The 144179-nt window shown below is 36.1% G+C and overlaps 1 protein-coding gene and 1 long non-coding RNA gene across 3 annotated transcripts; both read left to right on the plus strand.

Annotated features, from left to right (window-relative positions):
* The first annotated feature begins 19158 nt into the window (after positions 1–19158).
* On the plus strand, positions 19159–78601 carry LOC123552567 (uncharacterized). Its single transcript, XR_008370778.1, has 6 exons — positions 19159–19287; positions 23127–23310; positions 38948–39053; positions 41185–41405; positions 59833–59998; positions 78550–78601. It is a non-coding gene; the product is annotated as an uncharacterized LOC123552567 (long non-coding RNA).
* Positions 78602–78628: 27 nt separating this feature from the next.
* Positions 78629–108338, plus strand: LOC128556548 (uncharacterized). 2 transcript variants are annotated; one of them, XR_008370779.1, is made up of 5 exons: positions 88662–88769; positions 93275–93385; positions 98345–98491; positions 101454–101598; positions 108198–108338. XR_008370779.1 is itself a non-coding variant. In XM_053542009.1 (4 exons), the coding sequence occupies exons 1-4, from the start codon at positions 78675–78677 to the stop codon at positions 108215–108217; spliced, it is 315 nt and encodes a 104-aa protein (XP_053397984.1). In that variant the 5' UTR covers positions 78629–78674; the 3' UTR covers positions 108218–108338. The 2 variants fall into 2 exon arrangements, 1 of the variants encoding a protein (XP_053397984.1); XM_053542009.1 differs by lacking the exons at positions 88662–88769; positions 93275–93385 and adding an exon at positions 78629–78677.
* Positions 108339–144179: the final 35841 nt, after the last annotated feature.

Below are 144179 nucleotides of genomic sequence, written 5' to 3' on the forward strand. Positions count from 1 at the left end.
AGTTACATGAAATTGGACGGTTTTTGTCTTATAGTTGATGCGTAAGGTTTCCCCCGTGTGAATATCATTTCAGATTGTAACAAATTTTTCCCTAAAAAAACAGAAAATTGTTTCGACTGTAGAGTCAGTAGCAGGAAACTGGACAGATGCTTTGTGTTTGTAGTTTTGTTATTCAGATTGTTTGTTATGACACTTTTTACATATATAAGTTAAATTTGGGGTTTTTTTTTACATTACATGTGATTATGACAGTTTCGTAGGGGGAAAAGGAGTTGTGATTAAATATCCATAGAAAAGTTAAATTGAGGGGCACTTTTTTGCTTTTCTCACTTTCTTTGCAGTGATTGTTTTGAATTTTGTTTGACATACATCAATCATGTGAAGATAAAGTTTCAATCTAAAAAAATTATGATAGCTTGACTCTATTTCTTGTTGTTCGGGCAGGCCTTCCAATACCCCGAAGTCTGGTTCACACAAAAGGGTACTTCATTGATATTAGTCCGGAAAATTAGGAGCACGTTGTATTTTCGGGTTTGTATTTTTTTAAGGTTTTTGCAAAAAATTTAGCCGTTAGAACTTTTCGTGGCAGTGAGTACACTAAATCTTCTTTTAGGATAGGGGCTGTTTTTCCCAGAAAGTCAGCTGTGATACACAATGTAGATTTTGTGTAGGAAAATGGTCATGGTGGTTGTTTCTTTTTCAGGTGCCGAATCCCTATAAAACGTAAGATTTGAGTAAAATTTTAATTCCAAAAAGATCATTTTTTTTTTGTAAGCTCCATTTTGGGGGATTTTCAGAGCTTTTTGGGTCATTTTACCTAGGGTAGCCATAAATGAAGATCACTAAAAGTTATGTCACATATATGTAAAAAAGTATTCATTCTCATTTTGCCACTTATGGGGCTGCCTAAAATGGGAAAATTTTGACAGTACAGAATTCGAGGGTTTTTGTAATATAAATAGTTTTCCAAAAATTGGAACAGTGATATTGAATCAAACTTGAAGGGTTTTAATTTTGGTTTAAATATTAAAAAGGAAATGTGTTTTTTATTAGCTCACTGTCCAAGTGAAAGGTGAGCTTTTTTGATGGCGGCTCCGTCTTCCGTGCCCCGGCGTGCGTGCGCCCGAAAAACTTTTGCTTTGACCTTGGAGGTCACTTTTTTGTGGGATCTTTATGAAATTGGTTAATTTTCATCTGTGTATTGGTCAAGTTGAAATGGGTCACTGCCATAAAAAAACTAGGTCAGTAGGTCTAAAAATGAAAAACCGTGCCCTCTTAGAGGCCTATTTCACAGATTTTCTGAAAATTGGTAGAACGTTTTCTTGATGATATTAGGTAAAGTTCAAAAACTGGGTCACGTGCCATAAAAAATAGGTCAGTAGGTTTCAAAAATAGAAAAACCTTTGACCTTTTAAAAAGGGCCCATTTTTTTGGGTCGGTTAAAAAGTTGGTTAAATGTTCTTCTTGTAAAATTTCTGGTCAAGTTGAAATGGGTCAGGGCGGTCAAAAATAGGTCAGTAGGTCAAAAAATAAAAAACCTTGTGACCTTCTAGAGGCCAATATTTCATGGATCTTCATGAAATTGGTCAGAATGTTCCCCTTGTTTATATCTGGGTCAGTTTAAAAGGGGGTCACGTGCCTCAAAAAAATGGTCAGTAGGTCTAAAAAATAGAAAAAACCTTTTGCCCTCTCTAAGGCCTTATTTTTTGGGATCTGTATGAAAATTTGGGTTTGAATTTCATTTGTGATATCTGGGTCTGTTGAAAAGTGGGTCACGTGCCATCAAAAACTGGTCAGTAGGTCAAAAAATAGAAAAACCTTGTGCCCTCTTAAAGGCCATTTTTTATGTTCTGTATAAAAATTGGTCTGAATGTTATCTTGATGAATCTAGATAAATTTTGAAACAGGGGTCATGTGGGGTCAAAAATGGTTTAAGTAGGTCAAAAAATAGAAAAACCTTGTGACCTCTCTAGGGGCCCATATATTTCATGGAATTTCATAAAAAATTGATCAAATGTTATTTGATGATTCTGGTCAAGTTTGAAAAGTGGGTCAGTGCCATCAAAAAGTGGGTTGTGGGCAAAAATGAAAAAACATTGTGCCCTCTCTGGGGCCTATTTTTCATGGGATTGTAGAAAGTTGGTCCGAATTTTTACTTGAGTTCTGGTTTTTGAAACTGGGTCACTGCGATAAAAAAATTGGCGTAGGTTTTGAAATAAAAAACCTTTGGGGCCTCTCTAGGGACAAATATGGCCCTGCCCCGAGGGTACTGGTTTATATAGACTTTAATAGCGAAAAATTTGAAAATCTTCTTGTCGAAAACACGCGGCTGGGGTTTGATATTTAGTATGTGGCTTATCTGGGGTCTCTACCAATTTTGTTGAAATTTTTCCCCCCGGGGTAAATATGGCCCGGGGATCCAAGTTTTCATGACTTTATAGGAAAAAAATTTTTAAAAAATCTTTTGTTGAACCCGCATGGGCCCATTGATTTTGGTTTTTTCTTTGTCCTATGGTCCTTCCCAAAATTTGTTAAAATTTGTACCCCTGGGGTAAAAAGACCCCCTGCCCGGGGGGTTAAAGTTTTTTATAGATTTTTATTTAGGAAAAAAATTTTAAAAATTTTTTGCTGAAACACAAGACTGGCTTTTGTATTTGGGTTTTAAATTGCCGTAGCCCCCCTTTAAAACTTGTTAAATTATATGGGGTTAAAAAAATTTACTATTATTATTTATTATTGGAAAAAAATTTTTAAAAAATTTTCTATCCTTTTTCCCAAAGACTTTTAAAAATTAATAATTTTAGCTGATGACCCCAAAATACTTAAAAATTATTGACCCTTTTTCCCAAGCTTTTTAAATAATTAATTTTATTAGCTGTGCCCCCAAATATTTTTAAAATTATCTGCCCTTTTTCCCAAAGAAGTTCAATTTTAATTTTTAGCTGATGCCCCAAGTTTATGAACTTACCATGCCTACGATTTTTCAATTTTTTAAAAAAAAGTGGTTTTTTACAAGAGCCCCGGTTAGTTTTAAAATGTAAAAACCGCTCTTAAATTATTTGAATGAATGAATGAATGTCGTGTCTTGTCTAATACTGATTGCAGTGAATGTAATGATCCATGTGTTGCAGGGGGGTATTTAGTTTGTAACTGAAAATTTCCTTAAAATTGAATCCTGTCAAAAATGGTAAAATAATTGTTTATTAGGACAAAGTCCATGCTTTGGTTCGGTGCTAAAAAGGCAAATATAAAAGTTTCAGTGAAAGTTTATTTCATGGGTTCCCAGTTAGTACTTTCTTACTTAAAAAACGTCGGAAAAAATTTGGGGCAGTTTTGCCCAATTTAAAAATGTTTGCAGCTTTAGATTTTTTTTTTTTCTTTCCCAAAAAATTGCCGTTTGTTAACCAAGCGAATACCCCGAAAATCCGGGTCGGCCGTTTATGTGTTATTGCACAAAATGTTCCATTTACGTAAGTCAGGGGCCTTTAAAAATCCCTGCTATAGTACTGCTGTTATGAGAAGTGGTAGAGTGTTGCCTTAGGTTGGGGGGTTTCTGGGTTCGAGTCCCAGTTAGAGTTTTCAATTTTTTTTTGCTACAGATTTTTTGTTTTAAAAAGGAATTCCGTTGTTCTATATTTTTGCACACGTATCATGGATATTATTTAGAATTCCAGATCACGTTGAATGTTAAATCAAATGAACAATTAAATTTTCGCTTATTATGCCCCTTTGATGTTTTTTGCTCCGGTCCAAGGAGTTACATGCCCTTGTCCAAAAATTTTTTTTTCTGAAATTTTAAAAGCTATAACTCTACGTTCTGGTTAAAAATTTTAAAATTATCTATTTTTAAAAATATATGTACTTTGTTTATTTCAAGTTTTTCATTCTACCTTAATTTGAAAAATTAGGTACTATTCAAAGTAATTGATGTTTTTTGGCTGTGACCTTGATATGCCCTACTTCCTTTTTTTTAAGATAACCCTTGAAATTTTGATGAAACACGGTTTTGCCCACTTTTAAAAACTGATCCATTGCTATGAAGCGATCCTTTTCTAATATTTTAGCATCTGTTTGACATTGAAACATGTAGTCAATTATCAGGGAGCGATTAAGGGTCATTAGACCTTTGTTTTTTGTAGTGTGGGTGGGAGGTGGGGGGGGGGGGGGGGTTTGTGTGTGGGATCAAATGCACTTTTTGTTTCATCTCTTGGGCTTTTTTTGTTTAATTTAAATTCTGTTGTTTGCCGGGGTAAAATTTCATTGTTTAAATACTGCTGTATTCTTTTGGTGCCCAAAAAGCATAATTTTTGGGGTGTTTCTTGCTGCAAAAATGGGAAGATATACTTCTGGAATTCCCCGCCAGAAATGGTAAAAAGGGATGAGAAATTTTTTCGTTGTTTTCAGCTGGGGCTCCTTTTTGGGAGCCTTGGGAAGTTCTGGTATGTTTTTCTTCAGACGTAGATTTTCCGATGAAAGATACAAAAATGAGAGATAGCGTACTCAGTACTTTATGGTAGGTGTATTGAGTTATATAGTTATTTGGGCTAGTTGTGTTAGTAGGTAGGTACAAAACTACAAAAATTTTTGGGGGAGTGATTAATTAGTGGCTGCAAAACATTGTCATGCACTGTTTAGTTTTTTAAAAATCGCTTGGGGTGTTTTAAATTTTTTCATGTGGAAAGCCATCCAGCTGGAAATGGAAGGTTTTTGGTGTCACGCAAAATGCTTGCTTTGACCTAAAATATTTCCATTGAGAGGCACCTTTATTTTCACCCATGGGAAAAGCTTGAAATTTACCCATGACCCATAATTGTGAAGGTGTGACTTAAACCCAGGGAAAAACAAAAAGCTGATTGCATATGTTACAAACAGGTACTGCAAGTGGTTGGACTTTGTTTTAAAAGATTTTTTTGAAAAAAGAATCCCCATTTTAAAAACCCAATTCCTTTTACGAATAGAGCTTTTCGCAGCTAGAACCTTTACCATTAGTGTTGTAAATGATTGTTTACCTGTTTCAAAGTTATTATTTATTTTCAGCATATAAAAAATCCCTATAGCACATTTTTAAAGGGAGTTATGCCCCTTCGCAGTTTTGGATACCCCAGTTAAAAAAAAAAAAAAAAAAAAAAGTTTTGGGCAAAAATTTTTAAGCTCAAAAGGAGAAGTCGTTGTAAAGCTTAAAGTACTAAACAAAATGATAATAAATAGCAAGGTGTTTAAGACTTTCCATCCTTTTGTTAGCTCACCCGTCCATAGTGACAAGGTGGCTTTTGGTTTTACCCCCCGTCGTGGTGGTCAAAATTTTTGTCTGCACGATAGTGGTTTCATTTTGATTTTTTTTTAACCAAATTGAACAAATTTATCCCTAAGATCACGGTTCCTTTCTTGAAAATTTCAAATCCCATTTGGGTTCCCCAGTTATGGCCACTGAAAAAGGGGCCCAAAAATTTGCTATTTTGACCTTGTCTGCACAAATGAGCTTTATTTATGATTTGACTTTTCCAAACTGGCACACAAATTGTATACCATAGATTTGGTTCCTTTTCTTGAATGGCCGATTCCATTATGCGTTTCAGAGTTATGGCTCCCCGAAAGGCCGAATTGCTATTTTGACCTTGTCGCACAAAGCAGCTTCATTTTGATTTTATTTTAACCAAAAATTGCACACAATTGTTCCCTAAGATCTTGGTTCCTTTCTTGAAAATGGGAGATTCCTTATGGGTTCCAGGTTATGGCCCCTGAAAAGGGGCCCGAAATTTGCTATTTTGACCTTTTTGACAAAAGCAGCTTCATTTTTGTTTGATTTTAAAAAAATTGCACAAAATTGTGTCACCATAAAATCTCGGTTCATTGTGAACAGCCAGATCCCCTAAAGGGGTCCCGAGTTATGGGCCCCCGAATGAGCCAAAATTAGCTATTTTTTACCTTGTCTGTACAAAGGACTTCATTTATGATTTGATTTTACCAAACTTGCCCCAACTTTTATCACCCAAAATCTTGCTTCCTTTCTTGAACCCGGCCAGATTCCATCATGGGTTCAAGGGTTTTTTGGCCCCCTTAAAAGGTCCAAAATTGGGGTATTTTTGGGTTTTGCAGCCATTAGGATTCATTTATGGGTTTATTTTATACAACTTCCCCAAAAAATTTTTAGAACAATTTAAAACTTGGATTCATGACAAAAACAGCTCCAGTCGTAGGTTTCCAGGTTATATTTTTATCTGATTACCTCCCTGATTTAATCAAAAGGATTTTTTTCGTAAGTAATTATTGCATTATTTGAAATTTCATTAGTGTATTAGTGGACTGGGGAAATCGGGTAGATAAATATGGACTGATTTATGTCAAAATTTGCTCCTTTTTCAAAAAATTAAATGGGTATATTCTTAACTAATGAAAGATACTGATCTGAAATTTCATTTATGCAAAAATATTTATTTGGCAGACCTTTTTTTTTTCACTTCCAATTTTTTTTTTTTAAATTTCTTCCCCTTTTTCGTTCTATAAATAGCTTATTTTTTGTACTTTTTTTTTATTGGCCATAGGGAAAAACCCAAGAACTTTTTGTGGTACAACATGGATGGTCCTCCCAAATTTTTTGGTGATTTTGCATATCTATACCTTTTAAGAATTTTTTTTTTCTTTTTGGTTAAATTTTTTCCCCTTTTTTTTTGCCCTTTTGGTTTTTTATTTTTTTCTGAGGCCTTCTTACTTTTGTCCTCAAGTGCAATGTAACAGGTGAGCGTATGGGCCCTCATGGCCCCCTTGTTTTATTTGTTTTGGTGGTGTACAAGGTATTGCTTTTTCCTTTATTTTATACACACTTAACTTAAAAAGAAACAAGTAGCTTAGACTACTCTAAAAACCCAAACTGATATGTACTTATTCTTTAAACGAAGATTGAGAAGACCCCTTCCATTCGTCTTCTTTTTATTTTTGGGTTTTAGTACTGCTGTTTTTATTTTCGCAAATCTATTTTATTTGCACCAATCAGCGATTGTTTCAACAAGCATTTGGCTGTTCATCAAAAAAAGCACGAATGTCAAAGGTGAGAAATTTTTACGTTCGTCTTAGGCTCGAAACCCCGGGGCCCTCGCTTACAGGGGGAGTGCCCCCCGACTGAGCTAATGGGCTGTCCCTTTGGCAAGTCCCTACCCGATTGATTTCTTTCGAAACAGGGGCATAGTTCGATGTGGTCGTCAAGAAATTTTAAAATATGAAAATCCCATACTAAATATAGATTTTTTAAGCAGATGCCTCCGATTTGGCTAAAAAAAAAATTTTCTTTCAAATTCAAGTTTGGTCTTTTATGAACATTTTTGAAAATGAATTTTTGTTTCTGAAATATTTTAAAAAATTCCAAATCAAAAAAAAAGATGGGCCGCAACGGAATGAACCGGACCGCCGCGGCAAATTTTAAAACATTTTCCCCTCGTCAAACCAATAGGCTTAGGAAATGTGAATAAAGACTTCAAAATAAAGATATTTTAATTGAGACAATTTACTGGAGTGAAAGGTGACAAAACCCTTTTCGATTTTTCGTAAAAAGTAGAAAAAAAAGAAAATTTCAATTGAATTTTTTCCGTAACATAAGTTTGTCGAATAAAGTTTTAAAGCCCTTTTTAAGAAAATGCATTTATTTCAGATATCTAAAAAAAATAATTTTTTGTTGTAAAAAAACTGGAGGGGATGTGTTTAAATTTAAATACAAAAATGTTGTAAGTAAGGGTCTGTTGGTTGCGGAAGGGTGTGAATAGGCTATCAATGCACGTCTTTATTCCAAAGCGGTAGCATTAAATTGGAAATGTATTTAGTCAGTTGCTCTAAATTAGTTACAGTAGAAATTTTTTAAAGGCCATTTAAAAGGGCGAAACAGAAAAATTTCAAATTTTTAAACATACGCGTGAGAAAATGTAGAAATGTCCCAAACACCTTAGCCATCCCTCAGTATCGTATCGTCGTGCAATTTTGTGTCCGGTCCATAAACTCTGTCATCCCTGAAGGGGTTTTAATATTTCTTTTGACCCAAAAGTTCCCATGATGAGAGGGTGTCGAGCAAAACCCGGCCTAGCTCAAAAGGGCAGGACCAATTTAGGTCAAAGGTCAACAGGGCTTTTTTCCTGTCCGGTCCATAACCTCCATCCATGAAGGGATTTTAAAAAATTGGACAAATGTTTCCCCCGATGGCGTGGTCCCGACAAAAACCCCTACCCCCTAGCTTAAAAGTCAAAGGTTCAATTGGAGGTCAAAGGGTCAACAGGCTTTTTTCCTGCCCCGGTCCATAAAAATCTCCATCCCTGAAGGGATTTTAAAAAATTATTGGCAAATGTACCGATAAAAACGTATTATTCACAACTTTAGACCCCCAGTCAGAGGTCAAGGTCACCTTAGCAGTCAAATTTTTTAAATGCATTTTAACAGGGTCTGTTTGTTTCGGGGGCCTTTTAAAACTCGGACATTCATTTAAGGGATTTTAAAAAATCATTGGCACAAAAAATTTTCCCCCCCATGTGAGAGGGTTAAAACGCAATCCCCCCACCCCAGTTCAAAGGTCAAAGGGCAAAAATTGGGGGTCAAATGTCAAAGAGATTTTTAGCTCGACTATTTGAAGAATAGGGGAGCTTTCCTATCGCCCGGTGTTGGCGTGGAGTGTGCATGAGCGTTGGGAGCATCAAAAATTTAAAGTTTTTCGTACCACCCAAATATTTTCAAAACCATTGAGATATTTCTTTCATATTTTTCATACTTGTTTTTCCTTTATGACCCCCTTTGTAAAAGGGGGGGGGGGCAACTTATCAAGATTTTGACTGAATTATGGCCCTTTTTGATTAGAATTGCTTATTGTAATGTTTAAAATTTTACTCTTCTTTATTATACTACCAAGCCTGGAATAGGGGAGGCACTGTCACGACGCTCTTGTTTGCTCTCCCGTCCATAAAATTACACATAAGGGGTTTTGTATTTCTTGGTACAAATGTTCCCATTTTGAGAAACATGTCATGCGCAAAATGGACCCTTAGCTAAAAATAAAGGTCAAATTGGAGTTTAAAGGTCTAAAGGGTTTTTTTCGTCCGATCCAGAACTTGTCATCCTCAAGGGGTTACAATATTATTGGCCTAAAAAGTTCCCATGATGAGACAAAGTGTCTTGCGCAAAACCAGTACCCCAGCCTTAAAAGGGCAAGGTCACACTTTGAGATCAAAGGTCAATAGGATTTCATTCCTGTCCCCGGGCTAATCTTTGTAGCAAAAAAGGATTTGATATCAGTTGGCACAAATATTCCCCCGAGTGAGACAACGTAGTGCAAAAACTCGGGCCAAAGGGCTGTGTCAAGGTCACATTAGAGACCAAAGGTCAGACACAAAATGACTTTGTCTGGAGCTTTCTTTTTCATGCATGGAGGGTTTTGATGTAACTTGGACCCAAAGTTCACCACCCTGAGCCCCCCTTTGTTTTAAGAATTAATCCCCTTTTTTTGTTTTTATAAAAGATTTTATTCTAATTTTTTAGCCACCCGTCATAAAGTGGGGAAAGGGGGCTTTTATGATCGCGCGCGTCTGTGTCCGTGCGTGCGTGCGTAAACTTTTGCTTGTGACCACTCTAGAGGGGCAATTTTTCAGGGATCTTTTTGAAAGTTGGTCAAAAGTTTATCTTGATGATATCTGGTCAAGTTTGAAAATGGGGGCAGTTATCCAAAAATAGGTCGTAGGTCTAAAAAAAGAAAAACCTTGTGACCTCTCTAGAGGCCATATGTTTCAATGGTCTTCATGAAAATTGGCAGAATGTTCACCTTGTGTTCTAGGTCAAGTTCGAAACTGGGTCACCTGCGGTCCAAAACTAAGTCAGTAAAAACAGTCCTTGTGTGACCCTCTACCAAGATTGTTCAAATTATTTTGATTCGTCAAAAAACATGGCCGCCACATGGCGTGTTCACTTTTCCATATATGTATATAATGGAAAATTAAAACAATCTTCTTGTGTGAAACTGCTTGCCAGATTTTAAAATAATTTTACCCAAACAGTCCTTGTGTGACCCTCTACCAAGAATGTTCAAATTATTTTGATTTGTCAAAAAACATGGCGGCCAGATGGCATGGTCACTTTTCCCTATATGTATAATAGTGGAAAATTTAGAAATCTTATTGTGTGAAACTGCTGGCCAGATTTTAAAATAATTTTACTCAAATGGTTCTTATAACAATATAAACAAGAGCTGTCTCCATAGGATGACATATGCCCCCGATGGCACTTTGAATGAGTAGTTATGGCCGATGTTATAGTTTAGGACCTTTGAGCTACGGACCTGGGTCTTGCGCATGACAAGTCGTCTTACTGTGGTACACATTCATGCCAAGTTATTTGAAAATCCATCCATGGATGACAAAGAAATGGACCGGACACGCCCATCAATGCACTATCCTTTAACGTCTAAGTGTGACCTTGACCTTTGAGGTACGGACCTGAGTCTTGCGTGCGACACGTCGTCTTACTGTGGTACACATTCATGCCAAGTTATTTGAAAATCCATCCATGGTTGACAAAGATATGGACCGGACACGCCCATCAATGCACTATCCTTTAAAGTCTAAGTGTGACCTTGACCTTTGAGCTACGGACCTGGGTCTTGCGCGCGACACGTCCTCTTACTGTGGTACACATTCACACCAAGTTACTGGAAAATCTATCCATCAATGACAAAGATATGGACCGGACACGCCCATCAATGCACTATCCTTTAATGTCTAAGTGTGACCTTGACCTTTGAGCTACGGACCTGGGTCTTGCGCACGACACGTCGTCTTACTGTGGTACACATTCATACCAAGTTATTTGAAAATCCATCCATCGATGACAAAGATAAGGACCGGACACGCCAATCAATGCACTATCGTTTAATGTCTAAGTGTGACCTTGACCATTGAGCTACGGACCTGTGTCTTGCGTGTGACACATCGTCTTACTGTGGTACACATTCATGCCAAGTTATTTGAAAATCCATCCAATGATGACAAAGATATGGACCGGACACGAAATTGCGGACAGACTGACAGACCGACAGACTGACAGACCGACAGATCGACAGAGTTTAGGACATTTGAGCTACGGACCTGGGTCTTGCGCATGACACGTCGTCTTACTGTGGTACACATTCATGCCAAGTTATTTGAAAATCCATCCATGGATGACAAAGATATGGACCGGACATGCCCATCAATGCACTATCCTTTAACGTCTAAGTGTGACCTTGACCTTTGAGCTACGGACCTGAGTCTTGCGTGGGACACGTCCTCTTACTGTGGTACACATTCACGCCAAGTATTTGAAAAATCTATCCATCGATGACAAAGATATGGACCGGACACGCCCATCAATGCACTATCCTTTAATGTCTAAGTGTGACCTTGACCTTTGAGCTACGGACCTGGGTCTTGCGCACGACATGTCGTCTTACTGTGGTACACATTCATACCAAGTTATTTGAAAATCCATCCATCGATGACAAAGATATGGACCGGACACGCCCATCAATGCACTATCCTTTAATGTCTAAGTGTGACCTTGACCTTTGAGCTACGGACCTGTGTCTTGCGTGCGTCACATCGTCTTACTGTGGTACACATTCATACCAAGTTATTTGAAAATCCATCCATCGATGACAAAGATATGGACCGGACACGAAAATTGCGGACAGACTGACAGACCGACAGACTGACAGACTGACAGACCGACAGACGGTTCAAAAACTATATGCCTCCCTTCGGGGGCATAAAAACACCGAAGTGTAGTGTAATCACACAACCAAAGCAGGTTAAGTTTGACTATTTTTATGAAAAGACCGACTTTTCGGCTTCTACAGAGCCTTCTTCAGGGTACAGATATCATATAAAATATTTCTAAAGTACAAAAATCCGGTGTTTTAGTCACGTGACCATTAGCTAAAAAATGGTTCTTGTGTAACCTTCTACAAATATTGTTCAAATTTTTCTGATTTGTCAGGAAAACATGGCTGCCAGAGGGCGTGGTCACATTTCATCAACAATTTATTTAAACAATATCTCCTCCAAAAGCGTGGAATGAATTTTGGTGAAACTTTATACAAATGTTCTCTTGGTAGACCTCTTTCAACGTTGTTCAAATGGTTCAGGTTCATAAAACATATGAGTCTTTTTGGTTAAAAGGAGGTTTTTAGCTATCAGACTTTAATTTTTTTTTTCTCTAGAGCTTTGATAATTAGCATTTGATATAAGGGTTTGAGTCTCTACCTTACTTGTCCAAATTATTACCTAATGTAAACAAAAATGACCAAGCCCCTGTGTCTGACATATACTTACTATAGGCTTTTATATAAGAAACTTTGAAAATCTTTTTCTCTGAATTTATAATGACTAGGGCCTTGATATTTGACATGTGATATCAGATTTGTAATTTCTACCGTAATTATTCAAATTATTGCCCTAGGCTCAAAAATGTGTGTGAAATATATATAATATTAGCTAACATAGAAGAAACCTTACTCTGTACTAATACAAACACACTTGAAGCCTTGTACACAGGTGACCTTTAGGGTCAATGACCCTCTTGTTTTGCTGTTCCACTAGGATTGCCATATAACATGCATAGACATGTACATTAGATAGATATTTAAAAATAAATAATATTGTATTGCACATATATTCAACTGACATATGTTAAAATATGTAGGTAATATATTGGTACAATATCATTAGGTCATATTATAGAAAAACCTAAAGACCTAACAGTCTAGAGGCCATATTTTCATCTTGCTGTTCATAAAACTTTGTCAGAACGTTTGTCTCTATGAATAAAGGTTGAATTCAAAACTGGGTTATTTGACATGTAAAACTAGGTCACTAGGTCAGGTCATAGAAAATGCTTGTTAACTCTCTTAAGACAACATTTTTATGCCCCCAAAGGGAGGCATATAGTTTTTGAACCGTCTGTCAGTCTGTCTGTCAGTCTGTCCGCAATTTTCCTGTCCGGTCCATATCTTTGTCATCGATGGATGGATTTTCAAATAACTTGGCATGAATGTGTACCACAGTAAGACGACGTGTCGCGCGAAAGACCCAGGTCCGTAGCTCAAAGGTCAAGGTCACAGTTAGACGTTAAAGGTCATTTTTCATGATAGTGCATTCGTGTCCGGTCCATATCGTTGTCATCCGTGGATGGATTTTCAAATAACTTGGCATGAATGTGTACCACAGTAAGATGATGTGTCGCGCGAAAGACCCAGGTCCGTAGCTCAAAGGTCAAGGTCACACTTAGACGTTAAAGGTCATTTTTCATGATAGTGCATTCGTGTCCGGTCCATATCTTTGTCATCCATGGATGGATTTTCAAATAACTTGGCATGAATGTGTACCACAGTAAGATGACATGTCATGCGCAAGACCCAGGTCCATAGCTCAAAGGTCAAGGTCACATTTGATGTTAAAGGTCATATTTCATGATAGTGCATTGATGGGCGTGTCCGGTCCATATCTTTGTCATTCATGCATGGATTTTAAAATTATTGGGCATGAATGTGTACCACAGTAAGACGACGTGTCGCGCGCAAGACCAAGGTCCATAGGTCAAAGGTCCTAAACTCTAACAACGGCCATAACTATTCATTCAAAGTGCCATCGGGGGCATGTGTCATCCTATGGAGACAGCTCTTGTTCTTCTTTAACATCACATTTTAGACATTGAAATTTAATCAAATTGCAGCATCTAGTATACACCTTGAAATAAAATATGCAAACTTGAAATGATTTACTAACATTATGGTACCATTTGTCTGTAAAAATTGATGAAAAAATTATTGGTTTTGAGGGTAACGTATTTTAAGTCATTGTTACGGAGAAAAGCCCCACTCGCCAGTTGCAAACTTTATGCCAAAATGTTCACCACACATTGTAGTTTCAAAAACATATGGTCCACAAAATTCCCCCTGGAGGGGGAGCAAAACCCCTTCTGGCTCATAGTCTATAAGCCTTTGATATTTGGTTTATAACATTGTGTAATGGACCTCTAACAAGATTGTTCAAATTATGACCCTGGGGGTCACTTGTTGTATGAGTTATATAGGAATAAATACTTAAAAAACTATCAGATCATATTTCTTAGACTGCTTAATTATAATAACCTGATGACCCCAAGTGATAATGGGTCACTTGACTTTGACCTACTGACCTACTTTCTTGTTTTTAGCTCGACTATTTGAAGAATAAGTAGAGCTGTCCTACTCACCACGGCGTCGGCGTCACACCTTGGTTAAGTTTTTTGTACCAGTCCACATTTTGACGAAGTCTTTTGAGATAAAGCTTTGAAACTTTCAACACTTGTTTATCATCATCATGGCCAGTTATAGGCAAGAGCACATAACTCCATCAAAGATTTTGGCTGAATTATGGCCCCTTTTGACTTAGAAATCATGGTTAAGTTTTTCGTACCAGTTCATATTTTGACAAAGTCTTTTAAGATAAAGCTTTGAAACTTTCAACACTTGTTTACCATCACCATGTCCAGTAATAGGCAAGAGTAAATAACTCCATCAGGGATTTTGGCCGAATTATGGCCCCTTTCGACTTAGAAATCTTGGTTAATATTTATGTCTCCCCCAGGAGACATATTGTTTTTGCCCTGTCCGTCCGTCCTTCCATCCGTCCGTCCGTACGTACGTCACACTTCATTTCCGAGCAATAACTGGAGAACCATTTGACCTAGAACCTTGAAACTTCATAGGGTTGTAGGGCTGCTGGAGTAGACGACCCCTATTGTTTTTGGGGTCACTCCGTCAAAGGTCAAGGTCACAGGGGCCTGAACATTGAAAACCATTTCCGATCAATAACTAGAGAACCACTTGACCCAGAATGTTGAAACTTCATAGGGTGATTGGTCATGAAGAGTAGACGACCCCTATTGATTTTGGGGTCACTCCGTCAAAGGTCAAGGTCACAGGGGCCTGAACATTGAAAACCATTTCCGGTCAGTAACTTGAGAACCACTTGACCCAGAATGTTGAAACTTAATAGGATGATTGGTCATGCAGAGTAGATGACCCCTAAGGATTTTGGGTTCACTCTGTCAAAGGTCAAGGTCACAGGGGCCTGAACATTGAAAACCATTTCCGATCAATAACTAGAGAACCACTTGACCCAGAATGTTCAAACTTCATAGGATGATTGGCCATGAAGAGTAGATGACCCCTAAGGATTTTGGGTTCACTCTGTCAAAGGTCAAGGTCACAGGGGCCTGAACATTGAAAACCATTTCCGATCAATAACTAGAGAACCACTTGACCCAGAATGTTCAAACGTCATAGGATGATTGGCCATGAAGAGTAGATGACCCCTATTGATTTTGGGGTCACTCCGTCAAAGGTCAAGGTCACAGGGGCCTGAACATTGAAAACCATTTCCGATCAATAACTAGAGAACCACTTGACCCAGAATGTTGAAACTTCATAGGATGATTGGTCATGAAGAGTAGATGACCCCTATTGATTTGGGGTCACTCCGTCAAAGGTCAAGGTCACAGGGCCTGAACATTGAAAACCATTTCCGGTCAGTAACTTGAGAACCACTTGACCCAGAATGTTGAAACTTAATAGGATGATTGGTCATGCAGAGTAGATGACCCCTAATGATTTTGGGGTCACTCTGTGAAAGGTCAAAGTCACAGGGGCCTGAACATTGAAAACCATTTCCGATCAATAACTAGAGAACCACTTGACCCAGAATGTTCAAACTTCATAGGATGATTGGTCATGAAGAGTAGATGACCACTAACGATTTTGGGGTCACTCTGTCAAAGGTCAAGGTCACAGGGGCCTGAACATTGAAAACCATTTCCGATCAATAACTAGAGAACCACTTGACCCAGAATGTTGAAACTTCATAGGATGATTGGTCATGAAGAGTAGATGACCCCTATTGATTTTGGGTCACTCCGTCAAAGGTCAAGGTCACAGGGCCTGAACATTGAAAACCATTTCCGGTCAGTAACTTGAGAACCACTTGACCAGAATGTTGAAACTTAATAGGATGTTTGGGTCATGCAGAGTAGATGACCCCGCTTACAATTTTGGGTTCACTCTTTGAAAGGTCAAAGTCACAGGGGCCCGAACATTGAAAACCATTTCCGGTCAGTAACTTGAGAACCACTTGACCCAGAATGTTGAAACTTAATAGGATGATTGGTCATGCAGAGTAGATGACCCCTAACGATTTTAGGGTCACTCTGTTAAAGGTCAAGGCCACTGGGGCCTGAACATGGAAAACCATTTCCAATCAATAACTTGAGAACCTCTCGACCCAGAATGTTGAAACTTCATAGGATGATTGTTCATGCAGAGTAAATGACCCCTATTGTTTTTGGGGTCACTCCGTTAAAGGTCAAAATCACAGGGGCCTGAACATTGATAACCAGTTCCAATGAATAACTTGAGGACCACTTGACCCAGAATGTTGAAACTTCATAGGATGATTGAACATGCAGAGTAGATGACCCCTATTGATTTTGGGGTCACTTGATCAAAGGTCAAGGTCACAGGAGCCTGAACAGTGACTTGAGAAGCACTAGGCCAGGAGTGTTGAAATTTAGCGGGATGACTGGACATGCCAAGTAGATGATCCTTATTGCAGCCAACCATCAGTGTCTCTTTGATTTTCACTCCAGACCCCTATTGACTTCTTGCCTATAGGACTTTGCATTGGGGGAGACATGCGCTTTTTTACAAAAGCATTTTCTAGTTCATATCAGTTCATATTTTGACAAAGTCTTTTGAGATAAAGCTTTGAAACTTTCAACACCTGTTTACCATCACCATGTCCAGTTATAGGCAAGAGTACATAACTCCTTCAAGGATTTTGGCTGAATTATGGCCCCTTTTGACTTAGAAATCTTGGTTAAGTTTTTCGTACCAGTTCATATTTTTTGTAAAGTGTTTGACATATGGCTTTGAAACTTTTATCACTTGTTTAGTATTATAGTCTCTATCTGTAGGAAAGAGAAAATAACTCTGTCATCTATTTTGGCTGAATTATGGCCCTTTTTGGACTTTGAAATTGGTTCAGTTTTCATACAAGTCCATGTTTTGTCAAAACTATTTGACATATGGCTTTTAAACTTTGAACACTTGTTTATCATTATGATTTCCATCCGTAGGCAAGAGTACATAACTATTTTGACTGAATTATGACCCTTTTTGGACTTTGAAATTGCCTCATATATTGCCATTTAGTGCAAGACTTATCAAAATCAAAGTAATACAGGAACATTGTTTGTCTAATCTATTTATTTCTTTTGTCTGAATATCCGTGGAAATATTTTGACCCCATTCTTCAATCAATTCTTCGAATAGTCGAGCACGCTGTCATCAGACAGCTTTTGTTTAAGATACTGCCCTGAAATTTGGATGACATATACAGTTTTGCACACCGATCTTAAAACTGACTTTCAGTGACCATGAATGTGACCTACTGACCTACTTTTAAATATTTTAGCATCAGTTTGCCATTTTAAACATGTGGCTCATATTACTGAGGTGAGTGATTCAGGGTCATCATGACCCTCTTGGTTTTTTTTTTTAATTTTTGGATTAACTTCCCTTTAAGTTGTTACTATAAATAACTTATATTGTAACTTTTTTATAATTGACCATAGGGAAAAGCCAGGACCTCTTTACTGTGGTACAACATAGATGTTACTTTCAAATTTTAGGTTTATTTTAAGGTATCTCTACCTGGTAAGGAGTTTTATGTGGACTTAGAAAAACAAAAGAATTACAATAATTACTAAACGACCACAAAATCAAAATTCCATTTGCAGATACAGGTGTAGTGTAAAGAAATTTGCTGTGACGGGCATATATTGTGACATTCTGGCACTCTTGTTAGTTGTATTTTGACATACTTGTACCTTGTAAGAATTTTTTTTTTTTTGAATTTCTTTCCTTTGTTGTTCCTGTTCTTTGGGCTTCAACAGTCAAGTTCTTTAAATTTTGCTCCCATCCTCTGATGTAACCCGTCGGGCATAATTATTGCCCTGCTTGGCAGAGCTCTTGTTTTAATATGTAAACTTTCAGTGTTTTTTAATCCCCCGCCTTGAGTGTTAGGGGGGTTATAGGAATGGTCACAGTTCGTCCATCCTTCCGTCTGTCTGTAACTCTTTTGTGTCCGCTCCATATCTCTTAAACCCCTTGAAGGATTTTCATGAAACTTGGGTCAAATGATCACCTTATCAAGACATTGATCAGAACTCATGAGTCAGTCTTGTTGGCTCAAGGTCAAGGTCACAACTCAAAATGAAAGGAACCCGCCTGCTTAGCTCAGTAGATAGAGCGTTGGTTACGGATCGTTAGGTCGCGAGTTCGATCCTCGGGCGGGGCGTATGTTCTCCGTGACTATTTGATAAACAATATTGTGTCTGCAATCATTAGTCCTCCACCTCTGATAATTCATGTGGGAAAGTTGGCAGTTACTTGCGGAGAACAGGTTTGTACTGGTACAGAACCCAGGAACACTGGTTAGGTTAACTGCCCGCCATTACATGACTGAAATACTGTTGAAAAACGGTGTTAAACCCAACACAAACAAACAAAACAAAAACAAAATCAAAGGTTTTAGTCTTCCATTTTGTGTCCGCTCTATATCTCCTTAACCCCTTGAAGGAATTTTATAAAACTTGGGTCAAATGATCACTTCATCAAGATGATGTGCAGCACTTACGAGTCTGCTATGCTGGCTCAAGGGCAAGGTCACAACTTAGGGTCAAAGGTTTGAGCCTTCAATTTTGTGTCCACTCTGTATCTCCTAAACCCCTTGAAGGATTTTCATCAAACTTGGGTCAATATATCACCTCATCAAGAACTCATGAGTCAGCCATGTCAACTCAAGGTGAAGGTCACAACTCAAGGTCAAAGGCTTGAGCTCTGTATCTCCTAAACTCCTTGAAGGATTTTCATGGAACTTTGGTCAAATGATCACCTCATCAAGATGATGTGCAGAATTTGAGTCAGCCATGTTAGTTCAAAGTCAAGGTCACAGCTCAAGGTCAAATGTTTACCCTTTCACTATCCATAACAGTGGCGGGGTATATAGCTGTCTTTCTGACTGCCTTGTTACACCAGGTATTAAATTTTGCTTTTATATCTTACAGGGATCAGGTGATGACACACCAGTGTTAATGAAGAGGGCTGGCTCAGTTGATCCACCAGGCAAGGTGAAGAAGGCTTGATACTCTTCTGGTGGAAAACTGAAAATGTTTTGCTTGCAAAAATAGCAGGTAAAGATTACTTTATATTGTGATAAGGATTTCAGAACTGACAAATTAAAATGCTTGCAAAAGCAGTTGTCAGAAAAATAAAACATCTTGCTCAAGATTACTCATATTTTCTGTTGTATTTTTTGTGACCCCCCACCCCCACCCCACCCCATGAGTGGTGGGGGCATATAGATTTGGTCTTGTCCGTGTGTCTGTCTGTGCATTTGTGCATCTGTCCGAAGTTCGTGACACGCCTAGCTCAAAAAGTATTTGATATAAATTGATGAAACCTTGCATGAGTCTTAATCATGATATAAACTTGCGCACCTCCTATTTTTCGTCTGGCTCCACCCCGTATTTCCAGAGTTATGGCCCCTGAAATAGTAAAATATGCACATTTTCACCTACTGACATGCCTAGTTCAAAAAGTTTTTTATATAGAATCTTGAAACCTTGCATGAGTCTTAATCATGATATGAACTTGCGCACCTTCTATTTTTCATCTGGCTCTGCCCCCTATTTCCTGAGTTATGGCCCCTGAAATAGTAAAAAGTACACATTTTCATCCTGTGACGGGCCTAGCTCATAAGTAGCTCAAAGTATGTAATATAAATTGATTAAACCTTACATGAGTCTTTATCATGATATGAACTTGCACACATCCTATTTTTCATCTGGGTCTGCCGCCTATTTCCAGAGTTATTTCCCCTGAAATAGTCAAAAATGCACATTTTCAGCTTGTGCCGTGCCTAACTCAAAAAGTATTTCATATAAATTGATTAAACCTTGCATGAGCCTTTATCATGATATGAACTTGTGCACCTCCTATTTTTTTACTGTCTCCATGCCCTATTTCTAGAGGTATTGCCCCTGAAAGAGTCAAAGATGCACATTTTCACCTAGTGATGCACCTAGCTCAAAAAGTATATGATATAAATGGATGAAAAGTTGCATGAGTCGTTATCATGATATAAAGTTGCACACCTCTTATTTTTTGGCAGGCTCCACCCCCTATTTTTAAAGTTACGGCCCCTCAAATAGTAAAAAATGTGCATTTTTAGCTGCACTATTTGGAGAATAGGGGGGCTATACTACTCGCCCCAGCGTCAGCGTGACCCTTCTTGGTTAAAGTTTTTCAGCAACCTTTGTTTTTCTGTCATATCTTTGTTGCTATCGCTTATATTTTATTGTAACTTCACATAAACATTGTCCAGTATGCAAACAAAGTATGTACAGGGACTGGGCCCATTATACCCGAGGTCAAGGTCACAAAGGGGTTATACTTTGAATTATTTTCGTGTTAAATTTTTTCAAAAGCTTTATTAATAGACATATTTTTGGTAGTTTAAAAGATAATAACTTAAAATTAAAAATGTTTGTTTATAATCATCATCTGCATGTGTGGTTACATACCCCATAACTCTAATTGTATTTTTGACAGAATTATGCTCCTTTTGTACTTAAACTTTTTAGCTCACCTGTCACATAGTGACAGGGTGAGCTTTTGTGATCACCCTTCGTCCATCGTTCGTGTGTGCGTCCGTCCGTACATCCGTCCGTCAACAATTTCTTGTCTGCACGATAGTGGTTTCATTTATGATTTTATTTTAACCAAACTTGCACACAACTTGAATCACCATAAGATCTCGGTTCCTTTCTTGAACTGGCCAGATCCCATTATGGGTTCCAGAGTTATGGCCCCTGAAAGGGCCAAAATCAGCTATTTTGACCTTGTCTGCACAAAAGCAGCTTTATTTATGATTTGATTTTTACCAAACTGGCACACAATTTGTATCACCATAAGATCTTGGTTCCTTTCTTGAACTGGCCAGATTCCATTATGGGTTCCAGAGGCCCCTGAAAGGGCCAGAATTAGCTATTTTGACCTTGTCTGCACATAAGCAGCTTCATTTATGATTTTATTTTAATCAGACTGGCACACAACTTGTATCACTATAAGACCTTGGTTCCTTTCTTGAACTGGCTAGATTCCTTTATAGGTTCCAGAGTTATGGCCCCTGAAAGGGCCAGAATTAGCTATTTTGACCTTGTCTGCACAATAGCAGCTTCATTTATTATTTGAATTTAATCAAACTTGCACAAAACTTGTGTTGCCATAAGATCTCAGTTCCTTTATTGAACCGGCTAGATCCCGTAATGGGTTCCAGAGTTATGGCCCCTGAAAGGGCCAAAATTAGCTTTTTTGACCTTGTCTGCACAATAGCAACTTCATTTATGATTTGATTTTAACCAAACTTGCACACAACTTGTATCACCACAAGGCCTTGGTTCCTTTCTTGAACTGGCCAGATTCCTTCATGGGTTCCAGAGTTATGGCCCCTTTAAGGTCCAAAATTGGCTATTTTGGCTTTTGCAGCCATATAGAGACTTCGTTTATGGTTTTATTTCATACAAACTTCCAAAATATCTTCAACAACAATGAATCTTGGATTCCATGACAAATCAGATCCAATTGTAGGTTCCAGAGTTATTTTATATCTGATTACCTCCCCTGATTGTAGTCAAAATGGATTTATATCAGTAAGTACTTATAGGACTTGTTTGAAATTTCCTTATTGTCATTAGTTGGACTGAACCAATCAGAGTAGATAACTCTGGACTGAGTTTATGTCAAATTACCTCCCTTTATTTCAAATTAAAATGGGTATATCTCTGTAACTAATGAAGATACTGATCTGAAATTTCATTTATGTCAACAGATTTATTTGGCAGATCCTTCTTTTGTACATTTTCTTTATAATTACTTCCCTTTTACGTTACTATAAATAGCTAATTTTTAGTAACTTTTTTATTATTGGCCGTAGGGAAAAACTGAGACCACTTTTCTGTGGTACAACATGAATGGTACCGCCAATTTTTAGGTGTATTTTGACATATCTGTACCTTGTAAGAATTTTTTCTTTCTTTTTGGTTAAATTTCTTTCCTTTGTTGTTCCTGTCCTTTGGACTTAGATATTTTTTCTGAGGACCTTCTTGTCCTCAAGTGCAATGATAACAGGTGAGCGATATAGGGCCATCATGGCCCTCTTGTTTTGCAATCTCGCTTTCTGGATATACTTTAATGCAATATAAGATAAAGACTTGAAACTTAAAATGTATCTTTATCACCATCATCTGCATGTGTGGTAACAATCCCCATAACTCTAATTTGTATTTTTGACCAAATTATGCCCCTTTTATACTTAATTTTTTTTTAACAAACTTCTTTTTCTGGACATAACTTTAGTACTTTATAAGATAATGACTTGAAACTCAAAATATATCTTTACCATCATCATCTGCATTTGTTGTAACAATCCTAATAACTCTAATTTGTGTATTTGATGGAATTATGCCCCTAGGTGTATCTTCCTTTTATAGTAGAGGTCTCTTATTCAGACATATATTCATTTTATTGTCAAATCCCCAAATAGTGGAGCTCGCTGTCTTACAGACAGCTCTTGTTATATCTTGGTGTATATTCCTTTAAAAGTAGAAGTCTCTTATTGGGACATAAATTTATTTTACTGTCTAATTGCCGAATACTGGAGCGTGCTGTCTTACAGACAGTTCTTGTTCATTTGTGGAGCTTACAAAAGGTCAGTGGTTCTACCCAGGTGCTCACCTGTGTCTATAATGATAAATGGAGGGGTACCTTATGTTTTCCTCTACCATCAAATGCTGGAATACCACCTTAATGTTGATATGACGTAAAACACAACAAAGTAATTCAACGATAAAATACTGCTGATATGAATTGCTCTCAAGTATATTATACATTATATTAAATTTTTAATTTCTGAGTTAATATTGAAGATAGCTCATGTAGATATTTGTTTCAAGCAGTAATATCTATTCAGGAGAGTGAGGTAGCAGGCTTGCTAGGAGAGGTGCTGTGGAGGAGATGTGTGGCACTCTTGAAAATGGTCTTAAGACGGATGTTTGGCTTGGTTTGGTAAACTTTTGAACACTAGAAAGTTAGCAGCCAAATTTCAACAACATATATACAGCCTTAAAGTTATCGGCTTCCTTCTAACTATACTGGTAAGTTAACCTTTACCTTGCTGAATTTCTATAATGAACTTGTCCATCTTTCAATTTGGACAGTACCATTAATTGTCAAAAGGAGTGCTTACCAAAAAGATACTGACTAAATGGATGTGCAGGCTGATCATGATCTACACTTGTTGCAAAAGTAGAATCAGTCATGTCCAGCATGATAAGGGTTAAAAATGACTAAAGCTTTTTTGTTTGGGAAATTTTGTTCAGGCTTGTTTGATCGCATGGAGTATAGTCCAAGAAATCTGTGCATAAAAAGGGTCGAATTGTGCACCTTCTGTGAAAAGCATGAAACTTGGTACGGTAGTACATAAATATTATACGCTTCAGTTAAGACTGGGAAGCGGTTTGTAGATATCCAAGATGGCCGCCATAATTCAGTTTACTAAAAAATGGCAAAACAAGTGTGTGTATCCTGTAATAAAGCTTTGGAATAATAGTGGAATATATCTTATGCTTCGAATATCCAAAATCCAAGATGGCTGCCAAAAATAATCTTTTATTTGAAAATGGCGAGATAATTGATTACAAAGGATGTTACTTGGAACAGTAATATATAAAACATATACCCTTATATAATCAAGACCATCAGATTGAAACAAAATGGTCATTATATTTCAAGATGGCCAGCACTATGACTCTATTTATAGATTACATACTGACGCTTGATTTTCTTTTCTAATGTATTCAAGCCATGTTGTATATATATTGTGCGGACTGAAAATACAATTTTCTTATCCCATGTTACTTTTATTGCTTGATACTAAACAGTTATGTATAAAAGCTGGTTTCTTTTGTTTATGTGAAATTTTTTTTTAATGAAAGTTGAAAACCTCCCATATTTAAATGAGGCCATAAGTTAAAACAGTATCTAATATTTCAAAGGACAAAGGTCAGAAATTGATTTTAAACCGATTCAAATAAGCAAAATATTATTTTGCCACATGAAAGTTTTGTTCATATTAATAAATGTTTTGAGTAAATGTTTGTGATTACAAAACATTGTGCAACAATTAGCTTAAATAGGTATATAACAGGTACTTGCAAGGTCAATAATGCTTATGTTAGGTGTACAGTGCATAAAGTAAATGTGAAAACTGTTTTTGTATTGATATTAGTTTCTTTTAAAAGATGAGACGAAAAGTAAAAAAAAAAAAGAACTTTGCAGCACAGACACAGGTGTATACATGTAGTTTATAAGTTACTAACAATTATTTTAATAGTACAATTCAATTTCCAGTCCAGATGTGTATAAAAGGTATATAAAAGTTGTTAACTACACATTTTAATATCCAAATCAGTTAACTTGCACAATAAAATACAGTTTGTAAATAGTATATGAATGTGAAAGAACCATCAAGTACTGAATTTGTGTTATTGTCAATTTATTGTTTTGTTTATAAGCAATCCTTAATTTGTGCTACTTACATACCCAATAATTTGTAAACAACTTGGCCACCTGCTGCTATGTATTGTTATATTACTGAAATAACTTTACCGTAGCTAGAACTGTTTACATCATTTTCTTTCTGCATAAAACAGTAGTAATAATATGGCTAGTTTTTGGTCGTGGATTCAGTGTTGTGATATTTTATGGTTCTTGAGTATCGTGGAATGCATTCAATATCGGCTATAATAGAATTCTGCTAAAGCCAATGCTAGGAGGCGTGAGGGTAGTTGCGCTACCTAATACCTTTCATGAACAGACTCAGTCAAACCAAGTCTGCTATTATTAGCTCACCTGTCACGTAGTGACAAGGTGAGCTTTTGTGATAGTACGTCGTCCGTCCATCCACAATTTCCTTGTGAACATGATAGAGACCACATTTTGTATTTGATTTTAATCAAACTAGCACCCAACTTGTATGGGCATAATATCTCGGTTCCTTTCGAACTGGCCAGATCCCATCATGGGTTCCAGAGTTAGGGTCCCTTAAAGGGCCAAAATTTTCTATTTTTGGCTTGTGAACACAATAGAGACAACATTTTGCAATCAACTTTAACCAAACTTGCACACAACTTGTATCACCACAAGATCTTGGTTCCTTTCTTGAACTGGCCAGATTCCATCATGGGTTCCAGAGTTATGGTCCCTTAAAAGTCCAAAATTTGCTATTTTGACTTTTGTAGCCATATAGAGACTTCATTTTATGGTTTGATTTGATACAAACTTGCAAAATATCTTCAACAACAATAAATACTGGATTCCATGATGAATCTGTCAGATCCAGTCATAGGTTCTGGAGTTATTTTATACCTGATTACCTCCCCTGATTTTAATCAAAATGGATTTATATCAGTAAGTACTTATAGGACTCATTTGAAATTTCATTGGACTCAGACAATCAGGGTAGATAACTACGGACTAATTTTATGTCAAATTACCTCCCTTTATTTCAAATTAAAATTGGTATATCTCCGTTTCTAATGAAGATACTGATCTGAAATTTCATTAATGCCATCAGATGGACTTGGACAATCTAATCAGTGAAGATACATATTGGCTGAATTTATGACAAATTACCACTCTTTGTTTTTTGTGCAAATGTGCAAATGAATATACCTAGTAGCTTCTAATGAGATTGGTTTGAAACATTTTTTTTGTCTTCCATGGTAAGAAATTTCTACTTTTACTTACTTTTCTAATATATTGTGGTAAAGGCTAAGCTTGTACTCTGTATCTTCTACATGCATATACCAATGCATAATTGCCTCCCCTGATTTTAATAAAAATGGATTTATATCAGTAAGTATTTAAAGAACTCATTTGAAATTTCATTATTGTCATTAGTTGGACTGAGAAAATCAGGGTAGATAACTATGGACTGGTTTTATGTCAAATTACCTCCCTTTGTTTCATATTAAAATTGGTGTATCTCAATAACCAATGAAGATACTGATTTTAAATGTCATTTATGCCATCAGATGGACTCGGACAATCAGGGTAGATAACTTTTGACTGAATTTATGACAAATTACCTCTCTTTATTTTATGTAAATGAATATACCTCAGCAGCATCTAATGAGATTGGTTTTAAATGTTATTTAAGTCTTCCAGGGTAAGGAATAGTCAAGCTGGTACAAAAATATAGCATTTGAGCGTAGGACCCTCAAACTTGGAATGGAGATTGACGCTGACTAGTATGTGACCCATAGGTCAAAAGGGACTGTTACAAGAAAATATTTTTCCTGATGCTATTTAATGTGTATGCCTATGTGATCTATGTCGAAACTTGATCTTATCATTAAGAGCAATGGTACTCAGGTGAGTGATATAGGGCCATCATGGCCCACTTGTTTTGTATGGTTGTGTTCTATGCGTCCAAAAGATCTTATAGATTTTATTACTATGGCAGATAGTCTTCCAGTATGGCATTTACAATAGGAAAAATTAACATCTGTATAATGTTAGGATTCTACTAACGAATAAGCATGCCAGATGTATGTTCACCAGATAAGTAGGGTATTAAAAAAGGTTTTGTCTCATATGCCCAGAAACTGCCAAACATCCACTGCAGTCCCGCAAACCTAAACACAGTAATGCAGACTTTAGAGAGAAGTAATGTACCACTCAATATACATTCTCTACAAGACTGCAGTTACGGCATACGAACCGCCACTTTATGCACTCGCTAAACAGATAAAGCGAAATTGGCCAATAACATATGGTGAGAATAAGGCTTTGATCACACCAGGTGAATTGTATTATAAAGATAGCCACATGGAAGCCTATTTGTGACCTGCTAGACAATAGTAGATGGACTGCAGACTATGAATCAGTAAACATCATGTTGTGTTTTACATTTGACCTCACCCAACTGTTAAAGAAGGCTACCCTTTAACATCTGAGATGTTGTCGTCCGTTCAGAAAAGAATCCAAACATGTTTCGTAAATTTTCTACATTCTGCACAGTTAACTGAAAAATAAAAATTCATTTCCGGTTCCCTCCATGTTGGGTAGTTTGCAGTCAGAAACAATTCTAGAACTACTTTCAACACTAGATAATCTGTCTGCGAGTGTCACATTAACTGAAGCATCCATAATTAATGTTGGGCTGCAATTTTGAACAGACTGAAAACGGGCCCACTAAGGGTTTATTGAGTATTCACCATAGGTATTCGTACATGTAAAGGTTCTTCCAAAACTTTTCAACAGATGTGACATCGTATGGGAAATCTTCTTGTAGGATATTCTCAAACCTGATCCGACCCAATTATTCTGTTGTGAAAAATGGAAGAAACCAGCACCTCCCTTGAAAGCAACATCGGGGCTTACAATGTGGCATCTGCGAGATCCCAGGGTAGTGTAATATTGCCATTATATGAGTGGTTTTTTGTCCTTTCATATGACAGAACAATTGCAACAGAATTATTGTGTCAATACTGCCATATTGGAGCTGTTAGCATATAAGGGACAGCAGCCTTACTGCGACATACCAAGAGAGGGGTACTAAACATTGTTATTTATCCAACTCCTCAATTATTATTTTGTAAATGTTTCATTAATTGCTGCAATGAAACATGTTTAAACTAAAAGGGCAGGTTAAATCTAGGGCCAGTCAATGACAGAAGAACAACATATACCAACATGAGCAATCAGTGCTGTATATGGATAATCAAATGGAAATTACTTTGACCTGTTGTATATATACGAGGTCTGGTGTTCATTTCCGAAGTAAATACATTTCTTCTATTTTTTCAGCCATCTTGGATTTCATTGGTCATATTCATTGACTTATTTACCCAATGTAAGTGTTAGATTTTTATGAGCATATTTTACCAATCTTTATACCATCATGCAACGTCTCAAATTATTCACACAGTATGCTCAACTGACACAAGATTTTCATGGAAAAATATTTTATGGCGGCCATATTAAATTTATTTATTCAGTGTCAGTTTTACAATTGTTTGAGGAGCACATTACACAGATATATAAACTACCATGCAATGTTTCAAAATGTTCACAGTATGACCAAGTCACGCACAACAGGGGTCACGCTTTCGATCGCCACTTGAGCCATTTGCGACAAAAAATTAAAAGCGGCTCCGAAATTTTCTAATTGGCGAAAATGGCCCGAAGCTATGTCTGTCTGCAAAACTACGAATATTGCCAGTTTTACGAATCAAAAGGTGTGAAAAATCGATAATCTGTGTAGACACAACATCCGTTATTGAAAGGGAGGGAGCCAAATTGCAATTTTTTTATTTGATCAGGCAGTTAATTGGCGATAATTAGATTATTGAATAACAAACAGGATAATTATAATCTTCATTTTGTGCACTTGATATGATTTTATGAGCAGTCGGCCGATAGACAAATTTTCTATGATTGCCGAGGGTTAGTTTGGGCAAAAAGAAATAAAAATGCTTTAGACAAGCAGAAATTTTAAGTATTGAATAGCTATGATGATAGAAAAACAATAAAACATAGGTATTTTATCAAATATTTAATTCTAATTTGCTTTTTCCGAATTTGTCACCCGTTTTCGCGACCCTGATTTTCGGATATTTCTATCATTTCTGACGTGATTTTTTAATTGCAATCTTAATTAAAAGCCAATAAAAAGTCTGCATTTAAGAAAAATATGACAAATGTTGCAAAAGGAGCTCTTATTTTGAAGTAATTTTCGAGAATAAAACATGCGAAGGCATCGAACCCCACCCACTTACAGGCAATGTGCAAAATAAGACACTGTTTTTTTTTAAACATTTTTTTTTCTTTTTTAACATCTTTATTTTAAATGTGATTTTCAGAATTTTTTTATTAAATGGCAGATGTTTATAAAAAATGATCATTTTAGAAATTAACACAAATTGATTTTCTAAATAGCTTTTTAAAGGGTTACTAAGAAATATGTAATAACTACATTAATTTCTTGAGTAGTATGAGTACTTTGGTACATATAATGGAGTCCTACAAGAACGTCAATGCTATGCGCTTCACCGTTGTTGGCCTCATAATTTTATCTTAGGAAAAAGCAGTGGCTCAGAGAAAAAAAATCCCAGTGTGACCCCTGCACAATTTTCATGGAAAAATATTTTGTGGCAGCCATCTTTAAATTTGTCGGCCATATTGAATTTGTTTATCCACTGTAAGTGTAAAATTGTTTGAGGAATGTACTTCACAAATAATATGTTCTACATGTACCACACAACGTTTCATAATTTTCGCATAATTAGTCCATTCGAAGAGCAATTTTCATGGAAAAAATGATATTGTGGTGGCCATCTTGGATTAGGCTGCCATATTGAATTTTTTTCTGTTTGCATATAGGGCTTATTTGTAGCTAGATATTACTTTCTGCTGCTTTTTAGCTCACCTGTCACATAGTGACAAGGTGAGCTTTTGTGATCACCCTTCATCCGTCGTCCGTCGTCAGTCCGTCCGTCCGTGCGTCCTTCAACAATTTCTTGTCTGCACAATAGTGGTTTCATTTATGGTTTTATTTTAACCAAACTTGCACACAACTTGTATCACCATAAGATCTCAGTTCCTTTCTTGAACTGGCCAGATCCCATTATGGGTTCCAGAGTTATGGCCCCTGAAATGGCAAAAATTAGCTATTTTGACCTTGTCTGCACAATAGCAGCTTTATTTATGATTCGATTTTTACCAAACTGGCACACAACTTGTATCACCATAAGGTCTCGGTTCCTTTCTTGAACTGGCCAGATCCCATTATGGGTTCCAGAGTTATGGCCCCTGAAAGGGCCAGAATTAGCTATTTTGACCTTGTCTGCACAATAGCAGCTTCATTTATGATTTGATTTTAACCAAACTTGCACACAACTTGTATCACCGTAAGATAATGGTTCCTTTCTTGAACTGGCCAGATTCCATTATGGGTTCCAGAGTTATGGCCCCTGAAAGAGCCAGAATTAGCCATTTTGACCTTGTCTGCACAATAGCAGCTTCATTTATGATTTGAATTTAATCAAACTTGCACAAAACTTGTGTCAACATAAGATCTTGATTCCTTAGTTGAACCGGCCAGATCCCCTAATGGGTTCAAGAGTTATGGCCCCTGAAAGGGCCAAAATTAGCTATTTTGACCTTGTCTGCACAATAGCAGCTTCATTTATGATTTGATTTTAACCAAACTTGCACACAACTTGTATCACCACAAGATCTTGGTTCCATTCTTGAACTGGCCAGATTTCTTCATGGGTTCCAGAGTTATGGCCCCTTAAAGGTCCAAAATTGGCTATTTTGGCTTTTGCAGCCATATAGAGACTTCATTTATGGTTTTATTTGATACAAACTTCCAAAATAACTTCAACAACAATAATTCTTGGATTCCATGACAAATCACATCCAAGCGTAGGTTCAGAGTTATTTTATATCTGATTACCTCACCTGATTGTAATCAAAATGGATTCTCCGTAACTAATGAAGATACTGATCTGAAATTTCATTTATGTCAACAGATTTATTTGGCAGATCCTTCTTTTGTTCACTTGCAATAATTTTTTTTTAAATTACTTCCCTTTTACATTACTATAAATAGCTTACTTTTAGTAACTTTTTTATTATTTCTTTTTGGTTAAATTTCTTCCCCTTGTTGTTACTGTCCTTTGGACTTAGATATTTTTTCTTAGGACCTCCTTGTCCTCAAGTGCAATGATAACAGGTGAGCGATATAGGGCCATCATGGCCCTCTTGTTATTTTTTTCTTGCCATGTATACAATGCTAGAGCATGTTTTACAAAAATGTTAACTACGGCTGCCATCTTGAATTTTGGTGGCCATTTTGAATATCGACAACCAGTCGAAAATGAATGACAATACATCTATCTACAATCATGCCAAATTTCATACTTTTCACAGAAAGTGCACAATTACTTCACCAATTTCTTGGACTAGTAGAGCTACTGTGAAATTATCAATATTTGTTGGGCACTAATATTTGTAGGTTTCTTGTTTACGTCAGTCAGTAAAATCAGATCATGATAAATCAGAAAATGTTCCATTTGAATTTCATGACAGCCCGCCTGCTTAGCATAATAGGGAGAGCGCAGACCTACGGATTGCGGGGTCGTAAGTTTGAGCCCTGGCCAAGATATATGTTCTCTGTGATGGTTTGATAAAAGACATTGTGTTTGAAATCATTTGTCCTCAACCTCAGATTCATGTTGGGAAGCTGTTTGAGGGGGTATATATGAGTGAGCTTGGCGGTCAGTCAGTCCGTTGGTTTTCATGGTTTCCGGAACTCATGAAAGGCTTGACCGAGTTAAATAATTTTTAAGGTCAAGGTCACAATGGCCCTGAACAGTTGAACGGTTTCCGGATGGTAACTTGAGAATGCTTGGGCCTAGGGTCATAAATTATGTTACACAGGTGTAACATCATGAAATATAGGTCAAGTTCGATATTGAGGTCTGTAGGTCAAAGGTCAAGGTCACAGTGACTCGGAACAGTTAAATGGTTTCCAGATGATAACTTGAGAACGCTTGTGCCTAGGATCATAAATTTTGGTACACAGGTGTAACATCAAGAAATACAGGTCAAGTTCGGCTTTGAGGTCTGTAGGTCAAAGGTCAAGGTCACAGTGACTAAACGGTTTCCGGATGATAGCTTGAGAACGCTTGGGCCTAGGATCATAAATTTTGGTACACAGGTTTAACATCGTGAAATACAGGTCAGGTTCGACTTTAGGTCTGTAGGTCAAAGGTCATGGTCACAGTGACTTGGAACAAGTAATTGGTTTCCGGATGATAACTTGAGAACACTTGGGCCTAGGATCATAAATTTCGGTACACAGGTGTAACATCATAAAATACAGGTCAGGTTCAACTTTGAGGTCAGTAGGTCAAAGGTCAAGGTCACACTGACCCGGAACATTTAAATGTTTTTTGGACAATAACTTCAGAACGCTTGGGACTAGAATCACGAAACTTAATAGGGAGGTTGGTCAGGACCAGCAGATGACCTGTATTGATTTTGAGTTCCAAGGGTCAAAGGTCAGAGTGACCCAGAACATTTAAACCTTTTCTGGACAATAACTTGAGAACGCTTGGGCCGAGGATCATGAAGCTTCATAGGGAAGTTGATAATGGCCAGCAGATGACCTTTATTATACCCCCACAAAACGAAGTTTGGGGTGGGGGGTATATTGGAGTGAGCTTGTCAGTCGGTCGATTGGTTTTTCATGGTTTTCGGACGATAACTCATGAAATGCTTGACCAATTTAAATAATTTTTGGTACACAGGTGTAACATCAGAATATACATATCAAGTGCGACTTTGGGGTCAGTAGGTCAAAGGTCAAGGTCACAGTGACTTGGAACAGTCAGTTTCCAGATGATAACTTTAGAACGCTTGGGTCTAGAATCATACTTTTTTGTACACAGGTGTAATATGATAAAATACAGGTCAAGTTTGACTTTGGGGTCAGTAGGTCAAAGGTCAGGGTCACAGTAACCCTAAACAGTAAAACGGTTTCCGGATAATAACTTGAGAACGCTTGGACCTAGGATCATAAGTTTTTGTACACAGGTGTAATATCATAAAATAAAGGTCAAGTTCGACTTTAAGGTCAGTAAGTTAAAGATCAAGGTCACAGTGACTCAGAACAGTTATACGGTTTCTGGTTGATAACTTGAGAACTCTTGGGTCTAGGATCATAATTTTTTGTACACGGGTGAAACATGATGAAATACAAGTCAAGTTCGACTTTGAAGGTAGTAGGTCAAAGATCAAGGTCACAATGACACGAAACAGTTAAACAGTTCCCCGATGATAACTTGAGAACGCTTGGGCCAAGGATCATGAAAATTGATAGGGAGTTTGGTTGTGACCAGCAGATGACCCCATAGGATTTTGAGGTCAGTAGGTCACAGGTCAAGGTTACCTTGAACATTTAAAATGGTTTTCGGACATTAACTTCAGAATATTTGGACTAGGATTACGAAACTTCATAGTGAGATTGGTCATGACCAACAGATGACCCCTATTAATTTTGAGTTCCAAAGGTCAAAGGTCAGAGTGACCCAGAACATTTAAACCTTTTCCGGACAGTAACTTGAAAACGCTTGAGCCGAGGATCATGAAACTTAATAGGGAGGTTGATCATGACCAGCAGATGACCTGTATTGACAAGGCTATATTGTGGGGGTATAATTCGTCACTCCTGTGACAACTCTAGTTGATTTTGAGGTCAGTAGGTCAAAGGTCAAGCAAGTTCAGCTTTGACATTGACTTAGTTCTGTGACAAGGCCATATTGCGGGAGTATAATTCGTCACTCCTGTGACAGCTCTAGTTTGCAGAGAACATGTTTTTACTGGTACAGAATCTAGGAACACTGGTTGGGTTAACTGTCAGCCGTTACATAACTGAAATACTATTGGAACATGGTGTTAAAGCCAAAACAAACAAGCAAACGAATTCATGACTGCCAAAGCCGCGAAATTTCATGGCCATTGGGCAGTATATAACTGATTTCACAGTATATTAAATTATGATTTAATTGTTGAAAGGGATTGTAGTGGATTGGATGAAAATACATGCAAATCCTCCTTGTACTGCATCTTTGATGGAAGGGAGATGTATCTACATATTACCTGGTGACCATCATCAGTAATGATCAAAACTAAGGTTCAAGTCTGGGGACAGTTTCTGTAATCGATTGCACAAGGTGTCTACAAGAAAAAGTCTACAAAACAAATTTTAGGGAGTATTATGCAGCCTTTTAGTAATAGACCAAGGCTTGGGCTGGACTGTACATAACTTGGCAGGTATCCAGTCTGATCAGGTTTCCAAGTTAAGTTCTGTTGGGGGAGACATATTGTTTTTGCTCTCACTGTCTGTCCGTCCATCCATCCGTCAATCCTTTACATCCATCCATCACACTTCATTTCTGATCATTAACTAGAGAAACATTTGACCTAGATCATTCAGACTTCATAGGTTGGCAAGGCTTATGAAGTAGACTTATGAAGTTTTTGGGGTCACTCCATCAAAGGTCAAGGTCACAGGGGCCTGAACATGGAAAACCATTTCTGATCAATAACTCGAGAACCACTTTACCCAGAACATTGAAACTGCATAAGATGATTGGTCATGCAGAGTAGATGACCCCTATTGATTTTTGGGTCACTCTGTTAAAGGTCAAGGTCACAGGCCCTAAACATGGAAAACCATTTCCGATCAATAGCTTGAGAATCACTTGAACCAGAATGTTGAAACTTCATAGGATGATGATTGGACATGCCTATTGATTTTAGGGTCACTCTGTAAAGGGAAAGGTCACAGGGGCCTGAACATGGAAAACCATTTCCAGCCAGTGCTTTTAGAACCACTTAACCCAGAATGTTGAAACTTCATAGGATGATTGTGCGTGCAGACGGATGACCCCTGTTGATTTTGGGATCGCTCCATCAAAGGGCAAGGTCATAGGGTGCTGAACATAGAAAACCCTTTCAATCAATAACTTGAAAACCACTTGACTCAGAATGTTGAAACTTCATAGGAAGACAGGACTTACATAGAAGATTACCCCTATTGTTTTTTGGGGTCTTCTATTAAAGGTCAAGGTCGCAGTGGACAGAACATGGAAATCCATTTCCAGTCAATAACTTGAGCACCATTTGACCCAGAACCTTCAAGTTTCATAGGGTGATAGGACTTACAGAGTAGATGACCCCTACTGATTTTTTGTCACTCGATTAAAGGTCAAGGTCACAGGGCCTGAACATGGAAAACCATTGCCAGTTCATAACTTGAGAATCACTAGGCCCAGAATGTTGAAACTTGGTGGAATGATTGGTCATGCCAAGTAGATGATCCCTACTGCAGCCATCCGTCAGTGTCTCTTTGACTTTTGCTCCTGTCCCCTATTGGCTTCTTGCCTATTTGACTATACATTGGGGGAGACATACGCTTTTCTACAAAAGCGTCTTCTAGTTGTTCTGAACTAAACTGTTACAGTGAGAAGCCATTGCAGTCTGAAGCAGAACTGTCATAGTGAAATTCTGCAGTCGGTAAAATTTGCGTGATTTGGTCATAAATGCTTTAATGATTTATGATATTTTGTGACTTAAATAGAAATTTTTTCACACGTAATTACTGTAAAATCATTGATACTAGTGGGGGACTAGTTTCTGTGGTAATGATGGTTGCAGCATTCAATGAAATGTATTCCCAGTGACTGACCAAAGCTCCCAGTCTCTTATTAGTGAGCTTTTGTGATCGCCTGTGTCTGTCGTCATCCCCCGTCATCGTCATTTGTCGTTGTCCGTCATCAACAATTTGACTGTTTACACTCTAGAGGTCACAATTTTTACCCAATCTTAATGAAACTTGGTCAGAATGTTACCCTCAATAAAATCTTGGACAAGTTTGATATTGGGTCATCTGGGGTCAAAAACTAGTCACCAGGTCATATCAAAGGAAAAGCTTGTTTACACTCTAGAAGCCACATTTATGACTGTATCTTTATGAAACTTATTCAGAATATTAATCTTGATGATCTTTAGGTCAAGTTCGAATCTGTGTTAGGTAGGGTCAAAAACTAGGTCACCAGATCAAATTAAAGGAAAAGCTTGTTAACACTTTAGAGACCACATTTGTGACTATATCTTCATGAAACTTGGTCAGAATGTTAATCTTGGTGATCTTTAGGCCAAGTTTGAATCTGGGTCAGGTGGGGGGTTTAAAACTAGGCCACCAGGTCAGATCAAAGGAAAAGCTTGTTAACACTCTAGAGGGCCACATTTATGACAATATCTCCACAAAACTTGGTCATAATGTTAATCTTGATGATTTTCAGGTCATGTTAGAATCTTGGTCATTTTGGGTCAAAAACTAGGTCAGTGGGTCAAGTCATAAAGTTAATCTTGATGATCGTCAGGTCAAGTTTAAATCTTGCGGGGCAGATCAAAGGAAAAGCTTGTTAACACTGTAGAGGCCACTTTTATGAAAATTTCTCTATGAAACTGGGTCAGAATATTAATCTTGATGATTTTTATGTCAATTACCCAAAATCAGCCTTTCTACTCTTTAAAGGTATATTTGTGGTGAGTAAACAGTATATAAAGACTGACTTACCATTTAGATGATTAGGTCTTTGTGGAAGACATGTGCTTTTCTCAAAAGCAGTTCTAATGTCAAATTTGAGTGTCTCTCAACTAGACTTAAATAAGGGTTTTGCTGGAACCAGCAAGTTTGGAACTGTGTCAAAATAAATTAACCTTGAACAACCTGCTTCAAGAAAAGATCTGGTGAAAATACCTATTCTTAGAAGACTGTCTTAATTTGATAAATGTTGCTTATTTCCTTATATCATGGTAGGATTTTACTGATAGAAATGATTTTGCTTCATAATCAGTTAGGGTTTAGCGATTAACCAAGTATTTGCTTGGTTTTCCGAGAATCAAATATGAAATTTAATAATCAAGTACTCGGAAATGAAATGAAATATCAAAGAAAAAGAGACTACAAACATGTCCTTATTAATGCCGCTGTTTAGACGTCACGAAACTGTAACAGGTGTTTGCGAAATCTTGATTGCTGTAAAATGTAATTAATACGGCTTATTGCAGTACCACTTAAATATCATAAACAATTAGAAAATCACACCACACCTGTGTGCAAATGTAAAATTAGCAGTACATCATAGAGAACATATCCATTATAATTTAAAAATGTAATTACGTGGATATAAAATGTTCCTTATAATATATCAATAAACTGTTATCATCTGTGTTGGGTTTACATTCTTGAGCTTTCCCGTTATTATTTACTACTGTACCCAACAATAAAAAAATGGTTTTGTATCACTATATCATTGCTTACAGGAGCGAAGGTGAACACAAGTGGTGGGGGGTTATAGGAATGGTCTCTGTCCGTCCTTCCATTTGTCTGTCCATAACACTTTCGTGTCCGCTCATTATCTTCTAAACCCCTCGAAGGATTTTCATGAAACTTGGGTCAAATGATCACCTCATCAAGACGATGTGTAGAACCCATGAGTCAGCCTTGTCAGCTCAAGGTCAAGGTCACAACTCAAGGTCAAGGGTTTGAGCTTTCGATTTTGTGTCCACTCTATATCTCCTAAACCCCTTGAAGGAATTTTATAAAACTTGGGTCAAATGATCACCTCATCAAGACGATGTGCAGAACACATGAGTCAGCCATGCCGGCTCAAGGTCAAGGTCACAACTTTGGGTGAAAGGTTTGAATCTTCCATTTTGTGTCCGCTCTATATCTCCTAAATTCCTTGAAGGATTTTCATCAAACTTGGGTCAAATGATCACCTCATCAAGGCGATGTGCAGAACTTATGAGTCAGCCATGCCCGCTCAAGGTCAAGGTCACAACTAAAGGTCAAAGGTTTGAGCCTTCCATTTTGTGTTTCAGCTCTGTATCTCCTAATTCCCTTGAAGGAATTTTATAAAACTTTGGTCAAATTATCACCTCATCAAGGCAATGTGCAGAACTTGTGAGTCAGCCATGTTGGCTCAAGGTCAAGGTCCAGCTCAAGGTCTAAGGTTTGAGCCTTTCATTTCCTGTCACTCTATATCTCCTAAACCCATTGAAGGAATTTTATAAAACTTTGGTCAAATGATCACCTCCTCAAAATGATTTGCAGAACTTATGAGTCTGCCATGAAGGTCAAGGTCACAACTTAGGGTCAAAGGTTTGAGCCTTGCATTTTGTGTCCACTCTGTTTCTCCTAAACCCCTTGAAGGATTTTCATCAAACTTGGGTCAAATGATCACCTCAACAAGAATTCATGAGTCAGCCATGTCAACTCAAGGTCAAGGTCACAACTCAAGGTCAAAGGTTTGAGCTCTGTGTCTCCTAAACCCCTTGAAGGATTTTCATGAAACTTGAGTCAAATGATCACCTCATCAAGACGTTGTGCAGGGTCAGGGTCACAGCTAAAGGTCAAAGGTTTACCCTTTCACTATCCATAGCAGTGGCGGGGGATTTAGCTGTCTTTCAGACTGCCTTGTTTATTCTATAACTTTCCTTATGTAAATACAATGTAATCCTCTTATATATCTTTGATTTACATTTGCTATTTTGCATTGTAATCCCCTTCATGTCTTTGAATTACTTTTGTTGATTTGTGTTACTGTATATATGTACATTTGAGGCTCACAGGGAAGACTGGGTACACCCAACTGTGTTGTCTTGTTAAATAAAGACTTTATTATTATTATTATTATTCTCCTCACCTATTCCAGTTACGGAAACCAATTTTAATGAGTAACTGAGTACTCAGTCGAAAAAAATCCGCAAGTGAGTCCCAGAATCATTACTTGTTGCCATCCCTGTATATAGAAAACTCAGTGCCTGTCTGCTTAGTTCAATAGGTAGAGCGCAGATCTGTGGATTGCAGGGTCGTGAGTTGATCCTCGGGCAGGACTTGTGTTCTCCCTGACGATTTAATAATTGTGTCTGAAATCATTTGTCCTCCACCTCTGATTCATGTGGGGAAGTTGGTAGTTACTTGTGGAGAACAGGTTTGTACTGGTACAGAATCCAGGAACACTGATTAGATTAACTGCCTGCCATTACATAACTGTTAAAAAATGGTATTTAAACCCAAAACAAACAAACAAAGAAAAAGTATACATGCAGTATTAAATTTAAGCCATTTATTAACAATTGCAGATATGAGAATACTTCTATTCCAATGGCTGTGAGCATGAAACAACATGGCTTTGTGATGAAGACCCCTTCCATGAATCAGTCAAGCACATGTATATCTTTAATTAAAGTAAGTATTGTGCAACAGTTATTTAAACAGGATTGGCTAAATCAATAGTTGCTCTTTTTCAACATAGCTTTTTAGCTCACCTGTCACAAAGTGACATGGTGAGCTTTTGTGATAGTGCGGCGTTCGTCGTCCGTCCGTCCGTCAACTTTTGCTTGTAACCACTCTAGAGGTCACATTTTGCATGGGATCTTTATGAAAGTTGGTCAGAATGTTCTGTTCATCTTGATGAAGTTTAGGTCAAGTTCGAAACTGGGTTAGGTGCTGTCAAAAACTAGGTCAGTAGGTCTAAAAATAGAGAAACCTTGTGACCTCTCTAGAGGCCATACTTTTCAATGGACCTTCATGAAAATTGGTCAGAATGTTTACCTTGATGATATCGAGTTCAAGTTTGAAATTGGGTCATGTGCCATCAAAAACTAGGTCATTAGGTCAGATAATAGAAAAACCTTGTGACCTCTCTAGAGGCGATACTCATCATGGGATCTGTATGAAAGTTGGTCAGAAAAACCTTGTGACCTCCTTAGAGGCCACATTTTTCAATGGATCTTCACGAAATTGGTCATAATGTTCACCTTGATGATATCTACATCAAGTTTGAAACTGGGTCACATTCGGTCAAAAACTAGGTCAGTAGGTCTAAAAATAGAAAAACCTCGTGACCTCTCTAGAGGCCATATTTTTCATGAGATCTTCATGAAAATTGGTCAGAATGTTCACTTTGATGATATCTAGTTCAAGTTCGAAACTGGGTCACATGCCTTCAAAAACTAGGTCAGTAGGTCAAATAATTGAAAAACCTTGTGACCTCTCTAGAGGCGATATTTTTCATGGGATCTGTATGAAAGTTGGTCTGAATGTTCATCTTGATGATATCTAGGTCAAGTTCGAAACTGGGTCAACTGCGTTCAAAAACTAGGTCAGAAGGTCTATGTCGTCTGTGCATAAACTTTTGCTTGTCACCACTCTAGTTTAAGATCCAGCCTTGAAATTTGGATGACATGTACAGTTTTGCACACCAATCTTTAAACTGTCTTTCAGTGACCATAAATGTGACCTACTGATCTACTTTCTAATATTTTAGCATCAGTTTGCCATTTGATACGTTGTTCAATATACTCAGGTGAGCGATTCAGGGTCATCATGACCCTCTTGTTTACAAAAGCATCTTCTAGTTTCAGGTTGAGTTTGTGATGCACTTTTGCTGTATCTCCGTTATTTCCGTTAGATTTGATTCAAACTTTAAAATAGTTATTCAACATTGTTAGCCACATAACCCTTACCATGCTGAATTTCTATAATGAACTTGTCCATCTTCCAAAAAGGTACTGGCTGAATAGGGAACAGTGTAGATCATGTGGTGGTGGTGGGTGGGCGGTCGGCGTCCAAAAGCATGTCCGCAAATTTAGCCTTGTCCGCCCTCTAAGTCAAACCATTTTCATCTGATCTTCACTAAACTTGGTATCAATGTTTGTGGGCATAACATCTTGGCCAAGTTTAATAACCAGCAAATTCGCCTGAGGCGCTCTTGTGTTATGGCCCTTGAAATACGCGAAATCTGCAAATTTAGCCTTGTCCGCCCTCTAAGTCAAACCATTTTCATCTGATCTTCACTAAACTCGGTATCAATGTTTGTGGGCATAATATCTTGGCCAAGTTTAATAACCAGCAAATTCGCCTGAGGCGCTCTTGTGTTATGGCCCTTGAAATACGCGAAATCTGCAAATTTAGCCTTGTCCGCCCTCTAAGTCAAACAGTTTTCATCTGATCTTCCACAAACTTGCAGATAAAGTTTGTGGGCATAATATCTCAGCCAAGTACGATAACCAGGCAAATCGCCCCATGCACTTTTGGATTATGGCCCTTGAATTAGGCCAAGTTCGATGACGGGCATATTTTGTGACAGTCTGCCACTCTTGTTTATCACTATCTCTGTTATCAATAAATACATCTGACATGGACTTAAGCTACTGTCCAATATCTTCATCCATATTGGAGTCAAACACCAATGACACAGCTCTGGTTTCATCAGATGTGCCAAATTTCACTATCCAGCATCAATATATTTGAGTACTATGTCTTCTGTGAAGCTCTTGTTTAACAACTTAACCAAAATGTTACATCTTTTTTTCAGGCTAGTGAGACAATCATTGGTTATCCCCATCCAGAAATGGACCAACTACTGCGGAAGTTCTTAGGGAAGTGTGTACAGACCAAAGTTATCTCATCTGCCAGAACAATCACTGAAGTCCCTTTCGAAGGAAAATCAACATCCAGTGGAGTACCTAGGTCTGCGTAGAGGTACTCGTACATTTCTTCATGACAATCCTGACATTCCTGCTGAAAGTTTTTCAGGTAAGAAGAAATAAAAAAGATCTTCCAGTTCAAGTCATTTACATCTCATGAACAGACTCAGTTATGCCATTACTTTAGCCAGTTGCATTCTGGGTACACTATACCAGTTCAGTTCCTTCTTTATTTCATGTAAACAGAGACTTCATTTTCAATACTTACAGGCTTTCAAGTAGTCCTACTTTTTCCTACTTTTCCTACTATTTAGATCCCTTCCTACATTTTTCCTACTTTTTCTCAGAAAACTCCTACTTCTCCTACTTTTTTGATATTTTCAAAATAAAAAAAAATTAAAACATGTTCAATGAAATTTTAAATTAAGTAGTTAACATGATTATGCTTTAGTCTATTTGTAGAATGAATTGTGTTATATGATTTATGGTGTGATAGCTACTCATCAGGCTCTGATTGGACTACTGGACATGCTGCCATTGACCTCTTAGGGAATCTTCAGTGCCGGATCCAGCAAATATTGTCTTCTAAAGGTAAAGAGATACACATTTGAACACAAGTAGGCTAACAGATATGATTGCTGTGCACTGTAACTCTTTCCCAATGATGTGCAAACTGAGGGAATTGGGTGAACAGAAATGATACACTGTACTTTGACTTAGACCCAATTTTCTAAAGACATCTTTTTAAAACATAAAATATTGTGATCTGAATTTCACTATTTCAAAGTGCATTATAATGTTTCTGTTCACTCTAAGCATAGGTTAAGGTAGAACATAACTGTAGTGACCAACTATAATTCTATCTGGCTAAGCCGGATAAGAATTTGTTGTAGCAGTGCTGGGATGCCTTAACCTGATCAGTTTGCTACTGGTACTTCTCTCAAATGTAATTTATATTTTGATGTATAATTACATGAAAATATTTCTAAGCCACTGAAAATGTTTTAAGAAAACATTTGAGCTTTTGAAGTATCAGCTGCAAACATTAATGCTTGTAGTAGCTGAGCTAACTTGATATATTTTGCAGGTGTCAACTAACAGTCTAGATGTACCAAAGATAAACTAACATCCTTTAACATAGATACTAACTATGCCAGGTGGAAAGACTCATTTTAATGCTTCTTGGCTTAATAAGATTGATAAAAATGGACACAAACTTAATCAGTGGTGTAGAAAGGATTCGTCATCTAACTTGAATGGCTTCTGCTTTATTTGTGATAAATCAATTTCATGTTCCAATACTGGTGTTGGGCAACTTATGAACCATGCTGATGGACAAAAGCACAAAGATAATATGAAATTAAGAAATTCATGCTCCCAGAAGAAGTTCTTTGTTGAAAAACAGAGCAGTGTTGTTGCAAGTACTTCTCAAGGAGGAGGTGATACCGAGAAAAAATCTTCAATCATTCAGCTCCAGTCATTATCCCATAAGGAGCAAGTTTGTAAAGCAGAGACACTGTGGGCGTTTAAAGTAGCAGCTAGTGGTTACACATACAGTTCTTGTGATGGGACACCAGCGTTATTCCAAAGCATGTTCCCAGGTAGCTCTGTGGCAAAGGACTTTACAATGAGTAAATCAAAAGTATCATATATGATATCAGATGGGCTTGGTCCTTATTTTAGACAGACTATAGCAAATAAAATAGCAACTGATAAGATACCATATACAATTCAGTTTGATGAAACTGGTACAGTCCAAAATATGAAACAGTGTGATATATTAATCAGGTTTTGGAATGAAGAGAAAGGTGAAATAAGCACTATGTTTTTAAAGAGTGAACTGTTTGGTCATGCCAAAGGTGTTGATGTAGGACAGGCTTTAATTGATACTTTGAATGAAACACCTTATCAGATACCTTTAGATTTATTAGTATCACTTGGGAGTGATGGTCCCAATGTTAATAAGACTGTTTGGAACCATGTCAATACACATAAAGCTTCTCTCGGTCTACCTGAACTTACTGAATTTGTTCCATGTTCTATACATGCTGTTCACAATGGATTCAGAAAAGGTCTTAATGTCTATGGTGAGGATGCAGAGGAATTAGCCATCGACCTCTTTCAGTGGTTTAAATCACACACCTGTCAGAGAGAAGATTATGCTGCAGTGCTGGAAGACCTTAATCTTGATGAAAACATGTTTGTAAGACACGTTCAGTGTAGGTGGCTGACATTGATACCCGCTCTTGGAAGACTACTCAAGCATTGGGAGGGTTCTAGTAGATATTTCTTGAAAGTGCTACCACAGATTAGTAAAGATCAAGGAACTGACAAGTATCTGAAGAAGAATTCTAGGTACCTCAGGATTTGTGAAAAGCTGAAGTCCAAAGAAATTCTAGCACAGATTCAGTTTCTTATTAGTGTGGGGCCAGTCTTTGAAAGATTTTTGATCATGTTCCAAAAGCAAGAGCCTCTAATTCACATGTTGTATTCAGAAGCCTGTGACCTTATTAGGACATTGATGCTTAGATTTGTCAAACATGACATTGTTGCAGATGCCATCGGGTCTAAACTGGTTAAATTAGATGTGAAAGATCTGAACAACTGTCTTGATTTGAAAGAGATGGAAGTTGGTAGTGACACTGAGAAGACGTTATCTAAGCTTGACTCAGGAAAGCAGAAAAGTCTGCAATATGACATGAGGAAATTTTATCAAGAAGTAACAAGTTACTTGGCTAAAAAGCTTCCGGTTGATGTTGCTTTGGTAAAAAATATTCAGTGTTTACATCCAGAAGTAAGAGAGCAGGAAAGTGCCTTTAAACACTTGAAAAGGCTATCAGAGACTCTGCCAGGTATTTCAAAAGAAGAAGTTCCTTTAATCAGGGATGAATGGAAGTTGTATAGAGCAGATGATATTCCAGATAGCAAGATATATAATGACCAGGATGAGATTGATAGAATAGATCATTATTGGGGCTATGTCTTGAGCAGGAAAACACCATCAGGTCGTCTAAAGTATAAAAATCTGAGAAAGTTAGTGATAAGCTGTTTGTGCATAAGTCATGGGAATGCAGATGTCGAAAGAAGTCTGTCTATCAATAAGAAACTGTTAACTAATGAAAGAACACTATTGTCTGAAGAATCCCTGAATGGCCTCAGGTTGACTAGGGATGCTGTTGGTATGTACAAGGGTAAGGTCACAGACATTCCAATGACCAAAGATCTACAGTCTTCTGTTGCCAAGTCCTATCAGAAGTATAAGGATAGAATTGAGACAGAAAAAGCTGAATTTAGATTGACTGAAAGTAAAAAACAAGCATTGAAAGAACAAAGAGAAAAAGAACAGCAGTCACTGAAGCTGAATGAAGAAAGAAAACGAAAATTAGGGGAAAAAGAAGAAGAAGTAAAGAAGAGTGAACAGCAGTTAAAGGATGATCTGTCAAAAGCAAAGCATGTCTTTGCAGAAGCAAATAATAGACTTTCTGAAGCAATAAAGAAGAAAGACTTCCAGGAATTAGACATAGCACAAGGATTGTTACAGGTTGCCAAATCAAACCTTGATAAGGTTGGTGATGCTTTGGAATGTTGCAGAGAAAAAAGGCAAGACATTGATTGCAAGCGGCAAAAGATGCTTGACAATTTTATGTACAAATAGAAAACATCATTGGACTCAAGTAAATCAAACAAGAAAGGAAATTGACTATACAGAGAGAGGATAAGCCACAAAACCAGCTCTTGGTTATATAGCTTTAATATGGTGTGACACAATCATGTATAGGAATATTATATGTATTGCAAACTGATGTTAACAATATATTAATACAGTGCACAACATTCATATCTGCTAAGTCCATCATTTAGGGTTATTTTTAAAATGGGGCATGGCTTGCTAGATGTAGAAAATACATGTTTGGTTGTTTTAGTATTAGATTAGTACTTGTATGTCAATGTTTTCAGCTAACATTTTAAAATCTACTTGACCTTGCATTTTAGAAAATGTTATTGCTAATGCATGATACTTTACTTTGCTGTATCATTTAGATGCTTTGTGGCTTATAGTGCCTTTAATAATACCATTGCCTGTAATTATATAAAGAGCTACACATAATCACTTTGTACTGTCTAGATTAACTAGACTGTTCTAGGGAAGATGAGCAGAAAACACTTGGCTTATTTTTGGACAAAATCTATATGTTTCAAAGAACTTTTCAGGCATAGTATTAAGGCCCAGTTGTGAAACATAATGCTTAAAGTTTTCAATATATCTCCCTAGAACAGTAGCTTTTATATAACATTGTGATTTATGATATGTAAAAATGTTCAGTTTGAATAATAAAATGAAAAAAAAAATTTAGGTTGATGGCAGCACTTCCATTGACTTCAGAACCTGATGAGAATGAAAACAGCTTCATACACCAAAGAATGAGTTCATTTCAAGTGTTTACATGATGGCACATGTGAGTAATTAGAAGATCAAATGGTAAGTTGACCGTTACAAGATCCTACTTTTAATGATCTGATTCCTACTTTCCTCCTACTTTTCTTCTACTTTTTTATGTTAGAGGCTCCTACTTTTCTCCTATTTTTTCTTCAAAAGTCACTGGAAAGCCTGTACTTAGAGCACTTCAATGGTGTGAAAGTCATGTGTAGTCATTTAGTATAACATACCAAAAATAGAAAAATATTGAGATGTTATGTTACATAAAAGAAAAATAATCTGTTCTGAAAAACATCACTCTGTGCTCCCTTGAAAAAGTAGCAATTACACATATGTAGACATTTGCTCAATGAATAAGACTAAAACCTGGAAATTCACAATGAAAATGGTTGTAAGGGGGGGTATACTGGTTTCAGGTTGTCTGTCTGTCCGTCTGGCCATCTGTCCGTAGATGCAAACTTGTGCGCACCATCTCTCCTTATCCCCTTGACAGAATTTAATGAAACTTCACACAAGTGATCAGTACCAACAGTAGTTGTGCATGGGGCATGTTAGGTTCTTTTAGAAAAAAAAATTGCAGAGTTGTGGGACTTTGTTTTTTTGTTACTATACTATATACATAGACACAATCTTATGCGCACCATCTCTCCTCATCCCCTTGACACAATTTAATGAAACTTCACACAAGTGATCAGTAACAACAGTAGTTGTGCATGGGGCATGTTAGGTTCTTTCAGAAAAAAAAATTGCAGAGTTATGGGACTTTGTTTTTTTGTTACTATACTATATACATAGACACAATCTTGTGCGCACCATCTCTCCTCATCCTCTTGACACAGTTTAATGAAACTTCACACAAGTGATCAGTAACAACAGTAGTTGTGCATGGGGCATGTTAGGTTCTTTCAGCGACAAAAATTGCAGAGTTATGGGACTTTGTTTCTTGTTAACATACTATGTACATACAGTCTGCATATGCAATCTTGTGTGTGCCTAATCTATCAAACCCTTGCACACAATTTAATGAAACTTCACACAAGTGATCAGTACCAACCCTAGTTGTGCATGGTGCATGTTACATTCTTTTAGATAAATATTCTGCATAGTTATGGGACTTTGTTTTTTGTTACTATACTGTATACATACAGTCTATATACATACAGTCCACATAATTACGCAATCTTGTGTGCGTCAAATTGCAGTGTACTGTGTCAGTGCATGCAGGGGGTACATTCATCACCTTTAGTGATAGCTCTAGTTTTTTAATACAATAAGCAATAAAACTAAACCAAAAATATAACTGCCACATCCTCATATGATACATTATACTAGACTTCATCAGCAGCATGGGACTACCTTTTGGACTACTTCAAATATATGAGGGGCGTTCAATATGTAATGTTGTTCCAAATGTAGTTCTGTAACCGCTGGTTATTTTTAGGCGTGGTTGTCGGCACATTATAGAGCAATTTATTGGCAACACAATGCTATATAAATTATAAAAATCGGTAGATTCAAAGTAAAAGTATAATCATTTGAGTGAGGTGTTCTCGGGTAGACTGGACCATTTTATGTCCAAAATATTGAGATTGTAATATGCAATTCCTTGATTCTACTATTCACCAACTTGAATATAGTTCAATTTTCAGCTTAAACTGATAAAACAAATCATTATCTTCACAAAAACATATGAAAACTAAAATAAAAAAGTTTATAACAGTTTTAAATTGAGTGTGTATATTTTTACTCGAAAAATGATAAGGTGAGTACAATAAGCCTCTGCAATTCTGTCAGGCACGATAATCATCGTTTAAAAAATTCTTGTATTTTAAGTTGATACTAGTATCTTAATTCTCGATTGCGAAACTAGTTCTTACAACTTTGATTAATCGCTCTCAACGCCCATTCCAGATGGAATCAACCTTGAGTTTAGATTTTTTAGTTGTGTTGTAAAATTAAAAATGCAATGAATAGTTTAAAACAAATGCAAACTCATCACAAATTGCTGTACCTCGTAGAAAAATGATAGAATTTTGTGATTTTACAAGTTATTCTATTTTTCTGAGACCCTGGATACCCAGGACAAACCTAAATTACAATTATGGTCCAGTATACCTGAATACACCTCACTAAAATGATTATATATTTACTTTGAACCTGCCGATTTTTATAATTGATTAGCATTGTGTTCCCAATAAATTGCTCTATAATGTGCCGAAAACCGCATATAAAAATAACCAGCGGTTACAGAACTACATACAGAATAGCATTACATATTGAATGCCCCTCTAACACTGAGTGGTGCAAATTTTCCTAAGGATGAGAAAAAGGCATACAATTTGAAAAGATGGAGTTATCTGACTAATACTAAGCAGATTCTTGAAGAAAATATCTCTAAGTTATAGTCATGTAGTCCCATACTTGAAATGAGACAAAATCATGCAGAATATGAATCAGCAGACATGCAGTGATCTTGTAAATACACAAGGCAGTTTCTGCTTGAAATTAATCAAACCTTGTTAAACAAACAGCACTAGACATAAAACTGTTTGCTTGAAGGTAATCCACCTTGTACACACAAAGATGATTTATAAATGACTTGTGTTTTATGTTTTTTTTTTCACCCATTAGACATCCATATTTGTACCCAAATGTATACTAGGTATACTGGTATCAGGTTGTCTGTCTGGTTGTCTTTCTGTCCATCTGTAGATACAGTCTTGAGTACACCAACTCTCCTCAATCTCTTGACAAAATTTAATGAAACTTCACACAAGTAATCAGCAACATCAATAGATAGGCATGGTGCATGCTAGGTGCTTTCAGGAAAAAAGCAGAGTTATGGGACTTTGATTTTTATATGCCCGTTTGAAAAACGGGTTGTATTATGGGAACGCCCCTGGCGGGCGGGCGGCATCCACAGACTTTGTCCGGAGTATATATTCTTCATGCATGGAGGGATTTTGATCAAACTTGGCACAGTTGTTCACCATTATGAGGCAGAGTGTCATGCACAAGAACCAGTCACTAGGTCTAAGGTCAAGGTCACACTTAGAGGTCAAAGGTCAAATTCAAGAATGACTTTGTCTGGAGCATATCTTTTTCATGCATGGAGGGATTTTGATGTTACTTTGCACAATTGTTTACCATTATGAGACGGAGTGGCATGCACAAGAACCAGGTCCCTAGATCAAAGGTCAAGGTCATAGAGGTCAAAGGATACAAGAATGAAAACTTTGTCCAGAGCATTTCTTCTTCATGCATGGAGGGATTTTGATATAACTTGGCAAAAATGTTCACCACCATGAAATGGAGTGTCATGCACAAGAACCAAGTCCCTAGATCTAAGGTCAAGGTCACACTTAGAGGCCAAATGTCAGATACAAGAATGACTTTGTCCTAAGCATATCTTCTTCATGCATGGAGGGATTTTGATGTTACTTTGCACAAATGTTCACCACCACTAGACGAGGTGTCATGCGCAAATCCAGGTCCCTAGGTCTAAGGTCAAGGTCACACTAAGAGGTCGAAGGTGAAATTTAAGAATGACTTTGTACGGAGCATATCTTCTTCATGCTTGAAGTAATTTTGATGTTACTTTGCACAATTGTACACCATCATGAGATGTAGTGTCATGGGCAAGAACCAGGTCCCTAGGTCTAAGGTCAAGGTCACACTTAGAGGTCAAAGGATACAAGAATGAAAACTTTGTCCAGAGCATTTCTTCTTCATTCATTCTGTAGTACAACATGCATGTTACATCCAATTTTGAGGTGTATTTTGACCTATCTCTACCTGGTAAGGATTTTTGGGGTAGGGGGATTTTTATGCCCCCGCATCTACTGATGCAGGAAGCATATAGTGATTGTCCTGATGTCCGTCCGTACGAGGTTAACCAAATGGGACCGTTTGGCATCTAGCATCAATGCCCCTAACTAGAATGACTTGATACTAATGCAGATGTAACCTGTGACCATTCCTCATCTTCAGACATCACCTGACCTCAGTTTGACCTTGACCTTGAACTTGATTTCATTTTGGACTTAGGTTGCTTTGTACCGACAAGGATGCCACTGGGGGCATCAAGCGTTTATTGAACGCAGCTCCTTGTTTCATTTATTTTTTTTATTTAAGATTAACTTCCCTTTGTTGTTACTATAAATAACATATATTTTTAACTTTTTAGCACACCTGAGCACAAAATGCTCAAGGTGAGCTTTTGTGATCGCCCTGTGTCCGTCGTCCGTCATCAGTCGTCCGTTGTCCGTCCGTCGTCAACAGTTTGACTGTTAACACTCTAGAGGTCACAATTTTGGCCTAATCTTAACGAAACCTGGTCAGAATGTTACCCTCATAAAAATCTTGGACGAGTTCGATATTGGCTCATCTGGGGTCAAAAACTAGGTCACCAGGTCAAATCAAAGGAAAAGCTTGTTAACACTCTAGAGGTCACAATTTTGGCCCAATCTTAATGAAACTTGGTCAGAATGTTACCCCTAATAAAATCTTGGATGAATTTGATATTGGGTCATCTGGGGTCAAGAACTAGGTCACTGGGTCAAATCAAAGGAAAAGCTTGTTAACACTCTAGAGGTCACTATTTTGACCTAATTTTAATGAAACCTGGTCAGAATGTTACCCTCAATAAAATCTTGGACGAGTTTGATATTGTGTGTCATCTGGGGTTAAAAACTAGGTCACCAGGTCAAATCAGAGGAAAAGCTTGTTAACACTCTAGAGGTCACAATTTTGGCCCAATCTTAATGAAACTTGGTCAGAATGTTACCCTTAATAAAATCTTGGATGTATTTGATATTGGGTCATCTGGGGTCAAAAACTAGGTCACTGGGTCAAATCAAAGGAAAAGCTTGTTAACACTCTAGAGGTCACAATTTTGACCTAATCTTAACGAAACTTGGTCAGAATGTTACCCTCAATAAAATCTTGGACGAGTTCGATATTGGGTTATCTGGGGTTAAAAACTAGGTCACCAGGTCAAATCAAAGGAAAAGCTTTTTGACACTCTAGAGGTCACAATTTTGGCCCAATCTTAATGAAACTTGGTCAGAATGTTACCCTCACTAAAATCTTGAATGAATTTGATATTGGGTCATCTGGGGTAAAAAACTAGGTCACCAGGTCAAATCAAAGGAAAAGCTTGTTAACACTGTAGAGGTGGCCATTTATGACTGTATCTTCATGAAACTTGGTCAGAATGTTTCTCATGATGATCTCAAAGTCCAGATAGAATCCAGGTCGTGTAGAATCAAAAACTAGGTCACTAGGTCAAATCAAAGGAAAAGCTAGTTAACACTCTAGAGGCCGCATATATGACCTTATCTTAATGAAACTTGGTCAGAATGTTAATCTTGATGATCTGTAGGTCAAGTTCGAATCTGGGTCATGTGGGGTCAAAAACTAGGTCACTAGGTCAAATCAAAGGAAAAGTTAGTTAACACTTCAGAGGCCACATTTATGACCATATCTTAATGAAACTATCTTGATGATCTTTAGGTCAGTAGGTCAGGTGAGCGATACAGGGCCTTCATGGCCCTCTTGTTTTTTATAATTGACCATAGGGAAATACGAAGACCACTTTTCTGTGGTACAACATAAATGTTACTTTCAAACTTTAGGTGTATCTTAAGGTATTTCTACCTGGTAAGGAGTTTTTTTGTGGACTTAGAAAAAAAAAGAATTACAATAGTAACTAAACAACCTCAAAATTAAAATTCCATTTGCAAATACAGGTGCTATTTGCTAATTTGCTGTGACTTGAAATTAAATTTTCCTTTGTTGAAGGTATAGGACTTGATGTCATTAATTTCCATTTAACTCTTACCATGCCACACGACTAACACTGCCTTTGCACCCAGTGTAGATCATGATCAGCCTGCACATCAGTATAGTCTGATCATGATCTGCACTGTTTGCCATGCAGCCAGTATATTTTTGGTAAACATATTATTTCAACAGATAATAGTAGTGTCCAAATTGGAAGACGGGACAAGTCCATTTTAGAAATTTAGCGGGGCAAAGATTAAAGAAACTCGCTCACGCATTTCATGTCAGCCATTTCATCTGAATCTGGTATTTCATTTATTTCCAAAAAATCAAATTGGTGTCAGTCATTTCACATGAATCTGGTATTTGGTTTATAGTAAATCTATTTAGATAACAAAGTAAATAAATCCCTGGTTTGCTGAAAGCTTTTCAAATTTTGATGTAAACAATGATTACATTTCGTCTTAGATATTTACACAAAATATTGGTGACAAACTAACTAACAAGATATCTGCTTCAAAATTAGACATTAACAGGCAATAGTTATACCCCCACAAAACGAAGTTTGGGGTGGGGGGGAGTATATAGGAGTGAGCTTGGCGGTCGGTTCGTCGGTCGGTCCTTTGGTTTTTGTGGTTTCCGGATGATAATTCATGAAAGGCTTGAGTGATTTGAATAATTTTTAGCTCACCTGTCACATAGTGACAAGGTGAGCTTTTGTGATCACCCTTCGTCCGTTGTCCGTCGTGTGTGCGTCCGTCCGTCCGTCAACAATTTCTTGTCTGCACGATAGTGGTTTCATTTATGATTTTATTTTAACCAAACTTACACACAACTTGTATCACCATAAGATCTCGGTTCCTTTCTTGAACTGGCCAGATCCCATTATGGGTTCCAGAGTTATGGCCCCTGAAAGGGCCAAAATCAGCTATTTTGACCTTGTCTGCACAATAGCAGCTTTATTTATGATTTGATTTTTACCAAACTTGCACACAACTTGTTTCACCATAAGATCTTGGTTCCTTTCTTGAACTGGCCAGATTCCATTATGGGTTCCAGAGTTATGGCCCCTGAAAGGACCAGAATTAGCTATTTTGCCCTTGTCTGCACAATAGCAGCTTCATTTATGATTTGAATTTAATCAAACTTGCACAAAACTTGTGTTGCCATAAGATCTCAGTTCCTTTGTTGAACCGGCCAGATCCCCTAATGGGTTCCAGAGTTACGGCCCCCTGAAAGGGCCAAAATTAGCTATTTTGACCTTGTCTGCACAATAGCAACTTCATTTATGATTTGATTTTAACCAAACTTGCACACAACTTGTATCACCACAAGATCTTGGTTCCTTTCTTAAACTGGACAGATTCCATCATGGGTTCCAGAGTTATGGCCCCTTAAATGTCCAAAATTGGCTATTTTGGCTTTTGCAGCCATATAGAGACTTCATTTATGGTTTTATTTGATACAAACTTCCAAAATATCTTCAACAACAATAAATCTTGGATTCCATGACAAATCGGATCCATTCGTAGTTTCCAGAGTTATTTTATATCTGATTACCTCCCCTGATTGTAGTCAAAATGGATTTATATCAGTAAGTACTTACAGGACTTATTTGAAATTTCATTATTGTCATTAGTTGGACCGAGCCAATCAGGGTAGATAACTATGGACTGATTTTATGTCAAATTACCTCCCTTTATTTTTGAAATTAAAATGGGTATATCTCCGTAACTAATGAAGATACTGATCTGAAATTTCATTTATGTTAACAGATTTATTTGGCAGATCCTTCTTTTGTTAACTTACAATAATTTTCTTTTGAATTACTTCCCTTTTACGTTACTATAAATAGCCTATTTTTAGTAACTTTTTTATTATTGGCGGTAGGGAAAAACCGAGACCACTTTTCTGTGGTACAACATGGATGGTACCTCCAATTTTTAGGTGTATTTTGACATATCTGTACCTTGTAAGAATTTTGTTTTTCTTTTTGGTTAAATTTCTTTCCTTTGTTGTTCCTGTCCTTTGGACTTAGATATTTTTTCTGAGGACCTTCTTGTCCTCAAGTGTAATGATAACAGGTGAGCGATATAGGGCCATCATGGCCCTCTTGTTGGTACACTGGTGTAACATCAGAAAATACAGGTCAAGTTCGAATTTGGGGTCAATAGGTCAAAGGTCAAGGTCACAGTGACCCTGAACAGTTAAACGGTTTCCAGATGATATCTTGAGAATGCTTGGGCCTATGATCATATATTTTGGTACACAGGTGTAACATCGTGAAATACAGGTCAAGTTTGACTTTGGGGTTTGTAGGTCAAAGGTCAAGGTCACAGTGACCCGGAACAGTTAAATGGTTTCCGGATGATAACTTGAGAATGCTTTGGCCTAGGATCATAAATTTTGGTACACAGGTGTAACATCATGAAATACAGGTCAAGTTCGACTTTGAGGTCTGTAGGTCAAAGGTCAAGGTCACAGTTACTCGGAACAGTTAAATGGTTTCTGGATGATAACTTTAGAATGCTTGGGCCTAGGATCATATGTTTTGGTACACAGATGTAACATCATGAAATACAGGTCAAGTTTTACTTTGAGCTCAGTAGGTCAAAGGTCAAGGTCACAGTGACTCGTAACAGTTAAACGGTTTCCAGATGATAACTTGAGAATGCTTGGGTCTAGGATCATAAATTTTTGTACACTGGTGTAACATGATAATATACAGCTCAAGTTTGACTTTAAGGCTAGTAGGTCAAAGGTCAAGGTGATAATAACACATAACAGTTAAATGGTTTCCAGATGATAACTTGAGAACGCTTGGGCCTAGGATCATGAAAATTGATAGTGAGGTTGGTTATGACCAGCAAATGACTTCTAATGATTTTGAGGTCAGTAGGTCAAAGGTCAAGGTCACAGTGACCCGGAACATTTAAACGGTCTTGGACAAAAACTTCAGAATGCTTGGGACTAGGATCACGAAACTTAATAGGGAAGTTGGTCATGACAAGCAGATGACCTGTATTGATTTTGAATTCCAAAGGTCAGAGTGGCCCTGAACATTTAAACCTTTTCCGGACAATAACTTGAGAACGCTTGGGCCGAGGATCATGAAACTTCATAGGGAGGTTGATCATGACCAGCAGATGACTTCTATTGATTTTGAGGTCAGTAGGTCAAAGGTCAAGCAAGTTCAGCTTTGACACTGGCTTAGTTCTGTGACAAGGTCATATTGTGGGGGTATAATTTGTCACTCCTATGACAGCTCTAGTTTTTACACTGCTGAAAGTACAAATACTACCAGGAATTTTAAACCATTTTTCTCAACAGTACTTTGATCAAAGCAAGTTTTTTACTTTGCAGTAAACAGAGGAATACCTCTTTGAAGTCGTCCTGAAAACAGTTCTGCAAGGTGGGCAGTGACATAGAATTGTTTAAGTTTTTTAACCATTTGAACCCAGAGTTCCTCATCAAATGTGATCCTTTCAACTGTCATACCAATACATGTCCAAACTACAAAATCACACCATTTCCTGCCTGTGATACCCATTTGACATTGAACTTGGAAGTAATAGTTCTGATTTTTTTTAAGTGTCACTTTCCATCTGAAATTTCACAAAAAAATCTTTACCACTTGCACATTCGTTTGGTGATTTCATTCTCCACTTCATTGCTGCCGGGCACTTTATTTCGAAAAGTCCTAACTGTGATTCACAATGAGTGCAGTAAACAAGCCCATCTGGGCTTGTACCAAAAATGGGCTATCCTTGCTAACTATAAATCCACATTCCTTCACAAGAAGTCCTTTGTGGCTATTACTGTTCATGAACTTAGAGTACATTTTCCTTGCTGGTTTTTCATGAGTTTTTCCATGTTTATGCCCCCCTTCGAAGAAGGAGGGGTATATTGTTTTGCAGATGTCGGTCGGTCGGAATGTAGACCAATCCGTTTCTGGATGATAACTCAAGAACGGTTAGGCCTAGGAACATGAAAGCTGATAGGGAGGTTGGTCATCTCCAGCAGATGACCCCTATTGATTTTGAGGTCTGTATGTCAAAGGTCAAGGTCACAGTGACCTTGAATAGTTAAACGGTTTCCGGATGATAACTCAATAACACTTGGGCTAAGGATCATGAAAGTTGATAGGGCGGTTGGTCATAACAGCAGATGATCCCTATTGATTTTGAGATCAGTATGTTAAAGGTCAAGGTCACAGTGACCCTGAACAGTTAAATGTTTCCGGATGATAACTCAATGACGCTTAGGCCTAGGATCATGAAAGTTGATAGGGAGGTTGGTCATGACCAGCAGATGACTCCTTTTGATTTTGAGGTCAGTATGTCAAAGGTCAAGGTCACAGTGACCCTGAACAGTAAAATGGTTTCTGGGCAATAACTCCAGAATGCTTTGGCCTAGTGTCAGGAAACTTAATAGTGAGGTTGGTCATGACAAGCAGATGACCCCTATTGATTTTGAGGTCATTAGGTCAAAGGTCAAGGTCGCATTGGCCAGGAACAGTTAAACGATTTCTGATCTTGTCCAAAACCACAGGGCCTAGGGCTTTGATATTTGGTATGTAGCAAAATCTAGTGGTCCTCTACAAAGATTGTTCAGATTTTTTCCCTGGGGTCAAATATGGCCCCATCCCAGTGGTCACGTGGTTTATATAGACTTATATAGGAAAAACTTTGAAAAACCTCTGGTCCAAACCCACAGGGCTTTGATATTTTGTATATGACATCATCTAGTGGTCCTCTACTAAGATATTTCAAATTATTCCCCTAGGGTCAAATATGGCCCCGCCCTGGGGGTCACATGATTAACATAGACTTATATAGGGAAAAACTTTGAAAATCTTCTTGTCCAAACCACAAAGACTAGGGCTTTGATATTTGTAATGTAGCATCATCTAGTGGTTCTCTACCAAGTTTGTTCAAATTATCCCTCTAGGGTCAAATATGACCCCGCCCCAAGGGTCACATGGTTCATGAAGACTTATATAGGAAAAAACTTCATGTCCATAACCGACATCATTCAAATTTGGACTACATGTCATGGCCTCAACGCGAAACTAGTCTATCTGCTTCTATTTCTATATATACATAGACAAGTTTAGCATTGAGGCCACGATGTGTAGTTTTGAGTGGCAAGATGAACCTTGACATGAGTTGACCTTGCATAGTTTTGCGTTCCGAAATAAAATATGACCTTGATTTTGACCTAGTGACCTTTTTTCACATTTCTCAGGCTACAGACTTCAAATTTGAACCACAAGCATAGTTTTGTGTACCAAAATGAACTTTGATCTTGAGATTGACCTAGTGACCTATTTTCTTATTTCTGAAGCTGCAGGCTTTAAAGTGGGACCACATGCATGGTTTTATGTTCCGAAATAAAATTTGACCTTGATTTTGACGTGTTGACCTACTTTCACATTTCTCAAGCTACAGCCTTCAAATTTGAACCACATGCATAGTTTTTGTACCGAAATGAACTTTGAGATTGACCTAGTGGCCTACTTTCAAATTTCTCAAGCTACAAGCTTCAAATTTGGACCGCATGCATATTTTTGTGTTCTGAATTGAAATTTGACATTGATTTTTACCTCTTACCTACTTTCACATTTCTCAAGCTACAGCCTCCAAATTTGAAGCACATGCATAGGTCTGCGAAATGAACTTTGACCTTGAAATTGATCTAGTGACCTACTTTCACATTTCTCAAGCCACAGTTTTCAAATTTGGACCACATGCACAGTGCTTTGTACCAGTTTGAAATTTGACCTTTATTTTGACCTTGAGCAAGCCTTGAAATTTGGAACATCCAAAAATGGCTCAGTGGTGGGCGCCAAGATCACTCTATGATCTCTTGTTAGGTTAATAGGTTAAAGGTCAAGGTCAGATTGAACCAGAATGGTAGAACTTTTGTTTACAGTGAGCATATAATTTCTGTTCCTTGTGCAATTACTGATGCATCAAGGGGGGCATTTCATGTTCGACAAACTCTTGTTTGTATGAATTTTGAAAGTCTGTATACAACATACTTTTAAGTAAGTTGTCTGGTTCAGTGCTATCTTTATGCTTAATGACTTGTCCGAATGCTGAAGATTTTATTCTCTCTTTCCTTGCGTCCATCCATTTGCTTGAATTTTGTCTGCGGGTCAATGTTTCAATTAACTGACATTGTTCTGGTGTAACTTTGTTTCTTACGCATCCAAAGATGAAGACCCACTGAATCCGTGTATTTGAATGGCACACTATGCATGCTTATGTTATACCCCAGTGTCCGTCCGTCCGTTAGCAATTTCGTGTCAGCTCTGTAACTCTTGAACCCCTTTAAGGATTTCAAAGAAACTTGACGCAAATGTTCACTACACCAAGACGACGTGCAGAACGCATGTTTTGGATGTGTCATTTCAAGGTTAAGGTCATACTTAGGGGTCAAAGGTGATATGAGTGTGTTTTGTGTTCGCTCTGTAACTCTTGAACTGTTTGAAGGATTTCAAAGAAACTTGGCACATATGTTCACTATACTGAGACGACATGCAGAGCGCTTGTTTCGGATGACTAGCTTCAAGGTCAAGGTCAAACTTAGGAGTGAAAGGTCATATGAGTGTGTTTCATGTCCGCTCTATAACTCTTGAACTGCTTGAATTTATTTGTCTGAATTTTTAGAGAAAAAAATTGCAGAGTTTTGGAACTTTGATTTTTTTTTTTTACTATACTATATACATAAGAGTCTGCATATGCAATCTTGTGCATGCCTAATCCCCTGAACCCATGCACACAATTTAATGAAACTTAACACAAGTGATCAGTAGTAACCATAGTTGTGCATGGTGCATTTTAAGTTTTTTCAGAAAAAGATTCTGCACAGTTATGGGAAATTGTTTTTTGTTGACATACATGTATAAACATACAGTCTGTTTATGCAATCTTGTGTGCACCTAATCTCCTGAACCCATGAACACAATTTAATGAAACTGAACACAATTGATTAATAGTAACCCCAATTGTGCATGTTGCATGTAACTTGTATTAAATATAACTAAATATTATCCACAGTTATGGGACTTTCTTTGTTGCTATACTATATACATAGAGTCTATATACATCCAGTCCACATAATTATAGTAAGTAAGTAAGTAAAGTAAGTAAATTCTTTATTTATAGAGGGTAGCTCATTTAGCTGATGCTAATCTTCCATGAGGCCCTCTCAAGAAGAAAACACATGTATATACAGAACATAATGCATAAAAAACATGAGTACATTGAAAATACAAAGGCATGTACATAAGAAAAATAAAACAAATACATATCAGAAAACAAAAAGGTAATAGTTTATGTAATTTTCATCCAGTTGAGACATGATGATTTAAAGCATTGTAATGAACGAGCAGATTTAACTTCTATAGGTAAACAGTTCCAAATAATTGGACCAGAATATAGCATACTATGTTTAAACAATTCTGTGTGCGTATTTGGTATACAAAAAGCCTTGTTTGTGTTTGATCGCAAAGTAAAAGAAGTATCATTTACTTGGGGTTTTTGCATGTACATTTCACAAATATAGTTGGGATGTAAATTATTTGCGATTTTATACATAAAACAGGCCTTTTTAAAACAAAGACGCTGATCAAATCGCTATATTGATAGAGAACATAATGCCTGGTTAAAATCTCTATATTCCGGACCTAAAATGATACGACACGCTTGTTTCTGTAATAGTATTAATTTGTGTATATTTGTGTACGTTGTGTTTCCCCATATGATAGAGCAATAGTCTAAATGTGGTTGTATGTAAGCTTTGTAAAACAAAATTCTATAACTCGTGTCTAGAAAACTCTTGATTCTTGATAGCAACCAAATTTACGACGACAACTTTTTGCAGATAGTTTTTATATGTGAATCCCATTTTAAATCATGTTGAATATAAACACCTAAGAGTTTTTCACCAGATGTTTGTCCAAGTATTACATTTTTATACGAAAGTGCGATATCATTAGTTTCCAAAAAGCGGCGTTTTTGTTGAGTTGTTATAAAAATTACTTTAGTTTTATCAGTATTTAACTGCATACCGTTCTCTAGGCACCATTTGTCCAAAATAGATAAGGCTGTGTTTAAATTAGTTTTCAAGACAAGTTTATCTTTTTGAACATCATAAAACGTGGTGATTATTATGCTGTCCTGTGTGCATCAAATTGCAATGTACTGTCTCAGTGTGTGTGGTGGGGGAATACATTCATCAGCTTTAATGATGGCTCTAGTTTTATCTTTATTCTTCTAGTGTTCTCAAAACAAACATCTTATTTCAGTTGTGGCTCTAGTGAGGCCGTTTACTCATGATGTCCCTTGTGACCCGCTGGTAGACAAGTACTCAGATTACTAACTTGGCCGAGAACCAGAATTACCTATGTTCAGCAGTGGGGATACACCACAGTAGTTAGAAGACAAAGAATGATCACAAAACTGAGAAGGACGGTAAATATTTTTTAAAAAAAGAAATGGTTAATTTAAGTTTTTCTTTTTAGACTTATTTGATGTTCAAACTGTTTTTGTTTTTTTTTAGTATTAACATGCAACACTTTTCCAGATTTTCCTAAGTGTATTTTGGCGACAAGTATTTTTTTTTTTTTTGGATAAAACTGTGGTCTTAGCAGGGACTACCTTAGCCTGGAAATTTAGGGAGAAGTGACTTCTCCCTCCTTGGGAAACAGGGAGAAGTTTTGAAATTTTGGGAGAAGTTCGGCAAACGTGAGACAGGACATTGCTTATACATGCATTAAATAACAATAATAATGTTTATTCAGTTCCATTTGTAGTATTATCTTGCTATGACTTAAATAAAAATGGTGAAATGTTTCAACAATACAGTACATATTTCTACTGTTTTACTGCAAAATATTTAACAACTTGACACAACAAATCTTTCCTCATATAATCAGTACTTAATATTTCTTGGATTAATTTTTTTCCTTCCTAGAGCAGCTTTTTCAGGTATGTGAGCATTCTGAGTTTAAATTTTTTTTATGTTCCTTCAATTTGACAAACTGTAGACAGAGTTTAAAAAACTCTCAATCTTACAATGAAATGTTATTTGTATTGATCAGTAGATAAAATACTTAAAAATCAGGGGCAATATTTTTTAAAACTATATATTTTGACATAAAAAATCTAAAAATTGGTTAAATGTATTACCTCCCTTTAACACATTTCAGAATTACCTAAAAGAGTTGTCTGCTATTTTTATCAAACAACAAATTTAATAGTTTGTCAAGGGCCATATATTTAACTTATATATGTTTTTAATGAAAGAGAAATGCAGATTAAAATGAATAGTAAGCAGATCCCAATTGAAAAATAAACGTCGGGAGTAACGGGTAGTCTACACTGTGATGGCAATAAAAATTTCGAAACGATATTTATCTGAAAACAAGAATAACTGGATAAGACAAGCACTGAGGGCGTTCGGTTGACCCGAGGTTCCGTGTTTTGACCCGCGAAAATCAAGAAAAACTCGTGGTTGACCCGCACAAAAAAAGTGTCCCGTGCGTCGGCTCGATCCGCGAAATGCGTCTCGAGTTCGAAGTTCTGCATTGTGAATCAAAATCTCGGTGAATTTCAATTGTTCGCTGCCACAAACTAAGTATGACAGTAGGCGGAGCGTCGTATGTTAATTAGCTACTGACAGATGTCAATCACTCCACGCGCCGACTGACACGTAATTAGGTTTGTAATTCGGAAGTTAATTATCGCCGTTTTACGAAGTTTTCGGGCTCTCTGATCTCCGATGTCGGTCAGCTTTAATTATTACTCTTTCATTCTTTAATTATCGTTTACTGCAATCACATTAAATGCAAACAATTAGCAGCTTATCATGCGGCGTCAATCTGAAATCGAGTGATCATCTTTTGTTGTCATGGACACGTTTCGCCGCGCGTGCCTCCCGGTGACATCCTGTGTATTGCGTATTGTGTTTACAGACTTTACATAACCGAGATGTATAATATCGGCGCACTTTATTGCCGATTATGTTTTCCTTTCATCCAATTTTAGGGCGACTTGAACTTCGCTTTTCTGGGCGGGAAGGGCGAAGTGAAATATTTTAAAGCGAAGTTTTCGCTCAACTTCGCCTAAAACGCAGTCCCTGGTCTTAGTGTGTTAGGCTTGAACCAGTTTCCTGTAAAATCATGCATCCTCTATTTTGGTTAAGCAAAGCTTGTTGCTCCTATGGAACAATATGTTCTAAAATACATTGTCTTGGTTAAAGCCCTATTTTCTTTGCTGGTAACATGGTGTTATTAGTATGCTGCCATTATCTTGATTAGGAACTATCTGTTCGGTTATGAATCATATAATATTCTTTAGAATTCATTGCCTTTCCTGTGAAAATAATATTTTAAGTTTGAACTTGTTTCATGCTGGGCACATCCATTGATGCTGAACTTCATTTTTGGTAGTCTAAGAATTATTTTCTAAATGAATGAAGTATATTGCACAAACTCCAGGCTCCTATCTTAAAGATTATTGTCACATTTTGGGGATCAAAAGGTATACAGTTTGTCCAAGCTGTAACAATGGTATGCATTGAGCAGTCTTCATATTATTTGACCTGAATGTTTCCTAAAGGTCAAGGTCACAGAGGTCAAGTCATGTAAGATCTTATTTAGGCCATAACTTTACCAGGTACACAGTATTTATTCATAAATGTTTGCCTCACTGAAAAGATGCAGTTTTCTGTCAAGGTCAAGGTTTCTTTAACTAAGAGGTCAAAGTTCATGTTAGGTCTTGTCAGGGCTGTAACTTTGTCATATTAAGAAGCAATCTTGTTTTACATGGCTGATATATTTGAGTCATGGATTGTGATGTCAGCAAATAAAGAACTTGAAATTGTTTACACCTGTAGGTTTACCAGATTATTTAATATCTTGATTTCTTATCTGAATGAACCCAATTACAATATGACAAAAGTTTAAGGGGAGAAGATAAATATTTATGCCCCCCTTTGAAAAAGGAGGGGTATATTGTTTTGCAGATGTCTGTCGGTCGGTCGGTCGGTCGGAATGTAGACCTATCCGTTTCCGGATGATAACTCAAGAACGCTTGGGCCTAGGATCATGAAAGTTGATAGGGAGGTTGGTCATCACCAGTAGATGACCCCTATTGATGTTGAGGTCTGTATGTCAAAGGTCAAGGTCACAGTGACCCTGAATAGTAAAACGGTTTCCGGATGATAACTCAAGAACACTTGGGCCTAGGATCATGAAAGTTGATAGGGAGGTTGGTCATGACCAGCAGATGACCCCTATTGATTTTGAGGTCAGTATGTTAAAGGTCAAGGTCACAGTGACCCTGAACAGTAAAACAGTTTCCGGATGATAACTCAAGAACGCTTAGGCCTAGGATCACGAAAGTTGATAGGGAGGTTGGTCATGACCAGCAGGTGACCCCTATTGATTTTGAGGTCTGTATGTCAAAGGTCAAGGTCACAGTGATCAGGAACAGTAAAATGGTTTCCAGGCAATAACTCAAGAACACTTGGGCCTATAGTCAAGAAAGTTGATAGTTAGGTTGGCCATGACCAGCAGATGACCCCTATTGATTTTGAGGTCAGTATGTTAAAGGTCAAGGTCACAGTGACCCTGAACAGTAAAACAGTTTCCGGATGATAACTCAAGAACGCTTAGGCCTAGGATCACGAAAATTGATTGGGAGGTTGGTCATGACCAGCAGGTGACCCCTATTGATTTTGAGGTCATTAGGTCAAAGGTCAAGGTCACATTGGCCAGGAACAGTTAAATGGTTTCTGATCTTCTTGTCCAAAACCATAGGGCCTAGGGCTGTTGATATTTGGTATGTAGCAAAATCTAGTGGTCCTCTACCAAGATTGTTCAGATTATTTCCCTGGGGTCAAATATGGCCCCACCCCTAGGGTCACATGGTTTATATAGCCTTATATAGGAAAAAACTTTGAAAAACCTCTTGTCCAAAACCACAGGGCCTAGGGCTTTGATATTTTGTATATGACATCATCTAGTGATCCTCTACTAAGATTATTCAAATTATTCCCCAAGGGTCAAATATGACTCCGCCCTGTGGGTCACATGGTTTTACATATACTTATTTACAGTGTGCATATAATTTCTGTTCCTTGTGCAATTACTAAATGCATCAAGGGGGGCATTTTGTGTTCGACGAGCTCTTGTTGTATATAAATATGTAAATATTCAATTCAGAGTTATGGTTTTTGCATTTATTCTTATTGTCACTAGTCATTATATTCTATGTTATTGAGTTCTGTTTAGTACTTATCAGTTACAAAGTTACAAAAATATCACATAAAATATAAAAAGGGGAGATGAAACTGTACATATCCTGAAACTTGAGTTATGGTTGTTTGCCTTTGCAGGTCATCTCATTTCATGTACCATCATTCCAGTACAAAAAGAGAATTAGGGATTCATGTGGTTTTGTCGATTTACTACATATATATATCTTAAATTGTTAGTAATACTGTGTATAGGCAATATAATTTGAAGATAAGATTTGTCAACAAACTTAATAACTGAAACAGCTTTGTTTTCTATTAATGATGATACATTTTGGTGTGGTAACTATTTAAAAGGCCATAACTCATTTATTTCGCATAGCCCATGCATATCCTGATTATATGCTCAACTTTGCTGATAAGTAAAGTATTATTGTTTATTTTGGTCAGGTCCTTAGAAAACTATTTAATGGGTTATCTGGAAAGCAAAATGCAACACCTTGATTTGCCAGTCAATAAATTAATTTGGGCAAAACATGTAATTGCTTTAACCAATATCCTGTCAATAGTAGTTGTCTTTATTTGCATTAGATCTGAACCTGTATCCTCATTAATTTAGAAAAACAAACATGTCAGTATTGTGAACCAATTTCTTTTCAAAAGACATTATCTTTATTTGCATTAGATCTGAACCAGTATCCTCTAAAAGTTAATTGAGAAAACCATGTCAGGTCTGAACCAATATCCTCTCAATAGTCAACTTGATATACATTAGATCTGAAACAGTATCCTCTAAAAGGTTAATTCGAAAAAAATATGTCAGGTCTGAGCCAGTATCCTCTCAATAGTAAGCTTGGTTAACATTATCATAATGATCTGAACTGTTAATTGGGAAAACCATGTCAGGCCTAAACCATTATTCCCTCAATAGTCAACTTGGTTTGCAATAGAAATGAACTGTTAATTGGGAAAATATGTCATTTCTAAAGCAGTATCTTCTCAACAGTCAAATTGATTTAAATAATATCTGAATCAGTATCCTCTAAAAGGTTAACTTAATTGGGAAAACCATGTCAGGTCTGATCCAGTGTCCTGTCATTCGTCAACAAGGTTTACATTAGATCTAAACCAGTATCCTGTAAAAGATTAACTGGGAAAACCATGTCAGTCCAAAACCAGTATACTGTCAATAGTCAACTTGGTTTACAAATAATTATGTGAACCAGTATCCTCTGAAAGATTAATTGGGAAAACCATGTCGGATCTGAACCAGTATACTTTCAATGGTCAACCTGGTTTACAATAGATTTTTACCAGTTAATTGGGAAAAGTATATCAGGCTCTAGGTCAACCAGTGTCATCACAACAGTCATTTTCTTGCATGGAAAGAGATGGTTGGGCACTGAATAAGTTTCCTCTGGAAAGAAATCTCAACTGGGAATAGGTGAATTGGTACTGAACCAGTTAATGTCCTCAAAAAAGTGGTTGTCTGCATTTGGAACAAATTGTTAGGCTCTCAACCTGTATCGTATCCTGTACAAAGCAATTGTTGTGGCATTTATCTTTCTATTTTCCATCTAAATAATGAGAATTTGCAAAAGTTACATTTTATAACATATTTTTGGCAGACAAAGCTTAATTAGATTGTATGCCCTTGTTCTGTTTACCTAAATGTTTTCTAGAAAATTCAACTTTAATGCAACTTTGTAGAATTTGGGGCAGGCTTTTTGCATAATGTACATCTGCTGGTAACATCATTTTTACGGTTCTCAAATCTACTCAGGTATTTATACTACATTTTGACCAAGGTATTTATACTACATTTTGACCAGGGACTTTATGTTGAGTTACTTGCATCCTTCCTTTGTATCCTCCCCTTGCACTGTTCACCTCCCAGCACACACCCTGCACTATGTTTGCCTCTTTCTCATAAAGTTCCAAGTCAAATTTAGTAATGTATCATCAGATTTTAATCGTTTTTCATGGGTGGTTAGTATGTAGTTAGTCTACATCCAAATTATTTTGTGTAATTTAAATGAAATGTTCAGCATGATGTAATGTTGTGCACAAAAGGTCAGTACCTCAAAATATCAAATTCACAGACAAGGGCACTTGCATTTCACATTCATTTACAGTACTGGTATTTATTTTTGTATCTCAGCAACAATGTTTAAACAGTTCAGTGGATTCCAATGAAACTTTAAACAAATGTTAAACATAATAAGAAGGTATGTTGAGAGTCTGGTATGTTCCTTGGTAATTAGGTCAAAGACAATGCCACATTTTAGTCCAGATTTACCATGACTGTACAGTTTTATGTATCCCAGAAATAACTATGAAGATTCAAGGGATTTCAGTGAACTATTATCACATTGTACAATTCTAAAAATCATGGTTACCAAACTGGGGTTCTGTTAAGGTAGTGAGGTGGGCTGACATTTTGGAATGACATTTTCTGGCCAGTTTTGAATGGCTCATTGTCAAGGTCACTGTTGCCAAAACAGCATATTGTCACCAAACTTGGTGTGTAGCAAGTTTTTACAGTTTCATTGCTTACAGTTGTATTAAAAATCTGTAAACTGGTCACTGGTACTAAAAGTAGGGGGAAAAAAAGTTCTGGTCAACAATAACGGAAGATAAAATGGCCAAGACATACTGGTTCAAGATTTATGAATAAATCAATATGTCATACAATACATTTTAGGGACAGATTCATTTATTTTTGGCTACATTCTGGGTACAAGTATAATATCAAAGAGGGGCTGAATTCTGTGAAGAATATTAATAGGATCTAGTGTTGTTAGGATACCAAATACTTGTAAAAAGTTTTGCATTTAAGGAAAATTTCTTTGCTTACATTACATCAGAAGCTTATTATGTCAAATGGGAGAAAGCTGCTACTGGTTCATGTTTAACTTGTGTTTAAAGACAATGTCATTCATTTCTGATGCATTAAAATTTTGTTATGTTATTGGGGGGGGGGGGGGTGAGCATTTGATGTTTTACTGGAAATCCTTTATATTTTTGATCAAAATACTACTAAAATTTTCAAAGGCAAGGGTAAATATCATCTTTAAAAATACTGAAAATAGTCTTTGATAAGGGAACTAATAGGTTGGCTGGCTGCTGGTTCATGTATCTGCATTAAGACTCTCTCATTTATTTCTAGGGCAAGTGATTGTATTGTGATTAGATTGTTTAGTCATTGTAGGGGCATAAACACAATTCAAAAAGGGTTACTTTTCTCCCAAATTGAGCCAAAGTTCCCATGGTGTTGGTCATCTTTCAAAAATACTGTATTTGCTTGCTGTTGGTTAATATTAGAATATAGAATGTTTGTAAAACACTTAGCTTTTTGGAATATGATAGGTCTGGGTAAAGAAATAGATAGATAGATAGATAGATAGATAGATGGTTACTGTCTTATATTGAACTACAGTACTGTATTTCAACTGTTTCACACATAAGGCTACCAACCCTATTAAAATTTTATCACCTACAAATGCATCCTATATTTTTTCAAGACAGTTCATATAGTTGCCATCAAAATTAGAATAAAAAAAATTCTGTCCTATCCTTCCTACACTTGTGAGTTGTTTATCCAGAAAGCAAAAGTATACATTTTATAATAATATGGTGTGAACAGATTATTCATAGGAATGATAATGGAGAAAATGCGTATTTTTGATGATGATATTAGGGGAAAATGCATATTTTTGTTAATGCCAAATTTAGAAACATACCTTTTTATCAAACATTATTTCTTCACAGACATTGCATGTACTTTAAATTTTTAGGTCATGAAATCTTTATCTTGGGAACTATTTTTTAAACATTTAAAGGAGAAATAAAATCTAATGGTAGAATGATGCATTTCTTCGAGTTTTGTTTTATGAAATTCTAAGCATATATTCTTATAAGACAATCAATTGAAGGGACATTTATGTAGTTTAAAGTTTTGATAGAGCATTTCTGTCTTTGCAGTCAAGATGATGGGAAGAAATTTTTTTGTATTAAAATCTATGAGAAGATGTTTTTGAAGCATAAAATGCAATGAGGCAAGTTATAGTTGGGTCCAGCACTGACATTAGCAAAACATTAGCATCCAGGTCTTCAGTTCGTTAAAATGTTACATATATAAATACGCATAGGGTTTACAAATTTTGTGGAAAGTAGTCTAATGCTAGATACATGTAGATGAAATTTTTGATAGAATTTCAGTATTTTTGCAGTGTGTAATGATTTAATTTGTACTATGAAGTAGAGACCAGCAGTTTACTTCTTTGTAATGAAAATGAAATATGACTTCTAAGATTTAAAATTCTAGGATTTTTATTATAATGAGACAGCTTTAAGACATATCAGTTCAAGGTCAAGGTGGTATGGTGAGATCATAGGCCAAATTAGGCAGTTTTTTTATGTAAGCTGTTTATCATTTTTACCTCTGAAAGATTTCAAAGAATTTGGCACAAGATTTGCAAAATTGAGATGACATGCATTTTGGTCTAGTGTCAAGGTAGTATTGTGAGATCAAGGGTCAGATTAGCAGGTTTGCATGCACATTCCATATCTTTAACCCAGAAATAACTTAGTAGTCAAATTGTTTGCATTTTGCAACTTTCAGTCATGTACAGGCAAGGTTAAAAATTGTGGGGTCAAGTTTACATGGTGAGAGGTCACAGGAAAGGTCAAACAGGTCACGTGGTATTTCAGGTCTGATTTAAAGTTTCAAATAACAATAAGAACAAGCATTTATCACAGTTAGACTAAGGCCTACTTATCTGTTTATGCTAGGTAGAAAAGTTACAAATATATTCACGCTCCAAGTTTAATGAACCTGTTCGTATGTGGTGAAAAAAAAATCATGAAAAAGGGTTTTGCATTAGTGGATTGTACTTGGCTTAAACATAATAGTGTTAGAGTATATTATGATATGAAAATATCCATATTATTGCAGATTAAACATCTTTTACAGCATAAAGAAAATTGAGCAGTTTGATTCTACATACTGTTTTAGCTATAAAATAAATATGTTAAAATTTGTACAAACACATGTAAGAAGATCCTTTGGAAGCATATATATGGTTTTAATTAGTTTATTTTCGAAAGGTATGGAAATGTGCAATAACACTCATGCCCTCTAAACATTGGTCTTAGCAAGTTACTGTAAGTATTGTTAGACTAGAGTGAGTTTTCCATATTTCTTGACTGTCTTCACAATCGGTATGAAATGAAATAGTTGAGCACATGAATTATTGAATGAATTATTTGAAAAATGCTCCATATTTAAAGACTGAAAGATAAGATCATTTCTCTTTATTCTACTCTCTAGTTTATCTATAAATACAGGTTGTTTGCAGGTACACTAGGGTGTATATTTCTTCACTCCAACTGTCACATCCACCTAACTCTAGCTACCTATCCCACAGCGTCCCTCCATGATGCTACTAGGGTGTATCTTTCTTCATTCAAACTGTCACATCCACCTAGCTCTAGCTAGCTATCCCATGGCGTCCCTCCGTGATGCTACTAGGGTGTATCTTTCTTCATTCAAACTGTCACATCCTCCTAGCTTTAGCTAGCTATCCCATGGCGTCCCTCTATGATGCTACTAGGGTGTATCTTTCTTCATTCAAACTGTCACATCCATCTAGCTCTAGCTAGCTATCCCATGGCGTCCCTTCATGATGCTACTAGAGTGAATATTTTTTTCTGCTAACTGTCACATCCTCCTAGCTCTAGCATACTATCCCATGGTGTCCCTCCATGATGCTACTAGGGTGAATATTTTTTCCTGCTGTCACATCCTCCTAGCTCTAGCTAGCTATCCCATGGTGTCCCTCCATGATGCTACTAGGGTGTATCTTTCTTCATTCTAACTGTCACATCCTCCTAACGCTAGCTAGCTATCCCATGGCGTCCCTCCATGATGCTACTAGGGTGTATCTTTCTTCATTCTAACTGTCACATCCTCCTAACTCTAGCTAGCTATCCCATGGCGTCCCTCCGTGATGCTACTAGGGTGTATATTTCTTCATTCTAACTGTCACACCACCTAACTCTAGCTAGCTATCCCATGGCTTCCCCCCATGATGCTACTAGGGTGTATATTTCTTCATTCTAACTGTCACATCCTCCTAACTCTAGCTAGCTATCCCATGGCCTCCCTCCATGATGCTACTAGGGTGTATATTTCTTCATTCTAACTGTCACCCCACCTTACTCTAGCTAGCTATCCCATGGCGTCCCCCCATGATGCTACTAGGGTGTATATTTCTTCATTCTAACTGTCACATCCTCCTAACTCTAGCTAGCTATCCCATGGCGTCCCCCCATGATGCTACTAGGGTGTATATTTCTTCATTCTAACTGTCACATCCTCCTAACTCTAGCTAGCTATCCCATGGCGTCCCTCCATGATGCTACTAGGGTGTGTATTTCTTCATTCTAACTATCACATCCTCCTAACGCTAGCTAGCTATCCCATGGCGTCCCTCCATGATGCTACTAGGGTGTATATTTCTTCATTCTAACTACAGTCACACCACCTTACTCTAGTTAGCTATCCCATGGCGTCCCTCCATGATGCTACTAGGGTGTATATTTCTTCCTGCTAACTATCACATCCACCTAACTCTAGCTAGCTATCCCATGGCGTCCCTCCAGGATGCTACTAGGGTATATATTTCTTCCTGTTAAATATCACATCCTCCTAACTCTAGCTAGCTATCCCATGGCGTCCCTCCGTGATGCTACTAGTGTGTATATTTCTTCCTGCTAACTATCACATCTTCCTAACTCTAGCTAGCTATCCCATGGCTTCCCTCCATGATGCTACTAGAGTGTATATTTCTTCATTCTGACTATCACACCTGTGACTCTAGCTAGCTATCCCATGGCGTCCCTCCATGATGCTACTAGGGTGTATATTTCTTCATTATAACTGTCACATCCTCCTAACTCTAGCTAGCTATCCCATGGTGTCCCTCCATGATGCTACTAGGGTGTATATTTCTTCATTCTAACTGTCACATCCTCCTAACTCTAGCTAGCTATCCCATGGCGTCCCTACATGATGCTACTAGAGTGTATATTTCTTCATTCTGACTATCACACCTGTGACTCTAGCTAGCTATCCCATGGCGTCCCTCCATGATGCTACTAGGGTGTATATTTCTTCATTCTAACTGTCACATCCTCCTAACTCTAGCTAGCTATCCCATGGCGTCCCTCCATGATGCTACTAGGGTGTGTATTTCTTCATTCTAACTATCACATCCTCCTAACGCTAGCTAGCTATCCCATGGCGTCCCTCCATGATGCTACTAGGGTGTATATTTCTTCATTCTAACTACAGTCACACCACCTTACTCTAGTTAGCTATCCCATGGCGTCCCTCCATGATGCTACTAGGGTGTATATTTCTTCCTGCTAACTATCACATCCACCTAACTCTAGCTAGCTATCCCATGGCGTCCCTCCAGGATGCTACTAGGGTATATATTTCTTCCTGTTAAATATCACATCCTCCTAACTCTAGCTAGCTATCCCATGGTGTCCCTCCATGATGCTACTAGTGTGTATATTTCTTCCTGCTAACTGTCACATCCTCCTAACTCTAGCTAGCTATCCCATGGCGTCCCTACATGATGCTACTAGAGTGTATATTTCTTCATTCTGACTATCACACCTGTAACTCTAGCTAGCTATCCCATGGTGTCCCTCCATGATGCTACTAGGGTGTGTATTTCTTCCTGCTAACTATCACATCCTCCTAACTCTAGCTAGCTATCCCATTGCGTCCTTCCATGATGCTACTAGTATATATACTGTCACATACTGCCATTAGGGCCAATATTATATCCAACTAGCTCTCAGATATGCTACCAGGTTGTATATTTCATCTCTCAGGCTAGCCAAAGGGTTACCAAGAAAGATGTTGCATAAAGCCAGCCAGCCCATTTATTCTTACAGCCTACCTTATATATTACAAAATGCTCATCTATAATTTAGATCTTGTTGGCAGTATATTCCTTTCAACAAAAGCATTTTACTTTAGATAGTCTATATATTACATCTGGCTCTGCTGTGTGCTACCAGGTATCAAGCTAGACAAAGCTGCAACATAGTTTGGTTGTATACAGTCAGCTGGCATTCTTTTCTTCTTATTTTCCATCTACCTGTCCTTTGTCTTTCAATATTTAGCAACTTTTGATTACAGAATTATTCAAACTTAAAATCATCTGCTCATTATGGAAATATGGGACCTATTAAATTAATATGAAATTAGCAATTACATTTTGGCCTATCACAGTTAGTAATTCAAAACAGTTAAGCTTGTATGAGTTTTCTCCTTTCTAAAGCAAACCTTGAAGCTTTAAAATTAAACTCTGCATTAGAATGTTTGTTTTCAGAATATTAAGAAAAAAGTGTTATTATCAGTTAGTCAAAGTCAAATTCTAGTTAGAGAACCAAGGATTATTCTTCACTGAACTAAACCAAATTTTTATAAAACATACACCTCTGACCTCTGTAACAATCAAACAGACCAAGTATTGCCACAGTTACTGCCCTTTACTGTCAAATTGCAGATATTAACAGCGTGCCTTATTAGTTTTATTGTGCCCCCCCCATGAGTGGTGGGGGCATATAGATTTGGTCTTGTCCGTGCATCCGTGCGTGCGTCCGTCCGTCCGAAGTTCGTGACACGCCTAGCTCAAAAAGTATTTGATATAAATTCATGAAACCTTGCATGAGTCTTTATCATGATATGAACTTGCGCACCTCCTATTTTTCGTCTGGCTCCGCCCCCTATTTTTAGAGTTATGGCCCCTGAAATAGTCAAAAATGCACGTTATCACCTTGTGACGCGCCTAGCTCAAAAACTATTTGATATAGATTCATGAAACCTTGCATGTGTATTAATCATGATATGAACTTGCGCACCTTCTATTTTTCATTTGGGTCTGCCCCCTATTTTTAGAGTTATGGCCCCTGAAATAGTCAAAAATGCACATTTTCACCTTGTGACACTCCTAACTCAAAAAGTATTTCATATAAATTGATGAAACCTTGCATGAGTCTTTATCATGATATGAACTTGCGCACCTCCTATTTTCGTTTGGCTCCTCCCACTATTTTTAGAGTTATGGCCCCTGAAATAGTCAAAAATGCATATTTTCACCTTGTGACACGCCTAGCTCAAAAACTATTTGATATAGATTCATGAAACCTTGCATGTGTATTAATCATGATATGAACTTGCGCACCTCCTATTTTTCATTTGGGTCCGCCCCCTATTTTCAGAGTTATGGCCCCTGAAATAGTCAAAAATGCACATTTTCACCTTGTGACATGCCTAGCTCAAAAAGTATTTCATATAAATTGATGAAACCTTGCATGATTCTTTATCATGATATGAACTTGCGCACCTCCTATTTTTATTTTGGCTCCTCCCCCTATTTTTTGAGTTATGGCCCCTGAAATAGTCAAAAATGCACATTTTCCCCTTGTGACGCGCCTAGCTGAAAAAGTATTTGATATAGATTCATGAAACCTTGCATGTGTATTAATCATGATAAGAACTTGCGCACTTCCTGTTTTTCTTTGGGTCTGCCCCCTCTTTTTAGAGTTATGGCCCCTGAAATAGTCAAAAATGCACATTTTCACCTTGTGACACCCCTAGCTAAAAAAGTATTTCATATAAATTGATGAAACCTTGCATGAGTCTATATCAAGATATGAACTTGCTTACCTCCTATTTTTCGTCTGGCTATGCCCCCTATTTTTAGAGTTATGGCCCCTGAAATAGTCAAAAATGCACATTTTCACCTTGTGACGCGCCTAGCTCAAAAAGTATTTAATATAAATGGTTGAAAACTTGCATAAGTCTTTATCATGATATAAACTTGCACACCCCTAATTTTTTGGCAGGTTCCACCCCTATTTTTAAAGTTATGGCCCCTGAAATAGTAAAAAAATGCACTTTTTCACCTAATTATGTGCCTAGCTCAAAAAGTATTAGATGTAAATTCAGGAAACCTTGCAGGAGTCTTTATCATGATGTGGCCTTGCACTCTTGGCATTCTTCTTGAGAATCTTACTCTTATTACAGAGTTATGGCCCTTGAAATAGTCAGAATAGTGGATTTTTTGTTTGTGATGCTCATAGCTCAAAAAGTATAGGGCCTAGAATAATGAACCCTTTTCATAAAATGTTTGTTGAGGCTATACCCCATTAAGACTGCAAACATTTGAATTATTGCCCCTTATTTGTGACTAATGTACCTGTGGGGGGCACACCCTGTGTCCTACAGACACATTCTAGTTTTTCTTTGATCTCAACTACACATACACAAATTGTGTATTTCTATATAATCTAGGTCAAGTTTCATATTTATGCACCACCACAGTGTCATTTCCCTTGAATTAGTCAAAATTTCAAAACTGACAGTGTCTGCTTAATGACCAGAGTGTTTGTTCTTTATCTCAGAAATACTTCTACAGAATATATTTATCATAAAATCCAAGTCAGATTCAATGAATTGAAAGTTAAGACCTGTATCTCCAGATTGATGGCCTTTAAATTAGTCAAAATTTCAAATTGATACTGGTTGTTTTTGTTCCTTTGATCTCGCTCATACTTGATATTTGATAATTTGCTAGTGAAGACCAAGCTCCAGAGTAATGACCCTTGAATTAACCAAAATTGCAAACTTTGAATCTTAATTTGTAGAGTATTATAAAAAATAGTTAATTTGATTGGGATATGTTTTTGACAGTCTTTTTTATTTCTGGCACTGTTTGACAAGAAAGTTAAGTGTTGGTTGCTACTTGTATTTGTACAAATTCTCAGCGGCCGATATTTTAATTTAGTAAGGTATGAAAGTCAGTAAAAACTATTGTATTGAAAGTGAATTAATTTCAGTTAATGGTATGTTTGATTCACACATGGTTCTTTAGTACTAACCAGGTTACTAGTTACACTGGGGGTTCTTTTTAGTACAGACCAGGTTACTATGTTACAGCCAGGTTACCATGTTACACACAGGGTTCTTTAGTACTGGCCAGGTTACCATGTTACATGCATGGTTCTTTAGTACTGGCCAGGTTACCATGTTACACTCCAGGTTCTTTAGTACTAAGCAGGTTTCACTGTTGCACTCTGGGTTCTTTAGTACTGGCCAGGTTACCATGTTACACACAGGGTTCTTTAGTACTGACCAGGTTACCATGTTACACTCAGGGTTCTTTAGTACTGACCGGGTTACCATGTTACACTCAGGGTTCTTTAGTACTGAGCAGGTTTCACTGTTGCACTCTGGGTTCTTTAGTACTGAGCAAGTTACCATGTTACACTCAGGGTTATTTAGTACTGAGCAGGTTTCAATGTTGCACTCAGGGTTCTTTAGTACTGACCAAGTTACCATGTTACACTCAGGGTTCTTTAGTACTGGCCAAGTTACCATGTTACACCCAGGGTTCTTTAGTACTGACCAAGTTACCATGTTACACTCAGGGTTCTTTAGTACTGAGCAGGTTACCATGTTACACTCGGGGTTCTTTAGTACTGAGCAGGTTTCAATGTTGCACTCAGGGTTCTTTAGTACTGACCAAGTTACCATGTTACACTCAGGGTTCTTTAGTACTGAGCAGGTTTCACTGTTGCACTCTGGGTTCTTTAGTACTGACCAAGTTACCATATTACACTCGGGGTTCTTTAGTACTGAGCAGGTTTCAATGTTGCACTCAGGGTTCTTTAGTACTGACCAAGTTACCATGTTACACTCGGGGTTCTTTAGTACTGAGCAGGTTTCACTGTTGCACTCTGGGTTCTTTAGTACTGACCAGGTTACCATGTTACACTCAGGGTTCTTTAGTACTGAGCAGGTTTCAATGTTGCACTCAGGGTTCTTTAGTACTGACCAAGTTACCATGTTACACTCAGGGTTCTTTAGTACTGAGCAGGTTTCAATGTTGCGCTCAGGGTTCTTTAGTACTGACCAAGTTACCATGTTACACTCAGGGTTCTTTAGTACTGAGCAGGTTACACTGTTGCACTCAGGGTTCTTTAGTACTGACCAAGTTACCATGTTACACTCAGGGTTCTTTAGTACTGAGCAGGTTACCATGTTACACTCGGGGTTCTTTAGTACTGAGCAGGTTACCATGTTACAAGGTCAAGTAAAACTTGATAAGATTGCTAAGGTAGATAATTGTTGTATCAAGACTTTTGTAGGTAATAGTTCCAACAAAGTCTTTTGTCACAATAGTAGCATTGCTGATCATGTAACTTAAATTTGATTGTGTTTTAAAACATTGGCATTGTCTATTAAAAGAGTTTTCTTTTTTAATTAAATTCTGAAATTGAATTGTGTTTTTGAATTCTTTGGCATCTAAGGAAAAAGTCATTGCAATGTCTGTTGAAGGAATATTTTGTAAAATACAATGGTAAGGTCTGAAAGTTGAAATAAAGTATAAAGTTGAAGTGGCAAGGTAAATGAGTTGAATCAATGCAAGACCTGATCTTAACTTTCCTAAACTTTAAATCCGTTAGAGCCAACTTTTTACATAACAGAAATATAAGACAGTTGTTATTAGATAACAGAAGGTATTTTTGTTAAGTTCAGTAGTGGACAAAATTGGTCCAAAAACACCACAGTTACTGGAATGAGCATAAATTGTCATAATTCATAATGTTACCACATTCCTGAAACAAAACTGAATGTTATAGAATGTATATGACCACAAGATATTGGGCAAGATCATTTTGTAAAACCAGAGTTATGGTAAGTTTCTATACTTCATGTTGTTAAGACATTAACAGCCACATTTCTTGAGCAATTTGTTATGCTAGCTATATAAAATAACTGATAAAGAGTCACTGTGCTGTAGTAAAACAAGAGTTATTGCCCATGAACAATCATATAGAATATAATACAGAATAGGTGTTGCTACAAGACAAAAAATTGGCAAGATTGCTCAAGTAACATACAAGATATGGCCCTTGAATATGTCTTCATAGTGTAATTTCACAGTGTTCACTTTATATTAGCAATTTTTACTGTCCTATTAATACAAAACCAAATTAGGTTATTTTCTTCCCATAGGCAGATACAGAAAGTGGACTAAGTAATCGTCGTAACATATAGATCACTAAGTCATTCATAAAAGTCCTTGTTAGCACCACAGAGGAGACATCTTCTACCCATCTTACATAAAGCCTGGCAGAAATTAAGTCCAAATACAACCTTGGTTATCTCGGGTAAAGAAGTTACTGGGTATAAATCATAGAAGACCCATGTTAGCGCTATAGAAGAGATATTTATATTTCTGCCCCTTTCAGAGAGTTTGCTTTTAACAAATTAGGGTCAAGATAGAAACTTGGGCACTTCAGGTTTTAAAGTAGGTCACTAGGTCAACTTAAAGTTAAACTAGGTCATCTGATGGTAGAAGTCACCATGTTATCTATCTTATTTAACCTGTGTAAAACCTGTCAGAATGTTTTTTATTGAGAAGAAAGTTCAGAAAGAAACTAAATCATTTATTAAGGTCAAAACAAATATCACAGAAAAATCTTGGTTACACTAAAAAAAGATACCTGTACCAGATATAGAACTTGGTCAAGCAATCTAGCACTATTTTGACCCTTTTATTTTTTGTAGAATTTAATCAAAAGTAATTTTGGTGTAAGTTTCAGATTAAAGCATTTTTATACTTTATATTATATTAAATTATGGTTAGGGTAGGAAGTTTAGGGGGGTAGGAGTGAGCATTGTTTTGTTGTTTTTCTCTGCCAATCTTGAAGACTGCTGAGGAGGAGATGCTGCTTCAAAAGATTGGCAGAATTATTTTTTTGTTACAGCTGCCAAGGCCTGACAGATCCCTTTACTATTGATTGAGACATGCTATCGACTGCCATCGAGGATAATCCGGTGTCTATATATCCGTAAGATGCAGAGGTTTGGATCAACTTGTCTACAATTCTGTGCCGGCAGTGTTTAGATGAAGGTTGTTCCTCTGTGTTTTGAGAGATGGGAATCAGGGATTGTGAGGATTTTATTTATTTCAGGTCCGCACCCTGCCAATGACAACTGACTGTATGTCCCGTCCATACATACAGTCGGCAGGATTTTCTTTCAGCATCAAGACCTGCCTAGGAAGACCTCTATGAGGAAGGCAGGATTTCTTCTTTTCCAGGTTCAAGGCCTGCCTATAAGGCTGCTGAACATACAGATATGGCAGGTTATTTCTTTCAGATTTCAAGGCTTGGCAGATCCCTTAACTGTTGATCAAGACAGCTACCCTACCATCGAGGACCCGGTGCCTATATGTCCGCAAGATGGAAGGAAGTGTTTGGGGTAACTATTTTACAATTCTGTGCCAATTCTGTGCCGGCAGATTGCTAGATGATAGTTGTTCCTTTGTTGAGTGAGACGGAAATCAGGGATTGCAAGGATTTCTTATTTATTTCAGGTCCATACCCTGCCTGGGTCTTCTAATGTGTGTTTTACTTGGACGGAACATACATTGGGCAGGATTTTATTTCTTTTAGGTTCAAAGCCTGCCAGGAACGGGCAGGATTTTTTCTCTTCCAGATTTCCTGTGAATTTTTACCTTGCATTACCAGGACAGGCTAGACTGTTAGATTTTTTTTCATGTAGCTCACTTCTGCAGCATTAAATTCTGGCCTTAGTAAAGCAAACTTTCTTGACATAAAATAATTTGGCAGATTGTTTCCTGTTTTGGCTTATTTGTGATTACAGCTTGACAGCTAGAGACTTAAATATTTCCATGGAAATGCGGAATGGTGCCAGTACAGCTTGACAGCTAGAGACTTAAATATTTCCATGGAAATGCGAAATGGTTGTTTCAGCACTAACTACATGAGATGGTAAGATGTTCTGCTTTACCACAGTTCTGGGGAAAATGAGTATTTGTAATAGTCAACTGTGGTAGAAGGTATTTGCAGAGCTAAGTGATTATAATGTCTGGAGATCAACATGATAATGAACCATTTTATAAAATAAAACCAACCTTCTGGATTAGAGGGAATTCCAATTTAGATTTGTTAGGATATTTGTGACTGTGCCCAGGGTCTTGCTATAATTATTTACTACAAATCTTGCAGCTTACCTTTGAATGTTTTCTAACTGATCTATATCCTTATGATGATGAGGATCCAAAACACTGGAACAATACTCTAAAGTTAGTCTGAGAATGGTGTTATAGGCAGCATCTTTCTCCATTTTCATTGTAAATACTCTAATTATTCTATACCCCCCACCAAACATGTTTAGGGTTGGTGTGGGGGGGGGGGCTGTATAGGAGTCAGCTTTGTTGCATCATGTCCCGTTGTGTCATGAAATCTATATCTCGGTTATTACTAAATGAATTTGATTCAGACCACCTTATCACCCACATCATGTAACACAAGGTGCATAACTCTTGCTCCAATATTTCCTGAATTATGCCCCCTTTTTGCTTAGAACTATACTTATATAGTGTTTTGACACACTTTATCTGTACCTCTCTTATTACTTAATATTTTTAACACAGACTCAAGCTATTGTGCAATATTCATCCACCATTTGAGTCATTAAACACTCCAGTGACAGTTCTTGACAGGTTTAATTGTTTTTTTGGTACACTGGTGTGACATAAAATACAGGTAAAGTTTTAATTTGTCTACAGACCACCAATTTTATATGTAGTTATGGCGCCTTTCCAACTTAAAATTTGTCAAACTTATGGTACATGGTATTTTGGTACACAGATGTAACATCATAAAATACAGGTCAATTGATTTAAATTGCACCTTCTTGTGGCCATGTCTTTCTTATGGTTGCCTTTCTTCCATGACAAGACCATATTGTGGGGGTATTCGTCACTCCTGTGACAGTTCCAGTTAAATAATTCTACTGTCCTGCATTGTATATAATCTTTCATTCTCATATTATTTTTCTGATAACATATAACCTTGTGTTTTATTTTGTCTTTATTTTATTTATGTTTATTGTTTCTGTATATAGCAATGTATATGTGGACCATATTGGAAATTGGCTTAGTCAGATATGCTATCCACTATAAATAAAGTTGTTATTATTATCATAAAACTCTGATAAAATCAAGTCCCATAACTCTACATGCAGTTTTGCCAAATTATGCCCCCTTTTGGACTTAAAAATTCTAGTTGAAGTTTTGCGTGCAAGTACATACTTAGCTATTACTAAAAGGCATATAGAAATATTACTAAAAGGCATATAGAAATATAACTATCAAAGCAGTGGATCCCAAACCCAGAAAACTGCGAGAACTTAAAATATAATTGCACACTTTGAGAGAATAAAACAATGTCAATTGTTAAAATGTGTGTACATATATTGAATTACAGGTCTGTCATAGAGTTAGTTATAGCCAAGATAACAGATGTTCCTGTTCCTAGATATATTCCTCCAGACCAAGACTAAACTGAAGTATGTATTATCTGATAATGCTCAAGTTTTTTAGAAATTTACTGTGTTTTTAGCTTCACTATTCAAAGAATAAGTAGGGTTGTTGCACTTGCCTTTGCATCGACATCATGCAGTGCTGGTTAAGTTTTTTTCATGTAGTTCAATATCTTCTTCAGTGCTTTTAAGATATTTAACTGAAATTTAAGGTGCTTGCTAATATTGATAATGTCCATTGGTGTGACAGTCTGTGTAACTCTGTCAGCAATATTTTCAAAATTATGCCTATTTTCAACTAAGAAATACAGGTTAAAGTTTATATAAAGTCCAGTATCTTCTTCATTACAGAGTGCAGTGCAGTGTGTTTTACCATTGCAGATACTATGTTAAAACTTTACTCTCATTTTTCATGTAATAAACACTAGGTTACAGCATCAAGTCCCATAACTTTTAATATGAATTTCAAAAGAAATCTTCCCCTTCTTTGACTTAATAAATCTAGGTTGAAGTTTTGCATACAAATTGCTCCCTCCATAAGTCAGTACAGATAATGAAGTGAAACAAGTTATTGAGTGTATAAAACATGGAAAAACATGTATGTCCTATAACTCTGAATTGTCTGTCAGCAAAGTTAAAAAAACAACAGGTTAAATGTTTGCATGGAAATTACAATCTCTAAAACTAATACATCTACTTAAATGAAACTTTACACATCCAGTCTAATATTTAATACATTATGCCCCATTTTACTTACAATTTCAGGATAAAGTTTTGATGTATTTTCACACTTTAATACTGAATGGATTTGATTCAAACTTAAATAAGTTAGTATCTATCATCACCAACATTGTGTAACACAAGATCTATAACATTGGCACTACTTACGGTTATGCCACATTTTTACTTAGAATTTCAGTTTAAAGATGTGATACACTTTCACTTTATCTTGGTTTTTACTGTTTACTGTATGGATTCAATCTTAAAACACTTCTCCCACACAGTCAACCCATCATATGGTACAGGTGCCTTACTCTAGATTCTTTTCTTACCAAGAATGTGACCTACTGACCTACTTTCTAAAAAATTTAGCATCATTTGAAGCATGTAGCTCATATTACTCAGGTGAGCAATCCAGGGTCATCATGACCCATTTGTCTTGGTAAGTGGAAAACCACAAATTCATACCATAATGAAACAGCTGTTTTAGCAGCAAAATTATTACTCACAAAATTAGATGATTTCCCAGTATATGATAGATTATTTGTAAGTATTCATAAGACGCTGAGTTTTTGAAGTAATAAAAGTAACAGTTATGACGTTTGTTCATTACAGGAAAAACATCAGATACTGGCAAGCTTTAAGCCTCTACAAGAAGGGATAGCTGCCTGTATGAACTGTCCAAACACCAAGGTTATACAAGAAGTACACAGTCTCTTGTAACAACTGATGAGCTTTTTCTCAACAGAACCAGTCAACTCTAATGTTGCATCAACATAATATGAAGAACTAGAATGTGTGTGTGCCTGTGTCAGCAAGGTTGTCTAAAAGAACTCACCAATAATGACAAGTTTGTATCTTGTTTTCCGCTTTCTGTCTTTTAAGAATAAGGGTGTATAAACACGGCTTCAGATTTCAGTATTCTTTAGTCAGTGCTATGTGTATGGATGAATATCAGCAACTATCAGCAACTAAGGACTATGGGAATTATAAATTAAATCAACATCCCAGTTGTTTAGTACACAGATGATACTGAAAGCAGCATGTATACACAAACAAATTCTAAATTAATGTATAGATGCATATGATATTTTTGTTTTTTTAGGAGATCAAATTTATTTCAGTGAGGGAGCACTGTATTATAATAATTATGTCTCCCCCCACTGTTGGAGACATATTGTTTTTGCCCTGTTTGTCCGTCCTTCCGTTCTTCCATACCTCACACTTCATTTCTGATCAATAATTGGAGAACCATTTGACCTAGAACCTTCAGACTTTATAGGATAGCAGGGCTTATGGAGTAGGTGACCCCTGTTGTTTTTGGGGTCACTCTGTAAAAGGTCAAGGTCACAGGGACTTGAACATGGAAAACCATTTCCGATCAATAACTTGAGAACCACTTGATCTAGAATGTTAAAACTTCATAGGATGATTGGTCATGAAGAATAGATGATCTCTATTGATTTTGCGGTCACATCGTTAAAGGTCAAGGTCACAGGGGCCTGCACATGAAAAACCATTTCCGATCAGTAACGTGAGAACCACTTGATCTAGAATGTTAAGACTTCATAGGATGATTGGTCATGAAGAATAGATGATCCCTATTGATTTTGCGGTCACATCGTTAAAGGTCAAGGTCACAGGGACTTGAACATGGAAAACCATTTCCGATCAATAACTTGAGAACCACTTGATCTAGAATGTTAAAACTTCATAGGATGATTGGTCATGCAGAATAGATGATCCCTATTGATTTTGCGGTCACATTGTTAAAGGTCAAGGTCACAGGGGCCTGCACATGAAAAACCATTTCCGATCAGTAACGTGAGAACCACTTGACCCAGAATGTTGAAAATTCATTGTCACAGGGGCCTAAAACATGGAAAGCCATTTCAGATCAGTAACTTGAGAAACACTTGACCACACTTGACCCAGAATATTGAAACCTAATAGAGTGATTGGATATGCAGAGTAGATAACATCTATTGATTTTGGGGTCACTCTATTAAAGGTCAGGGTCACAGGGGCCTGAACATGGAAAAACATTTCCGGTCAGTAACTTGAAAACCACTTGATCCAGATGTTGTAACTTCATAGGATTATTGGACATGCAGAGTAGATGACCCCTATTGATTTTGGGTCACTCTGTTAAAAATCAAGGACACAGGGGCCTGAAAATGGAAAACCATTTCCGATCAATAACTTGAGAATCCAGAGAACCACTTGACCCAGAATGTTGAAACTTTATAGGATGATTGGACATGCAGAGTAGATGACACCTATTGATCTTGGGGTCACTCTATTAAAGGTCAAGGTCTCAGTGGACAGTACATTGAAATCCATTTTCGGTCAGTAACTTGAGAACCATTTGACTTAGAACCTTCAAACTTCATAGATTGATAGGACGTAAAGTTTAGATGACCCTTATCGTTCTTTGGGTCACTTGAGCTAAGGTCTAGGTCACAGGGGCCTGAACATAGAAAACTCTTTTCAATCAATAACTTGAGAACCACTTGACCCACAATGTTGAAACTGAATAGGATGATTGGACATGCAGAGTAGGGGGTCATTTGATCAAAGGTCAAAGTCACAGGGGCCTGAACATGGAAAACCATTTCCAATTCATAACTTGTGAACCACTAGGCCTAGAATTTTGAAACTTAGTGGAATGATTGGACATGCCAAGTAGATGACCTCTATTGCAGCCACCATCAGTGTCTTTTTGACTTTCGCTCCTGTCCCTTATTGACTTCTTGCCTATACCACTGTGCATTAGGGGATACATGCGCTTTTCTACAAAAGCATCTTCTAGTATTACCAGGAGTTGCTCTATGTAATGTATGGTATTCATGAAAGGGATAATTACTGTTCTTTAACATTTAGAAATTTATGTAATGCTAAATAGATATTGTATGAACATATATTGTATTTAGTTCTTCATATCTTACATTGTATATCTGTGGTTATGCACTTTAAGGTATAGATTGATATGAGTATTTGACAAGCTGTTCTTTCAGTTGTACTGAATTAATTTTTGATATGAACTCCCTTAGGTATGTTAAACTTAACCAAATTATCAAGAATTTTGAAGCAAATACTGGTCTGTTCAGATATAAAGAGCATATCATTGAAATATAAAACTGACAGAAACAGACGATTTAAAGTCAGATGATAATGTATATTTACAGTTGTGAGTGAACTTCTGATACTCAGCCTTGACCTAGTGAAGAATCGGGTCATTGTCATGGCGATGGAAATGAGGAAGAATTTATAGGTCAGATCGTGATCGAGCTTGTTGAGAAAACTCCAGAAGGCTATAACAAAAAATGGTTGAAGATGGGGTCAAAACCAAGGTAACATCATGCTTGCTTATTTTGGGCAGATAAATGTGTACAAGAGGGACTGTTGACAGTTGTCCCCCTGCCTCCATTTTTATGGGAAAATAAACTATGTAAAACTTGATAGTACTGGAGAATTGTGTTATTAAAGACCACCATCATGTGACTGAATTACTATGAAAAGAAGTGCTAAAACACAAACAGAACTATTGACAATACTGGTGATGTATCTTTTTTTACTCTTTCTACATTGTATTTTGATATGTTTATAGGGTACAATTGCTTTGAATCAGTTGCCATCTATCAGAGAAAAGGCCATTCTGTTGGTTAAATTGATGGTACATAATAGAGTAAAATATTCATTGATAATCAGGAACTAAATGCACAAATTCTCGAACTTGTCATCTACATCTACAGGTAATAAATATACTTATGAAACACAACTTTTCTTCACATGCAACTTTTCAGCGTACAAAGGACAAAGTTCTGTTTTTCCTTCAGCCATGTTTATTTGAGACTGGTTTGTGTTCAGAGCGCCAAGTCTTGTACACATATATATTACTTAGAGACATTTTTAGCTCACCAGAGCCAAAGGCTCAGGGTGAGCTATTCTGATCACTCACCGTCCGGTGTCCGTCGTCAGTAAACTTTTACTTTAAACGACATCTCGTCATAAACCGCTAGGCCAGTTTCATCCAAACTTCACAGGAATGTTCCTTGGGTGAAGCTCTACAAAAATTGTTAAAAAATTGAATTCCATGCAGAACTGGTTGCCATGGCAACCGAAAGGAAAAACTTTAAAAATCTTCTTCTCATAAACCAGAAGCCCTAGAGCTTAGATATTTGGTGTGAAGCATTGCCTAGTGGACCTCTACCAAGTTTGTTAAAATCATGACCCCGCCCCAGGGGTCACTTGATTTTACATAGGAAAATCTTAAAAAATCTTCTGCTCAAAAACCAGAAGCCCTAGAGCTTAGATATTTGACATGTAGCATTGCCTAGTGGACCTCTACTAAAGTTGTTCAAATCATGACCCCAGGGGCACTTGATCTTACGTAGGAAAATCTTCAAAAATTTTCTAGAAATAAACCAGAAGGCCTAGATCTTAGATACTTGACATGTAGCATTTCCTAGTAGACTTCTACAAAAAAATTTCAGATCATGACCATCGGGGTCAAATTGACCCCGCCCCATGGGGTTACTTGATTGTACATAGAAAAATCTTCAAAATTTTCTTAAAATAAACAAGAAGGCCTAGAGCTTAGATATTTTACATGTAGCATTGCCTAGTGGACCTCTACAAATTTTATTCAAATCATGACCCCCGGGTCACTTGATTTTACATAGGAAAATCTTCAAAAAATTTCTAAAAATAAACCAGATTGCCTAGAGCTTAGATATTTAGCATGTAGCATTGCCTAGTGGACCCCTACAAAATTTGTTCATATCATGACCCCGCCCCAGGGGTCACTTGATTGTACAGAGGAAAACCTTCAAAAATTTTCTAAAAATAAACCAGAAGGCCTAGAGCTTAGATGTTTCACATGTAGCATTGCCTAGTGGACCTCTACAAAATTTGTTCAAATCTTGACCCCCCCCCCCCCCCCCCCCCCACCCCCGGGTCAAAATGATGGGACGATTTCATAATTTTGAAACCGGTTAATCATTTGTATGAAATTGAATCGAACCGGTTAATCGGCCCCCATATTGAAAATGCTGTTTACTTTCCTGGTGACCGTATCAAGGTACTTCCAGCAGCCGACTTCATTAGGAACTTAAGAACATTATCGTTTGCATACGGACATTATCTTTTGCATAAGTAGTATTTTGGTGTATTTCATTTTAAATTTATCACAACAGGCAAATCAGAGACTATTGATTATGTTGGTCGATGTGTTTTTGTGGAAATATAATGCAGCTTTATGGGCTGGTCAATGAAATGTATAAAGATAAAGTCTGATTTGTGATGTTTATTACCAGTTTTGCAAATTTGAATCCAATTTCACTTAGTAATCGAATCAGATCCGTTTAACTGAGTAATCGTCCCAGTTCTAATTACGGGCATATTAGAATCGAAATAATTTAGAGCAAAAGAGTGTTTTAACACTATTTATACACTCGGGCGTTAATACGTTGTACAAATAATTTCACTCGGGCTAAGTCCTCATGCAATCATTTAAACATATTTATTTCGAAAATACATCAAATTAGATTTTTACAGGTATACATATATAACACAAATACGAAAGGGATTAGAACGAAAGAAAACTTATATAGTTCCTCTCCCTTAATCAAGCAATTATTAAGCCCGACGTATAACCGCCCATCGTGCATAAATAGTGTTAAAGCACACTTTTGCTGTGAATTATTTCTTAAATATATTTATTATGCTTACTGTTAAAGACTAAAGATATGCTATCAGATCTTTTTTACTTTACATTATTATTGAGTTACATTGTAATGTATGTTCATTTCAGTTCATGTTAATTATTGTTTAATCAAAATGTCTTAGTTGTTTTGTAAGCATAATGGGAGACATACGTTCACTTTTTATTATTCTTTGACATAAAGTTTTTGGTATGATTTTAAGGAGGTAGGTTACCTTGTTACAAGGGTAAATTCAAATTAGTTGAACCGCAGCATTCTTTTGTATTTCGTGTAATATGAAGTTTTAACTGCTACAATCTCAATTTCGTTTGTCTCTGTCCCTTCAAGTTAAATTTTTATCCAGGTTTGAAGAACATGACCCTCCAAAGGTATTTCATATTGAAAGAAGAAGGAAAATACGAATATTTAACACTTTTCAGTGTATTTTAGTTTCATCGATATCCGTAGAAGTCTGAATAATTGATAATTTTACTAATATGCACTTTAGCTTTCTAATATAAGCTTAAAATGTATATGTCGCGGGGCTCGTGTTTCCATGGTAACGCATTTTCTCTCATTTTTAAACAACTATGTATAAAAATAGGGTTTTCGACGGCCTCAGTGCCATTCTGTTAATGACCAACATGGAATATTTGGGTATTTGTTTGTTTGTTTTGGGTTTAACGCCGTTTTTCAACAGTATTTCAGTCATGTAACGGCGGGCAGTTAACCTAACCAGTGTTCCTGGATTCTGTATCAGTACAAACCTGTTCTCCGCAAGTAACTGCCAACTTCCCACATGAATTATCAGAGGTGGAGGACTAATGATTTCAGACACAATGTCGTTTATCAAATAGTCACGGAATATTTGGGTAATATTATTAGCAAAATACTAAGCACTTTACATGGTACCCTATTTTTCTTAAAGTTTAAAGTAACCATGGCAACAGAGATGTTTAAAATAGCTTATATCTTGCTTTTTGTCCTGATTTTGTATAAAAAGTATTGATTAAGATTATCTTTCTAGTTGATGTAGCTTTAAAACATATTATTTCTAACGTAAGTTATATTTTCGTGTTATTTGCATTTATTCAAATTTCACAGCTTAGAATACTTACAGCAGTACCCCTCGACTGGAATTTTTCATGGAAAAATCTTTCAGCATGCTGCTTTTATTCTCATGGATATTGTTGAAATGAAAATAAAAAGCCGAAGCTGTGTTTCTTAAATAGACCAGTGTCAACGCTTTTAAATTTTACATTTAGATACATAGGTCACGGGCTTCGTTTCCATGGTAACATCAATTAAATTCAAGAAACCACAATTTTCTACTGAAATTGCAACAATTTTAGATCTTAGTTTTAGAACATAAGTAACAAATTATCAACGGAACCTGAAAAATAGGTATTAGAAATCAAACTGCTAGATTTTTTATTTGAAAATGGCCGTAACAAGTAACCTTTCACCCAACTATATTCCAAATAACATTGCTTATCATCACCCATTTTCTTACATTCCGCATAACATTTCAATATATCTACATAAAAGAAGCAAAATATTGATTATTATTCAGAGCAAAAGACTCATAAAAATATTTCAGCAAATAATGGTTATTTGAAAATAGTTAGGGTAAAGAAAATGCACAGAATTACGTACTTTCAAGATAAAAGCTATTAATTTTGCGCGGTAACTGGCACGTAACGTCATGACGTCAATGACGTCATTTTAAGGCAACATTGTTTTGAAGCGTTTCTGCGGCAATTTATTCATTATTTCTGCATTATTAAACCATAAAGCATCAGATCGAAGACAGGTTCATGATTAATTTTCAGAAGAATGAATATACAGACACATTTAGTTTGTCGTAAACGCCGTCGTAAATCGTCACGTTAGCTTCCGGTTGGACATGCGCACATACAAATATGAAGGTAACCTACCTCCTTAATATATGTAAATGCCTTCATTCTAAAGATTATGTAGATTTGAATGGTATTTTGTATACTTTTCAGGGACGAAGGCCCAAGTGGGACAGAGTTGACGACAAAATTAGAACAAACTTACCAGGCCAGTCTCAGATGTCGGCAACCAGTCATCCGAGGGAAATTTGTAGAGGTGAGTATGAATATATATATTGGTCATAAGATAATGGGTTTTGAATCGTGCTGTGTAAGTATACTTTGCAGAATAGCAGAATAATATGGTCTCAGTTGATTTTGGCTAAAATATCAAGTCCTTCTGAAATGCCTGGCAGAAAGTAAAACTTGTTCATTTAGACTAAGAATGAACAGACTGAAGTGAAATGAAGTGAAATTTACATTTATTATCAGGCTGTAAGAAAAGATTTATGAAATGAAAATAATAGTTGAGATAGCATAAATTTTGACTGTGATTTGTTACTCAACTGTTTATTTTATGACCTAATTCTTACTGTAATAGGACACACTAAAAACTGTCATACTGCTGAATAGGGAAAAAGTAGAAATTATCTTTACAAACCTATCTTTGAATATCTGTTGTTACCATACAACAAAAATGTTGACATTTATTCTCTCGTTTTATGCCCCCAGCATCTACTGATATGGGAGGCATATAGTGATTGTCCTGTCTGTCCGTCTGTTCATTCGTTTGTGCGTCCATCCATACGAGGTTAACCAAATGGGACTGTTTCGTCTAGCATCAATACCCCTAACTAGAATGACTTGATACTAATGCAGATGTAACCTGTGACCATTCCTCATCTTCAGACATCACCTGACCTCAGTTTGACCTTGACCTTGAACTTGACCTCGTTTTGGACTTTGGTTGCTTTGGACTGGGGCATCAAGCGTTTATTGAACGCAGCTACTTATATATGGCCGTTTGATTTTCTGGAAATTTTATGCAGTGTTTTATAAATAAATATATTAAAGTTCAACTTATTCACGTAAAACTATTTACTTAATAAAAAAATGAGCAGACGACACGCTAGCTAACCTCTCTTTCAAATCGCATGGTTACGAGGACAATATATACAAATTAATTGGCCACTAATTGTTAAATTGATTCAATTAATGACACTGAAATAAATGTTATCGGATCGCCAAGAGTATTAACTATCATTGTAGAGTCTAACTGGTATTTTGCCATAAGTGAATTAGGTCATGCATCTCTGATTGGAAAATTACCAATCATGGTGTCTTCATTTCCTTGAAAACTTGCAAAGAAAATATAGCTTTCATTCATTTAGATGAATTTGTCTATGTACAGATTTTTACCATTAAGTCTGCTTAATATAACAGCAGTTTTTCCTCCTTGGGTGACAAGAATGATGGTGGTCTCGGTCGTGTTGGCTCTTCTGGTACCAAGCCTGCCATTTTTAGCTCACCTGTCACAAAGTGATTTTTTTGTGATCGCGCGGTGTCCGTCCGTAAACTTTTCCTTGTGACATCTCTAGAGGTCACATTTTTTGTGGGATCTTTATGAAAGTTGGTCAGAATGTTCATCTTGATGATATCTAGGTCAAGTTCGAAAGTGGGTCATGTGCCATCAAAAACTAGGTCAGTAGGTCTAAAAATAGAAAAACCTTGTGACCTCTCTAGAGGCCATATATTTCACAAGATCTTCATGAAAATTGGTCAGAATGTTCACCTTGATGATATCTAGGTCAAGTTTGAAACTGGGTCACGTGGGGTCAAAAACTAGGTCAGTAGATCTAAAAATAGAAAAACCTTGTGACCTCTCTAGAGGCCATATTTTTCATGAGATCTTCATGAATATTGGTCAGAATGTTCACCTTGATAATATCTAGGTCAAGATCGAAACTGGGTTACGTGGGGTCAAAAACTAGGTCAGTAGGTCTAAAAATAGAAAAAGCTTGTGACCTCTCTAGAGGCCATATTTCTCAATGGATCTTCATGAAAATTGGTCAGAATGTTCACCTTGATGATATCTAGGTCAAGTTCGAAACATGGTCACGTGCGGTCAAAAACTAGGTCAGTAGGTCTAAAAATAGAAAAACCTTGTGACCTCTCTAGAGGCCATATATTTCATGAGATCTTCATGAAAATTGGTCAGAATGTTCATCTTAATGATATCTAGATCAAGTTCGAAAGTGGGTCATGTGGGGTCAAAAACTAGGTCAGTAGGTCAAATAATAGAAAAACCTTGTGACCTCTCTTGAGGCTTTTTTTAATGGGATCTGTATGAAAGTTGGTCTGAATGTTCATCTTGATGATATCTAGGTCAAGTTCGAAAGTGGGTCACGTGCCATCAAAAACTAGGTCAGTAGGTCTAAAAATAGAAAAACCTTGTGACCTCTCTAGAGGCCATATTTCTCAATGGATCTTCATGAAAATTGGTCTGAATGTTCATCTTGATGATATCTAGGTCAAGTTCGAAACAGGGTCATGTGCGGTCAAAAACTAGGTCAGTAGGTCAAATAATAGAAAAACCTTGTGACCTCTTTAGAGGCCATATTTTTCATGGGATCTGTATGAAAGTTGGTCTGAATGTTTATCAACTGGGTCATGTGGGAAGAGGTGAGCGATTCAGGACCATCATTGTCCTCTTGTACTAGTTAAGTTGAACAGGGCACAGCATATGACTTGGCCAAAGCAAAGGCAGTGGAACCATCTTGCAATATTTCAATGGTAGCCCTCATTTTTGAGGGAGAATATTTCAACCTCTTGTTATGTTGAGATGACATCTAAAATCAGGGATATAAAATTGTTTGTAAGCAATAAAATGTTATAGATTAACCATTTTCTTATACTCAATTTGAATAAGAAAAGAGGTTTGATGACTCAAATATTCACTTTAGAACAGTTTTAAATATTATTAGGGACCATGTCAATAACTGTAGACATCACTGAAATACAGAGATAATTATCAACACCCACCAATATGACTCCCGCAGTGGATGTATGTAAAATAAACCTTAAGTACAGATTTACCAGACATTTAAACTGCCTCAGTAGCCTAGTGGTAGAGCGTCCGCTTTGAGTGTGGGAGGTTGTGGGTTTGATCCCCGGCCACGTCATACCAAAGACTTAAAAAATGGTACTAGTAGCTTCCTTGCTTGGTACTCAGCATTAAGAGGATAGTGCTAGGACTGGTCAGCCCGGTGTCAGTATAATGTGACTGGGTGGGGAATCATGCCTCGTGTCTTCGGCGTGATATTCCAGTGCAGCAGCACTATAACGTTGGGCATTGTGCTCACTGCTACAAGTAGGCACCATCTTTTTTATGACTGAAAAATTGTTGAAAAAAACGTTAAACGCAAACACACACACATGTAATATTTAGTGGTATGCAACCTACAAATATACATCTTAAGGTCAAAATAACATAATTAATAACCTGCCAAAACTACAGCAAAAATTACAAGAAGAAAGATTAAGGATACCAGTGCTCTTACCGCTTGACGAAAGCACTTCTTTTTTTTAGAAACAACAACAAACAGTGCCTGGCGAAATTGTCTTTGGTCAATCAAAAATATGGTGCACAGCTTTCAAAAACAACAAAACAAACACATAAAATATATTTCCGGTACATTGGGATATTATAGGGTTTCCAAGAGGTTGTTTTCACTTAAAAATCAATTATGATCTACAGAACTGTCAATAACTGTAGACTGTCTATAATACATGCACCTGCTCTACTTTGAAATCATTTAATTTTGGGGATATGAAATTTTGCAGTTTTAATTAAGATGGCTATTTTGTTATGATAAGAATTCATGCATTTCAACTTTTGAACATGAAATGAGTGGAATTTTAACTTTTTATTGAGAATAAATTTCCTGGACTGATTTCATGCCACAAATACACAAAAATGGGCCTCCATGGCCGAATGGTTAAGGTTGCAGTCACTTCAAATCATCTGCCCCTCGCAGTTCTATTATTCATGTGGAGAAGCCTTCCAGCTGGCTTACGAAAGGTCGGTGGTTCTACCCAGGTGCCCACCTGTGATGAAATATGGCACAGACGGGCACCTGGGGTCTTCCTCCACCATCAAAGCTGGAAAGTGGCAATATGACCTATAATTGTGTTGGTGTGACTTTAAATCTGACAAACAAACAGAAATTAGTACCTGGTCAATATTAATGATTTCACAGTGTTAGATTTTGTTATTAGCTTACCAGAGCACAAGGTGCTCTAGGTGAGTTATTGTGACCGGTCATTGTCTGGCGTCCAGCGTTTGTCGTCATCAACATTTGTCTTGTTAACACTCTAGAATCCACATTTGTGACCCAATCTTTTTGGAACTTAGTCAGAATGTTTGTCTTGATAATCTCTAGTTCGTCTAGTCAAGTCAAGTCAAGTAAAATTTATTTAAAGTCAGATATCACAACAGTATAACACAAGCTCTGCAGAGCTTTTAAACTGACTAGGTCAAGTTCGAAAAAGGGTCATGTGGGATCAAAAACTAGGTCACTCAGTCAAATCAAAGGAATAACTTGTTAGCAATCTAGAGGCCACAGTTGTGACCCAATCCTTATGAAACTTGGTCAGAATGTTTGTCCTGATAATTTCTAGGTCAAGTTTGAAACTGGGTCATGTTAGGTGAGCGATATAGGGCAGTCATGGCCCACTTGTTATGCATACTATTATTATTACTACATTTCTTGTTTGTTAAAGGTTTTCAACAGCAGTATTACACATAGAGTGTTTGAGAGACTGCTCTACACAACATGTTCACAGAACTGGGAACTGATGGGTGGACACTTCTGGATCAAACAGTGAATTGAGGTAAGGAATTCTACAGATTTTAGTAAAGTATGTCTTACTTCAGTAACAAAGTAGATATATTTAAGATAAGTTTCATATTTTAACATTTTGACATTACTTTAAATTTGAAAATGGTTTTCTACTGTCTTGTGTGATGGTACCTAACTGATACCAGTTAGCAATTGGGTCTTATGCTGTCTAAATTTTTACATATAATGATGGAAAACAACTTTTTTGACATCACCTAACAAGGTTTTACCAATGATAGAAATAATTTTGAATATTTAAAAGATCTCCAAACTGCCAGTGTAGATCATTTGTTATAATCAACTGTTAGCTGTAAATATTTTGAGAAAATGCCATATTTGTCTGCTGTGATAATACTAAGAAGTGTGATAGTCATTGTTAGCTTGTCTGATTTTTTTCACCATCAAAAGCTGGGCAGTTACCATATGACAAAACAAACTTAATATCGACAGAATAATTGAATGTGTTAGCTGCAGTAGTATTGTTTTACAGACTATAAATCTATGTCATTTTGGGAGATGAGTTCAAGCGCTATTGTCTTTACAGATTTAAAACAGAAACTGTTTGTTTTAATTATTTATTTAAGATAAAACATATTTATGTCAATCATAGCATATTACGACATGGAGATTATTAGTCCCCTACTGGTTGAAAACCAGTTTGGGGGACTATAAAAATGCACTTTTCCGTCCGTCTGTCTGTCTGTCTTGTCTGTCCATCCGTCAGTCTGCAATTTCGTGTTCCATCCATAACTCTTGTCATCCATGAAGGGATTGTAATATTATTTGGCACAACTGTTCCCCAATTTTAATATTACTTGGCACAAATGTTCCTCATGATGAGACAATGTGTCATGCGCAAAACCCGGACCCTTAGCTCAAAGGTGAAGGTCACAGTTGGAGGTCAAAGGTCAACAAGGCTTTTTTTCCTGTCTGGTCCGTAACTCTGCCATCCACGAAGGGATTTTTAGCTCTACTATTCAAAGAATAGGGGAGCTATCCTACTCGCCCCGGTGTCGGCGTGAGCGCTAGCATGAGCGTCACACAAATGTTAAAGTTTGCGTACCACCCCAAATATTTTCAAAATCCATTGAGATATTGCTTTCATATTTTGCATACTTGTTTACCATCATGACCCCAGTCTGTAAAAAGGAGGAGGCAACTCTATCAAGCATTTTGACTGAATTATAGTCCCTTTTTGACTTAGAATAAATGTTGAAGTTTGCATACCACCCCAAATATTTTCAAAGTCCATTGAGATATTGCTTTCATATTTTGCATACTTGTTTACCATCATGACCCCAGTCTGTAAAAAGGAGGAGGCAACTCTATCAAGCATTTTGACTGAATTATGGTCCCTTTTTGACTTAGAATATGCTTATTGTAATGTTAAAGTTTTACTCATTGCTTATACTATACTATCAAGCACTGAGAATAGTCGAGCGCGCTGTCCACTGACAGCTCTTGTAATACTACTTGGCACAAATGTACCTCATAATAAGACAATGTGTCTTGCACAATGTTCAATGGGATTTTTTTCCTGTCTGGTCTATAACTTTGGTCTATAACTTTGTCATGCAAAACAGGATTTTAATATCAGTTTGCACAAGTATTCCATTGCACGAGACAATATGTCATGTGCAAAACCCGGGCCTTTAGCTGCAAGGTCAAGGTCACACTTGGAAGTCAAAGGCCAAAAAGTCTCTTTTCTGTCCAGTCTGTAACTCAACAATCCTTAGTGGGATTTTAATATCACTTAGCACAAATGTTCACCACCATGAGAGGGAGTGTCATGTGCAAGAACCTGGGTCTAAGGTCAAGGTCACACTTAGAAGACAAAGGTCAGAAGACAAAGGTCAGATACAAGAATGACTTTGTCCGGAGCGTTCTTCATGCATGGAGGGATTTTGATGTCACTTGGCATAAATGTTCACTACTATGAGACGGATTGTTACGCACAAAAACCAGGTCCCTGGGTCTAAGGTCAAAGTCACACTTACAGGTCAAAGGTCAAATTCAGGAATGCCATTGTCTGGAGCATTTCTTCTTTATGCATGGAGGGATTTTGATGTAACTTGGCACAAATGTTCACCACCATGAGGCATCCTTGTTTTTAGAATTACCTCCCTTTGTTTTACTACAAATAGATTATATAGTAACTTTTTTATTACTGGCCGTAGGGAAAACTCGAGACCAGTTTTCTGTGGTACAACATGCATGTTACATCCAATTTTTAGGTGTATTTTGACCTGTCTCTACCTGGTAAAGAGTTTCTTTTGGACTAATATTATATATTTGCTCTTGTTCGTCCGAAGTTGAACGTGACACGCCTAGCTCAAAAAGTATTTAATATAAATTAATGAAACCTTGCATGAGTCTTTATCATGATATGAACTTGCGCACCTTTTATTTTTCGTCTGGCTTTGCCCCCTAATTTTAGAGTTATGGCCCCTGAAATAGTCAAAAATGCACATTTTCACCTTGTGACATGCCTAGCTCAAAAAGTGTTTGATATAGATTCATGAAGCCTTGCATGAGTCTTAATCATGATATGAACTTGCGCACCTCCTATTTTTCATCTGGCTCCACCCCCTATTTCTAGAGTTATGGCCCTGAAATAGTCAGAAATGCACATTTTCACCTTGTGACACACCTAGCTCAAAAAGTATTTGATATAGATTCATGAAACCTTGCATGAGTCTTAATCATGATATGAACTTGCGCACCTCCTATTTTTCATCTGGCTCCACTCCCTATTTCTAGAGTTATGGTCCCTGAAATAGTCGATAATGCACATTTTTACCTTGTGACACGCCTAGCTCAAAAAGTATTTGATATAAATTGATGAATCTTTATCATGATATGAATTTGCGCATCTCCTACTTTTCAACTGGGTCCGCCCCCTATTTCTAGAGTTATGGCCCCTGAAATAGTAAAAAAATGCACATTTTAACCTAATTATATGCCTCACTCAAAAAGTATTTAATGTAAATTCATATAACCTTGCTTGAGTCTTTATCATAATGTTACCTTGCACACTTTGCATTTTTATGCCCCCACTTTTGGGGGTGGGGGGGCATATAGATTTTTCCGTCCTTCCGAGAATGTTGTGTCGCGCCTAGCTCCAAAAGTATTTGATATAGAGTCACAAAACTTTACAGGAATGTTGGTCAGCATGTGTAGTTGTGCACTTGGGGTTTCGCGTCTGGATTCATTCAGTCGTGTAGGAGTTATGGCCCCTGACTTAGTAAAAATTGGTCATTTTAATGTTGTGTCGCGAGTAGCTCCAAAAGTATTTGACCTAGAGTCACCAAAGTTTATAGGAATGTTGGTCAGCATGTGCAGTTGTGCACCTGGGGTTTCGCGTCCGGATTCATTCAGTCGTGTAGGAGTTATGGCTCCTGACTTTGTAAAAATTGGTCATTTTAGTGTTGTGTCATGTCTAGCTCCAAAAGTATTTGATGTAGAGTCACAAAACTTTACAGGAATGTTGGTCAGCATGTGTAGTTGTGCTCCTGGGGTTTCGCGTCCAGATTCACTCAGACATGTAGGAGTTTTGGCTCCTGACTTAGTTAAAAAATGGTCATTTTAATGTTGTGTTGCACGTAGCTCCAAAAGTATTTGACCTAGAGTCACCAAAGTTTAAAGGAATGTTGGTCAGCATGTGCAGTTGTGCACCTGGGATTTTGCGTCCGGATTTATTCAGTCATGTAGGAGGTATGGCCCCTGACTTTGTAAAAATTGGTCATTTTAATGTTGTGTCGCGCGTAGCTCCAAAAGTATTTGACCTAGAGTCACCAAAGTTTAAAGGAATGTTGGTCAGCATGTGCAGTTGTGCACCTGGGGTTTCGCATCCGGATTCATTCAGTATTGTAGGAGTTATGGTCCCTGACCTAGGAAAAAAATTGTGTCCTTTGTCATGTAGGTGGGGCATCTGTGTCCATGGGACACATTTCTAGTTCTTGAGAATTTTAGCATTTATTACAGAGTTATGGCCCTTGAAATAGCCAAAATAGTGGATTTTTTGTCTGTGATGCTCATAGCTCAAAAATAGTGGTATAGAATAATGAATCCATTTCATAAATATTTTTTTTGAGGCTATACCCCATTAAGACTGCAAACATTTGAATGATTTCCCCTTATTTGTGACAAATGTACCAGTGGGGTCACACCCTGTTTCCTACAGACACATTCTAGTTAAAAAAAATTTAGGATTAATAACTTATATGATACCTTTTTTGATAATCAGCCAAAAAGCTGCCATATGAAAACAACTGTAGGTTTTTATATATACAAATTTTAATCCAAATGTTTTGTTATATTAACATATTGTATATACAGTCGAAACTCGGTATCTCAAACTCGCTTACCTCAAAATTCCGCTTAAGTCGAAGAAATTTTCATGTCCTACCAATTTCTTTCTTTATATACGTAATTCAACTCCGGTTACGTCAAAATTTGACTTACCGAGACTTCGGATGTGTCGAAAGGGATTTTCAGTCCTGTCAATAAAATTCAAGTGCATTGTAAACTCGGTATGTCGAAGTGAGAAAAATATGCGATAAAATTGCACACATCTCATTGTGAATGTGGTTGGTTTTTAACACATGTCTATGTTTATTGCTTAACCAGAAAGCCGTGATGCCGACATAACAAAGATGCAGCGATTATCAAAGTGAGATGATGTCATACTAATTTGCACGTGCCATGATGATAATTCTTTTATGTAAACATTAGATTTTCATAACTCTAATTTCGGTTATCTGAAATTAAAAAGCACGGTCCCTAGAAATTCATGATACCAAGTTTCGACTGTATATTACAATATTGTTTATACATCATTGACAGATTTCAGTTCATTATGTTATACTCCAGTAGAAAAAATTAGGTGCCTTCCAGTAGGGGACTTTGTATTGCATGGCAATACCATTCACTTGTAATATATCTGATACAGGATGAGATAGATTTAGAACTTGGTGTTGCTGCTGATGAGGCAACACAGAAGGAATCTCCAAAGAAAGAGATACAGGACCCAAAACCGAACTTACAGACATTACTGCAGAGGCAAGCAAAGTTCCTGGAGAATTGCAGGGAAGTCAAGGTAAGAACAATTTGAGTTATGATGGGAGTACAGTAGACTTTAATTAAAATAAACTACGGTGAGCTCATTGAAAGAGTAACAAGTACAATGGGCCATTGAGAAATAAATCTGGAAAGCCCGAGTTATCATGTTGGGGTGCCTTTAGAAGGAAGGTAAGTGGATGAAAATGTTGGTAAAGGTTCAGTGAGAAATTGAAGATAAACTGACAAGAGTCAAGGGTGTAAGGCTGTAGAAAATGTCATTGGAGAATTTGACTGTCACAAAATGATATAAATTTGCCTTAATTTATACAAGAGCATCATTTTGAAGCAAATTAAAAAATATCTGTTCTAGTTAGTGGATTTAGAGTTTTAAAAATAATCGTGAAGATAGAATACTGCTTAAGCCGGTGCTATGGGGCGTGGGCAGTGTTGCATTTTCTGTTACTGCTCATGAACAGACTCAGTCAAACTGTGTCTGCAGTTTTCACTGTTTGTTCTCGGTGCTTCCGAGGGATCTACTTTACAGGTTATATTGTGTTGGTTTGACTTAAACCCTCCCAGTAGTTATAAAGAGGATATTACATGAGTGTCTTTTCATATTGATTTTATTAAACAAAGGCTCTGCCGAGCATTTTATCAATTTTATTCAATGTGTTAAGTCACAAATGTAATATTCTTTTATCACATGTTAGCTTTTTCTGTCAAAACATTTCTTTAACTTTTATAAACAAGTCAATTTTACCATAATAATAATAATAATAACAACAATAGTAATAACGACTTTATTTATAGAGGCGACACAGTTGGGCAAGCCCAGTCTTCCCTGTGAGCCTCTTGAAATATGTACATGGTATTTACAACATGATAGTAATGGCATAAAAAAAAATAACATTTTAAGTTCAGCATTAAAACAAAGACATAGATTAAACATGACAAGAAGTATATGTACATGAATGATAACAGCTATCAGTGTTCACCAGAGAACCTCCACTGTAAGTAAGCATGTTTAAATGACTGTATGGAAGAAGACTGGCATATTCGTAGCAGAATGGAGTTCCATATAATATGTGGTCCAGAGTATGACAGCGATTTTCTAAAGAATTCTTTATTTGGCTTTGTAAAAGGTCATCTGAGTGTGAATGCATGAGAGCAGTTGGATTTTGTGAAAAGATGTTGGATGTAGCTAGGTGACTGTTCATGTTGAGATTTATAGACAATTATGGCTTTTTAGCTCGACTGTTCATAGAATAGTAGAGCTATTGGACTCGCCCATGCATCCGCATCCCGATTTGGTTAAGTTTTTGTATGTAAGCTGGTATCTCAGCAACCACTTGTGGGAATGGATTAAAACTTCACACACTTATTCACTGTGATAAACTGACTTACATTACACAGGTTCCATAACTCTATTTTGCTTTTTTTACAAAATTATGCCCCTTTTTTGACTTAGAAATTTTTGGTTAAGGTTTTGTATGTAAGCTGGTATCTCTGTAATCACTTGTGGGAATGGATTGAAAGTTCACACACTTATTTACTGTGATAAACTGACTTACATTGCACAGGTTTCATAACTCTGTTTTGCTTTTTTACAAAATTATGCCCCTTTTTCGACTTAGAATTTTTTGGTTAAGGTTTTGTATGTAAGCTGGTATCTCAGTCCCACTAATTGGAATGGATTGAAACTTCACACACTTGTTCACTGTCATGATCTGACATGCACAAAGCAGGTCCCATAGCTTTATTTTGCTTTTTAGCTCATCTGATTTTTTGAGAGAAAAAAATGATGAGTTATTGTCATCACTCCAGCGGCGTCGGCGTTGCATGGTTAAGTTTTATGTTTAGGTCAGCTTTTCTCCTAAACTGTCGAAGCTATTGCTTTGAAACTTGGAACACTTGTTTACCATCATAAGCTGACCCTATACTGCAAGAAACATATCTCCATTTTGCTTTTTGAAAGATTTATGGCCCCTTTTGTACTTAGAAAATATCAGATTTCTTGGTTAAGTTTTATGTTTAGGTCAACCTTTTCTCTTAAACTATCAGAGCTATTGCTTTGAAACTTGGAACACTTGTTCACCATCATAAGCTGACCCTGTACATCAAGAAACATAACTCCATCCTGCTTTTTGCAATAATTATTGCCCCTTTTGGACTTAGAAAATCAGTTTTCTTGGTTGAGTATTATTATGTTTAAGTCAGTTTTTCTCATAAACTATCAAAGCTATTGCTTTAAAACTTGTAACAGTTTTTCACCATCATAAGCAGACGCTGTACATCAAGAAACATAACTCTGTCCTGCTTTTTGCAAGAATGATGGCCCTTTTTAGACTTAGAAAATCATGGGTAGGACAATAATTCTATTGTACAAAAAAAAAATCAGATGAGCGTCAGCACCCGGAAGGCGGTGCTCTTGTTTACAAAATTATGCCCCTTTTTCAACATAGAAATTTTTGGTTAAGTTTTTGTATGTAAGCTGGTATCTCAATATCCACTAACGGGAAAGGATTGAAACTTTACACACTTGTTCACTGTCATGATATGACATGCAGTGCAAAGGGTCAATAACTCAACTTTGTATTTTACAAAATTATGCCCCTTTTTCAACTTAGGAGTTTTGGGTTAAATTCTTATATGTAAGCTGGTATCTCAGAACCCACTAATGGGAATGGATTGAAACTTCACACACCTGTCCACTGTCATGAGTTGATAAGCACTATGCAGGTTCCATAACCCTATTTTGCTTTTTATTTACTAAATTATGCCCCTTTTTCGACTCGTATTCATTCAATGGACAAGGCTGTTGAATAGTCGAGCGTTGCTGTCCTCCTACAGCTCTTGTTTAAATACCAGTGTCTCCTATACTTTGAAGGACGTTGATGTCAAAGCTTTATTACACTAGTGTATTCTCATTTTTATGCAATGGCTTTATTACATTCCCACAAAGTCAGGCATGTGATAAATGAACTTCTGGTATTTTACAGACTGTTCAGTATTTGGGGGCTTTAAGCCAGTTGTGTCACAGCTCAGCTGATCTCAGCCATGTGTCATCCCAGTGCAATACACACATTTATGGAGAGTCTAGCCTTCTGTGTTCCACCAGTACATATCAGACCAAGTGTACTCAAGGTAATGTTCAGTTTATTTCAGAAAACATTTTCATCTACAAATTTTTACTCCTCAGATTAATTTCCAGTGCATTTGTTGAAAAATGGCGTTAAACCCAAAACAAACAAACAAACATTTGTGAAAAATGGAGGATGCTAAAGTTTGAACATTTTGAAAAAAAGTTTAAAAAAACCCCCAAACAAACTGTTCTTTATCATTATGTCTTCCACGTAAATGGGGAAGACATACTGTTTTTGCCTTGGCCATCTGTCTGGCCATCCGTCCACATTAAACTTGACAGGCTTTCACAAGTCAAACTGCTGTCCGGATTAAGATGAAACTTCACAGGAGTGATCAGTACCAAGTCTATTTATGCATGTCGCCAGCACAATCCGTTTGACTGCACGAAATGGCCGCCAGAGCTAAAAATAGAAAACTCTTGTCCGGCTTTCACAGGTCAAACTGCTGACTGGATTTTAATGAAACTTTACAGGAGTGATCAGTACCAAGCCTAGTTGTGCTTATTGCAGGCACATTCCTCTACACTGCCAAAATGGCCACCAGAGCTTAAAATAGAAAAACCTTGTTCGGCTTTCACAGGTCAAACTGCTGGCTGGATTTCGACGGAACTTCACAGGAGTGATCAGTATCAACTCTAGTTACGCATATCGCCGGCACGTTCCGCTTTGCTGCCCAAAATGGCCACGAGAGGCAAAGACAAATCTTTTACGGCTTTCACAGGTCAAACTGCTGGCTGGATTTCGACGAAACTTCAAAGGAGTGATCAGTACCAACCTTAGTTGTGCATATCGCTAGCACATTCCACTTTGCTGCAAAAAATGGTCATGAGAGCTAAAGAAAAAAAATCTTATAATAAAAAATTCTTGCACGGCTTTCACAGGTCAAACTGGACAGATTTCGACAAAAGTTCACAGGAGATATCAGTACTAAGCCTAGTTGTGCATATCGCTGACATGTTCTGCTTCGCTGCATAAAATGGGTGCCAGACTAAAGATATAGATACGGGGGACACATACGTTTTTAGCTCACCTCAGCACAAAGTGCTCGAGGTAAGCTTTTGTGATCGCTCACCGTCTGGTGTCCGTCCATCCGTCGTCTGTCCACACTTTCCTTCAAACAACATCTCCTCTGAAACTGTTTGATGGAAGTTGATGAAACTTAGCCTGGGTGTTCCTTGGGTGGTCCCCTTCCAAAATTGTTCAAAGAATTTAATTCCTTTTATTAAGTCATATATAACACAACTGAATATAAATGCATGATGTCATCTTTCACATCTAATAAAAAGGTGCATCACATTTTAATAACTGACATGTAATATCACAAAAGATATACGGCACTCTGTCTATTCGAATAGGTAATAAGATGATTTATCTTCCGTAGATACCCATGTATAATGCGCAGATTATACAGGTATAGACAATTTTCTAACTTCAAAACAAGTTTGTTACCGATGTCCGCCATTTTTGTAAAGGGAAACTACTCCCCGCGCTTACTGTCACCGCTAAAATCTAAGATTGCCGTTACGTTCCGTAAAAGATCGATGGTTTATTTTTCTTTCAAACAAAATTAATTTCATATAAATTTAAAAGTATTTTGATGAAAGAAATGTTTATAAATCACAAAAATTATGATACTAATTAAAGATTGAGAATTATCTTTAACCAAGATCAAACTGTGAACAACATAACTGACACGAGGTGACACGTTAATTGCCGGTAATTATTGGCTATTTGTTTGTGACAAAAAGACTATCACACCTTTTGTTATTGGTTTGAATTGAGAAGCTCATGTCATTTTGAAAAATACCATTACGAAATATTAAATCAGCTGCTGTTTATTCATTCAAAATAGTTAATTAAAAGGGTAAAACAACAAAAAAAAACAATATTTTATTGGTTTTATTTTCGAGAAAACAAAATTCGATAGTACCGTGAGACCGATACTGCTCTCCACTGCGGAGATAAAATTTATTACCGGTGTTGATGTAAACTCTACTTTCGTTTTCCATCCACCTCAAAATTGACCAAAAATGTTTTTTTCCCCAGGATTTCGGGCCAAAATCGGGGATGCGCATTATACACGGGTGCGCATTATACATGGGTATCTACGGTAATATTATTGATTGATATTACCTAATCGAATTGCTGATATCACCTATCACTGTTTGATAGTTAGTACCAAATGTTCAACTAGACGTAACCGACTTAAATAGATGATATCATGTCTTGGAGATAATTGTGATAACTCTTAAAAGTGTTTGAAAAATGATATCACATATTCCAGTGGCAAAAACGGCGACCTATACAAGTTAAAAAAGGATGTGAAAGAAAAAAAAAAGAGAGAGAAAAAAAAGAGAGAAAGAATAGTAAATCTGTTCCATATAATGGCAAAGTTGAAAGATAACTTTTATTTAAGCATTGTTTAAATAAAGAACTTCCATTAGTAGACAAGATTTTTGACTAAATAGACATTAGATTGTTGCAAAACTCATGGGTAGAAGAAAAGCAGTTGGACTTATTTTATAAATAGATGCCAAGTGTTGATTGAGTAATACAAACTTTGATACATAAACTTTATCATCAATAAATGTTATGCCTCATTATTCAGCGCTCATTTTTATTTTTTAACAAGTTTAAAAGAAATTAAGCAGTTTTTAAGCCTCAGAAAGTGAAAAATGTCAATATTTTGAAGCTAACTGATACGGAGCCTTTATGCGAAACAGTTGTATTTCCTTTTTGCATTTTTTGCTTGTTATCGCCCTTTGTCCATCGTTCGTCCGTCCAAAATTTCTTGTGAACACAATTGAGACCACATTTTGCAAGCTATAATGATCAAACTTGTACAAAACTTGTATTGGCATGATATCTCGGTTCTTTTCCAAAACTGGCCAGATCCCATCATGGGTTCTACAGTTATTGCCCCTTAAAGGGCCAGAATTTGCTATTTTTGTGCATCAACAATTTCTTGTTTGCACGATAGTGGTTTCTTCTATAATTTTATTTTAACCAAACTTGCACACAACTTGTATCACCATAAGATCTTGGTTCCTTTATTGAACTGGCCAGCACCTATCATGGGTTCGAGAGATATGGCCTCTGAAAGGACCAAAATAAGCTATTTTGAACTTGTCTGCACAATAGCAGCTTTATTATGTCTCCCCCAGGAGACATATTGTTTTTGCCCTGTCAGTCCTTCCATCCGTCCGTCCGTCCGTACTTCCGTACGTCACACTTCATTTCCGAGCAATAACTGGAGAACCATTTGACCTAGAACCTTCAAACTTCATAGGGTTGTAGGGCTGCTGGAGTAGACAACCCCTATTGTTTTTGGGGTCACCCCAGGAGACATATTGTTTTTGCCCTGTCCGTCCGTCCGTCCGTATGTCACACTTCATTTCCGAGCAATAACTGGAGAACCATTTGACCTAGAACCTTCAAACTTCATAGGGTTGTAGGGCTTCTGGAGTAGACGACCCCTATTGTTTTTAGGGTCACTCCATCAAAGGTCAAGGTCACAGGGGCCTGAACATTGAAAACCATTTCCGATCAATAACTAGAGAACCACTTGACCCAGAATGTTGAAACTTCATAGGATGATTGGTCATGAAGAGTAGATGACCCCTATTGTTTTTGTGATCTCTCCGTCAAAGGTCAAGGTCACAGGGGCCTGAACATTGAAAACCATTTCCGATCAATAACTAAAGAACCACTTGACCCAGAATGTTGAAACTTGATAGGATGATTGGTCATAAAGAGTAGACGACCCCTATTGTTTTTGGGGTCTCTCCGTCAAAGGTCAAGGTCACAGGGGCCTGAACATTGAAAACCATTTCTGATCAATAACTAGAGAACCACTTGACCCAGAATGTTGAAACTTCATAGGATGATTGTACATGCAAAGTAGATGACCCCTATCGATTTTGGGGTCACTCCATTAAAGGTCAAGGTCGCAGGGGCCTGAACATTGAAAACCATTTCCGGTCAGTAACTTGAGAACCACTTGACCCAGAATGATGAAACTTCGTAGGATGATTGGACATGCAGAGTAGATGAACCCTAACGATTTTAGGGTCACTCTGTTAAAGGTCAAGGCCACAGGGGCCTGAACATGGAAAACCATTTCCAATCAATAACTTGAGAACCTCTCGACCCAGAATGTTGAAACTTCATAGGATGATTGTTCATGCAGAGTAAATGACCCTTATTGTTTTTGGGGTCACTCCGTTAAAGGTCAAGGTCACAGGGGCCTGAACATTGATAACCAGTTCGATCAATAACTTGAGAACCACTTGACCCAGAATGTTGAAACTTCATAGGATGATTGAACATGCAGAGTAGATGACCCCTATTGATTTTGGGGTCAGTCTAATAAAGGTCAAGGTCACAGTGGCCTGTTCATGTAAAATCATTTTTTGGAAATGACTTGAGAACCACTTGACCAACAATGTTGAAACTTAATAGGATGATTGGACATGCAGAGTAGATGACCCCTATTTATTTTGAGGTCACTTGATCAAAGGTCAAGGTCACAGGAGCCTGAACAGTGACTTGAGAACCACTAGGCCACTAGTGTTGAAATTTAGCGGGATGACTGGACATGCCAAGTAGATGATCCCTATTGCAGCCAACCATCAGTGTCTCTTTGACTTTTGCTCCTGACCCCTATTGACTTCGTGCCTATAGGACTTTGCATTGGGGGAGACATGCGCTTTTTTACAAAAGCATTTTCTAGTTTATGATCTGATTTTTACCAAACTTGCACACAACTTGTATCACCATAAGATCTTGGTTCCTTTTCTTGAACTGGCCAGATTCCACTATGGGTTCTAGAGTTACAGCCCCAAAAAGGGCCAGAGTTAGCTATTTTGACCTTATCTGCACAATAGCAGCCTCATTTATGATTTTATTTTAACCAAACTTGCACACAACTTGTATCACCATAAGATCTTGGTTCCTTTTCTTGAACTGGCCAGATTCCATTATGGGTTCCAGAGTGATGGCCCCTGATAGGGCCAGAATTAGCTATTTTGACCTTGTCTGCACAATAGCAGCTTCATTTATCATTTGAATTTAATCAAACTTGCACAAAACTTGTGTCACCATAAAATCTTGGTTCCTTTCTTGAACCGGCCAGATCCCATAATGGGTTTCAGAGTTATGGGCTGTAAAAGGGCCAAAATTAGCTATTTTGACCTTGTCTGCACAATAGCAGCTTCATTTATGATTTGATTTTAACCAAAGTTGCACACAACTTGTATCACCGTAAGATCTTGATTCCTTTTTATACGCTCGAAGGGTCGTATTATGTTATCGCCTCGGTGTCCGTCTGTCTGTCTGTTGGTTAACAATTTCTCTTCCGCTCTGTAAATCTTGAACCCCTTGAAGAATTTCAAAGAAACCTGACCCAAATGTTCACCTCATCGAAACAACGTGCAGAGTGTATGTTTCTGATGGCTTACTTTAAGGTCAAGGTCACACTTAGGGGTCAAAGGTCATATGACTTTGTTTTGTGTGTATATTGCTCTGCATTTGCATTGCATTGCGGTGCTCTTGTTTTTATTTGGCAGATTCTTCTTTTGTTCACTTACAATAATTTTTTTTAATTACTTCCCTTTTATGTTACTATAAATAGCTTATTTATTATTGAGCATAGGGCAACACCGAGACCACTTTTCTGTGGTACAACATGGATGGTACCTCCAATTTGTAGGTGTATTTTGACAAACTGTACGTTGTAAGAATTTTTTATTTCTTTTTGGTTAAATATCTTCCCTTTGTTGTTTCTGTCCTTTGGACTTAGATATTTTTTCTGAGGACTTAGATCTATTTTTAATTTCTTCCCTTTGTTGTTCCTGTCCTTTGGGCTTCATCAGTCAAAATTTTGCTTCTTTCCTTCTCTGATGTAATCCTTCGGGCATGAAACTACTGGCCTGATTTGAAAATAATTTTATTTGAAGTAACTTTAAGAAAATTTCAACTATATTTTCTCATAATTTTTTTGATTGATCTTGATTATGATTTTTTGACCTTCTTGTCCTTAAGTGCAATGGTAACAGGTGAGCGATATAGGGCCATTATGGCCTTCTTGTACTAGTAGGTTATTACTGTTTTGTTTTCGATTCAGCAGAATTGTAAACATATTACTTGAACTACTTTCAAACTTGCCATGAAGAGCAATAACAATTACACAAAAAAATTCTTAGCTGAGCATAAGTGACCTGACGTGATTTACCAACTTTCCCCCACCCCCATCCGCACCACCATCATTAGATAGACCGAAATTACCTTCAAATAAAAATGATATTGTAAATTAAAACATTAGCATTGAAACTGGGCATTAAACAGTTTAAGTAATAATGTTAAATTTTTTTGAGAAAATCCCTATATTTTCTCCACACTCCGATGTCTACTTTCCGATCTCCGACCTTCGTCATACATGTCTATTTGTCACTCCTGTGTCAGTTCTAGTTAATGATTTTCTGTGACTAAATTGGATATGAAATGTTACTGAAAAAAGGTTGGATTAAAATGATCACAAACTATCACTGTACTGTGCAGAAATATTGTACCCTGACTACGATTCTTTCAATATCATTACAGTATTTGGGTCAAACACATAACCTCTGGTACAGATCTTGCCTATTGTTGGAATAGATAGCATTTGATAATGCTCCATCAGGGCCGGTGAAGAGAGGCGGGACCAGTGAATACGAGTTGGAAAATTCGAGTTCAGATGCTCCTGGACAGGTAGATTCTTTATATCTTATCAGATTCAGAGTCCCCTAAAATCATTATTATACGTGTAAAGGGATGTATTATGTTATACCCCAGGTGTCCAACCGTCTGTCTGTTAGCAATTATATGTCCACTCTGTAACTCTTGAAACCCTTGAAGAATTTTGAAGAAACTTGAAGTGCAGAGCGCATGTTTTGGATGGATCACTTCAAGGTCAAGGTCACACTTGGGAGTCAAAGGTCATATCAGTTTGTTTCGTGTCCACTCTGTAACTCTTGACTGCTTGAAGTATTTTAAAGAAACTTGGCACAAATGTTCACCACATCGAGATAACATGCAGAGTGCATGTTTCAGATGGCTCGCTTCAAAGTCAAGGTCACACTGAGGGGTCAAACGTCATGTGACTTTGTTTCTTTATTATTGGCGGTAGGGAAAAACGTAGACCACTTTTCTGTAGTACAACATGGATGGTACCTCCAAGTTTTAGGTATATTTTGACATATCTATACCTGTAAGGATTTTTAGCTTACCCGAGCACAAAGTGCTAATGGTGAGGTATTGTAATCACGCTGTGTCCATCGTGGGTGTGTCAAGTCGTCCATCGTCAACAGTTATGTTTAAACAACATCTCCTCAAAAACGACTGAATGGATTTTGATGAACCTTGGCCTGGATGTTGCTTGGCTGGTCCTCTATGAAAGTTGTTCAAATGGTTCCGCTTGGTTGCACATAGGGGCCGCCAGAACTAAAGATAAAAAAATCTTCAAATGACATCTCCTCAGATGGTCAGATTTTGAAATATTTTCACACAAATAGTCCTTATGTCACCCTCTACCAAGATAGTTCAAATTATACTGATTCATCAAAAAACATGACAGCCAGGGGTATGGTCACTTTTCCCTACATGTATATTAATAGTGGAAACTATAAAAATCTTCTTGTGTGAAACTACTGACCTGATTTTAGAATAATTTTACACAAATGGTCCTTGTGTGACCCTCTACCAAGATTGTTCAAATTATATCGATTCACCAAAAAACATGGCTGCCAGAGAGTATGGTCACTTTTCCCTATGTGTATGTAGTGAACACATTAAAAATCTTATTGTGTGAAACTGATGGCCCAATTTTAGAATAATTTCACACAAATGGTCCTTGTGTGTGCCAAGATTGTTCAAATTATTTTGATTTGTCAAAAAAACATGGCTGCCAGAGGGCCTATATGTATATAGTGGAAACTTTAAAAATCTTCTTGTGTGGAACTGCTAGTCCGATTTTAAAAGAATTTACACAAATGGTTCTTGTGTGACCTTCTACAAATAGGGTTCAAACTTTTCTGATTCATCAAAAAACATGGCAGCCAGAGGGCATGGTCAGTTTTCATCAACAGTTTCTTTAGACAGTATCTCCTTTAAAACCACTAAATGGATTTTGATGAAACTTTACACAAATGATCTCTGGGTAGCCCTCTTTCAAAATTGTTCAAATGGTTCCAGTTTTTCTAGGGCTTTGATATTTGGCATGTGATATAAGGATTTGACTCCCTAACCATACTTGTGCAAATTACTTAGACAATCAGGGTAGATAACTTTTGACTGAATTTATGACAAATTACCTCCCTTTATTTTATGTAAATGAATAAACCTCTGCAGCATCTAATGAGTTTGGTTTTAAAATGTTATTTAAGTCTTCCAGGGTAAGGAATAGTCATGCTAGTGCAGAAATGCAGCATTTGAACCTAGGACCCTCAAACTTCTTATGGAGATTGGCCCTGACTAGTATGTGACCTATAGGTCAAAATGGACTGTTAGAAGAAAATATTTATCCTGATGATATTTAATTTGTATGCCTATGTGATCTATGTCAAAACTTGAACTTATCATTAAGAGCAGTGGTACTCAGGTGAGCCATATAGGGCCATCATGGCCCTCTTCTTTTTTTTTTTCTTTTTTTTTGAATTTCTTCCCTTTGTTGTTCCTGTCCTTTGGGCTCCAACAGTCAAGTTCTTTAATTTTTGCTCCCATTCTCTGATATAACCCTTTTGGTGTATATTGCCCCACTTGATGGCGCTCTTGTCTTAGAGTTGTCATTATGTCTCTCCCCACTACTGGAGGAGACATAATTATTGTTTTGGTCCTGTCTTTCCATCACACTTCATTTCCGGCCAATAATTGGGGAACCATTTGATCTAGAACTTTCAATCTTCATAGGTGGATAGAGCTTATGGAGAAGATGACCCCTGTTGTTTTTGGGGTCACTCTATTAAAGGTCAAGGTCACAGGGGCCTGCACATGGAAAGCCGTTTCCGATCAATAACTTGAGAATCAGCTGAAACAGAATGTTGAAACTTCATTGGATGATTGGACATGCAGAGTATATGACCCTTATTTACTTTGGGGTCACTCCAGGGGTTAAGGTCACAGGGGCCAGAATCCAGCACACTTCATTTCCGATCAATAACTGTAGAAGCATTAATTTTGACCTAAAATGTTCAAATTTCACAGGGTGATAGAGCTGACAAAGTAGATGACCCGAATTGATTTTGGGGTCACTCCATCAAAGGTCAAGGTCACAGGGGCCTGAACGTGGAAAACCATTTCCAGTTACTTGCTAACCACTTGACCAAGAATGTTGAAACTTAACAGATGACCCCTATTGATTTTGGTGTCACTCCATTAAAGGTCAATGTCACAGGGCCCTGAACATGGAAAACCATTTCAGATCAATAACTTGAGGGCCATTTGGCCCAGAATGTTGAAACTTGATTGAAAGCAGTGTTTTTTCCAATAATTTGTTTCAAAAAAAAATTAAAATGCTTATAATTCAAAAAATATTTCTGCTAGAATTGCCACACCTCTCATAATTATTGCTTAGCACATGACCTTTGCTCACATATTGTGTTATTCCCCTGGACAAAGTAAAAACATAGTTATCCCCATTGATTTGGTAAAAAAAATGAAAATGCTTGTAATTAAAAAAATATTTCAGCTAGAATACCAAACCTCACATAAATATTAATTAGTACATGACCTCTGCTCACATGTATTATTCCCCTTCACTTAGTAAAAACAGAGTTTTCACCTTTTGATTTGGTAGAAGATAGAGGTATTTTTTACTTTATTTATTATATATATTATACAGTCAAACCTGTATTAAGAGACAGACAAGGGGACTACCAAAAACCTTGTCCTTGAAGCAAGCCATCCAAAAGGTTAGGGTTAGTGTTAGGGTTAAGATGCAACTCCCAGTCCTTTTGACAGCTGGAGGGTTAGGCATATTGCTAATGGGTATCTAGTTTTTGTCTTAGACCAAGGAACAATTTGATATATGTGGTTGTATTTCTCAGTTATTTTCGAGCGGGATTACAAACGGCAGTGCACTATATAGGGCCATGCTAGAATAGTTATTTTTGGGAGGGTTTATTACTACGTGATATTCTAGATCAGGGTTAATAGATGCTACGTCCATGTTATAACATTGCAAGAATCTATTGTGAAATATTTGTAGACTCGGCAAACCTGATTTTAGTACCATGCAATCAATCATAATTCTGCAGATGTTTTAACACAGAGATAACATGCATTATCACTTCAGTAATTCATTACCTTAAAATAAGTGAATGCTCTGCAATGTATTTAATCATAAAAAGTATGACAGAACAGTGAAATAATTGCTTCTTATTGCATAGAGCAATGTCGGCAGTTATCAACATCTTAAGCATCGGCGGAGGATAACTAATTGTTTACTTATGATCATCTTAGTTGAAACCAATTTTCAACATTTTTAGCTTGACTATTAATAGTTTACTATTATACTTACCCTGGTATTGGCGTCATACCTTGGTTAAAGTTTTGCGTGCAAGTACCTATGGCTATCATTTAAAGGCATATAGCTTTGAAACTTGTTTTTTTCTTTTTCTAGGTCAATTACCAACCTCATTGGGTCAAGTCCCATAAACCTGACATGTATTTTGGCCAAATTAGGCCCCTTTTGGACTTGGAAAATACTCGTTAAAGTTTTACATGCAAGTTACTATCTCCAAAACTAATGCAGATATTGAATTGAAACTTCACATGTGTTTTCAGGGTCACAAAACTAGGTGATAGTCTTAAGTCCAATAACTCTTGACATGAATTTTGGCCAAATTATGCCCCCTTTTAGACTTAGAAAATCCAGGTTAAAGTTTTGTATGGAAGTACATAATACTACATATAGCTATTACGTAAAGGCATATAGATTTGAAACTTATTTTTTCTTTTTCCAGATCAATTACCAGCCTCACTGTATCAAGTCCCATAACTCATTGTATTTTTGGCAAATTATGCCCTCTTTTGGACTTAGAAAATTCTGGTTAAAGTTTTGTGTGCAAGTTACCATCTTCAAAACAAATGCAGATATCAAATTGAAACTTCACACATCTCTTTGGGGTTATAAAACTAGTTGATCGCATCAAGTCCCATAACTCTGACTTGTATTTTGGGCAAATTAATATTTCTGCTTTTGTGACAACAATTTGAATAGTCTAGCACTGGCTGTCTTACGGACAGCTCTTGTTAATTATTCATCCACGTCATCTGATAGTCCATACAGCAACAGCATTAAGGCAATACGAATATAAGATAACCACACAAGTCATACAAAAAGTTGGGGAGACAGTTATTGACACTATTCGGCAGTTATGGTCACCCTTACAAAGTTTTTAAAAAATCATTCTAAGCTATGAGATAAAGACAAGTCGCAGTTGTAAAGCTTAAAGATATATTGATAATAAACAGCAAAGCATTAAAGACTTTACAACATTTTGGCTTAATATTTTATATAATAGCATTTATAATGCATATTAAGGTCTGTGCTTTTTATGCCCCCGAAGGGAGACATATAGTTTTTGAACCGTCAGTCAGTCTGTCGGTCTGTCCGCAATTTTCGTGTCCGGTCCATATCTTTGTCATCCATGGATGGATTTTCAAATAACTTGGCATGAATGTGTACCACAGTAAGACGACATGTCTTGCGCAAGACCCAGGTCCGTAGCTCAAAGGTCAAGGTCACACTTAGACGTTTAAGGTCATTTTTCATGATAGTGCATTCGTGTCCGGTCCATATCTTTGTCATCCATGGATGGATTTTCAAATAACTTGGCATGAATGTGTACCACAATTAGACGTGTTGCGCGCAAGACCCAGGCCCGTAGCTCAAAGGTCAAGGTCACACTTAGACGTTAAAGGTCATTTTTCATGATAGTGCATTCGTGTCCGGTCCATATCTTTGTTATCCATGGATGGATTTTCAAATAACTTGGCATGAATGTGTACCACAGTAAGATGACGTGTCGCGCGCAAGACCCAGGTCCATAGCTCAAAGGTCAAGGTCACACTTAGACGTTAAAGGTCATATTTCATGATAGTGCATTGATGGGCGTGTCCGGTCCATATCTTTGTCATTCATGCATGGATTTTAAAATTATTGGGCATGAATGTGTACCACAGTTAGATGACGTGTCGCGCGCAAGACCCAGATCAGTAGGTCAAAGGTCCTAACTCTAACATCGGCCGTAACTATTCATTCAAAGTGCCATCGGGGGGCATGTGTCATCCTATGGAGACAGCTCTTGTTCATTAATATTATACAAATGTAACTTAAACAAGAACTGAGTATATCTAGACTAGCTCTAAACTTAGTTTAACTAAAGCAAATAAACTTTTAGTCAACGTTTGTATTATCACAGTATACAGTGGAACATTTTGAAAGATGAAATGAACTTTTTTCAATGTCTAGAAAATACAACTGCAGAGAATATATAAGAAGTGTCCAAGCACCTTAGTGGTTAAGTTATCATATGCCCTTACATGTCTGTAAACCTAGCTAAACTGAAACTGTTTCATTTGATTAAACGCCTATTTTTACACAAAACATATTCAATGGCATTTTACAAATACTTAAAAATACGACAAAAATTAAGATATTTAATGACATATAACATAAATGAGCATAAATACCATTGTGAATAAACTATTTAGTAAGCATTAAAAAAAGATCAGACATCAGATAAGATTAATAAAATATTAGAATATTAAGATACAGTAAGACAGCTGTTTGTTATTAAGTAAGAATAAGTGGGTTATTGCAACATGTCCAGAAGTTATTACAAACAACTGCATGTATTTTGTATTTGTTATAATATAGTTCATATTCGAATGTATTTACACAATAAAATCATCCAGTTCACGTTACTTCAATTTCTTAAAAATTACAGTCACAGTCTCTAAAAGAGTGCAAGGTAATTTCCAAAATAATGAGTTTTCAACTTCTTTTTGAAAACATCTATTTTGTCCGAGTTCCTTATTTCGAGAGGCAATTCATTCCAGAGTTTAGGTCCAACAGTACCAAAACTTCTGTCGCTGAACGTTTTGCGCTTGTTGAAAGGAACAACGAAACACCCAGTAACAGAGTTTGAAGAACGCAAGTTTCTTGTCTGTTTGTTTTATGAGAAGTTCAGAAAGATATTTTGAAGAGTTTCCAACTGAACAATTATACATGTAGGTGAGCATTTTGAATGTGATTCTGGCTTTGATTGGTAGCCAGTGAAGGTCATACAGTGTTTGCTTGGAACTGTCATATTTTCTTCGATTTAGGACAAGTTTTGCACACATGTTCTGAATTCGTTGCATTTTGTTTACTTCACTTTGAGCAATACCATACAGAATGACATTACAATAATCTAAATGGGATATCACCAATGACAGGACAAGGGTTTCGGTAGCCTCTTTGGTAAGATATTTCCGGATACATTTTATTCTGAAGTAGTTGAGCATTGCTGTTCTACACTTTCGTTTTACATGCTCTTTTAGATTCAAGGTTTCATCCAGGAATGCACCTAGATATCAAATAAAGCTCACTGATTTCACTTCATCACCTACAATGCATACTTTGTCAGTTGAACACTTAGAGAGCTGTTGCCTGCTACCAAACATGATGAACTCGGTTTTGGAAGTGTTCATTTTAAGCTTATTTTCAATCATCCAGTTGTTGATTGTTTTAGCACATTGTTCAAGTTCTCGTATTGCCTGGGATTCTACTGTTGGAGATGATGGTTTAAAGCGTTTATTAGCAGTGTGGTCATCCGCAAAGTCGTAAACTGAAATCGACGGCGGAATAACATCAAACAATGTCCCCGCATTTGTCAAATATAGCCACGGTCATAAGCAGCTCCCTTGTGGAATGCTACAATTTAATTGCCGTGGAAATGACATGGCTGAATTGACACTTACACGACAACTTCTGGGGCACAGATAGGAATCAACCCAGCTCAGTGCTGTTCCACGAACGCCATACTGCTTGTTTAACACATCAACAAGAATGTCATGATCTACAGTATCAGAAGCGACACTGAGATCGATGGCAATTAGCGCCGTAACTTCTTTCTTCTCCAAAGAATCCAGTAAATCATTTACAAGATGTAACATTTGCTGATTCGCAAGAAGGGTTTTTTCCCGAAAGAAAGTTGGGTTTTTTTATTAAAGATTTGTTTTTTTACATATAAATTGAGTCAAAAACAAGCGGCTTTTTAAATTAATTTTGACAGAAACGATAGATTACAAACCCGGCCTGTATTTTGGGCGAATTAAAGTTCCATTTCCATTTTCTTCAAAAAAGGGTCTTACAATTGCCTTTTTCCTTTTTGTTGGAAAGAGGGCCGTCGCGGCAAGAAAAAATTTAACCCCAAATTTTGGGTTTAATAACGGCAACAGCTCATCCAAGTATAATTTAGCACTTTTTTTGGGTAGAAAAATCAAGTTCACATGATTTTGTCTGCATTTGGGTTTTATAATTTTAAATAAAAACGGGTCCCCAAGGAACATTTTTTTTAGCAAAACCATATCAAAAAAGGGTGAAAAAGAAAAAGGGGGTTATACATGAAATGTATATAAGTTTCTGAGCGAGCTTGCACAGCCCCTGGGGATTATTTATTACAAAGTTAATTGTAATAATATCTTTTTTACAAAAATTTACCCAAATGAAAATTTTACAGCTGTATAAAGTTTTGGGAGGCCCAAAAGGAAGTTTGGGTAACCCAAAAATGTTTTTTGCCTCATAAAAAAAAGTCTTTATTTTTAAATTATTACAATTGACCGTTTTTTTTTCAAAATCTGAAAATGTTAAAATTTTTAAAAATTTCCCATGTTTAATGAAAGGTTTTCTTAACTCCGGGTAAAAAGTTGGTTTTTAAATTCCCTTTTCTTTTGCCCCAAATAAATAACCCTTTTTTCTCCAAAAACAAAAAATCATATTCAACTTTTTTTGGTTTACAACGAAGGACCCAAAATTAAAAAACATTTTTTTTCTTTACTTTCCCCATATTTATAAAACATTTGAAACAATGTTTTTTATTCCGCTAAGAAATTTCTTGAAAAAAATTAAAATTCCAAAAAAAAGGGTAAAAAATTTTTCCCTTTTCCATTCTGAAAAATTGTACAAAAAATTTCTTTTCTCAATTAAAATTTTTTCAAAAAAAGATTTTTGGTCCCTTTAAAGTTCTATGTATTTTTTCTAGTTTGAAAACCATTGAATATATGAATCTCTTGTTATTTAAAAGGAAAACTTTATATAAATTTCCCAACAAAAAGGGACTAATTTTAAAAACAAAGAGTTCCTTTTTATTTTGGACTTTTTGGGTTTTTTTTCTTTAAATTTTTTAAAAAATTTTCTTTTAATTTAATATTTTTTAATTTTTTTTCAGAAATACGGGAAAAAAATTTAGTTTACTGATACAAAAATTTTTAACAACGGGAAAAACAATACCAAAGTTGTTATTTTTACTTAATATAAAATTTTGTACATTTTTTTTTTTAATTCTCATAATGAAAAAATTAAATTTTCCCTTCCAGAAAATTGTTTCCAAATCGAAAACTAAAAAGACACAGAATCTGATTTTAATATCATTTAACAAATCGAACCCCCTTTTAACATAGAGGGGTTTTTATAAAGATACCTTTTCCCCTAGGGGGGGGGGGGGAATTTCTTGATTATAGAATAGTGGCTTTTAAAAAACAACTGTTCACGATAAATTGGTGTACACCTATTAATTTATAAAAAAAAAAAAACATCAACCCAAAAAAATTATTTGTGAGTTTTCTTGTATAAAATTTGCAAACATTTTACCATAAAAAATTTACTTAATATCAAACAAGGTTCAAAACAAATCTAAAAAAATTTACCTCCTTCCATTAACAAAATTTCTTGAACTTTGATCCCTTTCAAGTTTGTGGGGAAATATGAAAATATGTTATTTTTTTCCCGGGCCTCCTTTATATTCTTTAATGATAACTGTTTTTTTTTTTTTAACTCAACCTTCCCATACAAAATAAAAAAAAAAATTTTAAATTATTTCCCGAAAAGATTTGGATCATTTGGGGTTTTTGAAAACAATATCAGAAAAAGTTTTCAAAAAGGGAAGTAAAAATTGATTTAACAACTAAAATTTTTTAACCCTTTGGGAGTTAGTTTTCTTCTCTTCCAAAGGATATATTTTTCTAAAATTTTTTAACTGATTTTATCTTGAAAAAAAAATATTATTTTTTTGTTTAAATCAACATCAAAATAATCCCCTATTTTTTAAACCTAGTTTTTACCCCACAAAATTTTCCAAATTTTTTTTTTTTATTGACCTTGTGCTTATTTAAGAGACCCTACCCAAATAACAATAGTCTTGAAAAAATTAATTTTTAAATCCGAGTAAAAGAAAAAAATCAGCAATAATCAAGGCGATTTCAAAAAATTTTTTTAAAACCATCTAAAAATAATGAGGTGCCCATCTGCAAATTGAAAAAAATTTTATATTCTGTTCTTTTCAAAAACCATACCTTTAATTTTTTGAAAAAAATTTTCAAATTTTTTAAAAACCATTACCCTCAGCACGAAATAAAAAAAAAACGATGAAAAGGGGTTTTCCCCCTGTCGGAAACCACGGCCGAGCGAAAAAATTTGAAAAAAAATCCATTTAATTGTACTGAAAAAAATTTTTGAACGGGAAAATTTTAAGAACTTTGGGGATCCTTTTTCTAATCTTTGGACCAAAATTAAAAAAGAAAAATTTTCTGTATAAAATTTTGAATGACAAAAAAAACGAAGGTTTTTTCGAAGTCAAATTAACATAACTGGGACCGGGGGATATTATTATCTTCAGTGTACCTTTAAAACATCATAAAAAAAAGTCTGGTTTTTTTCCCCAATAAAAACGTTTTTATCAAACCCAGTTTGATCTCTAGCAGCAAGTTACAACGAAGATTTTTTTCTGTTAGCAATAAAATACTACCTGAACCCTTTAAAAAACCCAATTTAAAAAATTTAATTGGTTTTCCAAATTTTTCGGGAAGGGGGGGTTTCGGTTTTTTTTCTTTGGGGAATACAAATTTTAATTTTAAAACCTTTTTTTTTGTGTAACTAAAAAAACTCGGGTGGGGAAAGAAAAATTTTAAAAAGCTGTAAATACAAAGAAACCCTACTTCTTCCAAAACACTTTAAAAAAATTTTTTTTGAAAAAAAACCGTGGAGCCTGGACTTTTATCTTTTTTCATTTTTTTTTCAGTGTTTTTCAGTTTTTGAGATTTCTTCAAAAGAAAATTTAAACCCCCTTAAATTCGGGAAGACGTTCTGGTAAATATTTGGAAAAATTACATTTATCTAGATCCATCCATATTTTTGTTGTCAAAGTTTTAAAAATTGAAAATACAGTTTTTTTGAAAAAGGGTTCGGGTTTCTTTAAAAATTTTCTCCTGGTTATATGTATAAAACCCAAAATTTTTCTGTTTCAAAAAAGTGAATTACTTTATTGAATTTTTTATATTTTTTAAATTTTACAAAAAAAGTTAGAAGCTTTTTAAACCATCTTCAACCCAAACAGAACGTAAACTAATAAATTTTAACCCCTTTTATTTTTTCATTTCTTTATTTTTAAATCTGTCTTGAAAATTTTAAAATATTTTTCCTTTGTTTTCAGTTTTTAAATTTTTTTCCAAATTTCTTTATTTCCCAAACAATTTTTTTTCTTGTTTTTTTTTAATTTTATTTCAAAAATGGCAAAAAAAATTTTTTTAAACCACGTTTTTCCCCAAAAAAAATTGTCTCTAGAAGTAATTGCTCTTTAAGGGTTAAAAGAAAATTCTTATAAACTATGTCGAAAAATTTTTTTAAAAAATTATAAAAAGGGTTCCCCCGTTTTGGGGTTTTTTTAAATTTTTTTCTATTTTTTTAAATTTATAAAACTCTAAGAAATTCTATATAAAGAAAACAATGAATTTTTTAAAAATTTCACGCCCTTTTTACCATGTTTGAAAATCCTCAAAGCTAAAGAAGTTTTTTTACAAAAGAAGATCTGATCTGAAACTAAAAAAAATCCCCTGAAAATTCAAAAAAAATTTTCAAAAATTTTTTCAGTTTTTAAGAAAAAAATCTAGTCGGCTTGTTTTTAAAGGGAAATTAATATCCTGAATGAAAATTTCTTCTATCTCCCATGAAAATATTCTAAAAGGATCTCCCAAAATTTTGTTTTAAATTTAAAAACGTTAAAAAAAAATTTTTTACCCTTTTATCTTTAAAAATTTCTAATTTGAAATTGAAATAGTCTAGTCATGTTTAAAAAACAAAATTATAGTCCCACAACTACATAAAAAAATCATTTCCCAAATTTTTAATCTTTAAACTTAAAAAAAACATGGGTTATAAAAGGGTTTGGACTATCAAAATTTTGGGCCCCATATAGTGAAACCTAAATTTAAATCTTTGATTTAAAATAAAAAAACAAAGCCAAAAAAATCCCATTCCCAATTTTTTTCTATACTTTTTCCCTTTTATATTTTTTTTTTTTTTGCTAATATACAAACACCCCAATTTAATTTCCCAAAGGGGCCGAAAAAAAAAAAAAAAATTGTTTGTTTCCGGAAACCCCCCCGCCTCCCCAAAAATTTTTTGACCCCCCCCCCAAATGTTTTTATGGCCTTGGAGAACTTTTTTAAAAAAACTTTTTGACAAAAAGTTGAAAAACTGAAACATTTTATGCTTTAAACATGGTCAGTATGTTTTAAAAAAATTTCCCTTATGCTCTAAAAAGGCAAAAACCCCCCTTTTTGAAATTCATTTTTTGACAAAAATTTTTAAATTCCCCGAAAAGTTTTCTCTTAAAAAAAACAAAAACCCAAAAAAAAAATTTTTTCCCCCAAAACCTCCCATCCCCCCTAATTTTTTTGAGAAATTTTCCCGGAAAACAAAGAATTTTTTTTTGGGCCTGAACAAAAAAAACAACCCCCCCAAACTGAAAATTTATTTTTTTTTTTCTCCATTTCTTTAGTAAAAGGGTTGCCCTTGGGAAAACAACACATTTGCATTTTCGGGCCCCTTTTAATAGGTTTAAAAAAACACATTTTTTTTTAATGTAAAAAAAATCCACGGAAATTTGGGTAAGAAAAAAAAAATTTAAAATTATTAATTATTACCCCCTTTAAATACTAAAACAATCTCTAAGCAGCAAGTAAAAAGGGTAAAAACATACTGTAAAAAGTTCAATTTCTGAATTCCGGGAAAAAATTTAAGTTATAAACAGTAGAAATCCCTTTTACCCCCTCAAAAAAAAAACGGGGTTTAAAGCACATCATGAAACTAACAAAAAACAAACAAAAAAAATTTTAAAAAATTTAAAATTCCCCAATCAAAAGACGGACTTTATAAAAGAATACACTTTTTAAAACCTTAATTTAATATCCCCCCCCCTTAAGTTGGACAAATACATTTTTTTAAATTTAAAAGGTTGGGGGTTTTAAAATATTTTTTATAGGATAAAAATTTTTAAATACTCTCCTTGAAAATTTAAAATAATAAAAAAACGTTGGAGTTTTTTTTGCATTTGCCCAAACAAAAAAAATCTTTCTCAAAATTTTAAAACTTTAACTGCGAAAAAAAAAGGGAAACAAAATTTTTGAGGGATATTGTTAACATTAAAAATTGTATATCTTAAAAACCCCTTAAAAGCCCTGAGTATGCATCAAAATAATAAAAATGACGCACCCCCAAACTTTAGAAAAATGTATGGGCCCCTAAAGACATTATAAACGCGCATCAAAAATACACCCCCAACATCAGAACCCAATTATCCAAAGATATTTTTAACACAAATGCATCAATAACATACCAAAAACATCAGAAACAGAATATACCCAAAAAGACTTTTTACACAAATGCATCAATTTACACAAACATCAAATCCCAGAATTTATCGCCAAAGAAATTTTACACAAATCCCATCAATTTTACCCCCCCCAAAAACAGTTTACAGAATATATTTTCAAGACATTTCTACAAAAAGCATCAATCCCACACACCAACATCAAAACAGAATAAACTCAAAGACATTTCTACACAAATGCTTTCAATCACACAAAAAACTTCAGATACAGAATATATTTCAAAGACTTTCTACACAAATCTTAAAATTACAACCCCCAACACAGTTACAGAAAAAAACTAAAAAGACTTTTCTAAAAAAAATTTGCATCAATCACAAAACCCCCTCAGAACAGAAAAAAACTCAAAGACTTTTCCCTACAAAATGCAAAAATCCCAACACCAACATCAGATACAGAAATAAACTCAAAGACAATTTCTACAAAATGCATCAATTTCACCCCCAACACCCGATACAAAATAAATCTCAAAGACATTTCTACACAAATCATAAATACACACCCCCCCCCTCAATACAGAATTTTATCTCAAAGACATTTCTACACAAATGCCCAATACACCACCAACATCAATACAGTTTTTACCCCAAAACATTTCTCCCAAAAAAGAAACAATACACACCCCAAAAACGATCCCAAAAATATATTCAAAGACATTTCTAAAAAACAAATGAAATCAATCCCAAAACCCCAAAAACAGTTTACAGAATATACTCAAAGACATTTTACCAAATGCTAAATACACACACCAAAAATCAGTTTACGAATAAACCCAAAAAGACATTTTTCAAAAAATGCACCCAATACACACCCCAAACCAAAGATACAAAATATCCCCAAAGACTTTTCTACAAAAATGCTAAATACACCACCAACATCAAAGAAAAGGGGAATATATCCCCAAAGACTTTTCACCAAATGCATCAATACACCACCAATAAAGATACGAATAAAACTCAAAGGAATTTTTTAAAACCAAATAAATAATACAACCCCCAACATAATACGAATATATCTCAAAAAACATTTTTTCACAAATGCATAAAATAACACCCCCAACATAAATTACAGAATAAATCTCAACAAAAAGGGTTTTTCCCCCCAATTTAATTGACAAACTGACAGACACAAAAATATTAAAACTAACAGACAGAAAACCCCCCACTTTGTTAAGAAACAGGGAACCCACCTAGGGACTTTTGGGGTTTTAAAAAGGAAACTCTAAAAAATCCGAAAGAAACATTAAAGATTTAGAATTTTGACAATTAAAGGGGAACATTTTGAATGTTTCACTGGGGTCGGGAAAAAAAACTGACAAATTTGCTTTTAAAACGGCAGATTTAAAGGGCACCCCATTTTTGTCCCGAAACCTTTGGGAACTTGGTAAATTTTTTTTCCCTAATTGCTTAACAAAGGACATTTTTCACCCTCTTCCCCCGTGCTGCAAACTTGAAAATCACTCAATTTTCAAAAACAGTTTCCCAAAGGGGGAGAACAGTCCACCCTTACAGCTTTCGATTTGGGGGAAATGTCTTTTCATAAAAAAAAAAAACTTGATAAAAAACGTTTGGGACGCCGAAGTCCCTTGACCCCACCAAATTTTATTAAAGGGGCTTTTGACTTTATAAAAATGTCACAGCAAATGTTTTCAGGTCTAAGGGAAATACCCCAAAGGACACTACTTTCAATTAAAGGGGTCCGATAAAAGATGACAGTCCCGTAAAACCCCAAAATTTGTCCTTTTCCCCAATTTTAAACCTTTTTAAGTTTACCCAAAAGAACCTAAAAAAATCAGTATTTTCCAAACTGATATTCAAATTTAAAATCGGGTGCATGGGATTTTCAGTATTTAAAATTTAAAAAAACCAAAAAATCCTTAAAAACCCCCCCAACCCCCCAAAAATTTACCCTTTTTTTGGTTTTTTTCCCCGCAAGCAAATTTAATTTTGAAAACTTTTAAAAAAAAATTTTTGAAAACAAATAATTAAATTAATGCCCTTTCAGTGTTACAACCTTTTTTCACACAGTTAAATATAAAAAAAAAAATTTTTTCCCCGATTTTAGTTTTTTAGAAAAAGAAAGGGGGAAAAAACCCCCAAACAGACAGGTTAAAATAAACCTTTACCCTGTAGAAGAAAACCCGGGCCTGAAAACAAGGGCAACAATTGTCAGGGAATTTTAAAATTTAAAAACCAAAATAAAATGAACCCTTCAAACTTTTTTTTTGACAGACAGCAGGGAAGTGGGCAAAAAAGAAACCCAAGGGGGGCTCCAAAATTGAGAAATTTTCAGGGATAAAAAAAAATCATGGTTTTTTTAAATACAAAAATAAAACATTTTCCCCGTTTTCAATTTTGATTTAAAAAATTTGGTTGGTTGTAAATATTTATCAAAAAATTTTGACAAACAAAAAGGCAATTTTTAATTTTATGAACAAGCAAAAACATTCCCCACACTGGGGTCAAAATGGTTTTAAATGGGGTCCCTTTGGGAAAAGTTTCTTTTCCCGATCAAAGAAAAAAATTTAAAAACATGGAAAAAACATGGGGTTTATATACAAGTTTCAAAAAAATTCAAGAAACAAAAAATTGGTTTTTTTGTTTTTGGAGAAATTGAAGGACTTTTTGAGGTTTTTCTTCAAAAAATCTCACTTTTTTAAAGCCCCCCCTTTTTGGGGGAGGGGATATTTGATTTTCCCTTGTTATCCGTCCCCTCCCTTTCCCAAATTAAAAAAAGTGGGGCGCAAAATTTGCTTCAAACAGTATTTTTACGTAAGTCACAAAACTTTAAAAGGAATGTTTGGGGCAGCATGTGTATTGTTCACCTGGGGTTTTGGTCTGGATTTATTCATTTAAGTAGGAGTTAAAGGCCCCCGAAATTTGGGAAAAATTTGGGCATTTTAATGTTTTTTGGGGCGGCCTACTCCCAAAAAATTTTTAGGTAGAGTCCCCAAAGTTTACAGGGAAATTTTGGGCAGCAAATTTTAGTTGGCACCCGGGGTTTTGCGTCCCCGGGGGCATCCAGTCATGTGGAGTTATGGCCCTACTTAGTAAAAAATTGGCATTTTTAAAGTTGCGCACGTAGCTCCAAAATAATTTTACCCAGTCACCAAAATGTACATGAATGTTGGTCCGCATGTGAAATTTTTGCCCCCTGTGGTTTCCCTGTCCAAATTTATTTAGTCTTGTTGGAGTTATGGCCCCCCCGACCTTTGTTAAAAATTGGGCATTTTAAAGTTGTGTCGGTGTAGTCCCAAAAATATTTGACCCCCGGGGGCACCAAAATTTTCAGGAATGTTTTGGGCGTGTGCATTTTTGGGTGGGGTTTCAGTCCAAAACATTTTTGTTTGTAGGGGTTAAGGCCCCCGACCTAGGAAAAAAAAGCCCTTTTAATGTAAGTGTGGGGGCATCTGTTTCCCAAGGGCACATTTTAGTCCTTTTTTATTAAAAAAAAAAGTAGGGGGGAATACCCAACTTTAAAATTAGCCCCCCCCTTTTTTCTTGTAGGTAGAGCGTTGGGTTTCGGAACGCGGGGCCCCTGAGTTTGATCCTCGGGCAAAGGGGGTATGTTCCCCCGTGATTTTTCGTAAAAGACCTTTGGTTTGAAATCAAATTTTTCCCCCACCTCTGATAATTCATGTGGGGAAGTTTGGGAATTAAATTGCAGAGAACGGTTGGTATGGTAAATCCAGGAAACAGGGTTTGGTTAATGTCCACCGTTACAAAGGGGAAATACGTTGAAAATCTGTGTTAAAATCCAAAAAAAAACAAAATTTATATGGCTAAAATTTTTTTAAAATTTGACTTTCCCAAAACCTTTGGGTTTTCAATAAGATAAATGGGAAAAAATTCAATTTAGAAGGGACACACAAATTTTAAAAACCCTTTTTTATTCAGATTATTTAAAAATCCCAATGCCATTCAAAAATTTAAAAATTTTAAAACTAGCAATTTTTTTGGATAAAAAAAAAAAATACGGGGGTATTTTTAATACTTTCCCGGAAAATAAATAAAATTCTTTTTTTTTAAAAACTATAAAAAGAACAAATTTTTAAATTAGAATTTAGGTTAAATTTTTTTTCCTTTAATAAATCTCTAATAAAAAAAAAAAAAATGGAAAAAAAAAATTTCAAAAAGACTGTCCCTTTTTTTTTGTTGCTTGGCAAAAAAATGTTTTTTTCCCATGAATTAGAAATAATTTTTAATAAAAAAATAAAGATATTTTTTCATTAAACCCGATAATAGATAGATGGCAATTTTTTGGGAAATATGCACATCCTTTTTATTCTCCCCGAAGGGAACTTTATTTTGCCGGGTTTGGGGCCCTCAATCCAGCAAATTTTTTTTCCATGTTTTTTTCAGCAACCAAATTGGGTTTTTAAATTTTAAAAAAAACTTCAAAGGAACTTCATATCCCAAAAGGAGGGGGCAAAAATCAACAAGTTCCAGTTTGGGAAAATTTTTCAGAGTTTTTGCCCCTTTTATTTTTTCAACAGTAGTATTCTATAAAACAATTCTTGTCCAAAGTAATTTTTTCCCGGGTTTGGGTAATTTTTTTTTGACTTTGCGAAAATATAAAGGAAAACAAATTTCTCAACCCCGGGGTCAGGCCCTTCCCACCCCCCCTTTCCCCCCTTTTGTTAAAGTTTTTTAATTACCCCCCCTTTTCCCCCTTTTTATTTTTCCCCCGGCATCCCCTTTCCCCCCCGAAAAAGGGCCCGGGGGAGGTTTGGATAGTCCCCCCGTTTTTTCCCCCTTTTCCCCCCTCCCCTCCCCGTTTTTTCCCGTCCTCCCGTAGGGGCGTTAACCCAAATGGGGAAAAACCCCTTTGTCTAAGCCCCTTCCAAATCCCCTAACTTGGAAAAAAGAAATTTGGATACTAAAAATTTTTCCCGGGGGTTTGTTTTTTAACCCATGGTTTCCAAAATTTTCCTTTTTATTTTCCTGAATTAACCCTGGGGCCTTTGCGTTTAACCGGTTTTAAATTGGAAAAACCTTTACCTCCCCCTTTGGTTTTGGAAATTTTTTTGGGGTTTTTTTGTATTTTTACAAGGGTGCCCCGGGGGGATCGAGCGTTTATTGAACCGCCCTTTTTTCTCCTTATCTTTGGGAATTTCAAAATGGATTTTTTTTCAAACTTAAAATATATATTCCCCACAAAACCCCCATTTTTATGGGAAAAAGGGCCCAAAAAACCCCACACCAATATTTATGATTAATTCCCCTTTTTTTCCCCCGACGAAATCGGGGGGAAATAGGGTTTTTTTGTTGTCCCCCTCCGTCCCCTCCGTCCTCCCTCCGGACCCCTTTTCTAGGGAAAAAGGTTTGGGGAAAATTTTTTTAAAAAATTCTTTTAATGTTCACCACTATGAGTTCTTGTGGCCCCTAAGTTTCGTAAAATTGCCAAGTAACAACCCGAGTTATGGCCCCTTTGAATTTTTAGTAAATTTAAATAAATAGGGTAACTATAAAAATTTGGAATTTTCTCATCTTTTTTATATATTTTGGGTTTTGAATATGAAACTTAAAAGAGTTTGATCACCCTAATGTTGGGTTTGGGACACACCAAAATTTTTTTTGGTTTATTTTGTAAATTAAGGTTTTTTGCCCCTTTTAAATTTTATAAAAATCCAATATTTTTAATAACAAATTACCCTTTGGTAGAATTTATTTAAAAAATTTTTTATTCTTTTCCCGAAAATTTTTTTGTAAACATGTGAAGTTTTTGTAAACCCACCCCCTTGAACCACCCCCTTTTCCTTGATCACCCCCTCCCCCCACCCCCCCCCCGCCCCAAAAAAAAAATCTTATTTTTTATTTAAACCCCAAAAAAACTTCTTAAACCCCACCAGAAATGGCCCCCTCAAATTTCCCGACCCGGGTTGCCCCAAATAAAAACCCCGAAAATATGGCCCCTTGAAATTTTTAGGTTTAATATTTAAAAAAAGGGGAAAAAGAAAAGGGAATTTTTGATTGTAACTTTTTTTATATTTTACCTAGAAAATATGAAAATTTAACAGAAATTTTGAACAAAAAAGTGGTTTTGCACAAAACAATTTTGTAGGATTTTTTTGTAAATTAGATTTTTTGCCCTTTTTCTAAAAAACCCCCTATTTTTTACAAAAAAAACTTACCTTTTTCCCAAATTTTAATTTAAAATTTTTTCATTCTTTTTTTTTTTGAAAAATTTTTTAAAACATGTGAATTTTCGACCCACAAGGTCACCCACTTCCCTTGTTCCCCCACCCCCTCCCCCCCAACCCCTTCCCCCCCCCCCCCCCCCCCCCCCCCCCCCCCCCCCCCACCCCAAAAAAAAAAAAAAATTTTTTTTTTAATTTTTTTTTAGATTTTTTTTAAACCTTTCCCAATTGTAACCCTTCCCCACCCCCACTTCTCCAAACCCCGTCATGCCCACCCCTGATCATGCAACCTCTGCCCCTCCCCCCCCCAGGGTTCAACCCTTTTTTCCTTTCTTTTTTTTTATGTTTAATTTTTTAATCAATATTTATAAACAGCTGTAAAAAATTTTTTTCCTCTCCCCTTCCCCTCACCCCCACCCCCTAAAAAAATTTAAAATATACAAATATGTATATTACAATATATATTTCCATTCCCTTTTTTTTTTTTTTTTTAAAATTTTTCAAACCTTTTAAAATGTTAAGTTGTGACTTTCCAAACCCAAGCCCCCAGCCAAGGGTTTAAGATAAAATTTTCCAGTGTTCTTTAAGGACAACCCGCCTTTTTAAGTTCAAAAGACATGTTAAAAAAGAACACCTGGTGCCAAAAACCCCCGAAGACAATATTTTTGTTCCCGTTTAAAATTCAAGCTCACATTTCGTTAAAAAGCATTTAATTTTTAAAAACTAAGCTTAATTCCCGTAAGAATCCCATTTAAAATAAATTCTTTATTCAGGGTCAAAGTATCATACATTTATTATAAATCTTTAATTAAACATTTGTTTTTTGTTAAATTTATTTGACTAATGAAAAAATTTTTTGTTCTTATTAACATCCCTTTTACTTTTTGCCGGGTAATCTTTTTTTCCTTTCCCCCAAACCCCAAAACCCCTTTTGGGGGGGGGATACCAATTCCTCGAATTTGGGTTGTTTTAAATTGGAATTTTTTGGTTTTTTAAAAATTTTAAAAAAAAGGGCGATAAGGGTTTCTTTGCGAAAGTAATAAGGGGGGTCGTTTTTTTTCTGCAAAAGGCCCTAAAACACCCTTTACGAAAACTTGGCTGGGGTAAAATTTTCTTTTAAAATTTATAGATTCCACCGATAGAAGGGGTATAAAAAAAAGTTACTTTCGGGTTTTAGTGACAAAAACCCCCCAATTCGGATACGTCCGTGGGCTACGCCCAAAGGAAGTGGCCAATCATACGGCCCTAAAAGAATAGTGAAATAAACCCCAGGTGACAAATTTTCCCCAGCAGTTTTGTATTACATTTTTACGAAGTCATTCAATTTAAAATGTTTTTAACCGATTTCTTTAATTTTTTTTTAATTTTTCAGTTGCACATAAACCGGGAAAAGATTTCGAATATAGAAAAAAGGTAAAATTTTTTTTTTTGGTCAAAATTGTTGCATCGTATGACACATATGCAGTAAGTGTGAAAAATAAAAATGTCATTATAGAAAATTCACCATCGTTTGAGTATCATGGAATATGGTTACTTTTTTTTCAAATTTTTGGGGTTTATTTAAAACTGGAAAAAAAATTATTGACCCAAAAATAAGTCTTTCTTTCCCTCTCCCTTTACTTAAAAAAAAAGAGACGTCCTAAAAATCTGAGCGCACCTAATTTAAAAATCTCATTTTGGGCAAAAAAGTTATAACACCCCCATCAACAAACAATTCACTTTAATTTATCAGAAGGGGGAAAAAAAAAACAAAAAAAAAAAAGGGGGGTAAAAGAAACCGCTTACCAAAAACAATGTCCCGGGTAAAAAAGCTTTAAAAACTGCTTCTCTATAAAATGAGACTAAAATTTACATGTCTTCATTGGGGAACCCGGGAGTGTTCCCCAAGAAATTTTAGGAGGCTAACGTTGTCCGTAACATTTAAAGGGGGGCCCCGAAGCAAAGCCCAGCAATCACAAACCCAAATTTCTTAATTGCAAATTCTAACTGATGAAGCAAATATTATTAAAACATTTTTGATAAAAAAATTTGCTTAATTCCTTCCAACATGGGGCCCCCTTCCGGGTCAAACACAGTAAATGAATTTGGGAGCAATTATTTTAAAATTTTTGTTTAAGATTTTTTTATTTTCCTTGAAGCTTAAAAAAACAAGGGCCCAATTAAATTTAAAGGACTTAAAAAAAAACGTTTGACAAAGTCGATCACAATTGTCTGGTCTACAAGCTAAATTTTAATTAGGTATATATAAAAAAAAACATCATTGGATTAAACCTTTTTTAAATATTTAACACAAAAGGTCTTCAGTCAGATATACCAATTGGGGAAAAATGGGGAAACCCCAAGGGGATTCCTTAAGGCCTTGCCTTTTTCTTAACATATCCCGTCACCCGCTAGGGTCCCCTTAAAAACAACCCTAAAATCCCTTTTTTGATGATACTTTGTTTATCTCATTTAAAAAAAAATGCATGATCGTGAGACTCTTTAACCCGTACCCCAAAAAATTAGAGCATTGGAAAAAAAAAAGGTCAAAAGGAATTTTAATTCCCATAATGCGAAGTTATTAGGGAAAAAAAAAGAAAAAAAAAAAACATTGTTTTCCTAAAAAGTACCTATCCATGAAATTTTAAACTATTAAAAAAGCTTTAAAAATTTAGGCGAACTAGCAGGGTTAGAACACAAAAAAAAAAAAAGACTCTTTAAAAAAATGAAAAGAAATGATCAAAAAAATTGTAAATGTACAAAATTTTAAAAAAACCCCTATAAAAAATGTTCAACCCCCTAATTTTTTAAAATTTCTCAAATGTTTGCATTTAAAATCTCTAAAAATTGGAATTAAAAGTACGTCAATATGTCTGGTTTGATGAAAAACATCACAAAATGTTAAAATGTAAACCCGTTGGCAAAAGTTAGAAACAAGGAGGAAAAATTTACATTTTCCCACATTTTGATTCTTTTATATAAAATTTCCCACATTCCCTTTTGGGGGGTTTTTTGTAGCACCGTTTCCCGGGTAGGGCTTCCCGGGCCTTCATTTTTTTATTTCCCCCCTCTCGCACCCAATTTTCAAAGAAATCCCTTTTTTTTCCAAGGGAAACCCTTTGACTCTGAAAAAAACCTACCAATCAGTTAAATCTAGTGTTTTTCTTTTAATGAGTTTTAGGAGTGGGCCCGAAATTTTAAGGGTTTTTTTATCTTTTTAACCCGTAAATTGTAATAATAAATTTCTGATTTTAATTTTTTGCACACAATTTTTTGTTTTCAAAAAAGGGGTTAATCATCAAAGTGTCGGGCCGACAGTCGCCTCCCCGGGCACAGTCAGCATTGACAATGGGGGGCTAAACTAGTTGGCTAACATAACTTGACGACATGTTTTTAATTTTTTTATGGTCCCCCATTCCCTTAAAATTATTTTCAAACCCCAATTTTTTTAAAAAAAAACCCGTATCAAACCGCAACATCTGCACAATTTTTCGTGAGAAAACTCAGATGTCCTGCATGCATGCAGCAGTTTAGAGCACGGGTTTTTCTTGAAAATCTTTTCAAAATTTTACCAAAATTTTTCACATTTAAAAAAAAAATCTATAAAAAAAACATACAAAATTTTTCAGAAAACGCAAAAATAACGGGTTTCTACCACCCTTAAAGGGTTTTCAAAAAAGAAGTACCCCGAAACAGGGGACAACTGCAATTCAGACAAAAAATTCAGACAGGGGTACCAATTTGAATTGTGTTTTAAATTATGTTTTCATGGATTATTTATGCCCGATTTAAAAGGAAAAAATTTTTTTTAAAATACCGTAAAGGGAAAAGGGTGTCCCTTGATTTTGGGAAAATTTAAAAGCGTGACAGACTTCTGGATGAATTTCTGGTTAGGTGGAGTACAGGATTCATTTTAGTCAGGATCCGTAAAAACCCCAAATTTTAAAAAACTTCTGACTGAATTTTTTGCTAGGGGGCTACGTTCAGATGTTTTAAAAAATTGATTGTGAACTTTCGGGACCCCAATACGAGTCACCAAAAAAATTGTTTACGGGACCGAAAAAGACCCCGCAAAACTAATTTTTGGAAAAAAAAACAACAATTTTTGGGACCAACGTATGCATTTTTGGTAAAGCCTTTCCTTTATTTTAAAAAAACAGGTTTTAAAAATTTTTTTCATTAAAGAAAAATTGTGAAATGGGGAACGGGAAAAACAAAAAAATTTTTAAATTTTTTGGGATTTATTCCCGTTTTTTACACAAAATCCTATCATGGCCGATCAGCCATTGTTGTTTTCGACGTATTTAAATTTTTGTCACGTGACACCGTCTTCGGTGGTTTACGGAATTCGGCGAAGCCTGGCGAGTGAATTAGTGACCAGCTGGTCATTAAATATTTCATGGTTTTATATCCATTCGTATCTCAACAATATTTGGCCATCCAAGTCTAACTAATGGGCGAATTTGTTCATTAGACTGTTTTCTACAAATCCACAAAGTTATTTGCTTTATTTTAACGGTGATTTTTAACAGGATTATAACTTTAAAGTTTTGATGCACTTTCACTCTATCTCAGTTATTACAAAATGGATTTGATTCAAACTTAAAATAGTTGTTCCACCTTATCACCCACATATGACTCAAGGTCCATAACTCTGGTACCAATATTTAATGAATTATCCCCCACTTTTACTTAAAATTTCAGGTTAAAAGTTTCAAAACATCATGACACAACAGCCATAACTCTTGCACCAAAATTGGGTGAATTCTCTCCCCTCTTTACCTAGAATTTCAGGTTAAAGTTTTGGTGCACTTTCACTCTATCTCAGTTATTACTAAATGGGTTTGATTCAAACTGAAAATATTGTTCCACCTTATCACCCACATCATATGACACAAGGTGCATAACTCTGGCACCAGTTTTTCATGAATTATGCCCCTTTTACTTTTTTTTTTTAAGGTTAATTTTGATGCATTTTCACTATATCTTAGTAATTACTGACTGGATTTGGTTCAAACCTAAAGTAGTTGTTCCACATCATCACCCACATCATATGACACAAGGTGTATAACTCTTGCACCAATATTTTATAAATTATACCCCCTTTTTGCTTAGAATAATACTTATTTAGTGTTTTGATACACTTTATCTCTCTTTATACCCCCACCAAACATGTTTGAGGGGGGTATATAGGAGTCAGTTTTGTCGCGTCCCGTCGCGTCCCGAAATCTATTATCTCAGTTATTACCAAATGGATTTGATTCAAACTTAAAATACATGTTCCACCTTATCACCCACATCATGTGACACAAGGTGCATAACTCTTGACACCAAGTTTTCATGAATTATGTCCCCTTTTACTTAGAATATAAGGTTAATTTTGTTGTATTTTCACTATATCTCAGTTATTACTAAATGGATTTGATTCAAACTTAAAATAGATGTTCCACCTCATCACCCACATCATGTGACACAAGGTGCATAACTCTGACACCATTTTTTTATGAATTATGCCCCTTTTTACTTAGAATTTAAGGTTGATTTTGAGGTATTTTCACTATATCTCAGTTACTACTGAATAGATTTGATTCAAACTTAAAATAGATGTTCCACCTCATCACCCACATCATGTGCCCACATCATGTGACACAAGGTGCATAACTCTGACACCAAGTTTTCATGAATTATGTCCCCTTTTACTTAGAATTTAAGGTTAATTTTGTTGTATTTTCACTATATTTCAGTTATTACTAAATGGATTTGATTAAAACTTAAAATAGTTGTTCCACCTTATCACCCTGATGATGTAACATAAGGTGCTTAACTCTAACATAAATTTTTTATGAATTATGTCCCCTTTTACTTTAAATTTAAGGTTGATTTTGATGTATTTTCACTATATCTCAATTATTACAAAATGGATTTGATTCAAACTTAAAATAGATGTTCCACCTCATCACCCACATCATGTGACACAAGGTGCATAACTCTGACACCAATTTTTCATGAATTATGCCCCTTTTTACTTAGAATTTAAGGTTGATTTTGATGTATTTTCACTATATCTCAGTCACTACTGAATGGATTTGATTCAGACTTAAAACAGATGTTCCACCTCATCACCCACATCATGTATCACAAGGTGCATAACTCTGACACTAATTTTTCTTGAATTGTGTCCCCTTTTACCTAGAATTTAAGGTTAATTTTGATGTATTTTCACTATATCTCATTCTGATTGGCTTAGAGCCAAAGGGAAGTAACCTTTTTTTACATTTTGTACTGAGTTTCTTCCCCTTAAATTCCAGGAATAAGTCTATTTTTAGAAATCCTATTTTTAGATTTTCAATAATTTATGTATTTTTCTTACTTTTTTATTATAAGTTCTGTGTAAAAAGTAAAAACATTTTTCTGTGGTAACATGGGTCGGTAAGACACTTTTTTGTATTCACTTTTAGTGTATATTTTAGTGTATCTCTAATATTAGAGATTTAATATATTTACTAGTATTACTATACTAGTATTATACTAGTATTACTTATATGTGGAAGCCCAGGATGAAGTACTCCAAAGTATTTTTAAGATTTCTTATGGTTGCCATTCTTCTGTGACAAGACCGTATGGTGGGGGTATGAGTCACTCCTGTGACAGTTCTAGTTTCACTTAATATTTTTGACACAGACTCAAGCTATTGTGCAATATCTTCATTCACCATTGGAGTCATTAAACACTTCAGTGACAGCTCCAGCTTCCTCAGATGTGCCCAGTTTTACTATCCAGCATTGAAATAGTCGAGCGCGCTGTCTCCTGTGACAGCTCTTGTTCACCCAGTAATGGCCCTTTGATTATTCAACAATAGTATACTATAGTACAATTCTTGTCCAGGATATTTCTCAGCATCCATTTGTTGAAATTTAGCCATACTAAATAGAGAGCTTTACTAACAAGAGGAGATGCGCATATTATCTTCTTGTTGCGGTTGGATCATTTTTATACGCCCGTTTGAAAAACGGGATGTATTATGGGAACGCCCCTGGCGGGCGGGCGGCGTCCACAGACTTTGTCCAGAGCATATCTTCTTCATGCATGGAGGGATTTTGATGAAACTTGGCACAATTGTTCACCATCTAGAGACGGAGTGTCATGCGCAAGAACCAGGTCTCTAGGTCTAAGTCAAGGTCACACTTGGAGGTCAAAGGTCAAATTCAAGAATGACTTTGTCTGGAGCATATCTTTTTTCATGCATGGAGGGATTTTGATGTTACTTGTCGCAATTGTACACCATTATGAGACAGAGTGTCATGCACAAGAACCAGTTCCCTAGATCTAAGGTCAAGGTCACACTTAGAGGTCAAAGGATACAAGAATGAAAACTTTGTCCGGAGCATTTCTTCAACATGCATGGAGGGATTCTGAAATAACTTGGCAAAAATGTTCACCACCATGAGACGGAATGTCATGCGCAAGAACCAGGTCCCTAGGTCTAAGGTCAAGGTCACACTTAGAGGCCAAAGGTCAGATACAAGAATGACTTTGTCCAGAGCATTTCTTCTTCATGCATGGAGGGATTTTGATGTAACTTAACACAATTGTACACCATTATGTGACGGAGTGTCATGCGCAGGTCCCTTCTTTAGAATTACTGCCCTTTGTTGTTACTATAAATAGCACAAATTATAACTTTTTCATTACTAGTCGTAGGGAAAAATTGAGACCACTTTTCTGTAGTACAACATGCATGTTACATCCAATTTTGAGGTGTATTTTGACCTATCTCTACCTGGTTAGGATTTTGTGTGGACTTTTTTTTTTCTTTTCTTTTTTAAGATTAACTTCTCTTACTTGTTACTTTAAATAACTTATATTGTAACTTTTCGTACCCCCCCCCCCCTCCCCTATAGGTTTGCTCTTGTACGTGCGTCCATCGGTCTGTCTGAAGTTCGTGATGCGCCTAGCTAAAAAATTATTCAATATAAATTGATGAAACCTTGCATGAGTCTTTATCATGATATGAACTTGCTCACCTCTTATTTTTTGTCTGGCTCTGTCCCCAATTTCCAGAGTCATGGCCCCTGAAATTGTCAAAAATGCACATTTTCACCTTGTGACATGCGTAGCTCAAAAAGTATTTGATATAGATTCATGAAACCTTGCGTAAGTCTTAATCATGATATGAACTTGTGCACCTCCTATTTTTTATTTGGGTCCCCTCCCTATTTTCAGAGTTATGGCCCCTGAAATAGTCAAAAATACACATTTTCACCTTGTGACACACCTAGCTCAAAAAGTATTACATATAAATTGATTAAACCTTGCATGAGTCTTTGTCATGATATGAACTTGCAAACCTCCTATTTTCTGTCTGCCTCTGCCCCATATTTTCAGAGTTATGGCCCCTGTAATAGTCAAAAAATGAACATTTTCACCTAATTATGTGCATAGCTCAAAAAGTATTTGATGTAAATTCATGAAACCTTGCTTGAGTCTTTATCATGATGTGACCTTGCACACTTGGCATTCTTCTCAAGAATCTTAGCACTTATTACAGAGTTACAGGCCTTGAAATAACCAAAATAGTGGATTTTTTGTTTGTGATGCTCATAGCTCAGAAAGTATATGGCCTAGAATAATGAATCCTATTCATAAAATGTTTGTTGAGGCTATACCCCATTAAGACTGCAAACATTTGAATTATTTCCCCTTATTTGTGACAAATGTACCAGTGGGGGGCACACCCTGTGTCCTACAGACACATTCTAGTTTTATATGACCGTAGGGAAAAACCAAGACCACTTTTCTGTGGTACAACATACACTGCGAAAAAAGAGTTAATATACGGGAGTGTACGGGATTCCGTATATTACCAATATACGGGAAAAAATACGGGAAAACTAAAATACGGGCGTGTACGGGACTTGTATATTTAAAAGTCCGTATACTAATAAAATACGGATTTCCGTATACTATGAAATACGGAATTCTTGATATACGATACCCCGTATATTATTGAAATACGGGAATTTTTAAAAAGGGTTATTCTGATCGTATACAACACTTTATATTTCCCGTATATGTCTGGTGTACGGGAATAAATTAACCCGTATATTACGAAAATACGGGCCGTATATTTCCCGTATATGTTTCGTATACAACCTCGTATATTTCCCGTATATTCTGGAAATACGGGATATGAATAATTTGTATATTTCAAAAATACGGGACTTATATTTCCCGTATATTGTTCGTATACAACTCCGTATATTGCCCGTATATGCCGGAAATACGTGATTTAAATAATTTGTATATTTCGAAAATACGGGACTGATATTTTCCGTATATTCTTTGTATACAACCCCGTATATTTCCCGTATATTCTGGAAATACGGGATATGAATATTTTGTATATTTTAAAAATACGGGACTTATATTTCCCGTATATTCTTCGTATACAACTCCGTATATTTCTCGTATTTGCCGGAAATACGGGATTTAAATAATTTGTATATTTCAAATATACGGGACGTATATTTCCTTATATGCTATATGTGTCGGAAAAACGAGATTCAGAACTGTGTATATAATCATACTTAGAAATGTTTGGCAAAAATATAAATGATAATAATCTGGTCATTAAAAGGGTAGAGCAATAATTAAAAGCAAATTATATTCACCAAGTGTTTGCTAGTGGTATATGACACACTTAGGTTAAAATTGCAGCAAAGATTCATGGGTTAAAGATACATTGCTGTTTTTATATACATTATCATAGAGCTTTTCAAAATCTATATATACTTTGAAATGAAATGTTCATGTTAGTTGCCTTTATTAAAGCACAAGTGTGACCTTAATCTTGAAGGGAGCAATCCGAAACATGCGCTCTGTACGTCGCCTCGATGTTGTTGACATGTATGCCAAGTTTCTTAAAATCCTTCAAGCAGTTCAAGAGTAGTTACAGAGCGGACGCGAAACAATAACGTTTGACCTCTATGTATGACCTTGATATTGAAGCAAGCCATTAAATCGTTGTCTCGATATGGTATACATTTGTGTCAAGATTTCTTCGAAATCCTTGAAGGGTTCAAGAGATACAGAGCGGTTACAGACAAGCTAACGGACAGACGGACACCGGCGTCATATCATTACACGCACCCTTCGGGCGTATAAAAATCAACGACATTGACATTCATCCTTTCTTCCACGTTTCGAACTTTCTACAATGTACAATATATATTTCTTCGTGTTTTCATAACTTCTACATTCAGTGTATACAGGCAAAGAATACAGTCCCGATATTCACTAAATTTTTCATTCATAATCTATATTAGACTGAAGAATAACTTGTTCTAGATAATGTTCATAATATGACCAATTTTTACTTTTAAAGAAAAATTATATTAGCTAAAATCTGGAGTCAAGGCCCTTTAATATTGATAGAAGAAGATGGATTTCCTGTAGTAAACACAATCATGTGGAAAATCAAGGCATGGAATAATCCATTCTTTGTTCTTGCGCGTCCAAAATTGAAAAAATAAACATTCGCGGACCATCGCAAATATAAAATCAAAGACCTCAAGTAATTCATCCTTTCTTCTTGTATCTTTTATATGTTTTTCTTTTCTTCTTTCTTTTTCAATACAAGCAATTAAGATTGATTAAGCTATCAATTTCTTTCCTTGTCGATACTAATGAAAAATCATTATGAATGATAATCCATGCAATCAATATATGTATGTAGTGAAAATTATATTCTCCGGCCATTTCAAAGGCCAAACGTTTTGCATGTTTTTGAACGTGTACATGTATGCAAAATGAATGCTAATATTGAAAGAAATAGATGTATAACACTAATATTTCATGAACTGATAAAAACATTCGCGGACTAAAACAGGTATAAAATCAAAGACGAATAAATCCATCATTTCTTCTTGTGCATTTCCGAATTATTTTTACATTCAATCTAAATATCCGATTGAGAAAAAAACAATCATTCATTCATCCTTATTTATTTGTAGTGATAAACACATTCATGTATCATCGCCATTGTACAAATCAAATGCATGCATTAATTACTCTTTCTGCTGCACATTTCCAACGCTCTTGTAAACAATGCAAATAATTATAGAAAAAGAAATAAACTAATCCATCCCTGTTTTATACAGTAAAAATATATAAGACCTTCCGTAGAGTATAACACCAAAGACATGTGTTGATACTTTACTTATGAAATCGATTCTAATTTTTTTTTACAGACGCAAAAAATGATATAATAAATCAACTGCCTCATAGGAGATTTTTTTAAGAGAAAAAGACAGTTTGAGCGAATTCCTCGATTTTTGAGCGTGATCGCGAAAATATTCTAGTGCAATGACTTCCTACTGTACTCGCATTTTTTATTCTTACTCGAATTTCTCGAGATCCTGGTCTGCTACCGTCCGGGTAGGCTGTTTTTGTGTTTTTGTTGGATTTAGTGTAACATCGGTACAATTATTGATCCTATAGCGACTTGCCAGCTTTGTTGGTGGAGGAATACACCAGGCGCCCCTCCGTGCAATATTCATCACGAGCTGGCACCTGGGTAGCCCCACCGACCTTCCGTAAGCCAGTTTGATGGCTTCCTCACATGGAGAATTCAACACCCCGAGTGAGGCTCGGACCCAAATCGGTGAGGGGCAAGTTGTTTGAAGTCAGCGGTCTAAACCACTCGGCCACTGAGGCCCCATGCTGGTAGTTCGGACCTTTAAACCAACGTGTAGAACGTGCGAACGTGTTAGCTAACACAAGCGAACGTGATAGCTAACAAGTGCGAACATGTCCCCTCTGTGCTACCGTGGTAGACACTCTTCCAAGTTATTTTTCGTGGTTGTAGTTTCCGTTGGTAGTGACTGGCACTTAAATATTTCGTATATTTCCGTATATCGATTTTCAGTGTCCGATCACAAATAGCGATATAAATATTACATATATAACTCTTTATTGATATACTGTTGCATGTGCAGGTAGCTGAGTGGACAAGCGGTATTGCTTCCAATATCAGGGTAGTGGGTTCGAATCCTACCTCTGATCATACATTTTCCCCCAAATTTTATATGCAAACTTACCAATACCACTTATTTGATCAAACGTATCGTGATATTTATGGTCTATTTATTAAAAGTTATCATATTTACTGGAGGTAACAAAGTGGAATAATTTGTTTAAAGTATCTTAGATAAAAAGGCATGTTAGCCGTCATAAGCGTATCAGAATACAAATACTACAAGAGGAAACAATTAGATTAAAAGAAAAAAAAATGAAACATAAATTAATGTAAAAATAAAACAGGTATCGTTAACATTACATTACATTACGTTTAAAAAAAATGATACCCGTGGTAACGTGTGTGGAAGTCAGACCCACAGTGAAATTGGTCAGCTGTATAATATAGATATTTTCAGGATACAAATATTAGGTAAATTAACGAAAACGCCCGAAAATATTTGCAAAGATTAATGAGTGCCAGGTCAAAACTTATGGACAATATACGATTATTATGAAAAAAAAAACACAATCGTCTAACATAGACTTTTCATCAAGTGCTATATAAGTATTTGCACTGATTCATCCATCTCTTGGTAAATAGACTGTACATTTAGGTTCTGCGGCACAGTTTTACTGCAACATTAATTGATAATAATTGTATGCATATTAACTAAATTTATGAGATAATCGGAATGGCCTAATTTCACCCTCTGTCGTTTAATGGAATCGACCAATCAGCGCGCGTTCATCTAGCCCGAGGCGATAACATCTGGTCGAAGTGACTGCACGCACTAATCTGTATATTGCAAAAATGTCTTGACATTAGCGTTACTCTGCAGAGGAAGATGAAGGCTCGGGTAAGTACTTATTTGATTTAAATTTCGATAAACTGAATTAGACAGATTTTTTTCTCAATATGAATTCTTTTTGTAACAAGGCGGCTCATGAATTACATTTCAATTAATCGGAAACACGAGTGGCTGCGATTTAAAGGAAAATATTGAATGCAGGTCATAAAAATGTCAATTTACTAAATTATATAATTATAATATTTAAAAGGAAATTCAGAATAGCCGTTAAGTAGTTTCATTCATTCATGAAATCTTTCATTCATTCAAGCACAATTAATTTAACAATTATTTCATTCATTCTTCCATTCTTTAGTAGACAAGAATTCCAGTCACCAAAAGTTGATGTTGCAAGTATTTGAAACAAAGAAGTATATCACTATAAGTTTATAGCTCTTTGTTTGAAATAGAAGAAAATATCGTGCAAAAATATTTCATGAATACCATTGTGGTTAAACGAGAAAAAAGTTGCAAAGATAAAAAAAAAAAATATTTCGCAGAAGCAAAGTAGCCAAGGCTAACTTCTTTAGGAATGAATTAGGCGGCAGTTACATTCATTCATTCGATTAAAACTGGAATCTCATGAAAGCATTCATGAAGTTAGTATTTACGATCTTTTATCTTTAGAAAATGGGTAATTCAACTGACAAAATAACGCATTTCTAGACTAAAATGTAAGCGGTTGTGATGCGTATTATTGTATTATAGTATCATATAAAAAAGGTTGGTTATAATAAAATTTCAGACTTTTTTAAAGTTTGATTCTCTTTCTATATGGAAAAAAAATACACACCTACTGTAGATCTTTTGTTTGCCTAGGGTTAATATATTTTGAAAATAACTGTAAGCACATTAAAAAATCTCGCGGGAAGGTCGATCTGTGCATGTAAATGTGTTTTTACTCTAGCCAGACCTGTTCACGTGCACAGATAGACCTGCGCACGTGCATATTCAAATATGGTCATTTGTTAGAAAACTCGGAAATCGAATATGTCTGTAATTTCGATCTTAAAACATATTATGAAATATTTAGAAATCGTTAGATATTATACATCTAACACAAGTTTACTTTCTTGTAAATATATGAAACATGATATTAAACATATGAGCCGCGCCATGAGAAAACCAACATAGCGGCTTTGCGACCTGCATGGATCCAGACCAGCCTGCGCATCCGCGCAGTCTGGTCAGAATTCATGCTATTCACTAACGGTTTCTCTAATTGCAAAAAGGTTTGAAGGCGAACAGCATAGATCCTGATCAGACTGCGCGGATGCGCAGGCTGGTCTAGTCTGAATCCAGGCTGATCGCAAACGCATTATGTTGGTTTTTTACCATGGCGCGGCTCATATTATTATATCTATGTACAAAATATAAGTAATTGCTCAACTCAGTCTTTTATTTCAAATATACGCCACCTACCGATTTTCAACGGACTATTACGAAATTTTCATAAATTAAATTGATAATATTTCCGAAAGACTGGTATATTTTCAGTTTTCTGTTATTATTCATTTTACAGCCATGACCACAAACGTCTTTTTTTTTTTTTTTCAGCAGAGCGCAAAATGACGTACTTTACAGGTTTTCTAAGTAACGTTTTTATATACAACAAAATACAGCAAAAAAATCTTTATTTTCTAGTTTGTGTTAAAATTATCTCTCCAATGATAAAAAAACAAGTTTGTACTGATTCTTCTTACTGTCATAAGATTAATGAAATAAGTGTAAAAATCATAAAAACTAAATTCCCGAGAAAAAGAAAGACAGACGGTACAAAGACAGAAGAAGGCGATACATAATTACAACGTACGAACCATAAAAATACCTATCACTAAATGTATTAACATATTTTTATGACCCATCTTGAAACAACACTGGCCGGATATTGCTTATCCCTAGGCAATATTGTAATACACAATGATGCGATTAAAAACATTTGGCACAGTTAGATAACTGTGTGCAATCTTGGGACTAAAATGAAAAAAAAAAAAAAAAAATGATAACGCAATTTTCAAACGAAACATTAAAAGAATACCCAAACAGGCATTAAAGGCATTTGCCCCCGGATCGTTCGATAATTTTTTTAAATCTTTGGAAATTATTGCTTTATTTCTTAAGAATGTTTTGAAACCTAATTACTGGCAGAATATATGTTACAGAAACACATGAGAATTAGTTGTTTTAACTTTTTATGATGAAAAGCGTTTGTATATTTAACGCGCATTGAACACCAAACCCTCCTAAGTGTTACTGGTAACGACAGAGGAAAACTTCTTTATTGCCGCGACAGTTCGGGTTCGATTCCTGACGCTGTCATCTTTTATTTTTCGTGATATGGTATTTTTAAATAGTTGAGAAACAAAAATTCCTATTCTGATGTTCGTAATATGACCAAACTTCATTTTGAAAGATAGCCTTTAAGATCTGATAGTATCGAATATTCGGTAACACTTATACGAAATAATGTATATTATATTGATACTCTGATATCTTTTAATATTTCATATAGGTTAATCTTTAAGATTTGGATACATGTGTCTAACAATTATACTTGTTTTCTATTTCATACTTGAATACAGGACTGCTGAATTAATAGCATTTTAACATGAAGAGATAAGACGTTTTTGGTGAATATTTTACTTGTCTAAAATTAATCTTAGCGAGAATATTATACTGACCGCGAGACTGGAAATTCTGGAAACTCTTCAGATCATTTAATCAAAAAATATAACATTTAGCCGCAAATATATCGTACAGAATTTGTTCAGACACAAAGTTTTAAGAAATGTTTGAAATAGAATATAAAAAAAATCCTAGCAACGCGACTCATTATGTCGCTTTCATATATTTAATAAAATTGTACAAAAGAATTATTGTGCATCTAACCATGGGGAATCGCGTAATGGCGGACAGGTTATAGAACACTAATATAGCATAATAAGGACGAACAGGTTATGGGGCTCTATTTTTTCCGCAATAAATGGCTACGAATGTTTATGTTAAAGCTAGCCTTCTTTTAAATTGTGGATGTATTTTTGACATTTTGGTAGAAATAAAATGGGAAAGTGTTATTTAGATCACATCACTGCACTTTATATGCTTTTGAAGTAAACAAAGGTGCAGGTCAAATCTCTCTTGAAAATATCTTCCCTACTTTTGTCATTACTTTATGTCAGTTTGAAGACAATTCTTCAAAATGATGTAACGATTGGACTGGTTACGTGTGTCGGCACTATGAACACCATGCATTTTATACAAAATATAATGTTGGGGATAGATTTTAACGTAATATAACCATTAAACGCAAATGAAACACTTTAAATAACTTGACTGTATATCTAGTTTATTTTCGCGACGAAATGAGTACACTTAAACGATGTCATCCCTGCCCACACGTCATTTCATTCGTAATATTTTCACATCATTTATAGCGTTAAAAGATATAATTCTCTATATCTGTAAACTGCAAGAGTCCATGTATATAACCTTTAATGCTTGCAAATTTTATTTCAGGTTGACACAAGAGATTTTTCAATTAACTCCAACTGGACGACGATTTGTTTTCACGATAGAGAATACGCTTATCTTATGTGAGCAGTTTGGTCAACAGATGCTGACAGACAGCCAAGA

The sequence above is a fragment of the Mercenaria mercenaria genome, chromosome 4, assembly GCF_021730395.1.
Source record: "Mercenaria mercenaria strain notata chromosome 4, MADL_Memer_1, whole genome shotgun sequence".
Classification (NCBI taxonomy): domain Eukaryota; kingdom Metazoa; phylum Mollusca; class Bivalvia; order Venerida; family Veneridae; genus Mercenaria; species Mercenaria mercenaria.

Coding starts and splice junctions, on each gene's coding strand:
- LOC128556548 (XM_053542009.1), top strand. Junction 98,492..101,453: donor AGAATTGCAGGGAAGTCAAG/GTAAGAACAATT, acceptor GGTATTTTACAG/ACTGTTCAGTATTTGGGGGC. Junction 101,599..108,197: donor TCAGACCAAGTGTACTCAAG/GTAATGTTCAGT, acceptor ATATCATTACAG/TATTTGGGTCAAACACATAA.